The sequence below is a fragment of the Peromyscus leucopus genome, chromosome 8b (assembly GCF_004664715.2).
Source record: "Peromyscus leucopus breed LL Stock chromosome 8b, UCI_PerLeu_2.1, whole genome shotgun sequence".
Lineage (NCBI taxonomy): Eukaryota > Metazoa > Chordata > Mammalia > Rodentia > Cricetidae > Peromyscus > Peromyscus leucopus.
In genome coordinates, this window is record NC_051086.1 from 26,305,409 (window position 1) to 26,449,587 (window position 144,179).

Consider the following 144,179-nt stretch of genomic DNA (forward strand, 5'->3'; position numbering starts at 1 on the left):
GCTCTGACCTACAGACCCTGCAGAGCATAGGTGCAATTTGTTGTCTCTGTTTTTCAGAAAGGGGGGTGGGAGTGGGGAGAAGGCAGGAAAGAGACGGAGACCTACCTGCACCAGAGTAATGGGTAGTAGTAGCGCTTCCGCTCTCAGGATTAGATGAGGCGACTCATAGAAAGTAAGGAGTCCATTTTAGTTACATTCCAGAGTTCAAATCCACCGGGAAAAGACCACAGACTCATCCAAATTATAATTAAACGAGTTTATTCATTGCTGCTAGCAGAACGACAGCCTTAACGCCAAATCGAAGGCGTGCTGCCGTTCCGTAGAAGGGGCTAGAGGAAGGGTATTTTTAAGTGGAGACCACAATTATCGCGTTTTTCTGTAATGTGTAGCTGAATGGGAAACTACTTCACTCCACTCAGATAGTGAAGAGCTGTCCCTCTCCCTGTTACATTGCAAATAGGCGAGTTTACAAAAGCCAAAGCAAGCAGTTTACAATTCTGGGGAAGGGGACAAGGAATCAGATTTGCCGGGAGCTTATCTTTTAGGAATTTAGAATAGGTGCCTACTACAAAATAGAGCTTTCCTTAGCCATCACACAGTGTGTCCGGGTACTGCCTCTCCTGACTGCAGTCACACTCCGTTTCCTGGTGGAAAGACAGGCTTAGAAAACTCACTTCACCGAGGTCAGGAAGTTAGTGAGAAATTCTGACCCAAAACCGGCTTCAACTGAGGAACCTAGCAATCTACTGTAATCCCCTGGTAGCAATACAGGACAAACAAAATTTTGAGAGAAGTTGGGTGTAATGGCTCGTATCTGAAAGCCCAGCACGTGAAGGCAGTAGCAGAGGGTTGCCTAGAGTTTGAGACCTGGGCTATGGCATGAGACCTTGCCTCAACCAAAAGAGAGAAAAATATTATGGCCATATGATGTATACAAAAAAAGAGAAACTGAGGGCCAGAGAGAGCTCAGTAGTTAAGAGTGCTGTGCTGGGCAAACATTAGGACCTGAATTCAGATCCCAACAACTACATAACAAGCCAGGGCTGGTCTTGCACACACCTGTAACCCAGTACTCTGGAGGGCAGAGACAAAATCATGAGGTTTGCTGCTTCTGTTAGCTGTGGGGGAGATCCAGCTAGCTACAAGTTCAAGGTGAGACCCTGCTTTAAAGAAATAAGGCAGAAGCCAGACGGTGGTGGCTCGCGCCTTTAATCCCAGCATTCGGGAGGCAGAATCTGGCAGATCTCTGAGTTCGAGGCCAGCCTGGTCCACAGAGTGAGTTCCAGGATAAGCACCAAAACTACACAGAAAAACCCTGTCTCAAAAAAACAAAAAGAAATAAGGCAGAGACAGGGAATGGTAGAGGACATCTCTAGCTCCCTCATGTGCACAAATATGAACACATACACACAGACTAAACCATGGCTAAGAGGCAGATGTTGAGGTGAGAACGTACCCATGCCATCTACCAGATTTATGACCCAGGTACTCAGTAATTCAACTATGCTGGCCAGCAAGCTCCAGAGATCTGCCTACCTCTGCCTCCCCATTGCTGGGGTTACAAAAGATGGCCACACTGTGGTCCCTTTTTGTGGGTACTGGGGCTCCAACCCCAAGTCCACACACAGCTGTATGGCAAGTATCTTACATGCTGAACCACCTTCCCAGCCCCTTTGTTTTTCTGAGACAGTTCCACTTTGTAGCGTAGGCTGGCTAAAACTTAGCTATCCTCCTGCCTCAGCCTCTATGTCCGACTCATGGAGACATTGTATCATGACCCTGAAATGAGCTTTTCACAGGTTGGCATTCATCTCTGACAACAAACATAAGAAGCCTGGACTCCAGTCTCTAGCTAAAAGGATGTTTGTAAGCTGTACCACTTGCTTGGGGAATATCACCCTTACATTTCTCAATTGATCACAATCCCTGGACCTAAGTCTCAACAGTGAGTATTATGCAATAGGTCCCCAGAGGACAAGCAGCCTTGAAGAAAAAAGGACTGAGGAGAAGGGAGCAAGCCCTGCCACTCAGCACCTAAAGCACAGTGTAGGAGTCCCTGAGGATAGGAGGGACTCAACCTGCAACCACCTCAGACTACTCCAGGACAGATGGGGGGCTTTACTGCAGCCAACAAACCTGGAGGCACACACGTTCACACTCATGTGCACAGGCACAGTAGCCAAGCAGTGGAAACAACCCACGTGTCCGCTAGCTGGTAGATGAAGAAACAAAATGTAATCTGTCACACAATAAAATACTATTTGGCCGCAAAAAGGGATGAAGTGCTGTTCTGATAAGTTGTGGGGTTTTTGTTTTTGTTTTTATTAACTTGACACAACTTAGAGTCATCTGAGAGAAGGGATCTTCAATTGAGAACATGTCTCCGTAAGATCCAGCTGTTGAAAAACCTGATGTACAAGAACCCACAAAAGTGGTGCTACCCTAAGCAGGTGGTCTTGGGTTCTATAAGAACACAAACCAACAACCAATAAACCGCACTCTTGTTTGGCTTCTGCTTCAGTTCTTGTTTCCAGGCTCCTACCCTGACTTCCTTCAATGATGGATTGTGATGGGAAAGTGTAAGCAAAACACCTTTTTCCTCTCCAAGTAGCAATAGAAACCCTAAGTACAGATAAATGGTAAAATAATTACATCCAACGAAAGAACCCAGCCATCAGTATGATTTCATTTCTATGAAACATGCTTGATGGGCAAATTTCACAAAGACAAAAAGCAGTTTCGTGATTACAGCTTGGGAGGCAAAGGGGGTTGGTAGACTTGGGAAATACTGGGTAAAAGGTGTGGTTTTTAGGTAAGTAAAATATTACAAAATTGTGTCTAGCTCACACCTATCATGCTAACACTAAAAATGCTGAGGCCAGCCTAGAAAGTGAATTTTCTTAATTTTTTTCCCCAAAAAGTGAGGTTTATATTATGAATAGTGTATCAGTAATTTTCTAAGCCAGGCCTGGTGGCACACAACTGTGATCCCAACTACTCCATGTTCTAGAACTACACAGAGTTCAAAGCAGCCTCGGCAATTTAGCAAGGCCCTATTTCAAAATAAAAAAGGTCCTGGTTGATATTGGAGACATGGCTCAGTAGTTAAAAGTGTGCACTGCTCTTGCAGAAAACCCAAGTTTGGTTCCCAACAGGTAGTTCACAACTACCTTTAACTCCAGGTCATTCATTGCCCTCCCAGGGTACTAAACATACATGAACACATCCACATATACATACATATAATTCAATCCTTTTGTAAATGTGGTGGGCAAGTGTAACTAGTCCAGCATGTTTGAGGCCTTTAGTTCCCTCCCCAATACCGAAAATTTTTAATTAAAGTCGAATGCTGCCAAGCATGATGGTGTATACCTTTAATCCTAGCACCGTCAAGAGGCAGGAGGATCTCTGGTGAGACAAGCCTGATCTACTACATAATGAGTTTGAGTCCAGCCAGCGTTACAAAGGGAGGTTCCGTTTCAGGGAAAAAAAAAAATCAAATGTTAATATAAAAACCACCTGATGGGGGACTGGACAGATGGCTCAGTGGTTAAGAGCACTGGCTGTTTCTCCAGAACTCAGGTTCTATTCTTAGCACAAACATGAGGCTCACAAAGGTCTACAGCTCATCCCAGAGTATCTGACCTCCATGGGCATTGGGTATGTATGTGGTACACATACATGCAGGCAAAATACCCGTACACATAAAATTACTTTAAAAATAAAAACTACCCCATGGATAACCAAGTCCTAACTGGACATATCAATTATTACAGCTTCCCAAACTGTCATTAGGGGACTGGAAGGGGCCATCACTATACACACACACACACACACACACACACACACACACACACACATACGCACACACACACACATTACTTTCTCTGTCCAGTAGGATGAGGTATGATCTACCCACAACATGAATAGTCTCAGTGTTGTGATATGGAGATCCAGGCTGTGGCTGCAAGCCAGAGCATGAAATGGGCTGATTGAGGCAGAACTAGACTTCTCTGGAAAGATGCAAATACTGAGCAGGTGGGGCAAGAATATGAAGGGAAGTTTGAGGGACAAAAAAGTCATTGGTATGCTTAAAACCTCAAACTTGTTTCCTAGTCTTGATTCCCAATTTAAATGAGTGTGTGGAGCTGAGAATGATAGTGTATGTGGAGGCAGGCGCTCTGCTTCACGGCTCTGTCCCTACTACAATCCTTTCATCTTTACGATGCAGCAGCAGCAGTAGGGACAACCTCTTGGTGTATCTTACTTTCCCTGGAAAAACTAGATAAGAAATAAGCCAACAAGTGGGGCAGTGGTGGCGCACGCCTTTAATCCCAGCATTTGGGAGGCAGAGGCCGGCAGATCATTGTGAGTTCAAGGCCAGCCCGGTCTACATAGTTCCAGGACAGCCAAGGCTATACAGGGAGACCCTGTCTTAAAAATCAAAAAACAAACAATAACAACAAAAAAGAACTTGCTACTCAAGTCCAGCAACTGGGTTCAATCAACAGAACCCCATAAAGGTAGGAGGAGAGAACCAATTGCAGGGTTGTCCTACACACACACTGTGGCATATGTGGACCCACACATATCATGTACACACATACATTTTAATAATGAATTAAAAGTAAAACCCAACTCACTTGCAAACCCAGGCTTGGTGGCACATGCCTGTCATCAGAACTCTAGCACTTGGGAGGCAGGAAGATCAGGAGTTCAAAGCTAGACTAGACTGAACTAAAAAAATAAAATTATATTAAACTAAAAAGTGCTGGGCCGAAGCCACAGCACACCACACACCAAAAAAAAAAAAAAAAAAAAAAAAAAAAAAAAAAAAAAAAAATAAAAACAAAACCTCTGTAAAACCCTGTTCCAATAATTCTTTATAGAGAAAAAAAACACACCAAAACTATGAAAGTCATCTCTATATAAAATCTTTTATTACAGGCAATATTGGTCCATACACTAGACAATACCAACAGTACAAGTTTAATCTTTCAAAAATCATCGTTTAAACAGCAAAAGACCGAGAAATAAAATTTGTGTCAATTGATTATTTTCAAAATATCCTTGATGTACGTGATCATTGGCTCCCTTACCAGTGAAAGAAACATACAAATACAGAAAATACCCCATTTAACAGATACTAGTGTTAAATGGTTATTTGGCTTAAAAATCTGAGTTAAAATCCTTTTTAGCAACCTACATACAGATAAGTAGCAAACTTTATTATATTAAATAAATTCGTTCCACTAAACATGTAAAGAATTTGATCCATTATGTATTCTGATCCCAGTGTACATTTATTCTCTCATGGTCATGGTTTTTATCTGATGGACCAACTCAGAGAGTCATCCTAGATGTAAACCTTACCTTCTTCCCCAACACACCTCATCCAAAAGTCTGTCCAACAGACAGCAACCAGCAGCAAGTCACTTCGCCATCTGAGGCAGTGGCTCCGTGAGAGCTTGGCCAGGCCTGTCAAACAGCCATTTTCCTATCTACTGTGGGTTGCTGCTCAGGAGGAACCATAGATGCCAATCAAGCAGAAAACCTGCGGCTCCTCTGCTACGTGCTTTTCAACACTTCCAATTGTTCTGGTCAGTGCTCTGATTGGGTTACATGAAAGCCAGCGTGTTAGTTTAAATCTTTAAACAAAAAACTATATTTTCCAAAGTCATTATCATTTGGGGCAATTAAGTGATCTTTTCGAGCTTTGTTGAGTTTCATCTCTAGGGCCTTTCTTCTTTCTTTCCATTCATGAAGTTCAGCGTTTCCATGTGCAAATTTACAGCTGCTTCCTTCTGTGCAGGACCCATTCATATACCTGTTAGGAGGCAGCACAGTTAGCATCCGTGAGGTAATTAGAAAGTGTCATAATTCTTTCTTTTTTTAAAGATATTTATTTATTTATTTATTTATTTATTTATTTATTTATTAAGTATACAGTGTTCTGGCTGTGTGTTTGCCTGCAGATCAGAAGAGGGCACCAGACCTCATTGCAGATGGTTGTGAGCCACCATGTGGTTGCTGGGAATTGAACTCAGGACCTCTGGAAAAGCAGCCAGTGCTCTTAACCTCTGAGCCATCTCTCCAGCCCAAGTGTCATAATTCTTGAAAACACATTCTTCCCTAGCTGCAGGACCTACCTGCACACACCTGCTGCGGTCACAAAAGTTATCATTTTCCCCATTTTTTTGCTGCTGGGGATAAAATACGGGGCCTCCTCCCTACTAAGCACATGTTCTTTTTAATCATTGAGTTGCATCCCAGACCCAGTTAGGAAGCTTAAACCTGTGAAATAAATCTTGTACAGGCACAAGGTATACAGCAGGGGAATTAGTCCTGCAAACTTCCTTCAAAGTCTTCATCAGAAAGCATGGACTAGGGCTGGGGGTGTGGACAGCAGAGGGGACCCCTGGGTGACCTAATCTACCAATCTCCACCTAGTTCCCTTCAAGGGTCTCTTACTGAACCTAAGCTAGGCTGGTAGAAGCAGGTTCCATGTTCTGGGGGTTTGAACTCAGGTCCTCACGCTTGGGCAGTAAGCAATCCTCATACCTGCTGGACCATCTTCCAAGCCTTGGGTTTGGGATGAGGTATGTAAAAGAATAAATAAAATACAAAATAAGAAAATCTTTTTTGTTGTTTGTTGTTTTTGAGACAGAATTTCAAAACCTGACTGTCCTGGAACTCACTCTGTAGATCAGGCTGGCCTCAAACTCACAGAGATCCGCCTGGCTCTGCCTCCCAGGTGCTGGGATTAAAGGCATGCGCCACCACTGCCCAACTGCCAAACCGTAATTTAAAAAAATAGCTATTCAAAAATCATAAAATTTTTCACTTAATTTTTTTCATTGAGATACTCTGTAGCCCAGGCTAACCTAAAATTGCAGTGATTTCCCTGCCATGGCTTCCTGCTGCTAGAATTATAGGCATGAGTCTCCACATCCACTTTTCATTTAAAATTTCATTTAAAATTAATTTAAAAAATTAAGACAAAGGAGTGATATAGTTATGCTATTCCCTAATACTTATTTTTACTTTTAGGTGTACGTGTATGTATGCCTGAGAATGTATGCATACCATTATGCATGTAAGTGCCTGCAGAGACCAGAAGAGCAAGTTAGATCCCTTGGGACTGAAGTTCAGGTGACTGTGAACCACTTGATGTGGTCACTGAAAAGCATGCCTGGGTCCTATCCAAGAGCAGCAGGTGCTCCTAACTGCTGAGCCATCCCTCCAAAGGCCACCTCTGATGACCATTTATTGTGAGCAAAGATTGCGACAAAAGATCAGAGAATCAGAGCTGAGAATCCAAAGATGGTAAGCGTGAGTTTGGACAGGTACACCTGCATATCCTTCCAGGGCCTCCCAGGGCAGAGCACTATAACAAGACTACCACCTGCATCTTATTCTGTCTGCAGGCACAGTGCCCTCAGAAGTCCCATGCGGTCAGCTGTTTTCGTAGGGAGAAGCTGCAGGGGCCTACGTACCTCTCACAAATACTGAAATTCCCGGTGGGGAAGCGATGCTGCCAGCAGTATTGGTCATCTTCAGTGTGGAAAACCTTCTCTTTGTGCTTTTCAGAGGAGATGTGGCCTTGCCATTGCTTCTCACTGTTACAGTTCTTCCCACACATCCAGCAGTGGAAGTCCACCTAAAGCACGCAGGAGGATGTGCTGCCTGAGCGCTGCACCTCCCAATGAGGCCTGAGCTCAAGCCAGGCTCCACTCCGGGGAAGCCCAGCAAGGGACATAAAACCCAAATCAGAGGTGGTGTCAGCACAGGACCAACTACAGCATGGGACATAAAGCAGCACACAGAAGCAAATGAGTAGATGGGGCCTGCTCATCTAATTAAGTTCTGGACAAACAAAGCCATCCGAGAGGCAGTTGTGCATTCTGGACAGAAGTTACACCCTGAGGAAAGCAGAATCTGCTTAAGGTCAGAGTGGGCCAGCTCTAGAATGACCAGCAGCAATTCTACACATCAGCCCCTACTCTCCCAGACTTGCACCAGGCACCCAGAAAGTAAATCTGCTGGCCCTGCAAGGACAGAGCTACACATCAGAGAGGTTTAGCACTGTGAGAGTCACAAAAGCCGCCCTGCAGTGGTGATGGACATGGGTGAGACGCAACAAAGGGAGCAACAACCAAGGACAGCAGAACACACACACTCCTGCCAGGTGGAGCCAGGCCAGGCCAGCGACAGAGGAAGAACAACCGCACAGGACTGGCTGGGAGTGGTGGCTCGCGCCTAGAATCCCAGTGGTCTGGAGACTGAGTCAAGAAGACTGCTCAAATTCAAGGTCAGCCTGACTACAGAGTGAACCCCTGCCTTTCATTAAAAAAAAAAAGGGGGGGGGGTCACATCACTGATATATAAACATACAGAGAAATACACCCACTGGATTTGGGTCCTCTGGGAAGAAAAGACATACTTCTAACTTATCTGTAGTGCCTTCATTTAGTTTACAGACACAAAGCATTAACAGCACTTAACTTGGAATGGTAGACTTAAGCCATTCATGTTTCCTTTACTTTTTGCACAGGTCTCCCTGTGGAGTCCTGGCTGACCAGGAACTTCCTATATAAACCAGGCTGGCCTTGAATTCAAGACATCACCTGCCTCTGCCTCCCAAGTGCTGAGATTAAAGGTGTTGTACATCCATGTGTAGCAATTTTGGTTTTTGAGATAGGTTCTTATGGATGGCCTCTAATCGGCTAGGTAGCCCAAGATGGCTGTGGACTTCTGATACTTCTGCTTCCACTTCCCAAGAGTGCTAGGATTATAGGCATGTAGCACCACACCCAGTTTACATGGTACTGGGGACTGAACCCAGGGTATTATGTATGCTAGGCAAGGACTCTACCAATGGGGCTACATCCAACCAAGCTTCTTTATGTTTTTCAAACTAAGAATTCAAGCAAGAATGTTTTAGCACATAAGATTTAAGCCAATGGCAAAAAAGCACAGAAGAAAGAAGACACCAGAGGGAGACAGGCTGCAGGTGACAGGGCCAGGCTTTGGAGGAGCAGCCCCGAAGCACAAGTGAGTTAGCAATGATACTTACAGTAATTTCAGCATAATCTGTGGGCATGTGGATCTGTTTCCCATTTTCTTTGTTAGAGTGACTGGCTACATCATCACTTTTTTCACTTTTTTGATTCTTCAGCCAGAGTTCATAAAATTGCTCTATATCATGTACTAAGGAAAAAGGAATTGTGTTCAGCAACAACCATAAAATGCCATTCAAATACACACACACACACACACACACACACACACACACACACACACACACACACACACACACACACACACCCCGGGCAGTGGTAGCACACGCCTTTAATTCCAGCACTTGGGAGGCAGGCAAATCTTTGTGAGTTTGAGGCCAGCCTGGTCTAGAGAGTGAGTTCCAGGACAGCCAGGCATACACACAGAGAAACTCTGTCTTGAAAACAAAACAAATACACACTCAAGCATATGTATTCCCTATCACTCAGCACATTTTCAAAACAGATGTGCCGTGGTGGCACACGCCTTTAATCCCAGTACTTGGGAGGAAGAAGCAAGCAGATCTCTGAGTTTGAGGCCACCCTGACCTACAGAGCAAGTTCTAGGATAGCCAGGGCTACACAGAGAAAAAATCCTGTCTCAAAAAAAAAAAAAAAAAAAAAAAGCCGGGCGGTGGTGGCGCATGCCTTAATCCCAGCACTCAGGAGACAGAGCCAGACGGATCTCTGTGAGTTCCAGGAAAGGCACAAAGCTACACAGAGAAACCCTGTCTCAAAAAACAAAAACAAAAAAAAGCAAAATTGAAAAACAGAATTGTATTAGACCTGAGAGAGGACAAGTCCAGTCTAAGCAGCAGATACTCCCATGCAGAAGGACCAATTTTCAGGACTTAATACTGCAAAACTAACTTCATTATTAACTCCTCCCTGAACCTGCAAGACACTCTGGGAGTGTTTAAAACTCGGGAGCATCACAAGGCTGTGTACAAAGGGCCTCAGCACTACTTCAGGTCACCCTCTGCTACGCAAACTCTGCCGGTGCTGTAACCACAAGAGGTGCCTCGCAGGAAGAGAAGGGTTGCGGCTCAGACACATCCCGGTCATTGAGAAAGATGGGAAACCCCACTAGAGCAGGGTTTGACCCTGCTGGGAGCCCTCCAGTCAAGCCACAGCTCTAGAGCATCAGCATGCCAGGGCGCAGTGGCCAGTATCACCAGGCCAGTATCACTGGGCAGTGGTCGCAGGCTGGTTTCTGGATAAGAACAGGCGTGTCTACACTACTGTCAAGCCCAAGGCCAGGATTTCCAAGGCGGCTCTGCTCCTTTCTGGCTGAACAATCACTTCTAGTCCATTTCAGAGTATTTAGTAGCATCCCTGGACTCTGCCTGTTAGAAGTCAGCAGCACATCTCCCCCAGTCATGACAGGGCCAGAAGTTCTCAGGGAAGGAAGGCTGTGCAGTTGAGAATCAGTTCTGGGAGCTAGTCTAAACCAAGCCTTGAAGTTTCCCAACATTCAATCATCAAGCAGAGACGAGGCACAAAACTGGAGATGCTTCTTCCTTCAGAGCATGGCGGCAGGAGTCAGGAAGACAGAGCAGGAAAAGCCTCAGCAAGGGCTACTTCAAGTAGAACATTAGAGGGTGTCCCTTCCACACAAATCACATGGCAGGTCAGCCTTAATTCCAAGTGATTCTTGTAATAGAGAGACTGGAGGCATGCATTTCTATTAGTGGTTTTTATTGTTGTTGTTTTATTAAAATTTCTGTAGTAAAACTGTTTAGGTTCAAAACTGAAAGGTTGTCTGAAGCCCCTCTCAAACTCCCATCTACCTGATGGGCCACCACCGAAGTGATCTTGTTTAAAGTCACAGCAACTGAGCTAGCCTGGGCCACTTGTAAGGAGGATGCCTGTTACACCAAGGATGAGGAACTATAGATTCACACCCAAAAATGGCCTAACCAAACCCACATTAGAAGTCAGCTTCCCAACCAAGGAGGCCGTGTTCACATTTCCAGTGAACAGCAGCAGCAGAGCTAGAGCGGCCTCCAAGCCCCTACACACCGCTGTCGGTGCGCACGAGGAGCCACACGTCACAGAGGTCAAAGGTCACAGAAGAGAACATGAACTTACTTCTATTATCCTTCATGTAAGTCCACACTTCACGTTCTTCAGGACTGTGAGCAAAGGAACAGTTGCCAACATACTGACACTTTTTTCCAGAAGCAATATGGTTGCATAGCTGTGTGAAAATAGATAGATAGATATGTATATGTATAAACACACACACACACACACACACACACAGACAGCATTGCTTAGTATAACTAATTTTTACACTTAAACAAAGTAACGTCTCGTTGTCAGTGCTAACCTTAGCAGTACAAACTCTAATCCCATTCAAATGGAGACGTGAGCCCAGAATACTTGGGATAGTGACAGCAAACATTTCTATTTCAGTTTCCCAAAGAAAGTGAAGTGCAGAATTAAGTAGTACAGATTTCCTACAAAGTCACATACTGGGGATTTCATCTCTGCAGAGGACATCTGATGCCCTCCCTGTCAGGTGGCTGTTGCTTTCTTTATAAAATACAGGATGCCTCCAAGTCAGTACTGGGAAGAGAAGGAGACTGTAGCTTGCTCCAGGTTACTAGACACTGCCAGGAAACTTCCAGACTCAAATGCTAATGACCCTACACTGATAGCTAACCTTAGCCACAACTCATTAGACACTGTATTTGAAGACAGCTACACCAACCAGGCCAGGGAGTTAAGAGGTTTTCAAACAGCAGTCGTCTGGTTATATGGAATTTTAATTAGCAACGGAAATGGGAGGCACTGGTAAGAAAATGAAGTGAGAGCCATCATCAGAAGAGATTCCCTGAGGGTCACTAGCCTCCAAGAGCAAGCTCATCCGAGGTCTGGCCAGCTGGCTGGTTGTGACGCAGCACAGACCCTTAATTGCTAACTTGGCTACCGTTTGCTCTTCACCAGGAACTGGCCCTTCCTACTACTTATCTTACAGAACAGGAAATGTTCAGCATCTGCTTTTGCAAAACCCCCAACACTACATTTTCTCCTGGGATGAAAACCAATAATCCTACATGAAAACCTACCAGAGGTCAACAACCTATTCAATAAGTCAGTGTAATCATTGGCTAGGATACATTTCCCCCCCTCTTATTTGAGACTTTGAGACAGGGTCTGTTTATGTAGCCCTGGCTGACATGGAATTTGCTTGCTATGTACACCAGGCTGGCCTTAAACTTGTGGTGACTCTCCTGCCTCTGTATTCACTCTCCTATCTCTGCATTCTGGGTGCTGGAGTTAACAGGTGAGCTGCCATGCATGGCTTACCCACAGTATGAAGGACAAGACCAGGCACTATGCTGGGTTTCAAAGACTCCCATCAGATATGACTGTCTCTACGGCATAAGGAACCCAATTTATCAGATGAGCAAATGAAGCCAAGTAATGTGACAGGGCTCTACACACACACACACACACACACACACACACACACACACACACACACACACACACGATTATCCATTCTAGGAAAAGGGTCTCTAAGCAACATCTAACATGACTGGGGGAAAAAAGAGGCAATAGCTACTGAAATGTGATATGACAGAGCTCACCACACTCAAGATTGAAGGAACAGCAACAGTCCTGGGCAGCTGCCTCAGAAACTGCAGTAAGAACCATCAATCTGTTTAGGGAGTCCTGGGGACTGAATTCAGGACCTCATACATACTAGACAAGTACTCCACCACTAAGCTACAACCTAGCCCAGTTGCATGTTTCAGCCAAGTCTCTGGTACACATACATCCTTATCCTTTAAGGCACAAGATATCAAGACTCCAATAAATCTCTTTCTTTTTCATATAAAATCCATCTAATTCTACTTTAGACAAACAGCCAGATCACTGCCTTGCAAAGATTGGCCTTGTGACTAAGTTTACAAAGCTATAAGGAACACAGATAATGCAAAATTCCTCCACTTTTCTTGGTCATTCAGAGGGCAGCTCACTGCAAGGCGACCACATGCCTTGCTTCCCTGAAGAGACAATCTGTCATGCTTTCATCCTGGGGGCAGAGTGTACTGCCTGTCAATACTCCACTGTCCTTTTCTGTTAGGTCACACAGTGTGATACCTGTGGACTCTCTTGACACACTGTCCTGTGAAAAGCAAAGTCCACAGACAACAAGTGACCTGCCTGGTTATTGTTCTTGCCATGGCCATTTAAGGCCCTCCCAAAACAAGGGGTGCCTCTGCATGAGTGAAATGCTCTCCTTATGCTACACTGGCCTGGTGTTCTCTTCCCAAGAGGAGTGGAGAACATCGTGTGCACTAGCACTGACATTTTCTTCTGGGCCACCTTAGCAAGTCTTCTATCTGTAGTGTCTCTTAGCTTGCATCCCTTGTTGCAGTGAAACAATGAAGAAATATAAGAAAAATGAGCAGGGTCATGGTGGCACATGCCTTTAACCCCACACCCAGAGGCAGAGGCAGGTAGATCTCTGTGAGTTCGAAGCTAGCCTAATCTACAGAATGAGTTCCAGGACAGTCAGAGCTGTTACACAGAGAAACTGTCTTGAAAAACCCTGCCTCCCTGCCAAAAGAAAAGAAAAATGAAAGACAATACAAAAGGCCCTTTACCTCAAACTGAGACAAAATAAAAGGAAATCCTCATTCCCTCCCATAGATAAATTCTTTGAAAAATTAACTTTTCTTCAACTCTGGTTATCTTTATACTCTGTCCAAGTAACCTATGAAGTACCAATCAATATGAAAACTATTCGAGTCACACACATACACCAAAGGGCAAACAAAAAAACCAAACAGCTTCAATTTCATTACACTAATAAGAAGCAAAGTCTCTGAGCTTCAATCTTAATTAGTACTACTTTCTAATAATTGGAAATGCCTAATTTAAAAAAGTGACTTAAAAATTACGTATGTACATCAAACTGTAAAGGCATTTGTTTCTTTGTAGGGAGAGGACGGATGTTCATCCACTTCTTACGTTCAAAAGACATCGCTCTCATTGCACGGCGTTCTTTGGTCCACCTAAAAAAGATGGAGTTCAGAAAAAACAACACTTGGGCAAAAGACATAACATAAAAGGAGAGGCGCAGCATGTACACCCAAAAAGGACCAGAGATTTCTTCTCAGCCCTTCTAAGAGATGCCTCACAGGTCTACTATTTCACTTTTTCTTGACATTTATCAGCATTCACTATGAATTCTAAACAAAAATGTGGTAAAAGCAAACACGTATGAAAGCTACTGTATCCTCAAAACCTCTTCCCTTTCCCTTGGTCATCACATCTAACTCCTGACTTTCCAGGTCCCGGTCTCTTTTCTCACATGCACGGCCGTCCCCTCTGGCGTGCAGGGACTGCCAGGCGTCCACACAGGCGTCTGTCCATCCGTCCGTCCACACGTACTTACGAGTGCTGTGCCTTGGCACTGCAGTACTTCCTGTTCTTGTCTGGTTCAATGACTTGGCCGTTTCTCAGACACTGAGCACAGACAAACTTTATCTCCATATTAAGTAATCCAGGCATTATCTGATTGCCAAGTACCTTAAACAATGAAAGACCAATTATAACAGAAACCACTTTTCTAAGAACAGCACATCAAAAGCCCATGCATTTTCTACCACCAGAGCTTAGTTAGTTGTCTGGCTCTATAACTTGACAAATAAATATATGCCGGTAATTAATCTAAACTTTTGGGCCAGGCAGCAGTGGTGCACACCTTTAATTCCAGAACTGGGGAGCCAGAGGCAGGTGGATCTCTGAGTTCAAGACCAGCCTGGTCTACAGAGGGAGTTCCAGGACAGCCAGAGCAACTGTTACATGGAGAAACCCTGTCTTGAAAAACACACAAACAAACAAAACAAAACAAACAAAAACAAAAAAGCTAGTTTTGGAACTGACTACTGGAACTGAATGGCTTTGGGTGGGTGGAGGAGAATGATGGACTAATAAGTCAAACCAAGGAGGACACAAAACTCCACAACATAACCCATCTATCTCTCTTATTCAAGAATTGCCAAAGCCCAAGACCCACTGTTTCCCCAAGTAAGCTAAAAAGGAAAACAGTATCCTATGTCATTAGCAGATATTACAGGATGCCATTTTCTTTTTTTTTTTTTTCTTTTTTTTTTTTTTTTTGGTTTTTCGAGACAGGGTTTCTCTGTGTAGCTTTGCGCCTCTCCTGGAGCTCACTTGGTAGCCCAGGCTGGCCTCGAACTCACAGAGATTCGCCTGCCTCTGCCTCCCGAGTGCTGGGATTAAAGGCGTGCACCACCAACGCCCGGCTTGCCATTTTCTTTTTTATGGTGATCAAACAAAATGCAAATATTTTTTCACAGAAGAGTTTCTCAGTTGAACAAATAAGGACTGCAAGCAGGATCTGAACCTTTGTCAACCGGGCACCAACGAGGTGACTCCAGAAAGACACTGAACTCACAAGGACACAAGGGGGAATACCTGAGCTCCAGGCATGCTTGCTTCCAAACTTCTCCAATATTGTTTGGATTCTTGAGCAATAACATCATGGGAGATACCTAGGGAATGTACAAGCTTCTCTTAAGAACACATCACAGTAAGCCACCCACCTGGTGTCAGTCAGAATAAGAGAACCTTAACTCCCCAGTTCTCAGGCAGCCTGATCAATCACATTTTTCAAAATAGAGTATTTACAAACACAGTTCTTTATGTCTTCTGAAGAATCCTTTCCCCACTCTTAAAATCCATGCTATATATACATACCAATAATTAACTTCATGAAACCACATCCAAAATAGGGAACTTGTGTTTTTTTTTTTTTTTTTTTTTTTTTTTTGGTTTTTCCAGACAGGGTTTCTCTGTGTAACAGCCCTGGCTGGCCTGGAACTTCACTTCCTAGACCAGGCTGTCCTGAAACTCACAGAGATCTACCTGCCTCTGCCCCCAGAGTGCTGGGATTAAAGGTGTGTGTCACCACAGCCTGGCTTCAAAATAGGTAACTCCTAAAAAAAACAAACATTACAGTAGCCAAGCATGGTGGCTCCAGTCCTATAATCTCAGCTACTCAGGAAGCTGAGGCTGGAGGATTCCAAATTTAAGGTCAGCTTGGGCTACAAAAGGAGTTCAAGGTTAGCCCAACAATGTCGTGACAGAAACAGTCAGAAGGACTGGAGATGAGACTCAGCAGGAGAGAGCTTGCCTAGCGTGCACACAGCCTTACATCCAACCCACGCTGGGCTGGATTAGAGGGACAGAACTTCACTCTTACTTTTTTTTTTTTCTTAGTTTTTCAAGACATGGTTCCTCTGTGTAACAGCGTACTTACATTTTTATTACAAGTAATTTATTGACTGTGTGTCTGTGTACACAAGTGGAGGTCAGAGGACAAGGTGCAGGAGCCTGCTCTCTCTGCTCACCACATGAGCTCATCAGGTTGGCAACAAGCGCCTCTGCCCACTGCTGTGGGACGGAGGGACGGAGGGACGGACGGACGGACGGACCGACGGAGGGCTGGGAAGGGCGCTCTCCTTGCTACCGTTCTGTCACTCCTGACTCCCCACACAGCCACAGTGACAAGCCAGCACAGACCCACCTCTTTCACTCTGCATTATCCAGACTTTCAATTCAATAAGACTATGGGCATAGAAGCACTCATCTTCCCTTAAGCAGCCATAACGGACCTCATGCCGACACAGATCAAGCTGACACTGACTATGAAAAGAACGTATTTTGGAATATTTTACTGTGGTCTCTCTTAAAATGTGGACAAGGCACCTAAGACAAAAAAAACGTGACATTTTAATACTGTTCTGCCAACTTTGAAAAACTATGCATATACACATACATATACAATGTCAAGTTCTATTCAGAAAAGTCATTTTATTAAAATTAGTGTCAGAAAAAAATTTTGTGCACTATTAATGTTACAATTACAGTTTAAGAAAAATCTAAATGTTCGTCACAAAATATGCTTTTCTATATTAAATAATCAATCTAGCAATTCAAGTAATTCAGTACTTAATTCTCATACAAACAGGCAAAAAAGCATTTTTTTAAAACTTTTTGTCTTTTCTATTACATTTATTTAATGTGTGTGTGTGTGTGTGTGTGTGTGTGTGTGTGTGTGTGTACATGCTCTATGGTGTACCATTTGAGGTCAGAGGACAACTTGGAACAGGTTCTGTTTTTTTTCTCCCTTGTGGGTCCTGGAGATGAAACTCAGGCCAAAAGACTTGGTAAAAAGTGCCTTTGCCTGCTGAGTCATCGCACAGCTTCACTGATTTGCTGAGTCATCTCACGGCTTCATTGTTTTGCTTTTTGAGACTGGTTTCTCATTAGGATCAGCTGTCCTACCCTGCTTATTAGGCCAGGCTAGACTCAAACTTGTGATCCTCCTGCCTCTGCCTCCTGAGTGCTGAGATTATAGGCATGTGCCATAACACCCAGATAAAAGACATTTTAAAATAGTTCTTACTTCTCAAAAGAACAGACAGGTCAGAAGAATGCCTTCTATTACCTTTGTTTTTCCTCTTTCTTTCTTTCTTTTTTTTTTTTTGGAGGCAGTGTGGTCTCATTGTAGAGCCCTAGCTGACCTACAGCTGACCTGCTTTGTTTCCTCTGCTTTGTTAACTGTATGCACCCCTATACCTAGTCTACTACCAACTTTACTGGATCTAAGAAAATCTGTTTTCTTGTCACTATAAAAACTAGAAATCACCAACATACTTATTGTCCTCAAATTCATGCTTTGTAACCGGGTGAGAACAAGCAGTGGAATTATCTTTATTCCTTTTACTTATCATTCGAGGTTTATGATCAAAACATTTCTGAAATAAAGAGAAAAGAGATTATCACACAAATGTGCCCAGAATACTGCCTTAGTTTCAGTACCCTTATACATGTATGCATTTATAATTTGTGCCAATCGACAGTCAGCATGAAACCTTACTACCATTTATTCTGCTCTGGTTGTTTTGAGACATCATCTCTGTATAGCCCAGACTGGCCTTGAATTTATAGTGATCCTCCTGCCTCAAACTCCTGAGCACTGGGATTACAGGCATGCACCACCAGGCCCAGATTTCTTCTCTTTTTTCATATAATTGTAGTACAGTGGCCTACCGATTACTGAGTGAACACTTTACATTGTGACAAGGTCTGCTGAGCACTTTCTACAATAAGGCTTACAAGTCAGAAATTTTTACAGATTTTTGTTCTCTTGAAAGGGCTTCACTGTGCAGCCCTGGCTGGCCTAAAACTCACTATGTAGACAAGACTAGCCTAAAACTCAGAGATCTACCTGCCTTCGCTTCCAAGAGTGCTTGGCTAAAGGTGTATGCCACCATACCTGAACACAATTTGTTTTGTTTTTTCTTGAGACAAGAGTCTCACTAAGTAGCCCTGGCTGACCTGGAGCTCGCTATGTAGACCAGGCTGGCCTTGAACCCATAGAGATCTGTCTGCTTCTGCCTCCCAAGTGCTGGGGTTAAAGACATGTGCCACAGCACCTGGGCACAATTTTTTTAAAACCCATGCTGGGCAAGTGATCTCTAAGGATTTACACTCTCCCACCACTATCACCAAATTTTACAGCAGAAAATGAGTCATGGAGAAATCACCTCACAAAGGAATGTAAACTCTCCAAGATGCTCTTGAAGAAGTTTGACCACAGTAAGGCTGATCTTTCCATTGCCCCCAAAGAAAGCTTCTCGACTGAACGCCCCTTTTCTTTCCAGAGTCCACACATCTATCTCTTCTTGGCAATAAGCAAATGTACAGTGGCCAGAATATCGACATTCATCCTCTGCAGCAACATCTGGAAAGGCAGGAGAGTCAGAGACACCTGTTCCAGGGCCAATGAACGGCAAGCACAGTTACATCATCTGAAAATCTCTAATAATTCAAAGAGCTTCAAGCAAGAACAATCATCCCTATGCAGGACCAGGTGAGACTCAGTCTTCAAGCCGAAATGTTTTTGACTGCAAAGGGAGAGGACACTTCAACGTTCGCACATGCTCCAACCAAGTTAAAAGTCATTCTGTGGGGAAAGTGGGACATGAGATGGTAACAGGGGTGAATATGATCAAAGTACTTGTCACATATGTATGAAAACGTCATTTTGAACAATGAATACTCTCATGAAAAAAAAAATCAGGCTGGTCAGATGGCTCTGTGGTTAAGAGCACTGACTGCTCTTCCAGAGAACCCAGTTCCATCCCCAGAACCCATATGGTGGTTCACCACCTTCTGTAACTGCAATTCCAAGAGGATGGAATGCTCTTCTGGACTCTGCAGGCCTGAGCTTATGTAGTGCACATATATTCAGGCAAAACACTCGTATACATAAAATTAATAAATAAAATGAAAACTACAAAAAAAAAATAAATTATCTTAGTGGTTTTCTTTCTTTCTTTCTTTCTTTTTTCCTTAGTGGCTTTTAAAGCTCATTCAGATGAAGCTTAAACCAAAAGGAGAATGCAAGTTCTCTCAGAAGCACATTCAGAGCTTTATTCCATGCTGTGATTCTCAGAGGCAACAGTTCTCTAAAACCCAATCTAGGTCTTGTCTCTACAAACTATGAAATATACACGAGATGTTAAAAAACAAAACAAAAACAGCAAAAATAGCAGAAAATATGAACTGACCGATTCAAGGTACTGTTTTTCTCCTAGCCTAACTATCTTTAACAACAGCAAGTATTGACACAAATGCAGCCAGGAGGTACAAAGGACAAGGCCTGGTGGTCAGCACAGAGACTTTCCAAAAGTTGATTAGTCATACAACATACACCAATTAAGAAATGACAATACATACCTTTACATATATAATACGGTCCTTCATAATTTGTTTTTGTTGGTCTTGGGCGTATTTTTTTCCATGATTTATCTTCAACATTTTTTATCCTACCAATTAAAATATCTTTTTTACATTTATGATCTAGATTAGCATGGTAAGTGAAATCCATTAACTTCGGGCCTGAAAAAGACATAAGAGAGATTGCTCACAGGCAGAACAGATACCTTTCAGTTTGCAGGCAGTTTATTAGCAGTCAGGGCAGATGGACACTGACTACCACGGCCCCAAATCTCAACCGACAGGCTGCTTGAGTAGCCTTGGGCCTCTGTCAGGACGTCCAGTGTTCTACTCAACAGCAGCCCTGCTGGCACCTTTCTAGGGAAATGATCCAGACAGGAACTCTATGGCTTATAAACCAGAAGCAGCAACAATCTGAATCACTTTTGGACCAGACATCGCCTGCTTCTTTCACTGCTTGCCTCCTGACATGCCCCAATGGACGGCAACCAGAGCCAGGGCTGTTTCCGTCCAGTCACCAGCTCCACGGCACATAGCCTGCTGCCCACTAGGTTCGGTGCTGACCTGATTTTACAAAGCAGATCTGGCAAGCTTGTCTCAGCTCATGGGTTCCTTCGAGGGGGTGCCTAGGAGTTCCTGATGAAAATGGTTTAGCAATCACACTCCCAAATAAGTTTCCAAAGTCATTTCTAGGCTGACTTGCAATTCCCAGGAAATTTTCAGAGGGAAACAAACTTCCTGGTCCGTTCATCTGCAAAAAGAGTAAGAAAACAAAACAAAACAAAAAAACAAACAAAAAAAAAAACCAAAACAAAACAAAACGAAAACAGGCAACAAATATTGTACTATCACTAAAGAAGGAACTGGGCTCCTGTGGAGAGTAGGGTGAGGCTGGTGCCATTCCGTCCCAGGGCACTTCTCCATGACAAACTGTCAGTTTCTGTGTTTTTTTTTCCCTTTGGACTCTGGGCCCCTTTAGGGATCCTCTATGAGCTGTTACTAACACACAACTGGTTTGCTTCCACAGGACACAAATCTTACACGCTCTGCTCTGTCTCCTTGCTCTACTAAGCTACACTACATAAAGCTGGCACTATCTGTAATGGTGATTAATTTGCTCCAACAGATCGAGTCACATACTCAAAACATGTATTAATGGATGCTCTGGATGAGTTTTCTAATACTATTCCCCACAGCACACAGAAAATTCAAGGAAGCCTTTCATTTTTCATTCACATAATTCAGTTACTTAAGCACAGCCTATGTTCAATTTAAGCGATGTATTCACAAAAGAGGAAGTGACACTTACAAGTAAAAGGGAGGAATTACTGTTGTTAAGCGTTGTTCCCTCTCTAGCAGTTGAGGTGGACAGATCTAAAATAATAAAAAGACTTCAACAGACCTTTTCACTCTACATCAATCAGCACACAAGGGCTCTGCAGCTGACTCCCTATGGCTCCCACAGCTTCCCCATCCCAATCCTCTAAGCTACTGACAGAAGAGGGCTGACGGTCTCCCTTCTAGAAGCCAAGGGCCTAAGCAACCCTTAGCCATCACTGGAGAAATTATCTATGCCAGGGTCTACTGATTGGGACTAAGACAAACCTAAGGAAATGAAACCCACACTCGAGCTGAGAAAGGCGCCTCCTCCTCTCTGACATGAGCAGCAGAAGCTCAGGGCTGCCTCATCCGGGTCTACATTCAGTTGCTCCCCTGCCATTCTCTACCCCATCTTCTCACTGGAAATCTCTGAAATTTAGACTTTTACCCTTTAACTACTTATCAGTATCTCCAAAAAATATGAGGACTTTTTTCACTATTTATAGTATGTAATAAGGGCCCAGGGGTACAGCTCAGTAGTAGAGCACTTTACATAGTATGTGTAGGCCTCGGATTCCATCTCTAGTACCCCAGAAAAACAAAAGCAAACTAACAAAAAAACCAAAAACAAAACAAAACAAAAAACCCAAAACCAATTATTCAGCCTAGAACTGACCAGACTAAGATCTCAGTACTCTATGATAAAATGAGGGCATAGGTTGCTGAGCTCCACAGATGAAGTCTCAGCCATGTCTAAATGTTATCATACTGAACCCAGATGTGAGGCTAGTTTTAATGTTTGCCAGTTCACATCCTTTAAATGGGACAGACTTTTACAGCAGAATACACTTGAAGACATTTACCCCAAAACAACAAACACCAGCTTAGCCAATCGTGCCATCTAAAACCAGTACCACATCCAAGCCGACCTCATGCCCTTGCTTCTTATTCTCAGGATGTCAGGTAAGTGAAGCCACATGCAAACTAAGGGCTCCCTCTTTATACTTTAGCCACAATGAGGACAAATGAAGAAACTACCACCTAAAAAGGCTTTATAAAATTGCCATATACATTTTCATTTTTAGAAAATCGACTGTAGCTGTTTATAATTTAGGAGAAAGTCTTACCTCGTTTGGACTCAGTCACTGAAAATGAATTTAGAGACGAACAGAAGTCTCCCAAGGTTGAGGTCAGAGGTGAATACAACTCTGCAAAGGAGGACGGAGGAGCGTACCTCGCACCGACAGGCAGCGTGCCGAGCAGGGGCGCTCCTGTCCTGAAGGGCAAGCTAGGAGCCACACTGGCTGTCGGGAGGGAGCCTCTGCCCAGGGTAGAGGAGGGCTGAAGAGAAGAAATGAAGAAATTCATGAGCCTCTCCTCATCAGCTTAGCGTCCTGCTTTTACCACCAGCATATCAAAACAGACAGACCCCAGACTAAGGAACGGTACTGAGCAGAGGGCTTGCACCCAAAGGAGAGTCCATCACAGCACCCGGAGAGCAGAGTCTGTGCAAGCCCTCCTCTCCGCCCACCATGCTACATCCACCCTGCCAGCATGGACTGGGTCCTCGAAAATCCAGCTGACAGCTACATGATTGAGTCTTGGTGGAGACTTTTTTTTTTTCTGTTTTTTTTTCTGTTTTTTTTTTTTTTCAGACAGGTTTTCTTTGTGTATAGGTGTGTGCCACCACACAGTACTGAGGGTGTAACCCAGGGTTTCATGCATGCTAGAAAATCATGAGCTACATTCTTAGCCCTGAACTCACACTTTTATCTATTTTGTATTTATTTTTAAACTTATTAAATTTGCTATAAAAGGGGGATGGGGTTGCCGGGTGGTGGTGCATGGCCTCTCGGTGATCCTTAAGACCTGAGATGCACGCAGGCAGCTCTCTCTAGGCTCCATCTCCATCGTGGGACTTGGATGAGGGACTGAGCCAGGTGACAGGAACAGTGCTCCAGAACCTGTGTCAATTCTGTCCTGTATGTGAGTTTTTCCCCTTAATAAATTCTTTGCCCTTTAAACAGACTCCGTGGATTTCTTGTTATAAGGTTTAATGTTTTTAAGGAAGTAATTTGTATGTGTTTACTGTATGTGTGCAGTGTCTGCAGAGGCCAGAGAGGCCATCAGATCCCCTGGAATTGATGTTATAAACAGTTGTGAGCTGCCATGTGGGTGCTAGGACTCAAACCTGGGCCCTCTGGAAGAGCCATTTCTCCATTTCTCTAGCTCATACAAATGTGTGTGTATGTGTGTGTGTGTACATATATACATACATACACACAAATATGTGTGTGCTATTTTATATGTATTATCTGGTGTGTGTGTATATCCATGTATACACATATATTTAGTTGAGAGTGAGTATGTGTGTTATTATGTATGTATTATCTGATAGCCACACAAGTTTAGTGAGTGAGTGAGTGAGTGAGAGAGTGTATGTATGTGTTTTGAGAAAGGGTCTCATTATGTAGATCTGGCTGGACTGGAACTACTAATATAGACCAGGTTATCCTGAAACTCACAGAGATCTTCCTGCCTCTACCTCACAAGTATTAGGATTAAAGGCTTGTGCCACCTGGCTAAAGATTTATTTTTTTAATTGGCGGTGGGGGGGGGGCTTTCCTGAGTATATACATGAAGCCAGAAACCAAAGCTCAACCTTACATATCATTGCTGAGGAACTCGCCTACCTTGTCTTTTGGGACCTGGGGCTCACAGACGAGGCTATGCTAGCTGGCCAGTGAGCCCCAGGGATCCTCCATGTCCACCTCTGCAGCTCTGTGATTACAAGTTGGTGCTACCACACCTGGCTCCCCCCCCCCAGGTCCTTCTGCTTTTATGACAAGCTCTTCACTCCCTGAGCCATCTCCTAAACCCGCGGATGCCTATTCTCTATCAGAATGTTATGCTTAACCTTTCCACTCCAGAAACATTGATCAACTTCTAGACAGCACACTCCTTTCTTTTATTTCAGCAATGACCATGTTATCCAGTTACCTGTTATCTCCTCAGAAGAAGCAAAGAAAATGTCAAGGTCAGAAAGCAAAAGTGAATCCTAGAAGCAACACAAGTTATCTACCATGCTGCATTATACTTTAAACAGGAGGTAACTATGTCCTTGAGAAGACAAAGTAGGGCTGGGGAGATGGTTTCATGGGTAAAGTGCTTGCCTTGTAAGCAAGAGGACATGAATTCAATCCCTGGAACCTTTGTTAAAAGCATAAACATAAATAAAAATTTGAAAAGAAAGAGAGAGGAGAAACTAAACTGAGCAGGAGAGATGGCTCAGCAGTTAAGATCATTTCTCTTCCAAAAGACCTGAGTTCTATTTCCAGCATCCACATGGGGCGGCTTACAACTGCCTGTAACTCCAGCTCCACAGGATCTGACGCCCTCTCCTGGCCTCCATAGGCACCTGCACATATGTCACACTCACCACCACCACCACCACCCACATTCTTTAAAAGGGAAACTAAATAGTGAAACTCACCATGACAGCATCATTTGTTTCTGGGGCTGAATCAAGGAGATCGTCTATGTCATCCCCAAGGACAATGTCTCCATCATCTACAAAGGCGTCTGGCAGTGTGAAGGGGCCCTTCCCTCCATTTGCAAACACTGTGGATGGCAGTGGGCTCTCATCCACTTGCAGTTGCAAAACAGAAGTTAAAGGCATAATAGGAACTGAGGCCAGCTCACTCCCAATATCATGAGGAAAACTGGATGTAGGAAGGGAGACAACCGGAAGCACTTCTTGCCTTGGGGTTAATAAATCTGTAACAGACATAGAAATTTGCTCACTCCAAGCCACTGTATTACAAAATAAGAGTGCTAACAGCCAATAACCGAGGACATAAAAGCAGTCACAGTCTTGCTTTCATCACACAGCAATCTCACCTGACAATACGATATAATAAACAGTGTAAAAAGGGCAAACTGGCAGGCATACTTCAGAAGGTTAAGATGACAGGTAAAAACATACCTGGCTCAATATCTTCCACGGAATAGTTCACAGCCTGGAAATTAAAGCAACAGTGATCATGTTTTCAGGATTCTAAACTCTAAAGCAGTCTGAAAAACTCATCTTAAAGAGTGATGCAAGCCAGGTGGTGGTGGCACTTGCCTTTAATCCCAGCACTTGGGAGGCAGAGGCAGGCAGATCTCTGTGAGTTTTAGGCCAGCCTGGTCTGCAAAGCAAGTTTCAGGACAGGCTTCAAAACTACACAAAGAAACCTTGTCTTGAAAACTAAACAACAACAAAAAAAAAAAAAAGAGTGATGCAGATTTGCAAAGACATTTGATGATACTAGAAATCAAAAGAACATTCAAACCACTTATCTCCTACTCTTTTGGTTTGTTGTTTTGAGACAGGCTCTCACTCTGTAGCCCTAGCTGGCCTGAAACTCACAGAGATCCACCTGCCTCTGCCTCCCCAGTGCTGGGATTAAAGGTGTGCACCACCATGCCCTGTTTCTTCTTCTTCTTTTGAAACAATCTCATGCAGCACAGGCTGATCTCAAACGTGGAATGTAGCTGAGAATGACCTTGAACTTCTAGTCTTCCTGCCTCCATATCTGGGATTACCAGGTATCATCAAAGCTTTTTTTTTTTTTTTTTTTTTTTACTTTCTTTTGAAGACGGATCTGTGTTGTCCTTATTCGTCTCACTCTCCTGGGATCACAAGACTGCACAGCCACACTGGGAAACACTGTGTACTTCTAGCAGACACACATTTCTCAAAGGCTAGTTAGAGGAGACTAGAGACTAATCTAGTCCCCATCCACCAGCCTCTCACAATGGCTAGTGCCATCCCATCAACCACAAGACTTTAAAAAAAAGAGAGAGAGAAGGGGCTGGAGAGATGGCTCGGTGGTTAAGAGCACTGGCTGCTCTTCCAGAGGTCCTGAGTTCAATTCCCAGCAACCACATAGTGGCTCACAACCTCCTGTAATGAGATCTGGTGTCCTCTTCTGGCCTGCAGGCATACATGCAGACAGAACATTGTATACATAATAAATAAATAAATCTTTTTCCAGGACAGGCTCCAAAGCTACCCAGAGAAACCCTGTCTCAAAAAAGGGAAAAAAAAAAAAAGATAGGGAGAGAGAGAGACAGGGTTTTACCATGTAGTCCTGGCCGGCCTGGAATTCTATGTAGACCAGGTTGGTCTTGAACTCACAGAGATGCTCCTGCCTCTGCCTTCTAAGACCTGAGACTAAGGAATCTATAGCCATTACTGACAAAGTTTTTTTTTTTCAAATTTAAAAATTAGATTTATTCATTTCATGTTATTGTGTGTATGTATGTATAGCACATGTGTGCTTAGTGCCCCGGAAGGTCACAAGACCGTCCCTGGAACTGGAGTTGCTGATGGTTGTAAACTACAATGTGGGTGCTGGGAACTAACCCTGGACCCAGGTCTGCTGCAAGAGCAGCAGTGCTCAGTGCTCTTAACTGCTGAGCCTCCCTCTGGCCTTTGGCTGTTGTTGTTATTTTTTAAACCCCAATGTCTCTCAAAACTAGTATCTGGCCTGGATCCATGATTCTCACAGAAAACTGAGCATCAGTTCACACCCTGTCACAGGCTCCAATGGCCTGCAGGAAGTGCTGGCTAAGACTAAATTTGAATTGATTTGCTCTCTAAAGTGACAGGAAGCCATGGCCAGTTTCAAGTCTGAGGCATCAAAGACACACACACTAAAACTATAAAATGCACAGTTGCTAAGACTCCCAAGCCTCCTTTTCTCAGAAGCATGATTGTTGCACAGATAATAACCCTACCTTGGCAGCCCCATCTCCTGGAACTGGCTTCAGTGAGAGCTGAAATAAAATGAAAATGCAATTTCAAAACAGAACTGACTCAAGATTATAAAACAAAATGAAAAAGCCCTGAGAAGTGTGACTTACCTCAGCTCTAACATACGCTTTCCTTATTTTAAATCCCAATTTCTGAGCTAATTCTTGGGTTAGTTTTATTACATGTTCATCCTAAAAAAGGCAACATTCATAAATATATCTGCAGTGAAACAAGAAAACAGGGCTGTTTTATTTCCATCTAGACACTTGACTGACAGCCGTCATACTGAACTGGGGCAGGCTGGAGGCTGCATGAGCACTCAATTCTTTCACGCACCATGGAGACACATGAGAGCAGTTCAATACTTCAGATGCAAACAAGTGAACTAAAGTATCCATTCCATACCTGAGGCACTGCTAAGGAGCATTTTGCTACAGCATCATAGGCCTCTCTGTAACGTCCTAAGTCACTCAAAGCCTTAGACTTCCGATATAGAGCTTTGCAGTTACTGGCATTAATACTGAGGACAGCATTACAATCTTCTAAAACTTTATCATGGAAACCCTGGTGGGAAAGGCCAAAAGAGAAAGCCAGAATCACATGGTTAATATCTCACTCTGATGCCTGTTTCATACACAAAAACAAATGTGTGACTCCATTCTATGACTCTCAACTCGAAGTTCACAATGATACTTTTCATTTGAGTGATTTTGTTAGGATACTCCACATATATAAAAGTAGGAAATCATCAGGAATATCTATATACTCCCTATCCTATATCAGACAATGTGAGTACTTGGTCACAGAGCCCTAGATCTCCAAGGAAGAAAGCTTCCAGGATATGGCTGGTGCTCCAGCATCATAATCACCCTATTCTCCTCCTCACTGTCATCACTGCTTTTTAAATCCATTAAAAATGTCAAATGTGGAGCCTGAGAAGATGGGTCAGCACTTAGGAGCACTGGCCACTCTTCCAGAGGACCCGGGGTTCAATTCCCAGCACCCACATGGAAGCTCACAATTGCCTATAACTCCAATCCCAGGGGATCTGACATCCTCTTCTGGCTGCACAGAAACACAGGCAAAACACTCAAACACTCTGTATACACGTGGTGCACATACATGCATGCTGGTCAAGTGTAAAATAAAATAAATCTAAAAAATATATTTTGGGGGCTGGAGAGATGGCTCAGCAGTTTAGAGCACGGGCTGCTCTTTCAGAGGTCCTGAGTTCAATTCCCATATATGTATGTATGTATGTATGTATGTATATGTATATATGTGTGTATGTATATATATGTATATATGTATATGTATACGTGTGTATATATACATACACACATATACATATATATAAAAGTATATATACATACACTTTTTTTTTTCCTTTTGGTTTTTTGAGACAAGGTTTCTCTGTGTATCCCTGGCTGTCTTGGACCTCTGTAGACCAGGCTGGCCTCAAACTCACAGAGATCCATCTGCCTCTGCCTCTCAAGTACTGGGATTAAAGGTGTGCACTACCACTGCCTGGCAGTGTGCTATATTTAAATCAAACTTAGAAAGGGCTGGTGAGAGCTCAATGGAGGAGTGCTTGCCTAGCATGTGTAGGCCCTAGATTCCATCCCGAGCCCTGTGAGAAATAAAACGTATCTTTAAAAACAAACAAACAAACAAACAAAAACAGCCAGGGGACTGGAGAGATAGCTCAGCGGTTAAGAGGTCCTGAGTTCAATTCCCAGCAACCACATGGTGGCTCACAACCTCCTGTAATGAGATCTAGTGCCCTCTTCTGGCCTGCAGGGACACATGCAGACAGGACACTGTATACATAATAAATAAATATTAAAAACAAAAACAAAATAAAATAAAATAAAATAAAACAGCTAGGTGGTGGTGGCACTCGCCTTTAATCCCAGTACTTGGGAGGCAGAGACTGATTCATCTCTGAGTTCGAGGCCAATCTGGTCTACAGAGTGAGTTCCAAGACAGCCAAGGCTACACAGAAAAACCTCGTCTTTAAAAAAACTAAGTAAAAGCCGAGCAGTGGTGGCTCACACCTTTTTAATCCCAGCACTCAGGAAGCAGAGGCAGGCGGATCTCTGTGAGTTCCAGGCCAGCCTGGGTTACAGAGTGAGTTCCAGGACAGGCACCAAAACTACACAGAGAAACCCTGTCTCAAAAAACAAAAACAAACAAACAAACAAAAAACAAAAAAACACTAAGTAAATAAATAAATAAATATAAAAATAAAAAAAAATACTGTAAATTTGGGTGGGAGGGGGGAGAACAAGGGAATCCGTGGCTGATATGTAAAATTAAATTTAATAAATAATTTTAAAAAATGAAAAAAAAAATACTGCAAACTTATCTTGCAAGATATTGCTCTTGGCTGGCACCTGGAAGCCCTCCAAGACTACAGAGTTATAACAACTATTCTTTGTAAAAAGAAAATTTAAAAAATAGAAGAAAAGAAAGGGACTGCCCTTGCTCTTACCCTTATTTGAACACTGTACAGTGTACACACACACACACACACACACACACACACACACATCACTAAACATCACATAGTACCCGACAAATCTCCAACGCTGATTGACATGTCAATTTTAAAAGTATAATGTAACTTCCAAATAGCTTATTGATCAGGAATACATTATAGAAAGCAACATCAGGGCTGGAGCGATGGCTCAGAGGTTAAGAGCACAGACTGCTCTTCCAGAGGTCCTGAGTTCAATTCCCAGCAACCACATGGTGGCTCACAACCACCTACAATGAGATCTGGTGCCCTCTTCTGGTGTGCAGACATACATACAAACAGAACACTGTATACATAATCAATAAATAAATCTTTTAAAAAGAAAGAAAGCAAGCAAGCCCAGCCACCCCACCCCCACCCCCGAGTACACGTGGACGGCACTAGCGGGCCAGGCGCAGCTCAGTGGCAGATGCCCGGTGTCATGCCACGGCCTTGAAAGCACAGCTGCTAGCTTCCACATCTAGTCCAGGACAACACTCAGGAAAATGACTCTTTATTAATGTACTACATCACTGAAGAAAATGCTCTAGAATTAATTTTAAAACTCCCAACTCACCATATTAGAATAGCAGGCAATACGATTTATATGAAGTTTTTCAATGATTTCTTTAGGAATTAAAATTTCTTCAGACTTTGCATAATCAGCTATATTCAAAGCTTCTGAGTACTGACTTAGAGAGCTACTCCAATCACATTCCCGATAAATATCATTTCCTTCATTAAAAAGATTTCTCACGAGAGCATGCAAATACACCTAAAAAGAGAAAATTACCTCTTGAAGCCAGAACAAGGTAAGACAGAAGTAAATACCATGATAACGCCTAAAACTTCAGAAAGCACTGCTGGAGAGCAGGGCAGAGCTTCTGTAAGACAGCTGCCACTGCTGCCTTGCTAGCAAGTTCATCCTGCCTACTTCTGCAAGAGACAACGGTTAAAAGCACTTGGTAAGGGTATGTGTGTGTCTCTGATTCTGTGCAGGTAATAAGACACTTGGTGCAAGTCCTCAGTCAAGAGAGGACAATAATATTTATGGCTTCAAATCTGCTGCCATCCTCCTGCCTCTGCTTTCCAAGAGCTGAGAGTACAGGCATGAGCTACCAACCCCCGCTTTAGTTTAAGCCTTTGGCGAGTATTTCTGACACGGCAACAGCAATAAATGCTCCCATTGCTGCTGCACAGCACACTAGGGAGCATGTGCAGATAAGCATGCACATGCACAGTAAGTACCTTTAGTATCTGCACGTCTTTACCAGCTCCATCACTTTCCACATTTTTATGGGTCATTTACATTTCTTCTTTTAAAACATTGTTATTTGTGGGGGACTGGGAAGAGGGGAGGAGTGGTTTTAAACAAGCCACCGTGCATGTGTGGGTATCAAAGAATTTGGGGGAGTCAGATCTCTCCTTCCACCACGCAGGACCCATGGAAAAACTTCAAGGCATTAGGCTTGGTGCCTGGTGCCTTTACATGCTTAGCCATCTCTCTGGCCCTGTATCTCTTCTTTTATAAGCTATTTGCTTAGATCATTTCCTGATTTAGGGGATGAGGCTAAGTAATTTGCTTATTGAGTGATTACACCCATTTGTTGATGTGTACCTTTTCTATCATAAGATCAGATAACCTTTTTGGTCCTAATACACACACATTTAAACTGACTACATTGCTAAGGAACAAAGCAGGCATTAACGCCTGACGTGGCTTGTGATATGCCACTGAATGTCTGTGGGCCCCAGTTCCACATATGGAAAAACAAAAGGGTTTCTCCAGGTATTTCAGCTCAAATACTTTAAGACTCTCCTCAGTGTGGAGAGGAGAGGAAGAGGAAGAACTGAACACAGGGAAGGAGGAATGTGGACACTTGGAAACACACCTTCAGAGATTCCAAGCCACAGTGCTGTAGTCCAAGGTCCAAAGGAGTGGCCTTCTTCTTCCTATGTCTGGCCAGTTCATCCCAGCTCTTCCCTCCCGCTCTCTAAACAACCCTCCTTCAGTGCTGTCGGGACTTATCAAAACTGAAAACGATGACACCCACATTCTCTGTTCAATTCCACTCCACTTATTTTTGACAAAACAGTAGTTAGCTGGGCAATGTTGGCGCGCGCCTTTAATCCCAGCACTTGGGAGGCAGAGGCAGGTGGATTTCAGTGAGTTCATGGCCAGCCTGGACTAGAAAGCAAGTTCCAGGATAGCCAGGACTGTTACACAGAGAAATCCTGTCTCAAAAAACCAATCAATCAATCAATCAATCAATAAAATAGTAGTTAATTGGCAGAGGGTTCAAAATCCATACTAACTCAGACTACACTAACACAGGAAAGAAAATGCAAGACAAGTGTCCAAAAATGCCCCAAAGGCTGTCCTATATATAACAGGCTAGCAAGCTTTTTCTATAAATGCCAAAAAGTGAGCATTTAAAGCACTGTGGGACATTTAAATTCTGTCCTGTGTCACGAAAGTACCACAGAGAATACATAAACAAATGGCTGTGGCTACAGTATTCTAATAAAGCTTTATTTGTGAAAGAGGGCAGCTGGTCAGGTCAGGTGTGACACACAAGGCCAGGGTTTGCCAAATCACATTGCAGATTATAGTTCTTGAGCTACTATGACTAGCCACAACCCTTCCCAAAGTCATTACCGCATATTGCTCCTGGGTCCCTGGATATGACAGCGGAGACCTGAGAAGAAGAAACAAATCTATTGTAATTACGAAGATCTACTACAAGTGGTGCTCATTTGTTCTGAGACAGTGTCCCTGACTGACATGGTGCACACTGAGGTCAGCCTGCCTCCACATCCCACGTGTCAGGATTACAAGAGTGCTCCACTATGACAGGCTCCTTATCAGCATTATTCAGCCAGAAGTTATCTTAAACTGCACTTTTTAGGGGCTGGAGAGATGGCTCAGTGGTTAAAAGCACTGGCTGCTCTTGCAGAGAACCCTGATTCAGTTCCCAATACCCACATGGGAGCTCAAAGACCCAATAATACTCGCTTCTTGCTTCTGAGTGCAGGAATTACAAGTGCTGAGGTATTTCAGGTATGGGCTACCATGGCAACTACTGTTTCCTTAAGTACAATACTTCTCTTTCAAATCTACTCCTTTTCAAAAAAGACCTAATTCTTCAAATACCAAAAAGATTAAAAATTGACACTTTCTGATCCGATTTATTGCTGATCAGTGTCTCCTCCCCAGAAAGAACAAAGAGACCCTTCTGCCTGGATATGTCCCCAAGCAAAAACTGTCTGCCACTGGTACTGTCCCTAACAGCATGGCCTGACAGCCAAAGTCTTCTGTGCTACAGATGTTCATTCCAGATGTTTAATTCACCAGAATGCTTCTTATAGGAACACATTCCAATTCTTCAGTCAAATTTGAGGGAAAGGACTGCAACATAAGGGCTTTAGCCCTAAAAACCAACAATAAGAAGAATATATCCATGGGTTGGGGATTTAGCTCAGTGGTAGAGTACTTGCCTAGCAAGCGCAAGGCCCTGGGTTCCATCCTCAGCTCCAAAAAAAAAAAAAGGGAATATCCAAAAAGTGGTACACACCTTTAATCCCAGCACTTGGGAGGCAGAGGCAGGCAGATCTCTGAGTTTGAGGCCAGCCTGGTCTATAGAACGAGTTCCAGGACAGACAGGGCCACACAGAGAAACCCTGTCTTGAAAAACAACAACAACAAAAAGAATACCCAAAAGAATAAGGAAAAAAAGTGCTGGAATGAAAATGTCACTTCCAACCCAACCTGAACACTATGACAGTTCTCAGGCTTGCTAGGTATGGGGGATGCTTCATGCTTATAATCCAGTGCTTGTGAGGTTGAAGCAGGAGGACTGTTAGGAGTTTAAGGCTTTCTTGGGCTACAGTGTGAGATTCTATCTCACAACAGAAAACACCAAGAGATCTCTGACTTTCCACATGTGTGGACTCCACACATAATTCAGGAGAGGCCATCCGACAGGCACACTAGTGGGTCATCAAGCGTCAGGTTCTTACTGGATGAACTGTAGACCTTCCTTAATGTTGTGCTGCCTTTTCCTTCTCTCCTCAGGCACACTGGACATGTTACCCCGCACATCCACTTGCTAACTGAGCAATCTGTAAAGAAACAAGGCATAAAATTACTGCACCCACCAGCAATTCTGGATTTCCCACTAAAACATCCATAATTCTAAGCACTCGGGCGGCAGAGGCAGGCAGATCTCTGTGAGTTTGAGGCCAGCCTGGTCTACAGAGTGAGTTCTAGGACAGCCAAGGCTACACAGAGAAACTGTCTTGAAAAATAAAAAACAAGCAAACAAATCCATAACTCTAGACCCTCACTCGGGCTAGAGCACACCCATCTCCAAAGGCCCTGGACACTGAGGAGCCGTTAGGCCTTTCTTTGGGGTTCCTGTGGTCTTCGTCCACAGCACGCTATTTTCAGACTGGTCAGGGTGCATGACCCTGCTGATCCCGTGCCCCTCCTCACAGTCCACATGCAAAGACACCTCTTCTTGACACAGGCTTTGTCTCTTCCTCATCAACCTGCGTGTGTGAGCGGCAGCAAGAACAGTCTTAGCCATGCTCAGCTTCTGGAAGATCTCCACACGCGAAAACTTTACCTCCCCTGCCTCGGAGGGAATCTGACATCCTAGTAAGCAGGGCAAGATCTGAGCTAACCCTACAACAGTACAGACAGATCTAAACACAGTGACTTCATGCCACTGCTATCCATCCCTCTGACCAACCTTCACGGAGCAGTTCGCAGCAAGTTAAACGGAAGCCCTGACAAGGGACTGAGATAAAGGACAGATTTCCGGTGCTGGTGAGATGCCCGGTGGGTGAGAGAACTGGCCGCTCTTCCAGGACTCAATTCCCAGCACACACACACTGACAGTTCCCAACCATCTGTGACTCCAGTTCCAAGGAATCCAACAAACTTTTTCTAGTCCCTCTCAGACACTACATGCATGTGGTACACAGACATACATGGTCAAAACACCTACACACATACAATTTTAAAATATGGATTCCCTGATCCCCACTCTAGATTCCCGGTCTCAGTGTCTGATAGCTGCTCAGTATAGAGTGTTCTCCCTGCTAGAGATTAGCAGTCTCTCTTGTTACCAGGTGTGACAATCAAAGAGATCTCCAGATAGTAGCAAACGTCCTCAGGGGCCAGCAGGGAAAGGCTGAGAACTGAGACCTACAATGAAGCTCATGTGTTCAGACCTGGAGACACCTCAAGCAGGCGGCTGAAATGTTCTGGTTTCACTACTGCTTGCCACTGTAATGTCATTTAAGGATACACAGGACTGGATGCCCAGAGGCTGACTGGCATGCATCTTTCTGGTCTTTCCAACACTGTCAAGTGTTAAGAATTTGTATTTGGGGGCTGGAGAGATGGCTCAGAGGTTAAGAGCACGGACTGCACTTCCAGAGGTCCTGAGTTCGATTCCCAGCAACCACATGGTGGCTCACAACCATCTGTAATCAGATCTGGCGCCTTCTTCTGTATACATGATAAATAAATAAATCTTTAAAAAAAAAAAAAAAAAAAAAAAAAAAAAAAAGAATTTGTATTTGATACTGTAGCGGCAGCACTAAGAAAAGACATCTACCACTTGCTTTCAAATATTCCCCAGGCATGGTAGCATATATCTTTAATCACAGAGCCAGTTCCAGGACAGCCAGGCTACACCATGTCTCAAAAAACTAAAAATAAATAAATAAAAATCACATATTCCTCCAACTTATAAGAGGAGAATGAGAATGAAAAGGCAGAATGTTGATTAACTGTGGGTGCTAAGTACAGGAATTCACTTTCATGTCTTTGAAAATTTACAGAATGAGTTTTTAAAAAATCCATGACACTGGGGACTAGAAAGATGGCTCAGTGGTTAAGAGCACTGGCTGTTCTTCCAAAGGACCTAGGCTCAAGTCCTATCACCCACATGGTGTCTCACAAACTCCTGTCCCAAGGGCTGATAGCCTCTTCAGGCAGAAAGCATGCAAGTGGTGCCTATACCTGTGTGTAGGCAAAACACCCATACACAATCAAGCAAAAAGTTTTGTTTTTAAGTTCCCGACACTGAAGTAAAATGGCCATAATGAAGTAAAATTTCTGGAATTCTTAAACAGCTTTTAAAATAGTTTAGTCAAGAAGCAGGTGAGATGGTTCATATTAAGAACACTTGCTGAGGGCTGGAGAGATGGCTCAAAGGTTAAGAACACTGACTGCTTTTCCAGAGGTCCTGAGTTCAATTCCCAGCAACCACATGGTGGCTCCCAACCATCTACAATGAGATCTGGTGCCCTCTTCTGGCCTGCAGACAGAATACTATATACAAAATAAATAAATAAATCTTTGATTTAAAAAAAAGAAGAAGAGTTGTTGCACTGGGCAGTAGTGGCATATGCTTTTGATCCTATTTAATCCTAGCACTTGGAGGCAGAGGCAGGTGGATCTCTGTGCGGCCAGCCTGGTCTACAGAGCGAGTTCCAGGACAGCCAGAGCTACAGAGAGACCCTGTCTCTTCAGGGGGATGGGGATTTGGCTTCTGGCTAATGATAATTAGACTTTATAGCTTTAGGACTATTTCCCTAGAAAGTGCTAGAACACCTTGAACTCTGACTTCTTACAAAGGGCACAGGGCAAAGAGCTAAATATTCAAGCATATGATTAGAAGGGGTGGTGTACACCTTTAATCCCAGCCCTCAGGAGGCAGAGACAGGTGGATCTTTGTGAGTTTAAAGCCAGTCTGGTCTACAGAGTGAGCTCCAGGACAGCCAGGGCTACACTGAGAAACCTGTCTCAGAAAAAAAAAAAAAGGAAAGAAATTAAAAATCCTCTTGAAAACTGTGGCCAGAGCCTCAGTTGTCATTGTCTTGTCTTTTTGAGATAAAGTCTGACCCTCGCAGGCCTGTCTGGATTGAACTCTAGATGTAGTGCAGGCCGGTCTTGAACTCTTGATCCTCCTGCTTCCCCTTCCTAAATTCGGGAATTATAATTATAATTGTGCTCAAAAAGTTGTTGGTTTGTCATGCTGGGGAACTGGACCAGGGGCTTCACATGCATTCGGCAGGCCTGGCAGGCAGGCATGCTCTACCACAGAAACACACCCCTCAACTCATCCCCAAACAGCCACAAGTTTAGTGTACCAGGCAATACTTAAACACAGTGTGAGGGGCTAGAGCGATGGCTCAGCAAACCCACGTGGCAGCTCACAATTGTCTGTAACTCCAGTTCCAGGGAATGTGACACTGTCTTCTGACCTCCATGGGCACCAGGCACTCACATGGCAAATAAACATGCCAGAAAAATACTCACACACATAAAATAAATCTAAGCAACAGTGCAACAGCATTTCATTTTCAATCATGTTTTTAGTTTTTCTCAAAATCTCTCCTCCCTCCCTCACTCCCCCCCATCCCCGATACAGGGTTTCTACCTAGATTCTACAAATAATATTTTTCAATATTTATTACATCTGTCTATCTTTAGCAACCTGCCTTTCCTATCTTAACACCAACTCACTTTATGTGACAAATTTAAAGTAAGCCACAGGGACAATGAGATGGTTCCATGGGTAAAGAAACTGGCTACCACTGCTAACAATTTGAGTTTGATCCCAGAAAACTATGACAGGAAAAACCATTCCTGCAAGGCATCATCTGAATACACTACATACACACACACACACACACACACACACACACACACACACACACACACACACGCGGCTTGACATAAATTATAGTTCATTCCGAAGTCCTTCAGCAGCATGCATAGCATTATCTCCCCCACGCCCTTTCCTTTGAGAAAGGGTCTCACTGTGTAGTCCAGGATGCGATGTGTGTGTGTGTGTGTGTGTGTGTGTGTGTGTGTGTGTGTGTGTGTGTGTTAGTATTAGGTAGCTGGACATAGTGGCGCATGCCTTTAATCCCAGCACTCAGAAAGCAGAGGCAGGTGGATCTCAGTGAATTCCTTGGAAAAATAGACTACTGGCCCAGCCGTTCTCTCCTGCATGCAGACACTGTTCCATCACAGATTTCATTTTGCTTAGAAAATAACCCCACCTCCCACCTCCATTTTTAAGAAAGAAAACGATTTTAGTTCACCCCTTACTTTGGTTTGTGGTTTTATTATGTATTTATCTGCAGTGCTGGGGACTGAACCCCAGAGTCCCTGAATACTAGACAGCACTGTGACAACTGCCTGCCCACCACACCCCAGCTCACCTTGCTCTTCAATCCTGTCAAAGTCTGGCCTCAGTTTGTTTGTTGGTTTTTTGAGACAGGGTTTCTCTGTGTAGCTTTGGAGCCTGTCCTGGAGCTCACTCTGTAGACCAGGTTGGCCTTGAACTCACAGAGATCCGGCTGCCTCTGCCTCCCGAGTGCTGGGATTAAAGGCGTGCGCCACCATCTCCAGCGGAGAATATTTTTTTTCTTTCTCAAGGAGACACAAATGCAATCCCCACTACCACAAATTATGCAGCTGGGTTTCTTGCATCTGGGAAAATTAAAAAAAAAGAGTCAGCACACCCCAAGGGCAACAGATGAGCATTGCCTGGGAGACACACCTTCCTGTTGATGCTATCTCACCTGTCCGGTCCGTATGACAATCTCTAAAGCAAATCAAACAGTCCCTTCTCTCCCGCAGGGCCAAGACTGCACTCGCTGTGTCACTCCAGGACACTTCTCCTCGCTTCTCTCACGGCCACTATCTTCACCTGTCTCCCCTCGGGCAAGCCCCCGAGCTTCATCTGGACTCTTCCAGATCTCTCCATCATCTTCCCTAGAGGACCTCTAGAAATGTCCAGACATAAATGACACCAGCTAGGCCCCCGACTACTGATGGCTCTCTGACTGACAGTTCCACTTGGGTGTCACACAGGTGTCTTAGGTTGTTTACATGGTACTAGGCTAGTACAAAGGAATGTCTCCTTCCCCAAATACTGTGCCATCTACCTTCCCCAAAGGCAGCTAATCACTGCCTCCAATCTTGTGTGTCCTGCCAAAGATACCCTATAGAAAACCCTTGATCTAAACCAGGCCTGTGGCACACACCTATAATCCCAACATCCAGGACGAGGCAGAAAAATCAAAAGCTTCAGGCCATCCTTAGTTACAAAGTGAGTTCAAGGCTAACCTGGACTACATGAAACCCTGTCTCACAGAAAAAACAAAAAAGTTCTTTGTCTCAACTTAGGTGCTGGTTATGAAGCAGCACCTCTAGACAAAACAGCACAGAATGCCACATGTGTACACAAATAAGTGCTAATGAGAAGTCAGTACAGTATGTATGGGAAACAGTCTTACACTCACGCCTTTTCCTGCTTGTGCTTGTCACCAGAAGAGTAAAAGGTTCATGGGACTCTATGTTCTCCCTTTGTGATTTCCTGTGAGTCTATAATTATCTTTTAAAATAAAAACCATTCTGTGTCCAGGCAGTGGTGGTGGTGGTGGTGGTGGTGGTGGTGGTGGTGGTGGTGCACGCCTTTAATCCCAGCACTTAAGAGGCAGAGGCAGGCAGATCTCTGAGTTTGAGGCTAGACTAGTCTATGAGTGAGTTCTAGGACACAGAGAAACCCTGTCTTGAAAAACAGAAACAAAAAAATTGTGCGGTTTTTTTTTTTTTTGTTCAAACTAAGGCTATTAGCATGTTCTGCACTTGGCCTTTTGCACTAAGTAACAAATCTCAGCATGTGCTACATTTATCTACACATACCATACACAACGTTCCATGATTAAGTTGTACCACAACTTACCCAAGCCCTGGTGTGCACAGCCTGCTGTTAACAACCTTGCAAGTTCGTGTCAGCATCTCTCATCTCTGTAGAGTAAAGGGAATGTGTATGTCGAGTAACACTACCCAAACATTTAATAAAAACTCCATCTAGTCCACACTAACACACCAACGGTCATCTTTTTCATAAAGAAAATTCTAGGAGCTGGACAGTGGTGTCATACACCTTTAATCCCAGCACTCGGGAGGCAGAGGCAGGAGGATCTTTGTGAGTTTGAGGCCAGCCTGGTCTAGAGAGCAAGATCCAGGAAAGGCGCAAAGCTACACAGAGAAACCCTGACTCGAAAAAAAAACAAAAACAAAAACAAAAAAAATTATGTGCATAAGTGTTTTGCCTGCATCTATGTACATGTACTATGTGCATGCTTGGTGCTCTTGGGGGTCAGAAGAGGGCACTGGATCCCCTCCCTGGAACTGGAGTTACAGACAGTTGTACACCATCAAGTGGATGCTGAGAACCAAATCTGGGTCCTCTGCAAGAGCAGCAAATGCTCTTAACTGCAGAGGTAATTAAATTAATTGGCCCTATTAACTGTATATTCTCTTCCCAAACCTAGCCAGTTCCTCAAGGCAGAAACCAAAGTGTAGACTGTTCTTTCTTTCACAATTCCACATCCTACCAACTCTCAAATGCCACTAATGACAGCATCAGAACATCAGAACACACACAGGGTATCCCAGGCCTGTAAGACCTCCTCCCAAGCCCGTGCCCAGCCCGGTGCTCTTACTGTCCTCTCCCTAGTCTCTTCCCACAGGACACTGAAAGGAAGGAGTTGGGAGTAGCAACACACTCCTGTAATCCTAGCTATTCTGGAGACAAGAGCATCAGGGGTTCAAGTCAGTAAGACCCCCAACTGCGTCACTGCGCTCTGGGCAGAAGCCATCAGTGCCTTCCTTCCCAAGGCTTCTAGACGAAACCCTTGCTTCCTTGCAATGCACTAAAGGAGCCTTCCTTCCCACTCCTCACACCAGTCCTCCTCCAGGCCACACAGGCTCCTGGGGTTGGGAGACTGGCTAAGCACTCTGTACTCATAGGCATCGTGCTTGCTCTGCCCACAGTGTACATCCTCGTCCTCCACAGAGCTGGCTCCTTTTCATCCTGGAGTCTTGGCTTAAAAGACACATTTTGGGACCTTCCCTTATCACCTTAAATTGCCACCACGCCTGCCTTGACCTCTATTGGTCACTTTAACAGGGACCTTGTCTCTTGGTCCTGACTACATGAACAACATATGGAACTAGTTCACTAAATAGTTGGATGAAGATGAACTGAGCAGTCAAGTGTAAAAAGACTGTTTCATGAAAAGTCCCAAGATCAGTTACATTAGAACTCTGTACAACTGATCTCAAGACAACGTAGAATGAGCCGGACATGGTGGCACACATCTGAACCCCAGCACAAAGGAGGCAGGCAGAAAGATGGAGAGCTCCAGGCTAGCCTGGGCTACAGAAGGAGACCCTGTCTCAAGACAAACAATCAAGGAAACAAGCAAACAAATGAAGCAAGGGAAGGGAGGGAGCTGGGCGGTGGTGGTGCACACCTTTAGATCCCAGCGGCTGGGAGGCAGAGGCAGGCTCCTAGACAGCCAGGGTTCCACAGAGAAACCCAGGGGTGGGGGTGGCCAAGCAGGAAATGACTGGTACAGTCACATGTGAGGAGCAAGACAGGAATGAAAGCACTAGAGTGAGAAGAAAACAGACAGCCACAAAGAACCCGAAACCATAGGGGACACCCCAAGGATTATGGCAATACATTCAACATCCACACTTCTCCTCGGTTAGAAGAAATGAATGAATGGAGGAAGGCTTTTAGCAGTACACATCCAAACAGAAAACTCAGTTAAGTAGGAATTAGTTTCATTAACTAAACTCTAACAAGCTAGAATATCCTCTTTCAGAGATCAGCTGTTTAAAAATTTTGTTATTGTCCAGAAGTTATATGAGGAGGGAGAAAGCACACTGAATCCCCATTCTAATTCCCTGTTCAGTCAGTGTCTGTGAGGTGAAAGGCATTGTCCTTCAGTCTAGTACAAAGCCAGTATGGTGAAATTCATGGCCATTCACCTTTCACAGCATGGGGAGAAACCAGTTCCCATGAACAGATCCCACGAAAAGTGAGATGTTACTATAACATACTGAGACAGAACCAGCAGCTGCCACCCTCTGGTGCCACGGGCTGTGCTGAGACCTTCACCTGTAGTGAGTCATTTGACCTTGATGAACTAAGAGATAGGTCCTAGGTGGGTACAAAGATGGGACCCTGGACAGAGAATGGACCCAGACCACAGAGCTAGATTCCAAAGCTAGCCTGATGCCTGGAAAGCTCACTATTCTGCACCAAGTACCCCAGGCTGCTGGAGGAGGACCAGCACCTGTCTCAGGTGGCCTGGGCTCAGACGCAGGTGGACACTTCATGGTCATCCAAGAGGAATAGAATGAACATGCTTGTGCACACATGTGTACACACAGGCAAGCTCATAGCAATCATTTAAAGCATCTTCACTCAAGCTGAGGGGTCAGGAAACATGCCCAAGAAGAAAACCTCCATGAATATGCTTGGCCAGAACATATTCAGACACAAATACTTCATGTGGGGGCGCTGGAGAGATGGCTCAGAGGTTAAGAGCATTGGCAGCTCTTCCAGAGGTCCTGAGTTCAAGTTCCAGCAAGCACATGGTGGCTCACAGCCATCTATAATGGGGCATGAAGCCCTCTTCTGGCCTGCAGACATACATACAGATAGAGCACCACATACATAAAATAAATAAATCTTGGGCTGGAGAGATGGCTCAGAGGTTAAGAGCACTGCCTGCTCTTCCAGAGGTCCTGAGTTCAATTCCCAGCAACCATATGGTGGCTCACAACCATCTGTAGTGAGATCTGGTGCCCTCGTCTGGCCTGCAGTCATACATGCTGTATACATAATAAATAAATAAATCTTAAAAAGTAAATAAATAAATCTTAAAAAAAAAAAAAAAAAAACTTCAAGTGATGCAACCTTCTTTCCAAGATAACAAATGGACCACCAGCTGGCCCTGATTCAACTACCATTATGGGACTGGCAAAGCATTCCGGGTGTAAATATGATCAAGATACAAGATATACATATATAAAATTGTCAAAATATAAATAAAAGATATTTTTTAAAGGGGTGCAAGAAAAAGCAGTCTAGTATTATTGTAATTTTGCTTTAAAAAAGTATCCACTGTCAGTGGCGCACGCCTTTAACCCCAGCACTCAGCAGGCAAAGGCAGGCAGATCTCTTTCAGTTCGAGGCCAGCCTGGTCTACAGAGCAAGTTTCAGGACAGCCACGGTCATACAGAGAAAACCCTGTCTTGAGAGAAAAAAAGCAAAAAACCTACCAAATGGTTCAAGTAGTGTTACTGGGAACCTTTCTTTTCGTTTGTTTGGTTGGTTGGTTCCCCGTGGTTCCCCCACCCACCCAAGCACTCTACCACTGAGCTAAATCCTCAACCCATTTGTTTTTTGTTTTTTGTTTTGTTTTTTTTTTTGAGACAGTTTCTCTGTTTAGTTGTGGTGTCTGTAGAGATCCACCTGGCTCTGCCTCCTGTGCTGGGATTAATGGCGTGCACCACCACCACCACCACCACCACCACCACCACCACCACCCCCACCACCACCACCACCACCACCACCCCCACCCCCGGCTGTGAATCTCTCTTGAAACAGTGTACACTAGCTGATTCTGCAAACACTTATCCAGCCCTGGGCAAGAGGGTAAAAGGCCACACCCTGCCTGCTGCAGTCCAGGTGGAGAAACCCTGCTAAACAGCTTCTCCCTCCGGAAACAGCTTCTCCATTCCCTGAAAAGGCTACTCCCTTTCCTGAAAAGGTTTCTCTCTCTCCTGTGACAAGTTCTCTCTTCCTGAGTCAGCTTCTCTCTCCCTGAGACAGCATCTCACTTTCTGAAAACTGGAGGAGGCTATGCCAAACAGCACCAGGAAGGTAACTCCTTATTTGGGCTAAGTCGTCCCTTCCCCCATGGGAACTGTTCACTTTGAAACGGCCAAGAGATTCCAGATTCTGCACACTTGGGAAGCAGCCTCCAGTCAAGCAGAGCAGATCGCAGGGAACCCTGCGTCTTCATGTACAAACCTGGGATTATTCAACAGAAGATTGAAATAATCTGCCCGAGTCACCACAGTCGTGATGTGCCTCAGATCCCCAGGAGGCCCTACTGCTCAAGAGCTGACGTCTCTTGCCTTCTCACGAGACATGCCCAAGCAACCCCCAGCTCCAAAGTCACATCCTCTCTTGCTTGTGAAACAGAACTTTTGCCTCTCACCATTCCATGGCTCAGAAGCTTCATGATCTTACTAAATAAACTAGACAACACATTGCTGAACTTGGAGAATTAGAAAGTAAATTTACAAATTTTTTGTTGGAGCAAAACCTGGAAAGGTTGAATACCTCATTTTTTAAAAAATATGTATCAATGAAATCACTTAGAAAGCCATGAGGGTGGCAAGACAGTGCAGCACGTAAAGTCACCACTGTCAAGCCTGATGACCCCAGTCTGGTGCCCAGCTGACTCGGTGGGTGGTGTTTCAAAAAAACAAGAGTGGGTGTGGGGGGGGGAGCACACACTCGCATGCGCGCGCACACACATACGAACAACTTTTCTTCATTTGTAAACACCTCCCAACTTTGCTTGGATGACTTTTGGGGTCTACTGTTTGAGACGAGCCTCCCCTGCTGCCCCCCTCCCTCCCACTTCACTGTGACAAATGGCTGCGACCACAGCACCCCACACTTGAGGATAATGGAGAAAAGTGTGGGTTTGCTGGGACAAACACAATCAGGTATTATCTACAAGACAAAGGCTTCCTCACATGGTATTCTGTCTAGAAAACCCATTTTCAAGTATTTGTGACAACAGAGCAGTTTTTCTTTCTTTCTTAACTACCTATTCAAACTACTGCCACCGTTGACAGTCTAACAACCGATTTCTTCACTTACAAATGGATTTAACACACCCAAATCAGCAGGTTTCAAACTCAGTCATTATTAACAACTCAAGGCCTTACAGCTGGCTGGCGCATGAACATTGTTGCCAGTAGATCTGGGAGTGAGGAGGGGAGAGAGTGTCGTCAGAACATAACCCCAACCAAAACTCACAGGAACTGGGAGCAAGGAAGGAGTGTCCCAGTTCATCTGGAGGACACTAAATCAACTGGCTCTTTGCACAACACCTCCTCTAAATATTGACAATATTCAACTTCAATAACGCAATCTGATTCTCAACTGAAGCTCACCCTGAGCTTCAACAGAGAAAACTGTCCAAGCACTTGATTTAGGGCACAGATTAAGAATACCATCCCAACCTTACCACACACAACACACACACAATGAGCAGCTCCGCTCAGTTTAACTGAGGGTGAAAAGACCCTTCGATTCCTTGAGGTCCTCCTGGAAAGGCAGCCACTTCCAGAGAATCAGGAAGAGCAGATGGCAGTGGCTCCCAGCCCCTCCCCCATCCGGACGCTCCTGTAGAGCGCTGTCCAATCGAAATATGATGCTAGCCATACAAGCCATTTTAAATTACCAAGTGGCCATACTAATAAAGTAAAAAAAAAAAAAAAAGACCAGATTGTTTTTATTCTAACATGGCCACAACAGGTATCCTCTCAATTAACACACTACTAAATATATGCTGATTTAAGTAAGAGCTTAGCAAGGAGATCATTTTTGTTCTTTTTTTCTCCCAAATCACACTTTAAAATTGAAACCAGAGCCAGGCGGTGGCGGCGCACGCCTTTAGTCCCAGCACTCGGGAGGCAGAGGCAGGTGGATCTCTGAGCTCGAGGCCAGCTTGAGCTACAGTGAGTTCCAGGACAGCCAGAGATACACAAAGAAACCCTGTCTCGAAAAAAAGAAAAGACAGAAGAAAAAGAGGAAGAAAGAAGAAGAAAAACAAACCAGAAGAGTAACTCAAAAGTCTAGCCACATTCGATGTTCCTAGGCCCCACGTCACCAGTGACCACCTTGGCGGACAGCGCAGGTCCAGTTTCACCAGACTCCCTCAGTCGTAAATACCCCACACCTTTACCCTCTTTGATCCTTAAAATCTGGGGACCCGAAAGCGCCCAACCCCGGAATAAATTCACCCAATCAGAGCACAGGCACCACCCCTTGGGCCTAGCGAGGACCTTCCAGCCTGACCACACCCCTGCGCTGACCACCCCCTAACCGGAAATTCCCTCTAATGGGAACTGACAGGTCTCTATTCTTTAGGGGTGGGGAAAGAACCCCCGAGAACCCCCGTGCAGTCCCCGCACCTCTGCTGAACACCGGAAACCGGTCGCCACCCATACGCGGGGTGCACCGCGGGCAAACCCCGCAGGGATGAACCCGAAACCGGCGAGCGCGCACTCGGCAGGCATCGTGCGCGCCCCCAAACCGAGACACCTTTTACCCCGGATCCCCCGCGACCACCTAGCACCCGGAAATAACGAAATGTAAAACCACCAAAAGCGACTGCGCGGACGTCGGCCAAGCTATCCGGGTGGCGGGGGCGCGCGCCCCCCGCTTGCGACTCGGGAGGCTCCCCGAGCAGCCGGCCGGCCGGCTTCCGGGGCCCGCGCCCCTCCCCCGCCCGGAGTCCGTTAACGGCCGCGCGTGAGCACGAGGCGGTGGCCGCGCGCGCGCCCAGCAGCGCGCGAGCCTCCCCCAGGGCGCCCCCTCCCCTCACCTGCGGGGCAGCACCCGGGACGCGGGCTGCGCGGGGATCGGAGGCGACAGCCGGACCTGCGCTCACCCGCTGTCGCCCTCTGTCTCGCAGCCTCGCAGCTTTCCTGGGCGACCCACGGCGGCTGCCCGCCCGCGACGCTCGGGGCGGCGCCCTCTGGCGGCCGGAGGCCTCGCGCGCCGCCCCGCAAACGCCGCCATTGGCTGCGCCGCCAGCGTCAGACCCGGGATGGAGGCGCCACGTCGGGACTACGGGGCTGCGGAAGCGGCGGCGATGGGCGGGTGCCGGCGCGGCTACAAGGATGGGGGTGAGCGGCCCTGCGGCCGCGAGCCCAGTGTCCTCGGCCTCTCCCTGGCGGCTCAGGCACCAGAGTGGGACTGGGAGGCGACGTAGATTCATCTGGGCACCAGGGTGTCGCTCCCCCCAGCACTCTGTTCCCTGCAGTAATTTATCCCGTGTGTCCTGCTCTGCGCCCTGTCACTGTTGGCATCACCTTGAAAACAACCATATGTCCGTGTCCTTTCAAGTGAATGGCAGGCGTCGGGACCCTGGGAGGTGATCTTAACTCGTTCAGGTGCTGGGGGTGTCACTCTCCCCGGAACTTATTCTCATCAGGTGTGCTACACTCTACACACAGTCACTACTTGTATCATCTGGAAAACAAGATGCACTGGTCTTACAAAAGAATGGTAGGCACGGATCTCGGGCTCCATAGTCAGCCTCGTTCTCCGTGGCCTTCAGGTTTCAACTTAGATTTCGCTGTATTCACCTGTGTTTCAGTGACGAGACGCCCATAGGGGTCTGCTTTGTGCCCAGGCACAGCAGTGTGTAAGGCAGATCCCTGCGACAGGGGATGCGGAATGGTAGTGTGGATCCACAAGCCTGCAAAGACAGACATACATACAGACACACACACACACACACACACACACACACACACACACACACACTAGAGCAGGAGAGTGCGAGAGCGCTGCTTCAAAGGAAACAATCTGGGAAGGATTCCGAGAAGTGACACCAAAGTAGGAGACTTGGGTAGCTGAGGGACAGGAAGACCAAAGGTGTGTGTGGGTGTGTATAGAAAGCTCAAAGAGGGTGAGCCACTACATGAAATTTGAAATTCCTTCTCTGAGATGGGAATTCCGGGGTCTAATTTACAGTATTAGAAAGTTTCTTTACACTCTTGTGCAGATAATGGTATATAGAAGGGACAAGCAGAAAAGTGAAAGGGACTGAGGATGGAGCTCAGTTGGCAAAGTGCTTTCCTAGCACGCACAAAGCCTTGGGTTTGATTCCCAGCACCAAAGAAACCGGGTGTGGTGGCATACACTTATAATAGCAGCAGGGGGTGAGGAGGGGGATCCGGAGTTTCAGGACTTTTTGGCTATGAGGCTGGAGATACGCAGGTATAGAGCCACAGCGAAGACATTCGAAGACCCCAGATGCATGCTGACTGGCCCCAGAGTGCTAGGGCAAAGCCCAGGAGTTGGTGTACCACAGAAACTTGATGAGATTGTATGACTTTCCATTGTTACTGTAGCAAAGGAGTACATTTTTGTTGGCTTAAAACATAGACTTGTCTTAGAGTTCTAGAGGACCAGAGTCTGCAGTGGGTGTCCACTGGGCTCAAGTAGAGTGCTGACAAGACTTGTTCCTTTTTCTTTCTTTTTTGTTTTTGTTTGTTTTCTCAAGACAGGGTTTCTCTGTGTAGCTTTGGAGTCTATCCTGGACCTCGCTGTGTAGTCCAGGCTGGCCTGGAACTCACAGACATCCACCTGCCTCTGCCTCCTGAGTGCTGGGTTTAAAGGCGTGCGCCGCCGCCGCCGCCGCCGCCGCCGCCGCCGCCGCCGCCGCCGCCGCCGCCGCCGCCGCCGCCGCCGCCGCCGCCGCCGCCGCGCCCCCTCTCCCCCAGCCAAGACCTGTTTCTTATGGAAACTCTACTAAAGAGCCCTTGCCATGCTGGGCAGTGGTGGCACACACCTTTAATGCCAGCACTTGAGAGGCAGAGACAGGCAGATTTCTGTGAGTTCAAGGCCAGCCTGGTTTGCAGAGTGAGTTCCAGGACAGCCAAAGCTACACAGAGAAACCTTGTTTGAAAAACCAAAAAAAAAAAAAAAAAAAAAAAAAGAAAAAGAAAAAGAAAAAGAAAAAGAAAGAAAGAAAAGGAAAGAAAGAAAGAGCGAGCCTTTGCCCCTTTTCAGCTGCTAGAGGCTGCTTGTACTTCCGGGTCATGCCCTTCATTCCAGAGCCATCATCTCTTTCCCCTTCTGCATCTCTGACTGAGGTCTCCATCACCATACTTCCTGACTCCCCTGCTTCTAGATCTCCCTCATGGGAGCCCTGCTTTCTGCATTTGTACCAGATGGACAGTCCAAGGTGGTCCTCAATCACATCTGTAGATTCCCAGTGATTTTCCAGGGAGATAGCTATAGTCACAGTTTCCTGGGGATAGAGAGTAGATATATTTGGGAACCTATCATTATATACTGCATGGAGCAAGGGGGAAGGGGAGCTGAGCATGGATGGACCTTCTCTTGCTTTGGAAAATACTATGTGATCTAAGAGTTTCTACTTCCTTTGGCTTCTATAATAGTGGTGGAAAGTTTTGTTTCTTCCCTGGGTGCTGCACCAGACAGGTGCATTTGCTGAGAAACTGTTTTATGTCCTTGCTTCCCAAGTGCCAGGATTAAAAGCATGCACCACCATAGCCAGCCCTTATTGTGTCTTCTATCCTCTGGTACCTTGCATAGGCCTGAGGCACATACTATCATATGATCTCTATGAGTTTCAGCTAGACTAGTCAATGTAGAGAGTTCTAGTCAGGGCAACAGAGTAAGACCCTGTCTCAAAACAACATAAACTACCCACATGCTGACAACCTGAACATTAATTTATACCTGAAACCAAATGCAAACTGTTAGTCAATGCATTAAAAAAAAAAAAAAAAACCAGTCCTAGCCAGGTAGTGGTGGCAGATACCTTTAGTCCCAGCACTCGGAGGCAGAGACAGGCAGACCTCTATGAGTTTGAGGCCAGCTTGGTCTACAAAGCAAGTTCTAGGACAGCCAGAGCTACACAGAGAAACCCTGTCTCGAAAAAGAAAAAAAAAACATTTTATATGTATGGATGTTTTTGCCTGCATGTATGTTTGTGTAGCACATGTGTGCACTGCCCATGAAAGCCAGAAGAGGGCATTAGACCTTCTAGAACTGTTTGTGGTTGTGAGCTGTCGTATGGGTAGGAATCGAACCTGGGTCCTCTGCAAGAGCAGCACATGCACTTGAGTGCTAAGCCATTCCTCACCCTTTTCTGGTGTTTTGTTTGTTTAGCACTGTTCACTGTGTAGCCCTGCTTGGCCTGGACAGACTAGTCTCAAACACACAGCAGTCCCTGCTTCTGACTTCCATGTGCTGGAATCAAAGACATGTGCTACCATGCCAGGTCGCTTTCTGTCTTTTGAAATAGGATCTTGATATGCAGCTGGCAGGTCTCAAACTTGTGGCAATCCTCCTGTGCCTGTGCCTCTCTAGTTCTGGAATTACAGATTGTTAGACCCCAAAGTTTAGGGTCTCCAGTGGGTGCCCCAAGAACCCAGACTCCGATCCAGTTGATGCAACAGCAAGAGGTGTTTATTAATGCGGCTGTACAGTCGGGCAAACTCAGCTCCAAAGAGCAAGAGTCGTGCCTATTGCAATCACATGGGTACTTTTAAAGGAAAAACCCACAAAAGCCACAAGATTACAATTCCCATACAATTTCATGGCCTGATCACAGGGTGATCACAGAGTGGGTACAGTCACATCTGCATGCACATTCTTCCCAAAACCTCAAGGGGGGTATCAGGGCGGGAGAGGAGTTTACACAAAGGTCACAGTGGTCCTTCCTGGAACACTTGCAACTATCCCAGTCACAGTTGAGCACATCTCTTAACAGAAATCTTTTTACATTGTTACATTGTTGCAGGGGTGGTTGAATAATGATTCAGTCAGCTTACCCTTGGAACAAGATTTTTAGTTTCTCATTTCCTGGGGCTTGGGGGTGTAAGCCTGAAGGGTTAGGGTCTTTCAAGATGACTGCATCACCACACCCAGCTTCAAGCAATTTTTAAAAAGCTGCTATGGGATTGGAACCTAGGACCTTGTCCAAAGAAATCAAGCAATTATTAATAACATATCTATGGTTAAGAGATCAGTGTGAGCCAGGCAGTAGTGGCACATGCCTTTAATCCCAACACTTAAGAGGCAGAGGCCAGCCTGGTCTACAGAGCAAGTTCCAGGATAGGCTCCAAACCTAAATCAGTGTGAGGGGCTGAAGAGATAGTTCAACAGTTAGTGGCACTTGATTCTCTTCCTAAGAACCCGAGTTCAGTTCCCAGCATCTGTTAGGAGGCTCAAGCTGTCATTAACACCAGCTCCAAGGAATCTGATACATCTAGATACCACAGGTGCCTGCACTCACCTGCAACATACATACTAACATGTAGATACACACACCTATGCATAATTAATAATAACTGATGGGTGGTGGTGGCCCATGCCATTAATCCCAGGACTCAGGAGGCAGAGACAGTCAGTCTCATCTACAAATAGAGTTCTAGGTAAGCCATATATATCTTTTTTTTTTTTTTTTTGAGAAACCTTGTCTCAAAAAACTAAACTCAAAAAAGTATAAAAAAAAAATCTTTAAAAAAATGAGGTCAGTGTGAGAAGTGGAAAGCCCATGAGGAAGCACACCAAAGAGCGGTAGGATCTGAGAAAAGCCAGGGGACAATGACCACAAGAAAGGAGATGAAGATGTCATAGGGAGAACCCTTCCAGGAAGACAAGCTGAGCACAGTTCAGACTGCTTACAAACAAAAGCAGCCTTTCCAGTGGAGACCTATCTCCACGGTTAGGAAACGAGAGCGGCTTAAGAAAGTACTGGCTTCCTGATGACATTAAGTAGATGAAGAGCTGATAGAATCGTGAGCAGTAAAACACCTTTAGACACGAAGGAGCTGATTTATGCACAGAACCCTGTGGGGGACCAGCCCCCACTTTTTCCCCAGGGTGCTCTAGATGAGTGAGGGATAATTGACCCCTGTAGAAATGTAGAGGGGAGGGCTGGAGAGGTGGCTCAGCAGTTAAGAGCACTGGCTGCTCTTGCAGAAGTCCTGAGTTCAATCTCAGCAACCACATGGTGGCTCACAACCATCTGTAATGAGATCTGGCGCCCTCTTCTGGCCTGCAGGCATATATGCAGACAGAACATTGTATACATAATAAATCTTTAAAAAAAAAAGAAAGAAATGTAGAGGGGAGAGACACAGAAACACAGGAGAGCCTCATGAGGGCCTAGCTCCTTATCCACCAGCCCAGAACTTTATTCAAAAAGGGCTTTCTATAACAATGCCTAGGGGTGAGGCAAAAGACCTCCCCCTGCTAGATAAACCAAGTGCAGACCCTTCCAAACACCTGGTACCCAGGCCCATGGTCCAATCATCCTCTTCTGCAGCCCTGCTGGTAAAACAAGCTCAGATCTCACTAGGAACTCTGTGGGTTCCCACAGAACCCCTTCTAAATATGTTTTATTTTCCTGAGACAGGGTCACTCTCTGTTGCTTTGACCAGTCTGGAACTCAATCTGTAGACCAGGCTGGCCTCACACTCACAGAGATTCCCCAGCCTCTGCCTCCCGAGTGCTGGGACTACAGATGCACTACACCACACCCAGTTAAAAAAAAATCAAGATTTGTTTATATAATTTTTAGAATTTGACAAGAATATATTTTTCATAAAAGTTCTAACAGAAATAGATTTTTTTAAATGCCGAATGCCGTTTATTGAAGGGGGGAGGAGGTCTTGAATACAGGCTTACAGCACAATGGGAGAACCCCAGGGGGCAGAAGTTCACTACCAATGTTTTACAATCTTGCATCTAAGCTGTTAACGCGAAATATGCAGGATACACAGACAAGGAACTTCCCTTAAGCATTCAGGAGGGTGGAACCTGGCAGGAAATTAGCATAGGGAGGATATCAAGGTCAAGGTCCGCAAGCAAGGCAACAGTTACCCAAAACGGGGGCCAAGGCCCTACAGGTCCCCCTTTTACTAAAAAATGAGCTTCTGACTTAGGTTGTGTCACCTTACCCGTCATGGAGATGCCTGCCCAGGCCACACAGGCACTCTGTCTTAGGTTGTTGAGCGTCCCCCAGACAATACCCATCTCTGAATACTCATTATCATACAGGCTCAATCGTGTGTGAGCTGCAGAGTTAACTGCTGCCAAAGATCTCAAAGTGGCACTGGGCTTGCAATCTGTGTGTTTGACACAGAAAAGACCAACAGAGGTCCTAACCCACCCATAGCCAGTAGGCTAAAGGCAACTGAGCCATTCCCTTCCTTAACAAGCCTTACTGCAAATTGGAGTCCTTGTGAGATGGTATCCCAAAAGCAAATGGAACTTGAGTTTATAAATTTATTTTTCAAAGCCAATAGAAATGTATATAACTATTGAATTAAATTTATCATCACTATGCACTTTTTTGTGTGACAGATTTATCTGTGTAGTCCTAACTGTCCTGTTACTCACTTTGTAGACCAGGCTGGCCTCAAACTCACATAGATCTGCCTTCCTCTGCCTCCTGAGTACTGGAATTACTTACAGGCCTGCACCACCACTGCCTGGCTGTTTTTTTTTTTCCTAATGGAGCTCACTAAGTTACCCAGGATGGCTTTAAACTCAGTCTGTAGCATAAGACTTCCTGACTCAGACCTCCTGAGTAGGTGGGATCATAGACCTGTATGACCAGTTCCAGAACAAGAATTTATTCTTGCTAATGTTTGTGACTTGGGCCTATAATCCCAGCACTCTGGAGGCCAAGGCAGGAGGGTAATAAATGCTACACCATCCTAAGAAACATACGGATGCACTATCTCAAAAAAAAAAAAAAAAAAAGTGCCTGAGAATATGTCTCCATCGAGAGCTTGCTTAGTATCCAGGAAGCACTGGGTTCACTTCCCAGAACCACAGAAAAACAGACATGGTGGTATACACCTGTAATGCTAGCATTTGAGGGGTAGAGGCTTAAGGATCAGGAATTCAAGATAATCCTTAGCTGCTTAAAATTTGAGACCAACATAGGCTACATGAGACCCTCAAGGAAGAAAGAGAGGTGGGGTAGCTCTGGAAGGCAGAAGACCTAAGTAGAATATTACAGATCAAATGTAAAGTTCAGGACATAGGAAAGGAGAATTTCAAGAAAAGAAGTGAACTAAACAAGTTCAACATCAAACTGTTAAAAAATGTTTCCCTATTAAACTCTGAAAGCTTTCTTACAGAGTCTTCCAGGAGCATGCTGGTAGCTTCTGATATATTATTTATTTACAGACAGTCCAGCTATGTACCTCAGTTTGCCTTCAAACTCACAATCCTTCTGCCTCAGCTTCCCAAATGCAGATAATGCTAGCCCATAAGACTATTTCCCCCCATCACTTGTTCTGGGAATTGAACTTAGGGTCCACATACCAGACAAGTGCCCTGCCGCTGAGCCACATCCTCAGCCAGCTTTTTGGTTGTTTCTGGGTAACAAATTCAGGTCATCAGGCTTGTGAGGCAATGACTTTCACTTTTACCCACTGAGCCAACTGACTAGCTCATAGTGATGTTTTAGAAGATTTTATGAGTATTTTGCCTGCATATATGTAAGTGTGCCATGTGCCCAAGGAGGTCAGAAGAGGGTGTGGGATCATCTGGAACTGAGTTACAGACAGTTATGAGCTACCACATGGGTGCTGGGAATTGAACCTGGGTCCTTTGCAAGATCAGCAAATGTTTTTAACCACTAAGTCATCTCTCTAGCTCCGTATTGATTTTTTCCCATAGGTATGTGTCTGTATGTGTAAGTGTGGCTGCCCACAGGAGCCAGAAGAGGGCATTGGATCCCCTGAAGCTGAGGTTACCAGTGATTGTGAACTCCCACCACATGGTTGCTGAGAACAGATGATCCTTTGGAGGAGCAACAATCACTCTTAGCTGCTGAGCCATCTCTCTGGCCCTAAACTATTTTTTATTTATGTGTATGTGTGTGCATATATGTGTGTATGCACATGTGTGGGAGTATCAGTGGAGGCCAGAAGAGGTCATCAGAGCTCCTGCAGCAAGAGCTACATGTAACTGTTATGGGAAATGGAGGAGTTCTGAGTGAGTGAAGTCCAGAGTTAAAGTGTCTGTTGAGATGAGCCAGCCATGTCAAGGACCCTCCATATCGTGGGAAAATGACAAAAAGCCCCTCCCTTGGGGCTGTGAGTCTCAGAGAGACGGCAAAGCCTTCCTCTGTTCCATGTGCTGATGTTGATAGTTGTGTGTAGAGAGTGTCTACCAGAGTGTAACCCTTGGGTATTTACAACCTGAAGAGTGCTCCCCTACAGAGTGCAATCCTACCAAGATTTCCTAAACCTGCCTTCTTGTTCATCTGTATGCAATCAACATGCTGAGTTTCTGGGGCACTAAGGCTCCTCCATCTGAGAGTCCAGACTACCTGAGCCTACCTTTCCTGTGTGTCTAGGTGTTTGTCTGTTCTGTATTCCCTCCACGACCCACGAAGGCCCATCTCTGGAGCCATGCTGGGTGGAGCAGGTTCTGGTTCACCTGGCATGGGTGTTGAAGACTGAACTCAGGTCTGGAAGAGCAGTAAGAGCTCCTGACAGATGAGCCATTTCTCCAGTCCCCCATTGTTGAGATAGGGCCTTATGCATCCCAAGTTTGTCTCTAGTTTGCTACAAACCCAAGAATAACCTCAGCCTACTGCTTCATTTTCCCAAGTGCTGGGATTACTGGAGTGTACCACCATGTCCACTTCTTATGCAGTGCCATTCCAATTTTATATTCTTCAGTCATTAAGATAGTCATTTCCACCGGGCGGTGGTGGCGCACGCCTTTAATCCCAGCATTCGGGAGGCAGAGGCAGGCGGATCTTTGTGAGTTTGAGGCCAGCCTGGTCTACAGAGCGAGATCCAGGCAAGGCACAAAGCTACACAGAGAAACCCTATCTCGAAAAAAAAAAAAAAAGTCATTTTCCCAAAAATGATAACTTGATGCCCTCAGAGCTCTAAAGAGTGGGAGACTCTTCATGGGGTTCTTCCTGTGAGCACATTGAAACTCTTCCCCAAATGTATGGTGGAGGGGAGGCCGGGTCCAACATGCACTACCAGCTTGAGTTTGTAACATCTTATAGACTTGCTATCCCATCCAATGAGTGCAGCTGCATGCTGCAGCAGTGGGAAATCTGCGCTTTGGGAAAACACTGATAGGTGGGAAACCATGCTTTGTAGTGAGTGGGAAAATGGATTTGGATTGCTGAGCTGTGATGTCCTCTGTATAAAAATCTATTTGGAGCAGGGAGGTGGTGTGCACGCCTTTGAACCCGGCACTCCAGAGGCAGAGGCAGGTGGATCTTTGGGTTCAAGGCTAACCTAGTCTACATAATGAGTTCCAGGACAACTAGGGCTACACAGAGAACCCTGTCTTGAACCTGCTCCCCCACAAAAAAACCCCACAAAATACCAAAAAAAAAAAAAAAAAGCAAACAAAAATCCCGTTTCAAAAAAATATATATATATATTCAGAATCTTTTAAATTGGTCCATTAACAAACCATTAAAGAGCTGGACAGTGAGGGGTTGGAGAGATGGTTAAGAGCATTGACTGCTCTTCCAGAGGACCCAGGTTCAATTCCCAGCACCCACATGGTAGTGAAAGGACCAAGCAGATGCCATAACAGGCTGTCAGTCTTCTCTCAGAGATCAGGCCTCAATTTCAGTTTTCTGAGACTTAAGCAAACAGTTTCTGGGAGGGCCATGAGCAAAAAGTAGCTCCCTTTCTGCACATACTCTGACTGCTCAAGGTTCAGTCAGTTGTTTACTGTCTGGGACCCCTCACCAACTTAGAACTACGTACATGGGTCAATGTGAACGTGCAAGGCCAGCCAGCCCCCGTGGCAGCTCAAGGACAAAGCCTGGGACTTGTGCCAGACTGCCCCAAAATGATAACTGTAACCCCCAACCAGTAAATTCAAAGGTTACACACCCTCACCCAATCATATGATGCCAAGGCTTGTACCACCCTGCTCGTGGTTTTTCCCTTAAAAAACCCCTCACCCTGAGAGCTCAGGGTCATCCTCCTTCACCTGGCTAGCCAGTGTGTTGGATGTGGACCAAGCCTGGGCTTGCTTGTTATGATAAACCCCTGTGTGTTTTGCATCGGATATTGGCTCTGTGGTGGTCTTGCTCGGGGGTCTCGAGTCTTGGCCACAACAGTAGCTCACAATGTCTGTAAGTCTAGTTTCAGGGGACCCTCACACAGACATACACTCAGGCAAAACACTAGTGCACATAAAATTAAAAAAAAAAAAAAAGAGCTGGACAGTGGCAGCGCATGCCTTTAATTCCAACACTCAGGAGGCAGAGGTAAGTGGATCTCTGAATCGAGACCAGCCTGGTCTATACAGAGTGATTTCCAGGACAGCCAGTGCTGTTATAGAGAAACCTTGTCTTGAAAAACTAAAACAAACAAATCATTATGGATGTGGAAAGGCCCTATGAAGAACTAGGGTTGCAGGGGCAGTGTGTGTGCAGTATTGTGGCCTCTGGTAAATCACTGTGCTCATGCAAGTAGCCATAATGAAACTCTGCATCACACAGCACACAAAGACATGAAGTAAAAGCAAGGCTTAGGAAACTTTCAGTGGGGCAGAGAAGGGGACGAGGAACTAGCAAGAGTGGAAGGGGTGGGGCTGTGGTGGTTCTAAAGGGGAATCCCCCGTGGAACCAGACTAAAGTGAAGCTGGGGAAGAGCAGGCACTGGATAACCCCATCACAGCAGAAACAGAGTCGGTGAGCGCATGGACAAGGACAGGGCAACAGAGTCCGGATCCTCAGAGTGCGGGGTGCGGAATGTTCTTGAATCTTATAGATATGTCTCAGGATACCTAACACTATGGAAGTGGGTCCCAGTGGGAAGAAATAGTACAGGGAAGAGGGCATGAGAGATTTGGATAGGATTGAAAGACCCATTATTTCTATGTGTGCGTGGACACGGCACTGGCATGGGTGTGGAGGTCAGACAACAGGGTTGGTTTTCTCCTTCTACCGTGTGGTTCCTGAGGGTGTCAATCTCAGGTGGAGCCATCTTGTCAGTCCAGGATTGTATTTAGATGTAGAAGGTACCAATCTTGAGTAAGTTGTCTGGGTCTCCTTTGCATATGCTTAAAGTTGCAGGAGTCAATGTTAAGAGCCAGGGAGAGTAGCTAGGCCTTCAGTGATGGCAGGGAGAGAATAAAAGAGTGGGAGGTCAGCTGCTGACGATTCCTCAGAGGGAATCTACTGTGCTACAGAGAACAGAAACAAAATCAGTCAAAGGCTCTTACCTCTGGGTATTTTTGCTTATGTGCTTTATTAGGAAACCACCTATTAAAAGGCGATTTTTATTCCTATTTAGTGTTCAGATTTAAAAGTTGAAGGGACTTAGGACATCAAGCTCAGTTAGTTACAGTCTGGTGGTGGCCAATACCAAAGTCTGGGAGGAGTATAAGTGACTCTCTGCCCTCCTTCCTGCTGCTGGTCCTTCTGCCAAGTTCTCGGTGTTAGACGTGACTGGCACATGGCTGAGGACAACAGCAGTAAAGCTTGCAATTATCATGCATATTCCGATGGAGAAAGCCACCATGTGGTAGGATCTGTAGATAATGAGAATGAGTCCCAGAATCATAGTCAGCACTCCCATGATGAAGACTAGTGTGTGCCACCAGGAACACTCAAAGAGGGATAGACGACGAACAGGCTCCTCCTCCCTGCTTGGGATGCTGCTAGTATCATCCATTTGAAGAGGTTGGTGCATTGTGGCTATTTTCCTGCAGTGATTGAAGGGGAAAAGATTACAGGTCAGAAACAGCTCAAGTTTATTTAGAGCTATGTGGTTGGGGTATGCTTGTAACCCAGTACTTGGGGGGCTGAGGCAGGAAGATTCAGAATTCCCAGCAAGTTCAAGCTTCTAGTGAGCTCAGGGCCAATGCTTATTCAGTGAGAATGTGCTTCTAAGGCACTAAGAGTGTCTTTCAAGGGCTGGAGATCTCAGCGGTTAAAAGCACTTGTTGCTCGCACTGGGGATCCAGGTTCAGTTCTCAGCATCCACATTGTGGCTCACAGCTCTCTGTAACTCCAGTCTCAGTGGATTTAATTCCCTCTATACAAGGGCACCAGGCATGCATATGATTCACATGCATGCAGGCAAAAACACTTACACACATAAAATAGTATGTAAATCTTAAAAAAACAGTATTTTAGGCTGGGCATAGTGGAGCACACCTTTAATCCCAGAGCTCGGGAGGCAGAGGCAGATAGGTCTCTGTGAATTCAATGATGGCGTGGTCTATATAGTGAGTACCAGGATAGCCAAGGCTAATGTAGAGAGACCCTGTCTCAAAGAAGAGTTCCTTTCAAGAAGGCCAGACTTAGCCAGGCCATGGTGGTGCATGCCTTTAACCCCAGTGCTTGGGAGGCAGAAGCAGGTGGATCTCTGTGACTTCGAGGCCAGCCTGAGCTACACAGTGAAACCCTGTCTCAAATCTTATAGTGAGAAGGGTGGGTGGTGGAGAAGCCCTCTATTCCTGAGCTACACTCACAGCTCCACTGTGGTTCTCAGTGGTAAAAAAAGGTATCATGTAGTCAGGTGTGTTGGCACATGCCTTTCATCCCTGTACTCCTGAGGCAAAGACAGGAATTTCTGTGAGGCAGCCTGAACTACATATAGAGTTCTAGGACAGCCAGAGTTACATGGTGAGATCTTGTCTCATGAAGAAAAAAAAAAGATATTGTTTCTAGGTGTTAGCAGGTCATTTCGAGACACCTGGAAAGGCTCCGGAGAAAAGAGCACTAGACTCAGGGCACTGAAATAAGTAGGAACTGCTTCTCCCTGAAGTGTTTTTATAGTTAGACTTCATCCAAGAAGTGAACTTCAAAGATTCATGTGAACTAGGCTGAAGTGACAGTATGCACCTGTAAACCCAGAACTCGGAAACTGAGGCAGGAGGCGTTTGAATTCCAGGGCAGACTTGGTACAGTGAAACACCTTCTCAAAGCAAACAAATAAAACCAACAAAAAACAGAAACAAAACCCTCTAAACACTACCAATAAAGAGGAGGAGCAGAGGAAGGAGGAGAGGGAGAGGGAGAGGGGGGAGGGGAGGGAGGGAATGGGGAGGAGGAGTTAGGAAAGGTTGTGTTGTGAGCAGCCATGTGGGGGTTGGGAATTGAACCTGAGGCCTCTACAAGAACAAGTGTTCTTGACCGCTGAGCCATCTCTCAGTCCCCAGAAATCCAGAATCTTCAGAAAAATAGCCCGGGGATATGAGTAAGAATCCTCTTCTCATGCAGAAGTGCCAGTTGTAACTTCATATGCATAGATGCATAAAGCTGTGGAGTTCAGCAGGCACCTTCAGGTATCCCTAGCAGAGTGCAGATAGTGTAAGGAAACAAATGACTTTTCTCACCTGGCACAACGGTAGCTCTTAAGTAAGCCAGCAAATGCCAGAACTTGTTCTTCCACAGCAGCGAGGATTTTCAAGAGGCAGTGTGGAGAGTCAGCGTGCCTGTGCCTCATTTTTATGCATTAGGCCCTTGATTGAAGAATTGAAGCAACATGGACTCTCATGGTAGGGGGAGGGGCTCATGCAACACAGTATTTCCTTCATTCATCCACTCATGTGAATGCCTCAGTTGTTCGGAAGGAAGTCCTGACAAGGAGTGCACACACGGAGCCCTCGCTGGATTGTCTTGTGTAAAAGGTAAGGCTAAAATTGGAAGGGTTTACAATGACGGCTTTTATGCTTGTCTTCACCTGCTGAGGATTTGGTAAAGATGTTACAATTGTGACTTTTTTTTTTCGGTTTGTGGAGACAGGGTTTCACTGTGTAGCCTGGCTGGCTGTCCTGGAACTCACTCTGTAGAGCAGGCTGCAGGCTGGCCTCAAACTCACAAAGATCCACCTGCCTGTCTCAGGGCTGGGACTAAGGGCTAAAAGCACCACCACACCTAGAATTTTTTTTTTTTTTTTTTTGGTTTTTCGAGACAGGGTTTCTCTGTGTAGCTTTGCGCCTTTCCTGGGACTCACTTGGTAGCCCAGGCTGGCCTCGAACTCACAAAGATCTGCCTGCCTCTGCCTCCCGAGTGCTGGGATTAAAGGCGTGCGCCACCACCGCCCAGCTGAATTTTTTTTTTTTTAAAGATTTATTTATTATGTATACAGAGGAGGGCGCCAGATCTCATTACAGGAGGTTGTGAGCCACCATGTGGTTGCTGGGAATTGAACTCAGGACCTCTGGAAGAGCAGTCAGTGCTCTTAACCTCTGAGCCATCTCTCCAGCCCCCTGAATTTTTTTTTTTTTTTAAGACAGGGTCTCTCTCTGTAGCCCTGGCTGTCCTAGAACTTGCTTTGTAGACCAGGCTGTGCTGGAACTCACAGAGCTCCTCCTTCCTCCACATCTTGAGTGCTGGAATCAAATGCTGGCATCAGGATTCCCAGCCCAGGATGTTAGTACTAAGCATAGGCGACTTGCAGCCCCCCCACACCCTAGCCCAGCATTTCCCAGGCCTGTCTGAGCACAGCAATCATCTGGCAGCTCCCACCTCTGCCAGAGCATGCTGGGAGCTGGGTTTCCAGGCTTGTGTCATCACAGAAGGCTGTTTAACTAGGCCCATTCCAACACAAGGTGTTGTGGATGCTAACCAGTCTACCAGAGCTCCCTTCTGTCACCCCTTCTCCAGTCCTTGTTACCATTAACTAGAAATTCTGTCAGATAGTCAATATTTAAATGGAGCTTTAACTCTTTTAATATGACACACACACACACACACACACACACACACACACACACACACACACACACACACACAATTACATGCTTGAAGGGCTTTTCTCCTTTCTGTGTAGCCCTGCTTGTCCTGGAACTCGCTCCATAGACCACACTGGCTTTGAACTCAGAGATCTGCCTGCCTCTGGCATTAAAGGTGTGTGTTACCATGCCTGGCTCAACAGAACTTTTCTTTTAATTAAAAATATTTCATTTTGCCAGGTGGTGGCAGCACATGCCTTAAATGGGTGAAAACAGGGAGCTTAAGATATATAATCCAATCACAGAATTCATTTAGTGCCCTTGCAAGTGCATCTATATTCTTTTGACAGCCTCTCCTGTGAAGGCTGGTTACCTGCCTTGGACTCCCAAGATTAAACCATGCAATACTACACAGAGGTAGTCTATAAAACCCTTTAACGTACGTACTAGCTCATTACTAAAACTAACCAGACAACCATCTAGGACACACAAGAAACCTCTCAGCTCCAATTTGTAGTTGACTTCTCAAAAGTTTTTTCTTCACGTTTGGGTGTTTTGCCTGCATACACACACACACACACACACACACACACACACACACACACACACACACACATCTGTGCACCATTTCTGTGCCGGTGCCTGGGGCCGGAAGGCCTCAGATCCCTGGAACTGGAGTTACAATTGTGAGGCATCATGCTAGGAATTGAACCTGGGTCCTCTGAAGAGTGGCCAGTGTTCCTGACCTCTGACCACCATCTATCCAGCCCTGTTGTAGTTGATTCTTATTGATCAATCCCCTTACTGGCTGTTTAGAATGTCTGCATAAGCTAGTTTAACAGTCTAAGTGACTAAATTCTCCCACGCAGATGGAAAGATGCTGCTATGTCTTCAAGTTAGTCAGGTGAGATGTGAAACACCACAGTACAATGCCATTTACCCACAAGCAGATATTATACTTTAATTAGAAAACCACAAACATACAGAAGCACTCTTATCAGCAAATACACTGAACAATAAAAAATAGATTTTTTTCTTTGCCTCAAACCCCTAGTTTTTACAAATAGAAACATTAATTCAGAATCATCTCTGGAAACTTTACAAAAATATTAAGTCTAGGACTCACTGTTGAAAAAGGCTGCAGTGGGGTGGGGACCAGAGGACTTTTGTTATGTGGTGTGTGGTCATTTTTGACAGTTCTGGGTACTGAAGACAGGACTGTGCATATGTTAGCAGAGTGTTATACCACCAAGCCCAGGAATGATGTTTGGCCTTTCAAGAGATTCTTGCTGAACTCCAGGCTTCCTTCAAGCTCATGCCTCTCTGGCCTTGGCTTGAGTATTAGGGATGTAGCTGTGCATACCCAATCTTGGCCAAGTTTGTTTGTATGTTGAGACGAGGTCTCACTACCTAGTTCTGGCTGGCCTCAACCCACACAGACCTGCCTAGCTCTACATCCCACAGTGGGTGTCACCACACCTTGTCTAAGTATTCTTGAAAAGCTCTTAGGGTAACCCTGATGGTTCCTTCAGGCCAAGGAACCTGATTTTAGTTTGAGTGGGCCACTTGGGGTTTTTTGTTTTTGGGTGTGTTGGAAGATTTCCTGGGAGTAAAGAACTTGGCCTCTGGCTTTCTGATTTCCCGCAAATCTCTTTTTGTCTTCTTCCCAGGGGTCCCAGACCCTAAAGCTTCTGGGGTCTCCGTAGATGGTAGGGCCTTCCTTTTCTTGCCCTGAAGTATATTTGGATCAGGTCTCTTTTTTGGAGATTTTTTCCCTGTGACATTTTCTTGCATCTAGAACAACAAAGAACAAGATTTCACAATCAAACTTAAGGAGCCACAGTTCTGACTGTAACCTTGTAAGTGTAACTTCGGAATGGTGAAATGAGGAATGTCCTTTCTATTGTCAGATATTTGTTTTCTGTCTTTTTCTTTTGGAGACAGGGTCTCCCCTGGCTGGAACTCATTATGCAATCCAGGCTGGGGTCAGCTTCTGCTTCAGCCTGAATTACAGGCACATACAGTTTTCTGTTTGTTTCTGAGATAAAATTTCTCTGTGCAGTTCTAGCTGGTCTTGAACTCTGCCTCCTGAGTGCTGGAATTAAAAGCACACCAGCAACGCCTGGCCAGTTTTTATTTTAGAATATACCCCTCCCTACTTTTTGTTTGTTTTTTTGAGACAGGGTTTCTCTGTGTAGCTTTGGAGCCTGTTCTGGAACTCACTCTGTAGACCAGGCTGGCCTCCAACACACAGAGATCTGCCTGCCTCTGCCTCTTGAGTGCTGGGATCAAAGGCGTGCCCTACTACCTTCTGGCTGCTTTTTTTTTTTTTTTTTTTTAAAGTTGCCTGGTATGGTGACACAAATCTGCAATCCTAATACTTTGGAGGTAAGCCTGGGCTAACATAGCAAGACCCTGTCTCAAAAACAAAAACCCTAAACCAGTATGCTGTACTGTGCCAGCAGCAGACACACCCTGTACTTATATGTGTTCGGAGTACACTGAGGGGACCCATGGATTGACCACTTTATGTACCTGGTACAATGAATACCCACATATGTGAGATATACTTCTAGAAGATACCCTGTAATAAAGTAACACAGGCCTTTTACATTACTCAAGATACTCCAGGATAAAGTAAATCAGTATCTGCCTTCCTGATTAACTCTAAAATTTCCATCACTTAGCACTTTTTGCCTGATGCATACTAGCTACTAATACCCACAAAAATACCTCCACATTGTCTTTGTCTGGCGTTTCTCCTATTGGTACCAGTTGTGGAATTGTTTCGTCACATTCGTCCGTCCCTTCGGGTTGCGCTTTTCCTTTGCTGGTCTTTTTCTTCTGGGATCTTGGGGCCTCCACAGGAGCGCTGCTGGCTTCACGTGCTAAGTCATCTTGAGTTAGAAGAGATGCAGCCTCCTTGGATTTTTTCTTTGACATTTTGTTTTTCTTCTTCAGCTTTTCTTTTTCATGCTTCATTTTTTTCTTTAGCTCCTACCAATACCAGGTAACAGATGAGCAGGAAAAACATCCACAGAAAACAGATGACAGACTGAGAAGCTGCATCCTTTTCCCATGCAAACAGAATGCCCCATTTCCAAGCACTTCCAGTTCTACTTGTTTGGGGGTAACAGGTGTTTCAATGTGGAGCCCAAGCTGGTTGGTCTTTAACTTAAACCTCTCCTACATAACTGCCACATAATAACATTACTGACATGCTCTACCACAACTGGCTGTCTACCTCGATTTTTAGCTGTGCATGCACACACACAGTAGTTGAAACCTGAAACAGTAACATCAGAATGTTAGCACACGCTTTGTAATCCTGGCTACCTGGGAGGCTGAGGCAAGATGATGGCAAATACAAAGGCCAATTTGGTCTACCTCCATACTAAAGTTAAGACTTAGACTCTATCTCAAACAAAAAGAAAGAATTGGGGACAGTTCAATACCCATCATCAAAATGCTTGCATGCCACTGAGGGGTGAAGGGTAAAGGAGAGAAATTAAACCCTAGTACTTACACTAAGGAAGCAGAACCCATGCCCACTAGCCCTGGCTTGGTCTGAATTATTACTGACCCATCTATCTTTTAAGTAAGTATACACCACAGGTCAACTGAGGTCGGGAGCCACCACTTTCTTCTTTTTTTGGTTTCTCGATACAGAGTTTCTGTGTAGCCCTGGCTGTACTTGAACTCAGAGCATGTGCCACCACCACCACCCAGCTTGCCACCTACTTTCTTGTTGGGATCTGGGACTTGACGATCTGGCTACACTAGGCTGACTGGCCAGAGCCCATTGGATCCATCTTTCCGTACTTTCAAGGCTTCTGCCACACAGGTAAAATGCCAATTACTCTTGTACCTTTATCTGTACCTTTTTACTTGTGGTTTTTTTTTTTTTTTTTTTCCAGACAGGGTTTCTGCGTACCCGACTGTCTGGGAACTCACTATATAGATCAGGCTGGCCTTGAACTCAGAGATCCACCTGGCTCTACCTTGTAAGTGCTGGGATTAAAGGCTGGGATTAAAAGCCCAGCCTGTTTCTTTATAGACTGTCAACTGCAGTGATAAAGAACTGGAATTTTCTAATTGCCAGTTGGAATCGTCCTTCAGTGGCTATGGGAAACCCAACCCTAATTTTAGTACTAGGTTCTAATAGCAACCAAGATAATAAAGAGCATGCAGGAAGGAGGAAGAAAGGCTATCTGCAGAGCTGATTCACCCAGCTGCTGCTATCAAAGCTCCCACAGCTCTGTCACCAGGTTGGGAGTGCTAAAGCATTTAGCAGATGCCCAAGCAAGTGTGAGGTAACTTGTTACTATTTCACTGCCAGCTGATTATGGAGACAACCAGCTGTAGTATCAAAAGGCTTGCTCTTTATATTGTTAGACTGCATTTTCAAGTTTTAAAAAAGTTAGAAAGCTAGATGAGGACCCAGGCATGGTAGTCACACCTTTAATCCCAACACCACCACAGGCAGATAGATCTCTGGGTTCGTCAGTCTGGTCTACATAGTGAGACCCTGTATAAAAAAAGCAATAAACAGACAAACAAAGGGCCAATAGAAATTTTAGCTGGGTGGTAGTGACACAAACCTTTAATCCCAGCACTTGGGAGGCAGAGCCAGGTGGAGCTCTGTGAGTTTGAGGGCAGCCTGGTCTCCAGAGATCCAGGACAGGCTCCAAAGCTACAGAGAAGCCCTGTCTTGAATTCTTTAGGCTATGTCGCTCCTGCCAAATACAGCTTTTAATTAAACCTCTATTGTTCTATTTATCAGTAAGAGAGTTAAAGACTGAGGTGAAATCTGAGGTTGAATAGCAACTAGCTGACTTCTCTTTGCAGGTGGCATCTCTGTGAACGTGTGTCCTTCCACTCCTCCAAAGGAACCCACACTCTACTAAGTCCCTCGATACTACTTCCTGTGTCTCTACCGTCTCAGACACCCTAGGATTCTCTATGATTACTTTCATCAACTAGTTGCTAACTTGGCCTCTTGACCCAAGGTTGATTTTAATGAACACAAATGCAAATTCAGGGTTCACAGTGTGATCAAATGTCCCACAACAGACAACGTAGAAAAGAATGAAGTATGTATGGTGGTTTGAAATAAGAGGCTCTTCTATTTTAAATACTCAGTCCTTAGGGCATGGCCCTATTCAAAAGGTTTAGAACATAGGGCCTTGTTGGAGGAAGTGTATCACTGGGAGTCGGCTTTGAAGTTTCAAAAGCTCAAGCCAGCAGGGCAGCGGTGGTGCACGCCTTTAATCCCAGCACTTGTTAGGTAGAATGTTACGCGTGGATGTCTGTGAGTTTGAGGCCAGCCTGGTCTATAGAGGGAGTTCCAGGGCAGGCTCCAAAGCTACACAAAAAAACTGTCTCAAAAAACAAAACAAACAACCCCTCCCTCAACAACAAAGACACAGAAAGCCTACACCAAGCCAGCGTCTCTCTTGCTGCTGCAGGTGGGATCTGGATGCAGACCTCTCCACCCCTCTAGCACCATGTCTGCCTGCATGCTGCCATGATCCCCGCCATGCAGATAATAGACATTTAAATCTCTGAACTGTAAAGCCAGCCCAAATTAAATGCTTTAAGAGTTGCCATGGGGTGGCTGGGGAGATGGCTCAGTGGTTATGAACACTCACTTCTGTTCCAAAGGTCCTGAGTTCAATTCCCAGCACCCACATGCCATCTCACAACTGCCTGATGCCCTCTTCTGGTGTGCAGATGTACATGCTGACAGCTGACAGAGTACCCATATAAATGAATGAATGAATAAATAAATAAATCTTTTTTTTTTTTTTGGTTTTCCGAGACAGGGTTTCTCTGTGTAGCTTTGCGCCTTTCCTGGAGCTCACTTGGTAGCCCAGGCTGGCCTTGAACTCACAGAGATCCGCCTGGCTCTGCCTCCCGAGTGCTAGGATTAAAGGCGTGCGCCACCACCGCGCGGCTTAAATAAATAAATCTTAAAAAAAAAAAAAAGTTGCCATAATTGTGGTGTGTCTTCACAGCAGCAGAACACTAAGACAACACGTAACTTCTATGAACAAAGACCAAACACCAAAATTAAAAACTCAGTAGAAGCAATTAACACAGTGGAAAGAGTTCGCAAATTATACTATTCTAAAACAATATTAATCTCCACATCAACTTTTTCCATCATTCTGTTTTGGAAACAGCATCTGCAGTACTAAACCCATAAATCAAAATTAAGTTGGGGGCTGGGGAGATGGCTGAGTTGGCAAAGGGTATCATGCAAGCACAAGGATCCAAACTCAATCCCTGCCACCCACATAGAAAGATGGGTGCCATGATTGACGCCTGTAATCTTAATTGTAGGTGGGTGAATTAACAGACAGGAAGACACTTGGAGCTCTTGGCCAGCTCGTCTCGCCAATCAGTGACCTTCACCATAAGATCTTGTCTCAAAAATTCAGATAGGAGAGCAACGAGGAAGATATTCAAAACACATTCACGATGTGTTGTCAGCTGGGTGGTGGTGGCACAAGCCTTTAATCCCAACACTTCGGCAGGGGCAGAGGCAGAGGCATAAGTAAGTGGATCTCTTTGAGTTCAAGGACAGCCTGGTCTAGAGAGCAAGTTCCAGGATAGCCGGAGCTACACAGAGAAACCCTGTCTCCAAAAACCAAACCAAACTAACAAAAAAAGAGATGGCTTAGTGCTCTTCCAGAGGACCTAGGTTCAATTCCTAGCACCTACAGGGCAGCTCTCAACTGTAACTCTAATTCCAGGTGATCTGACACTCTCAAAGATGTACACGCAGGCAAAAGATCAATGCACATAAATAAACCTGAACTTTCCCCCAGAGAACCCACCAGCCAAGCACATGCCTTACTACTGAGCTAGAGTCTTATCACTGAGCTATGGTCTTAAATTGATTTAAAACTGAGTCTTAAAAAAAAATAATAAAAAAATAAAATAAGACTGAGTCTTGTAACAGCACAACTGAACTCACTATGGCAGAACAAGACTGAACTTGCTATGTGCTCTCTTGGCTACATTTCATTGTTGTTATTATTGTTGTTATGTTTTCTGAGACAGGGTTTCTCTGTGCAGTCCTGGCTATCCTGGAACTAACTCTCCAGACCAGGCTAGCCTCAAACTCATAGACTTGCCTCCCTTTTCCTCCCAAAGGCATGCCCCACCACCACCTGGTTTATATAATACTTTGATTGTTATGCCTACCCAATATTTTAACTTATACTAACCTTTCTCCTCACGCTACGGAAGGACAGGATCTTTTCCCCCTGACACGTGACAAACGAGGAAAAGATGGGAAGGGAAACTGACTTCTCAGTTTTCAGGAACAAGAGTTTCACACTCTGCCATTTCTGAAACAAAGAAATCATGTCATCTACACATACACTGCTGTTTCTTTTAAACGTTAAAGACTTATGCTTGCCATACTGTACCTCTGGTAATTTTTCTGAAAGCATTTCTGAGACAGCCAGGATGTTGTCAATGACGTGCTGAGTCTCCATTCCAGTGTGACCAACACGCACAGTACTACAAGTTAATGAATGACAACTCTTAACTTTTTGATTTTAAAACTCCATTCCGTGAAAGAATCACACAGGTGGAACACGAGATTGCTTGGGACGTAAAGAAACTTGCCACACAAGCCTGACAACCTGAGCTCCAGCCATGGAACCCGAGGGTGGGAGTTCTATCTCAGTGAACTAACTCAGTACATTAAGAGAAATTACCCCAGAAACTGCCCTGACATCCACAATGCTGGTCATCAAAGCTGTTCTGAGAATCATCCAAAAGGGTCATTGCTACCTCATAGCGCTCATGCCAATCTACACGGGTCCTTCTCCAGTAAAGAGTTCCCACCTCTCACGAATAACATACTTTATTTATCAAAGATCAAGCCCATCCAGGCAGCTAAGGGACAGGAACAGACAATGACTGGGAAGCTCAGGAGGCTCCTGTAGCACTGGGCCTGCCTGCCAGCCCACTCCCTCACCAGAGGTTCACTGTGGTGGCTCCTTTTCCCTCTAGTCAGCTACTAGCGGCCTGTCCACTGTGCATGTGCACAGTTGTTGGTGTAGGGGAAGAAAGAAGACAGGAAGCCACTGTGCCAAGCAGAGAGAACATAAATAATTCAAGAAACTCAAACTCACTATGCAATACAGGCCCTCTTGGCTCAGCATCTGTGGTAGGACCATGTGAGCCATTACACTTGCTATCCCCAACCTTCTTTGTGACTCTGACATCAGCCTATAACCAAGAAAGGAGTAGGAGGCCAGACCCAATGAGAACTCTTCTTAGTTACTCTACTGAACCAATCGAGGGGCTCCCCTCTTGTAGGCAGGAGGTACACACTGACAGTCATTGATGATGATATACAGCTGGAAAGCAATCACTATCCTTACTTAATTTTTTTTTTTTTTTTAAATCTGGCCGGGCGGTGGTGGTGCACACCTTTAATCCCAGCACTCGGGAGGCAGAGCCAGGCGGATCTCTGTGAGTTCGAGGCCAGCCTGGGCCACAGAGTGAGTTCCAGGAAAGGCACAAAGCTACACAGAGAAACCCTGTCTTGAAAAACCAAAAAAAAAAATTAAAAATCTGGGCATAGTAGCACAAATACCTTTTTTTTTTTTTTTGGGGGGGGGGAAGAGGCATGCTTTTAATCCCAACGTTCAGTGTAGAGGCCAGAGGATCTCTATGAGTTCCAGGCTAGAAAAATTATATACTGAGACCCTATGACAAGAGCATTTTATTGAGATAGGGTTTCAGTATATAGCCTTAGCTCACCTGGAATTCTCATGTAGACCAAGTTTGCCTCCAACTCAGAGATATACCCACCTCTGCCTTCCCAGTGGTAGGATTAAAGGAAATGTGCCACTATGCCTGGCTTATTTTAAATTGTGTGTGTGTGTGTGTGTGTGTGTGTGTGTGTGTGTGTGTGTGTGAATGCATGTGAACTTTTAGCCCTAAGACATTGAGTCCCCTAGAGGTAAAATTACAGGTGGTTGTAAGCCACATCTAACATGGGTGCTGGGAACTGTATCTGAGTTTGTATTTATCTTGTGTGTGTGTGTGTGTGTTGTGTGTTGTTGGAGATCAGAAAACAACATGAAGGTCTTAGTTCTCTCCTTTTACTGAGTCCTGGGGGTCAAAAACAAGTTCCCATGCCAGGTGCCTTAAACCTGAACTGTCTTGTTGACTCCAAAGGTCTTTTCCTTAGCCTAGATGTAAGGCTGTACCTAGTTCAGGACCCTGGGTGAGAATGAAACAAAGGGATGTAGCTACTTCCTGCTTGCTGAAACATGCCTCCAACAAGTCTGCATAGGTGTGTGACAGACGGGGCTCTTCCCTAAGGCTATGTAAGCAGCAGACACTTTCCATGGAGTTGCCTACAGCTGGACCCCAGCAGTGCAGAGCCTTCAGTGACACAGCTGCTTCTGCCAGCTGCTTCGGCACGTAATGTCACCAGTGCAGTTCTAAGCTGCTTATCAAGACAGACTCGTAGAATCATTTCTTTGTTCTATGGTTGGTATCCCACCTGGGGTGAATATATATTTGTTCACATCTATCTACCCAGGAAAATCAGACAATGATGACAACGAACTTGTTAAAGTTACTTCTGAAAGAATTTTTCTTAGGAGGTGTGTGTGTGTGTGTGTGTGTGTGTGTGTGTGTGTGTGTGTGTCTGTCTGTCTGTCTGTCCTGGAACTCAGAGATCCACCCAAAGCTATGCACCATCACCACCTGGCATTTCTTAAGGTTTTAATAGAAGGACCTGGTTTCATTAACACCACCCTTTAAAGAAATAAATGGATTCAGTTACCATGACATATAAAGTTTCAAAAGGTACACACAGATGTTCTTCTTGTTACCTGCAAGAACCATGTTTGGAGATGTTTAAGACTGTCCCTGTGATACAGCGGTCAATCTCTTTGGACAGATTCTTGGCCAGAAGGTTTACAGGTACTGGAACTCTATAAAACACAGATATCAGAACACCACACACAAAACCCCATACCACTCAAGTCCAGTCACTACAAATAAACTTACTTCTTCCTCTGATAGAAATGCCTTCCTATGTGTGTGGGCAAATGCCGTCTAATTCTTTCATCAGTAATGAAGACATCAAAGCTACCTAGGAGGCGGAGCTTGGCTTCATAGGCTTTATATTCTGTTTTTAAAGTTTTAAAAGGGATAATCTAGAAAAGAGAAACAAGAGCAAAACCATAAAACATTAAGAACTTGAAACAAGAGAAGAAATATTTAACACTTCCCATTCAGGTTGGTTCTAGAGCCACACCCCTCTCAGTTTAGTGAATCCCTTAGCACCTCAAATGTGCCAGACACTGCCAAATGCTGGGGACCCGGGACTAGAGTACAGTATTTCAAGGTGTGCTACCTTTTTTTTTTTGTTTGTTTTTGTTTTTTTGAGACAGGATTTCTCTGTGTAACAGTCCTGCCTGTCCTGGAACTTGCTTTGTAGACCAGGCTGGCTTTGAACTCACAGAGATCCGTCTGCCTCTCCTTCCAAGTGGTGGGATCAAAGGCATGTGCCACCACTGCTCGACATGGTGTTACTTTTGTTTATGTTGCATTTGTTTAACTCTGTGAAGCTGTGTTACTGTGCCTGTGTAAAACACCTGTTGGTCTAAGAACTGGCCAATAGCAAGACAGGAGAAAGGACAGGTGGGTCTGGCAGGGAGAGAGTATATACAGAAGATATATAATACACACACACACACAGATACACACACACACATATATATATAAAGAGCATATATAGAAAACTGGGAGAAGATCTAAGATGGAGGAGTCAGCCACCCAGCTACATAGCAAGCCACACAGTAAGAGTAACATTTACAGAAGTTAGAGAACAGGAAAAGGGTAGACGGGATAATTTAAGACAAGGAAAGCTGGTTAGAAACTAGGCCAAGCTAAGGCCAGGTATTCGTAATCAAGAATAAGCTTCCATGCGATTTATTTAGGACCTGGATGGTGGGCCCCCAAAATGAGCAAAAATCTCCAACTACACAGAACAAAACCCCAGTATGTAGGCCAGACCGAGAAAGAGATGACATAACCTGTTTCTTAGGAGTCTCAGGTTGGAGAATGCTAACTTTGAGGCTGACTTGGCAACTGAGCAAGATGCTACCTCAAAACAAAGTAAAACAGGGCCTAGAGAGATGGCTTATTGGTCAAAGAGCATTGGCTGCTCTGACAATGACCTCGGTTTGATTCTCGGTACCCACACAGTGGCTGACAGCCATGTGGACCTCCCTCCAACTCCAGGGAATCCAAAACTCTGCTCTGTCCCTCGTGGGTACATGCACTTGTCAGGTGCACAGACACATGCAGACAAAACAACCAGACACATTTTTAAAAAGCAAATGTATTTGGGGTGGGGGTGGGGAGGCAGCACCTGGTGCATACCTTTAATACTAGCCTGGAATTATTTAATCCCTCTAATGAATAAGGATCTCTGTGTTGGAGGCCAGTTTGATCTACACAGCAAGTTTGGGATAGAGCATTAGCCTAGCATATGTAAGAATCTGGATTCAATTCCTACTACCAGGAAAAAATAAAAGAGAATCAGAGAGTAATAAAACACATAATCACAAAACAGAGCCAGAGGCAGATACATGATGCTCTACAAGTATGGAAGGATTGACACAATTATCTTTCTAAATAATGTGCTCAGAGGTTCAGAGCTCTGACTGCTCTTATAGAGGACGCAAATCCAATGAACAGCACCTATGGAAATAACCTTCTGCAACTCTACTTGCAGGAATTCCATGTCCCCCCACTTTGCCCCGCCCTCCTTAGCTACTGCACTCAAGACAATTAAAATTAAGTAATAAAATCTGGCCGGGAAGCGGTGGCGCATGCCTTTAATCCCAGCACTTGGGAAGCAGAGCCAGGCGGATCTCTGTGAGTTTGAGGCCAGCCTGGTCTACAGAACAAGATCTAGGGTAGGCACCAAAACTACAGAGAAACCCTGTCTTGAAAAACCAAAAAGATATAAAATCTGACATGCATTTAGCTTTTTAGCCACAAATCAGAATAGCCCCTTCATCATAAGCAAAATGTAATACAGCCAACCAAAAACCATGACAATTAGATTAAAAAGAGAAAACGGGCTGGAGAGATGGCTCAGCAGTTAAGAGCACTTGCCGCTTTTTGAAGGACTTGGGTTTTATTTCCCAGCATCCATCAGGCAGCTCACAACCACTTGTAACTCTAGCTCCAGGGGATTTGATACCCTCTTCTGGCCTCCAAGTATACCTGCATCCACACGGTACATATATGTAAGCTTACAAACACACACATAGCCATAAAGAAATAAACTAAAATAAAAAAACAGACCTAAAAAAAACCCCCATAAATTATAGCAGTGTATCATATTTCATTTCAATTAGATCTCTGGAAGGACTTCAAAGTATAACAGTATTCCTACCTGAGAGATGCTATTAACTCCATGCTTTTTCAAAAGCTTTTTATAGAAACATTCTGTCTGTTCAGGTGATTCACAGTCATCTTTGGTAAACAAACAGACTTCTGACGAATCTGATAGAATACTATGAGGCAAAGCCCTGTAAAACATGACAAAAGACAAGGAACAAAGCATTATTTCAGAGAATGTGTATTATCCAAAACATACACATTTTCATTTAAAATAATATTTGGGGAGGGGGGGACGTGGCTGAACATATGTGGGTTCAGAGGACAGCTTTCTGCAACTGGTTCTCTCCTTCCACCATGTGCACCAAAAGATTTGAACTCTGGTCACTGAGCCTGGTGTCATGCATCTTTACCTGAGCCACTCTGTCAGCCACACTTTGATTTTTTCCTACTTAGCAAATATTGCTCTGAATAAAAGCAAGTTAGGTGTGGTGATGCTATGCCCACAATTCAAGCTTTAAGAGACAGAGGAAGGAATGCCAAAACTATCCGTCCCCCCAAAATCAATTTAAGACAGGTAGGGGATGAACAGAGAAAAAAGGACCTCCCCTAAGTGACAGAAATCGCCAATGTGAAAAATTGAGCAAAGATATGGGAATAAAGGATGCAAATAGAGGGCTGGGAATATAGCTCACTGGTAGAGCAGTTACCTAGCACAACAAAGACCTTGGTTCCACCCCCCAGGGAGATAGCTTAAAGTATTTACTGTACAAACAAGGATCCATGTTCATCCCCTGAACCACATCAAGGAGAAGCCTGGTGATGAGCACTAGTTATCTCAGGGAAGGTGAATGATTACAGGAGGATCCACGGGGCTCAGTGGTCAACTAGTCCACCTAGTTGGTGAGCTCCAAGCAAATGACCTGCCTAAAAAGGGAGTGGATGACGCTCCCAAGGAAGTCCTCTTGCCTCCATGCTCATGTGCTCATATACCTGAAAACATGTTTACGGACATATGTGTTAAAGCAATGTGGGGGCTGGAGGAATGGCCCAGAGGAACCAAGTTCGGTTCCCAGCACCCACACAGCCGTTTATAACCATCTGTAACTTTAGTTCCAGGGGATCTGATCCTCTTCTGATTCCCACAGGCTCCTGTACACACATAAATATTTGGGAATCAAAAATGTCTTTCCTTTCTAAACCTCCCTGAGCCCTCATATTTGGAGAAAAACAAGCTATACTCCTACATACTGCTTTGGTAAGCACAGCAAGCACGTTATCACACAATCTATATCGACACTTCGTCAAGTAACAAGTTTCAGAATGGCCACAAATTATTTTTTCTCAGTAAAAGGCTCTCAAATCTTGTTCAGGACCAACTTACACTAACATGCTTATTTGTATTCTTTTTCCTTCTAAATCTACCAACTCTACATCAGAGGAATCTGACCCAACATAGCTAAGAATATAAATACATATGGGAAGGCCGGATGAATCAGTGGGTAAAGACACATGCTTGATGCCAAGCCTGACAACCAGAGCTCAATTCCAGGACCAACATGGTAGGAGAAATTATATTTATTCTCTGACCTCCACATGTGTGCACCTAACTAACCCAACACCTCCCCCACAATTAAATGCAACTTAAATATCTTATAAAACAATATAGGGAGGTAAAGGAGACAGGGCTCCCAAGCAGGTTCGAGGGCACTCAGCAGTTAAGTGCATTTGCTCTTTCCCAGATGATCTGATTTCAGTTTCCTGTACTCACACTGGGCTGCTCAAAACTTGTCTCTCCAGTTCCAGGTGATCTGACACCTTCTTTTGGCCTCTGCCAGCACTGGACATATGTGGTACACATTCACATACAAGGCTGGCATGGTGGTGGACACCTTTAACCCCAGCATTCAAGAGGCAGAGGCAAATCTATTCCTTTGAGGGCCAGGCAAGCCTTTGTAATGAGACCCCCCACCCTCCCAAAAGGAAGAAAAGCCAAAAAAAAAATCTAAGCAGATAAATTAGAACTTACACTCGGACCCGCAGTTCTTTCTCTGGAATTTTCCATAGTATCACCATTAGAAACAAATTCTCATTCTCATTCAAAAGTAACTCATTATTCTTTTTTCTTGACTTGGAGTGTGCAAACAGAACTTCCACTGCCTTTCTAATCTGCAGACAGAAATAAGTCAATTTTCTCAATTTAGGTCAACCGTTGCTCCCAAGTGTGTGTGTGTGTATATTTGTTTCCTTTGCTCCTCTTTTTACTGGGCAAATATCAATCAGCATATTGGGCTCTTAGAATTTGTACTCAGTACAATTTAAGAATCCATCAAAGCCGGGCGGTGGTGGCGCACGCCTTTAATCCCAGCACTCGGGAGGCAGAGGCAGGCGGAACTCTGTGAGTTCGAGGCCAGCCTGGACTACCAAGTGAGCTCCAGGAAAGGCGCAAAGCTACACAGAGAAACCCTGTCTCGGAAAAAAAAAAAAAAAAAAAAAAAGAAAAGAAAAGAAAAAAAAAAAGAATCCATCAAAAACACCCAAGTCCCTGCTTCTGGAATCTGTTCATAAGGTGTCCTTTCTACTTAAAGAGAACAGGCTATAACCGCTGCTTCCTTCTGCCCTCCACGAGAAGGAACAATCAGGAAAAGCGCACAGTGCTCGGAGGAGATATTGAGCATCATGTGCCCGGCCCTGAGCACGCTCCTTTTCACACGTGCACGTACAAATGTCCTGTAATCCTGCAGAATTGAGCGCAGAGGAGCCCCCTTTCAACAGGAAGCAGACAGGCCCTAGGCCTGAGAGAAGCAAGCCCGCCGCGGTGCCTTTTCAGAGACCTTCTTCGGGCTCCGGGGCGCACACCCAGCCTCGGGCCGCTCTGGATTTCCAGGCCTCTCGCTCCGCACCCTGTGCCTCACGCGGGCCCTAACTACTCTGCTTCCGGATCGCTGACGCCCAGATCACTCGCCTGCTCTTTGTCCAGATGTTCCAGATCGGCCGGGGTCGCTCGCACGGCGGTCGCCGTGTCGGCCAAATCCGGGGAAGAGGAGAACGCTGAGGCCTCCATGACTGCCTCGTGCAGACCCCAGGAGCTAGGAATACCTGCGCACGCGCAGGCCAGAGCCCCGGAACCGGAAACCAAGGGGTAGGGCCAACAAGGGCGGAGTCTGCGTCATTTCCTGAAGGACGCGCTATTCGACACACGGGCTTCCTTCACGGGTAGTCTTTGGTGAGGACGCCGTCGGGGCGGGAGTCGTCCCTGAGCCTGCGCCGCTTCTTCCGTCCGGCTCTTCCTAAGGCGCCAGGTCTATGCAAGCCCTGTCGCTCTTCCACGGAGGACAGCGGGAGAGAGCCCTGTCCTCAACCCCGTGCCGTCCCCTGAAGAGCAGGAAGCCGTGGCTCCACACTGAGGAACCGCGAATCCCAGGCGTGTGAGGAACGAAAAGAGGGGTCGGTCTCCGAAGCGTCGGCTCAGGTAAGCCCCTGGACTGCCAATTGGTGTAAAGGCGGGATAACGCGGAGGGGAATACTCTGGAATGTCTCCTCTCTACTTCTCTCCCTCTCGCGGACGACACCACCTCCTAGAACCTTCCAGGACCGTTAGAGCCAGGCGGATCTCCTTGAGTTCGAGGCTAACCAGATCTACACAGTGAGTTCCAGGACAGGCTCCAAAGCTGCACAGAGAAACCCTGTCTCGGAAAAAAAAAAAAAAAAAGAGTAGTTGCCGAGCCTACCCTTTGTTCTTACCTTGCCTTATAACATAGTATCTTTTGAGGTTGTCCTTGTACCGGAAGCTCTGAATAATACCATGAGTTTTTATTTTGTTTTGTTTCGTTTTTTTGAGACAGGGTCTCTCTATTATGCAGTTCTGGATGTCCTGGAACTTTCTCTGTAGATTAGGCTGGCCTAGAACTCACAGAGATTCTCTTGCCTCAGCCTCCCAAGTGTTGAGGTTAAAGGCATTCACCAACACGCTCCACTTCATTTTTTTAGTCAAGATCTTGCTGTTTAGCTCAGGTTATCCTGAAACTCGACGCAGTCCTTCTCCTCTACGTCCCAGATGCTAGGATTACAAGAGTTGACTGAGTTTCCCCTTCCACCACTTTGTACCAGTACAGCTACATTTTTTGAGACCTGAAGAAATGGGAGTCGAATGTTCTGCATTGTCAGTTGTTTTCCAGAAGCACTTCTTCTATGAAAGAATAATGTTCTGCTAGTGTCTAATAAGGATCTTGTCTTAAGTCAACTTGTAGAAGACATTTTGAAAAAAAGTCATTGGCACCTACTTCTACTTGTCTGTTTTAGAATCTAGTATAAGATGGACTTTTAGCATATTGTAGTGAATTGTACATTGCGCTTGAGATAACCAGGCTTCCTAATACACTCTAAAGAGCATTCATTGGTGGTATAAGGTGTTCTGCTGCCTGAATGCAAGTTTGGGAACCAGACCTTTTTTTTTTTAAAAAGAGATTTATTTTATTTTACGTGTATGGGTGTTTTGCTGTGGACCACATGTGTGCAGTGCTGGTGGAGCCTCTAGGGTGTTGGATTTAGAACTAGAATGACAGATGGTTGTAAACCACCATGTGGGTGCTGGGAATCAAACCCAGGTCTTCTGGAAGAGCAACCAATACACTCAACTGCTGGGCCGTCTCCAGCCTCATGCACCATACTTTTGAGCCAAGGAAATGGTATGAAGATGTTTGGAAACAGTAAGTGACTAAAGCCAGAGAATTGCAAAATGGAGGGATGGGATATGAGGCTTTAAAAACTGACAAAGTAACTAGTTATCCAACTATGGTTTCACTTGAGAGAAATCGTAAGAATACTAATAGCAAAGGAAAAGTGGTGGATTATGCTTTAATAAAGTTAATCTAATTGTGGTATTGAAGGGGAAAGAGCTGACACTGATCTGATATTCCTACTCCCAGGTAATGGACCATCAGCACACACACACCTTTCAGTGTGGGCTGATTTAGTGAATTGGTTCTTTCTTTTTCTTTCTTTCTTTTTAATGTTTTTTTTTTTTTTAAGATTTATTTATTTATTATGTATACAGAAGAGGGCGATGGTTGTGAGCCACCATGTGGTTGCTGGGAATTGAACTCAGGACCTCTGGAAGAGCAGTCGGTGCTCTTCACCTCTGAGCCGTCTCTCCAGCCCCCGAATTGGTTCTTTCTAATGCAGTATTGAAAAGGTGATGATAGGCTGTCAAGCCTGACATGGTACTTGTTATCCTGGGGCAAGAGAATGGCAGTGAGTTCTGGGCTATCTGAGCCACAGAGCACTGCTCTTAGTGTCGTTTCTGGAACTAGACCCCTGATCACTCTCTTGTGTATAGTTTTTCTCTTCACAACTCCCTCTTACTCATTTCTGTGCAAGGCAGCCCTCGGGAAGGGAAACCGGATGCCATGTTGTGAGGCTGCTTTGGCCACCAGCTAGTAAACACACACTTGAAGTTAGAAGTAGAGCTTTCTTGGCAGACACATGAGAGACTCCAAGCCAGAACCATCCAGCTGTGCTGTTCCCTGCTTCTTTACAAAAACTGAGTGAGTTTTTGTTAATTTTAGCTGTCCCACCAGAGTGATTTGTTCTCTATCAATAGCTATTTGATAGAAGTTTACAGTCCGTAGTTTACAGTCCATGGTTTACAGTCCGTAGTTTACAGTCCTTTTGGTTTTAAGCCCACTTACGTATTCAGCTGTGTGACTTTGAATCTTTTTTTTTTTTTTAGCAACTATACAGAATATGAAGGTTTATTTCAAAAAAGATTACATTTTTTTTTAAACCAGGATACACAGATGCACTTAATGTAACAGTACCTTCTGCAAAAATAGGTCACATAATACTCTGAAATGCAAGGAACAATCTTATTCTCTAAAAATTAGACAGCAGGCATCTGAAGCTCAAATAGCCTTCAAAATGGAGGCAGCAAACACTGGCGACACCCCAGAGCTAGGCCACAAGTGAAACCACTACCACTCGGCTGCAAGTCCCTTCTGTTCACCCAGAGCCAAACCAAACGGCCTTGGGGCCCAGCCTTTCAAATGGGTCTCAGTACTGCAAGAAAAACGTTAAATGATACACAAAACTATGAAAAGTTTCAACAGAACTATTTAAACATCTTCTCTAAAATTGAGAAAAGCAATCATGTTAAATTTTTTAAAAAAGAAAAAACAGTCAGATAGAGCTCTCAAGCAGTTAGAGGTCCTCCTCATAAGTGTGACTTTGAATCTTTAGACCTCACATTCACCAGGTTTTACCACAAACTCATTCTCGTCTCCTCAACCTGCTTCTCTTCTTGTATTTCCTTCTCAGGATTGGGTACTGCTAAGACAAATATGAGAATTATATCTAGCTCTTTTCACTTCACTCCTAAATGCGATGAATAATAGTTTGCTGTGTGGGTTTCGTGGCTCACATCACTAATATCAGCACTTGGAATTATAGAATTGGGAATTTCAAGGTAAGCCTCAGCTACCTGGAATGTTTAAGGCCAATTAGAGCTACACAAAACCCATCTCAAAACAAGAGAAAATAAAACCTTGGAGATAGATGGAAACCTAGATTATTCTCAAATTCCTGAGCCTCAATTGCTGGACAAATGGATGGTATTAATAAAATTCGAAAATGAAAATTAAAGGGAACAGATTTGGAGGTTGTCTGAATGGATTCTTTCTACTGGTGAGGTGGTGACTCAGCAGGTACAAATAATGGCCATCAAGCCTGGAAACCTCTGTGACCCAAGGAACCCATATCATGAAAGGAGAAACCAGATTCCTGCAGGTTGTCCTCTGATTGCCACGTGTGAGCTCTAGCACATGAGCCGTGGCACAGGTGTGCCCACATGAATGCACACACATAAGAAAATGCAATAAAAATAATTTTTAAAATATTCATTTTCACTATTTCAAGTTTAAAGTTCCAGTGATATCTTAAGTAATTCTGGGATGTGGATAAAAATGTTTCTGAGGGGGCTGGAGAGATGGCTCAGCAGTTAAGAGCATCTGGTTGCTCTTCCAGAGGTCCCGAGTTCAATTCCCAGCAACCACATGGTGGCTCCCAACCATCTATAACGAGATCTGGTGCCCTCTTCTGGCCTGCAGGCATACGTGCAGACAGAACACTGTATACATAATAAATAAATTAAATCTTAAAATAAAAAATGTTTCTGAGGAAAACAAAAGGAACTTAGCAGTCATCGTCATAGGGAGGGTGACAGCTCTGGAAATAGATAAATTTGCAAGTAGTACAGAGCAAAAACAGCCATAAAGAAATCTTGCATTGTGGATTAGGAGGAAAAAGAGTCAAGAAACAGAAATATTTGAAAACAACCAGGTGGTGGTGACACACACCTTTATTCCCGGTATTCAAGAGGCAGAGGCAGACAAATCTCTCTGAATTTCAGGACAGGATGGTCTACAAAGAGAAACCCTGTCTTGAAAAACGGGGTTGGGGAGGAAAGAAAAGAAAATGGCAGGGGGACCCAAGCATAAGAATGTGTCATGTTTCTTGAAGGCAGTGAGGCATCTACAAACTGGATGCTGCCCTTGGTCTTGCTGGTGGCAATAGCAGCATTGACATCTTTGGGAACCACGTGACCATGGTACAGCAGGCAGCAAGCTATGTATTTACCATGGCAAGGGTCACATTTCACCATCTAGTTGGTTGGCTCAAAGCAGACATTGGTGATCTCTGCTACAGAAAACTGCTCATGGTAGGCTTTCTCAGCAGAGATGGTAGGGGTATATGTGGCCAGAGGGAAGTGGATGACAGGGTATGGCACCAGGTTTCTGGAATTCTGTCGGATCAACATTCAGGGCTCCATCAAATCTGAGGGAAGCAATGATGGAAGACACAAGCTGACTAGCTAATCAAATGGTTAAGGTTAGTGGACGTGGGGTGCTCAATGTCGAGGTTTCTAGGACAGATGCCATAGATGGCCTTGTCTACCGTGAAGGCACAATCAGAGGGCTCCAGGGTGGTGTGGGTGGTGAGGATGAAATTGTAAGGTTCAGCCACAGCAGTGGAAACCTCGGGGGCTGGGGAGATAGAGAACTCCAGCTTGGACTTCTTTCTGTAATCAACAGAGAGCCGCTCCATCCGCAGGGAGGTGAACCCAGAGCCAGTTCCCTCGCCAAAACTGGAAAATGAAGACGCCCCGAAGACCAGTGCACTGGTCAGCCAGTAAGCGAATTCGGTCCAAGACAACAAGGTCAATTCTCTCCTTGCCACTGGTGTAATGGCCGCAAGCATCTTCCTTGCCTGTGATGAGCTGCTCAGGGTTGGGAGAGCTGGCAGTAGGTACCAGTGCGAACTTCATCAATAACTGTGGGTTCCAGGGCTACGAACACTGCCTGCTGGAGTACATGCTTGCCAGCGCCTGTCTCACTGAAGGAGTTGAAGGAGTCATCTCCTCCCAGTGGTCTTGTCACTTGGCCTCTGGTTGTTAGGCTGGATGCCTAGGTCCAAGCAGTAGAGTTCCCGACAGGCATTGCTGATCTGGACACCGCCCTGACCAACTTGGCTGGAGATGCACTCATACCTGGTAGCTACAGCTTAGAAAGTGAGGGTGACAGAAGCAGACACCGTTCCAACAGGTAAGTAACGCAACAAGGCTATTTGCTAGTTTTTATAGCTCCTTTTTCAGGTAAGGAGACTTTCTCACCAGCTCAGTAACAGCTAATGTGGTTACTAATGGAGATCATTCCCCGATTCAGCCTTCCCTACTTTTTGAGGTCCGATAAAGGCCTGGCCTTCATGGCCAAAGTTTCTCAAGGAGTAGCTAAAACTATGGGAATACATGGAAATTATACTGTGTCTATAGGTCACAGAGTTTAGGATAGGTAGAAAGAAATAACAGAACTATTAAAGAAACAGTAATTAAATTGTGGGGAGAAACTGGCAAAGGGGTGGACAGAATTTCTCCCAACTGTTTTAGGATCAGATCCAGCCCCTACCATGACAAGCTGACACCATTTGAAATGTTTGGCCAACCACCTCCTTATTCCTGTCAAGGGAAGGCCACAGATTATTGAACTGTCTAATCATCCCTTCCTCAAGTCCTTACAGGCACCATAGCAGACAACTAGAGACACTCAGAGTCATCTATCACGCCCATGGCCTGCACCACCCTTGACTGAACCAGCACACAGCTTTCCAACCTGGGGACTTGGTGTGGGTCTGCCACTTACCTGGCAAGACTCCGGGACCTTCCTAGAAGGGACCGTATCCTGGGATCCTGACACTGCCGGGGGGCTGTCAAGGTAGTGGGGACTGCAGCTTGGATCCACACTCCCATCTAAAGGTGGACACAACCAGCCACGAGAAAGGTGACAAATGGAAGGTAATACAAACTCCAAGTGTCCTCTAAGGGTGCGGTTCATCTCACCTTGAACTCAGACTGACAGTAAGGTTGGAGATCTTGGTAGGTCACTCCCATATGTGGCCAACTAAAGGTGTTGAAGTTTGGGATTGGGAACTGTCTCCAACTGCAGATAGGAAAGTAAGAGACGTTTTCCAGAATGCCACCTCCCAACCTGTGTTTAGATTCGACCTGTGTGATTTCTTGGATAACAGTGAACTTATGGGCAAATGGGAAAGTTACAGTGCAGTTCACCCAGGGTGTGGGACCAAAATGCTAGAAACATCCTTCTGGTCTTCACCATTTTATGCATGCCCAGCCTGTGTTTTATTGTCATAAATTTATGTCATAATTTTATTTATTTATTTATTTTTTATTCATTCATTTTTTCATTTATTCATTTATTGTCATACATGGAAAAGAGATTATCACTGCTCTATCCCAGGCTGTGAGACTGAGTCTCACCAGGGCGGACATGAAGACCAGTTTATCTCCAGTCAACAGGTATATCCTCGGGATTGCAGACCTGGGACCTGCAACCCCTTCACTTTAAAGATCATGACCTGGAATGAATTGAGCTCAAAATACTGGCTTCCAGGCCCGACCTGGGGATTTGTGCTTAAATTTAAGAAAACTAAGAAACAGTCCTGGTATAGAATTCACTCTACAGAAAAGGGTACCATCCCACCTAGCCAATCCTGTAGGTTCTGGAAGGAACTGGCAGCCTCTACCAGGGACTGGTTGTCTCCTTTCTCTGTGCTCCCTTCTTAGGCCACTCCACCCATGGTAGTAAATCAATCCACAATCACAATCAAGGGGCTACAGTAACAGACTCAGTCTCAACCCTGCTGCAGAATGGACTTCAAGTTTTATACCCTGATGATGCCCCTGAGCTCAAGACCTTGAAGTTACTGCATAAGTGAATACATTATACACACCCCAGCCTGGGAAGAGATTGTTAGCTTTGTCTAAGTCCCAGGCCTCCCTTTTATATGGGTGTAGGGGTCAGTCAGTCTCTCTATTGTCTCAACTACTACCCTACCAGAGATTCCCAAGGAACAGGTACTTGGTAAATCTCTTCCACTTAGAATTACCCAGCTTCCCTTTATAGCCAAGCCTGTAATACTGGACTGTATGCCAGCTGGTCTGAACTTATTAGAATGTACTTCCCATCCCCTTTAAGAACATAGTGGGCCTGTACATTCGAGCTACAAATCCGCAGAAGAATTAAGTAATTGTGGTGTTGCCTTTTAAAAACCCTTCCTTCAATCCGTTTTGGGTGGTATGCCTTTGATTTGGCTTTAAGGCTGTCAACCTGCTGGCAATTTAAATAAACTCATCTAGTTATACTCTGGATTGAGTCTGTGGTCCTTTCTTGCTGTCTCAAACTCTGTAACAGCCCAGCCTGTACTCTCAGGGCTTTGTTTGTTTGTTTGTTTTTTCTCTCAGGTCTTTTTTTTTTTTTTTTTTTTAAATATTTATTTATTTATTATGTATACAGTGTTCTGCCTGCATGTATGCCTATAGGCTAGAAGAGGGTACCAGATCTCATTACAGATGGTTGTGAGCCACCATGTGGATGCTGGGAATTGAACTCAGGACCTCTGGAAGAGCAGTAGGTGCTCTTAACCTCTGAGCTATCTCTCCAGCCCTTTCTCTCAGGTCTTAATCCTTGTGTGGCAGTGGTTTTAAAATTTTGGTATTTCTGTAGTGAAATTCTTTAAAATACTTGTTTTTCCTGGCCCCTCACAATCTGGTTCTATTTTTGTGTTGGGGTCCCAGTTGTTAAGACAGGGTTTCATGTAATGCAGGCTGCCTCAGAATCTGGTCTGGGTTATCTGAGGCTAACTTGGAACTACTGATCTTCCTGTTTCTACCTTCCAACTACTAGGGTAGGGGCTGATGGCACTGTGTCCAGAGATCTGTTAAATTTGAAACTATTCTCATGGTTTCAAGGAATTTCCCCCTCCAGGACAGGTTTCTGTGTAACCTTCCTGGAGGTCCTGGAACTCTTTGTAGACCAGCTTGGCCTTGAACTCACAGAGATCTGCCTGCCTCTCCCTCCCAAGTGCTGGGAATAAAGGTGTGCACCACCACCACCACCACCACCACCACCACCACCACCACCACCACCACCACCACCGGGCCCCCAAGGGACTTTTTAATCCTTAAAATTTTTATGCCTGTTAGGAGGGGTGGTGGTTGTGGTGGTTGTGGTGGTTGTTTTGTTTTTTTTGAGACAGTTTCTCTTTGTAGCCCTTGCTGTCCTGGAATCCACTCTGAGATCCCCCTGCCTCTGCCTCCTGAGTACTTGGACTAGAGGGGTATGGTACCACCAACCCTCAGGAGAACTATTTTTTCTTTTCATTCATTCATTTATTCATTCATTCACTCATTTATTTATTTTTTTATTTTCCGAGACAGGGTTTCTCTGTGTAGCTTTGCGCCTTTCCTGGAACTCACTTGGTAGTCCAGACTGGCCTCGAACTCACAGAGCTCCGCCTGCCTCTGCCTCCCAAGTGCTGGGATTAAAGTCATGCGCCACCACCGCCCGGCTCGGCTTTTTCTTTTTTTAAAAAAATAAGATTTATTTAATGTCTATGAATCTGTCTGCATGTATGACTTTATGCCAAAAGAGGGCATCAGATCCCACTAGAGATGGTTATGAGCCACCATCTGCTTGAACTCAGGACCTCTGGAAGAGCTGCCAGTCCTCTTAACTACTGAACCATCTCTCCAGCCCCAAGAGAACTATTTTGAAATCTGAGTAATAATCTGCAGAGATTTACTGCTTTTTTTTGTTGTTCTTGTTGTGGTGTAACTTTTTGATTTATTAAGGGAAGTCCCCACCGCCCCTCACTGGTTAATATTTTAGGACAAACTAAAAACATAAAATTTATTCATGTTTTTAAATTAACTCAAAGTAATCTTAGGGAAGCACTTCATTGAAGACTAACTTAAATTTATTCATTTATTTGTTTTTGATGCTAGAATATAACCCAAGGCCTCTTCCTTGATAGGCAGTCACTTTACCATCTGAGCTTTCATGGGGCAAAGACCCCAAGGACCACTTGTCAAAAACTTGAGTCTGAATTTGAGAATCATTAAGTCAGCCATCAGCTGTTTGGAGAGAAACAGTTCTCACCAGCAACCCCAACTGCTTTCTGCAGGGAGCTTTTATTTTTACTTGTTTTGTTTTGTGTTTTTGAGACAGTGTTTCTTTGTGTAGCCCTGATGGTCTTGGAATTCACATTGTAGACCAGGCTCTTTTTTTGTTTGTTTTTTGTTTTTAAGATTTATTTATTTATTTATTATGTATACAGTGTTTTGTCTGCATGTATGCCTGCAAACCAGAAGGGGGCAGCAGATCTCGTTACAGATGGTTGTGAGCCACCATGTGGTTGCTGGGAATTGAACTCAGAACCTCTGAAGGGCAGCCAGTTCTCTTAACCGTTGAGCCATCTTTCCAGCCCCAGGCCGGTCTTGAACTCAGAAATTTGCTTGGCTCTGCTTCCTGAGTGCTGTGATTAAAGGCATTTCCCCACTATGCCTGGCCTCTGCAGGGAGCTTTTAAAGGCAAAACGTACCCTGGTTGGCAGCTGCAGATGTAGAGCAAGCAAGGAGTTTAATAGAAGCAAAAAGCTGCAGTTACCTGGAGCATCTTGACCTCAAGCTCCTGGGACTGGGTTTGGTCATTTTCTAAGGGATTTTCCCATAGGAAGGGTAATGTAAGTGGAGGGGGTGGGAGTCAATACTGAGTCAGGCCTAGATGGCTGCAGTGGGGACGAGGGAGGAACCTGGCCCTTCACAACCACAACCTACAATCCATTCTCGTTCTTACTCTGTCCATCTCCCTCCTTCCTCCCCCCTCTTCCTCCTACCTTCTCTCAAGATAGTGTCTTGCCCTAGCTGGCCTGGAACTCACTGTATAGACATGGTTGGCCTCAAACTCAAGAGATTTGCCTGCCTCTGGAGTGCCTGGAATTAAAGGCTTGTGGAACCATAACTAGTCATAACATTTTCTTCAGTTGATGTTTCTTCTACCTTTTCTTTCAGAATTTTTTATTTAATCCCAGCACTTGGTAGGTGGAGGCAGGAGGATCACTGCATAAACAAAACATAAGACTTACCCTTAAAAAACCAAAAACATAGCTGGATGTGGTGGCACATGTGGTTAATTCCAGCACTTAGAAGGCAGGGGCAGGTAGATCTCTGAGTTCGAGTCTAGCCTGGTCTCCATAGTGAGTTCTAGAGCTACATAGTGAGACTCTGTCTCAAGAAACCAAAACAAAAAACCAAAAAAAAAAAAAAAAAAACCTATCAAGCACGAGATACTACACAAACTCTTTATGCATATAATATGGTATTATTTCTGCCATTGAAAATAATTAAGTTTGGAGCTGGGTGGTGGCGGCACACACCTTTAATCCCACCACTCAGGAGGCAGAGCCAGGTGAATCTGAGTTCGAGGTCAGCCTTGTCTACATAGCGAGTTCCAGGACAGCCTGGACTACACAGAAGTCCTGTCCCGATAAACTGAAAAAAGAAAAAGTAATGGAGTTTGGACCAGTGATATGGCAGTGCACCCACTACCTGTTTTGTGGCTTGACTTTTTTCCCACTTAGTAGGAGAAGAAAACTGACTTGCTAGCAAGTGGTCCTCTCACCTCTACATTTGTGCCATGACATGTTTATCAAGCTCCTCATATAAAACACAATTTAAAAAGAAAATAATGAAGTTTTAAAATTAAGATAGTAATTGAGTTCCAAATTACACATATTTATTAAAAATCCTATAGCCGGGCAGTGTTGACACACACCCTTAATTGCAGACGGATCTCTGAGTTCAAGGCTAGCCTGGTCTACAGTGAGTTCTAGGACAGCTAGGACTACACAGAGAAACCGTGTCTTAAAAAACAAAAAGAATACTATAGTGATAATAGAGTTGCATGCATGCTCAGTGTTTTTGTTTGTTTGTTTTTTGTTGTTGTGTGTGTGTTTGAGACAGGGTTTCTCCGTGTAGTTTTGGTGCCTGTCCTGGATCTCCCTCTGTAGAACAGGCTGGCCTCAAACTCACAGAGACCCACCTGCCTCTGCCTCCTGAGTGCTAGGAATAAAGGCATGCGCCACCACCGCCCTGCCTCGGTGTTTATATAGGTGCCTGGGATCTGAACTCAGGTTTTGTGCTTGTGAAGTACACAAATTATTTGTAAAAATGCATGGACTAGGATGTATCCCTGGTAGAGTACCTACCAGTTGTGGTAGTGCCTAGTCCGCACTGCAGAATACAGACGGTAAAATTATCTGGGGAAGACATCAGTGCAGTTATGGTGGGTTTGGAGGAACTCTGTGTGGTGGTATGTGTCTGTAGTATGTATTTGGGAGGCTGAGGCTTGCCCAAGCTACAGAGAACTTGTTTCAACAATCCAATTACCTCAGCCTCATACACAAACTGAAATTAGGGTTGCAGTGACTTGTTCAGCTACAGTGCTGTCCCCCCAACCCCCCATCTATCTATCTCTTGTTTTTTGAGACAGAGTTCTCTGTGTAGACCTGGACATCCTATAACTCACTCTGTTGACTAGACTGGCCTCAAACTCAGATCTGCCTGCCTCTGCCTCCTGAGTGCTGGGATTAAGGGCCCAAGCCACCACACCCAGCACTACAGTAGGCATTTCTATATGGAACAATCCGGCAGCTTTTGTTAATACCATTTCCTTCATGGTAAACATAGAAAGCAGACTTTAAAGTCATTTCAAGTGTTTCAGTGTCCAGGTCTCACTAAATACTAGGAAGAATCTAAAGTTGGTTCTTTCTAAAGATTGAATGAGATGATTCTTTGACCATGAATTTTATTAATTGTGGTGTGTGTGTGTGTGTGTGTGTGTGTGTGTGTGTTGTGTGTGCGCGTGCGCACACAGAGGCACACCTTTTCCCATGTGCGCATACACATCACTCATACACATAAAAAAATTGTTTTTTGTTTTTTTTTTTAAAGTAAGCTCAGCGTGGTAGTGTACACCTTTAACCCCAGCACTTGGGAGGCAGAGGTAGTCTGAACTCTATGAATTTGGGAGACCAGCCTGGTCTACAAAGGGAGTTCCAGGACAGCCAGGGCTGTTACATAGAAACCCTGTTTCAAAAAACAAAAACAAGCCGGGCGGTGGTGGCGCACGCCTTTAATCCCAGCACTCGGGAGGCAGAGCCAGGTGGATCTCTGTGAGTTCGAGGCCAGCCTGGGCTACCAAGTGAGCTCCAGGAAAGGCGCAAAACTACACAGAGAAACCCTGTCTCGAAAAACCAAAAAAAAAAAAAAAAAAAAAAAAAAACAAAAACAAGAAATTAGTAAGGAAGCTGCAAATGTTGGAGAAAAATCCCAAGTGTCGAAAGAAGTATACTTAGAAAAGAGAAAAAGACAAGTTATATTTTGCTGAATTATTCAGAAAAGCAGGCCAATTTAAACAAGCTACATGACTGCAACCTAGTAAGCTACTCCTCGGTAGCAGTTTGATGTGGGGTCTCTGCAAACACTAGGGTCAACAGAGTCGTGATCCATAGGAGGCAAGAAGGAAATCTAGTTCGTGACTCAGTAGCCAGTATTTGTTCAAACTTCTAGAGACTGGCACCAGTCCATTTACTTTAGGCATATTTGAATACAGTACCATTTGGAAAAAAGTTTCCTGGTGTAACACAATCTCATGTGCACAGGATTTTTGTTTTGTTTTTCAAGACAGGGTTTCTCTGTGTAGTTTTGCGCCTTTCCTGGAACTAGCTTTGGAGACCAGGCTGGCCTGGAACTCACAGAGATCCGCCTGCCTCTGCCTCCCGAGTGCTGGGATTAAAGGTGTGCATCACCACCGCCCGGCAGGAAGCATAATTTGAAACTCTTCTCAAAGTACATTTCACTTCTTCCATGAAGATGGGTTCTAGAGATGGGCTACATGTGTCATCTTAGAGGCCTAGGGGAGGATCTGGTGTGGTCTCAGTTATACAGATAGTGTAGAAGTCATCTGAGCTAATAGCCATGTTGGGAGCAGGCAACAGCACCTTGTCCTAAGTACTGCCATTTTTACTTCAGACTCCTTTTTACCTTTAGGGTGAAAAAAAGTTCAAGTTCCCAAAGTCCTAGGAGAGCTGGGAACTTTACAACAGCTGACCTACCTGCTCCTTAAACCACAGAAAGTCTGTTATGCATGCTTAGTTCTCTAAAAACATTACACTGTTGCTAACAACAGAAAGAACAAATGAATTGTGTGTTGACAATGAGGGAACACAGGGAAAAACCCGACCCCTAATCCTGGAATCTTGACTCTTACATGCTGAACTGAACGTATGGGGACCCAGTCAGCCCCTGAGTCTGTACTGCTGTCCCTGACCGGTCAGTTTCTCTTGTGCTGTCCAGTAAAAAACCTTGCTTTGAAGAACCTCTTGTGTCTGCTGTGCTTGATTCAGAGCCTCAGTCCCACAATAGCCACCTTGGGTCCTGCTTGTGGGAACTTGGTATGGTCTGGCCAGCCTGGTCTACAAAGTGAGTTGCAGGGTAGCCAAGACTGCTTCACACAGAAACCCTGTCTTGAAAAACCAATAAATACATTTAAAAAGATGGATTTTTCACAAAACCAAAGATGCTAAAACTGATTTTCCTTTTAAGTTCCAGAAACAACTTGCTCTAAAACACTCCACTGCAAGTCTTGTGCCCACTACATACAGTTCCTGTGTGGTGCCCAAAGACAAAATTAATCAAAGTAAGAGAATTCTTGTTAACAAGGAAACAGTTCTATGTATTGGTGGACTGCTGGAATCCTAGTCATTGAACAGAAACCCACAGGATGGAAAAAAAGCTACAGCTCATTGGTCAGAGTGTTTTTAGCATGTCGAGTTTGATCCCTTGAATACCAGTAGTACTTGCCTGTAATCCCAGCATTTAGAAGTGGAGGCAGGAGGACTTGAAGTGCCAGGCCAGGCCAGAGTACATGATACTGTCTTTGAAAACAAGGTAAAAGTCCAATCACTTGGGAGACTGAGCTAGACAAATCTTCCTAAGTTCAAGTCCAGCCTGCTCTCCACAGCAAATTCCATTCCAGCTAGGGGTACATAATGAGACCATGTCCCCAAAACAAAAACAAAGAAAAATGGAGTAATTGTTGGGAAATGTCACAAACATGGTTTCTTTAGAACTTTTTAAATAAAGATTTATTCATTCATTCATATGGGTACTTTGTCAGCATATACATCTGCACACCAGAAGAGGGCTTCAGGCAGTTGTGAGTTGCCATGTGGGTGCTGGGAATTGAACTCAGGACCTTTGGAACAGCAGAGAGTGCTCATAATCAATGAGCCATCTCCCCAGCCCCCTTTTAGAACTAATACTTTGTGTGTGTGAGAGAGATACATGCCTGAGGTGGCCAGAGGCGTCAGATCCTGTGGAGCTGACATTAGGCAGTTGTAAGCAGACTGACTTGGAAACAAACAAGTGCTCTTAATTGATGAGCAATCTCTCTAGCCCCTATGTAGAACTTTGAAGAGCCCTGCTTTACCACATTCTTGCTCACAAATTTTGTTTAAGCTAAGACTAGTTTAATGCTAGACTCATGACCAAAATTCTGACCTTTTGTGTAAGGACAGCTAAAGCAGGAACTCACCGTGTCTCATGAAAGGAACTCTATGTATGAACTGGACTATGGTGATACCTACCTATAATCCCACAAAAATCAGGAAACAGAAGCTGTACGATCACTACAAGTTTGAGGCTAGTTTTTTCTACATAGTGAGTACCTGTCTCAGCCTTCCCTCACCAAAGATGAGTGTACAAAGAAACATACTGTTGTCATTCAGTTAACCACTGTGTATGCTAGGTCTGCTAAATTACCCTGCACAATAAAGAAGGGCACATGCATTTGGTCTCTTGATCTTTATTAAAAATCCTGAATTTGTAGAGGTTCATAGCTTGGACAGAATAATCACTGATATTTCTCCAATTGTATTCACATAAAACCACACAATGTGATGTTATTTATTATCAAGTATCTCTTCTAACCCTTCCTGGAGGGCTATTTTTGTTCTGTAAGGTTGTCATATAACCATACAAAAGCCTCACACACCAAACAAACGTTTTTTTAAATTCTGAGATAACAGCCTGTTAGGTCCATCCAATAAGTCTGTTAGATATTTCCAATACTTGATACAAAAATATCATAGAGAAAGTAGCACAGAGTACAGCAGGTGATTATAAACAGAGAGACAAGCACATCAAAAGGGAAGATGACAATTTTTAGTTACAAAACAAAATTTTTAAACTTCAGTCATTTGAGTAATTGCAAGAGCAGACTAAGGGCTTAATCCTCACACAGGCACCAAATCAGGCACAGTAGGTAGCTACAAATCATAAGAAAAGGGTTTCCTTCCTACCTAGAACACTCATTCATGCTTTGGAATTAGGCTAATAACCCATCAAACCTAGCCAGTTCTCATTCATCTTATTATCTTTTAAAATGGGCTCTAGGTATTAACCAGTTCAGTAAAAATTAGTCACTAAGTCCCAGCCTGAGAGATCCACATTTCCTTTAAAACAAACGGGAGAAACTAGTTAAGAAGTATGTACGTTTCTGAGCCCAACACGTCCCTTCAAATGCAGACTCACAGGCTCAGAGCTTAGTGTCACCTAATACATGTGGGAGAAATGGGGGTGAAGACCATGACCTGAGGAGGGCCAGAGCTCTAGCTCCAGCACAGACACTCTTCCCCGGGCAGCAGGAAAGGAGGTAGCAAGGACTCAGGCTGACTTCTGAAGCACTAAGCTAATGTGCCTAGCAGAGGGGTGGGTGCCTCAGGAAGCACAAAAAGCCATCCACCCATGCAGTCCACAAACCTGAGGTTTCCAGGTCAAGATTTAAAGGGCACAGTGGCATGTGTGACAAGGCAGAAAAAAAGCAATACTCTTCTGGAACTGCTTTAAGAAAACCATGTTTTCTGCCTAATCAGGCTTAGTGACTATTTACTTTTCCCTTGCACCGGAAAACAAGTTTTAAATCTCTACCCCCATACTTCCACGCCCTCATGATAATCCTTAGTAAATAACTTGGCTAGCATATTATTGTTTCAAGGAAGCATAGGATTAGAGGTATGTGAGAAGTATATTTATTGAAGGGAAGACTCATTGAGTTCTAGGATTCTAAATATTAAGAATATCCCAGAACTAAACCCATCAAGTATCAAATCTACCCTATCTGAATTCTGGCAATAAATTGGTTCAAATGTAATCGACTGAATTACTACTGGAAAATAACACTTTCTATTCCACACACTAAGATCTAATTTAGCCAACAGCTAAATTTAAACCTATTAAATCATGAATTGTGCATATGTAATTATATTTACCAAGTTGCTACCATGGCAAGATTTCTAAAGAAACAAGATCATGAATAATCAGATGGCATCTGTTAGAATCACTGAAAAATTAGCTGGAAGAAATCAATACAGTATTTCGAGGTAACCATTCCCCAAATCCAGTTGACTGCTCTCTATCTACTTTACATATAGATCTGTGAGAGGATTAGTTGCAGTTTATTCTAGTAAGGTAGGCCAACAATGAATATAACATCTACTCATTCTACATACAGTCCAAGATATAGTACTGTAACCGGAATTTTCACAAATGGTATAAAGGTTGGACGTTTCTAACAGTGAAAGCTACAGCTTTGTCCCTTGACTACCTAAAGCTCTACCCAAGGCAATGAAGTTATCATTCATAAAGCAGCAGTGAGGAAGAGCATGCCAGTGAGCAAAAGGTGCTAGAGTGCTGTCATGTGTAAACAGTCATCCAAGATCATGGAGCAATTACTAGTGTTCCTGGAGACGACCGAGGGACTAGAGCCGCCCCCCCCCCCCCAATGTTCATCTTGGATTCGTAAGTTATAAAACTGCATCTGGTTCCAAGTATAAGCCAAAATGCTTGCAGCACTTCAACTGATGACAGGAATTGTTCAACCACATAACTTTCAAAGTTGCACACTGTAAAGTAGATCTAAGTGGTTCTCATAAATAGCAGACATGATGAATTATCTTGTTACACTGAATAGCTTGTACTTCAGTTTACAAAGTTTTTACATGTAATTATCGTGTACTTCAAGATTTTTAATTAAAAACAAGGGGGAAATATGTGTTTAATCATTTACAAACAGTTATTTGTCATTGAATTTCAGGCAGTATACACTCAACACAACTTCTTGTGGTTTGGATTTATATGGACTCCCCCTCACACACTAGGTAGCAAATTATGTATAAACAAAAAAATGCTGTTATTTTTCTCTTTCACAGAAAAAGATGACAGTTAAGATGTTTTTAAATGCCATCACTTAAAATTATGTATGCTCACTTAAAAGATTAAACTAAATAACCTAGCATAAAAGTTGTGTGGTGATCATTAATGTAAAATGGGGGGCACCAAATCATGATGCTACATGCCTATGTTAAATATAGTTGAAAAAACATAAGATCTTTAATATCCAGAATGTGTAGTTATCCTATTTTGCATTGTCAACCACATAAAAAGTTTACACTTGCAAAAGACTGAATGATAGCACACAACTGTATTGCTCTTTAAAAATCCAACATCTGCACACATTCCAAGTTTAGACAATTTACCTCATTCAAATGACATATAAAAACTATTTTAAAATGGGTGAAGTCTAATTACAGATAGGTTTTTCAAACTTCGAGGTCCTAAAATGTATGGTGTTAATTCTGTTGATGTGATATAATTCCAATGAAAATAATTTACAATAACCTTTGTACTTATGTTATCTTGTAGAGGTGGGTCTTTCACAAGTGCTGCCTAAGCCATTTCACTTAAGAATCCTGGAAACATGCACATAACAATCTAATAGTGTAAGTGTTTTAACAGCAGACATAATTGTTTTTTAAAATGTTTAATTTCAAAAGGGAAATCATTGGAAATAATTCCAGTAACTTAAAGGTTCTAAAGATTCATAAAGACTCAAGCATTTGCTAATATTTTATTAGCATGGAAATATAAAAAACATTTTGATCTCATTAGAGCTCTCAAATGTCACAGAAAGATAAAAGCCCAGATATTTGCAGGCATCATAAAAATTAAATTTCATGCAATTTAATAGCCATATGTGTAGTTCAAAACTGGAGGGCTTCCCTTGGCCCTGTCTATAAGACAGCAACTCACTCATCTCTGCGATTGGCATTTCATTGTTCAGAAAAGACTTTTGTGTTTTGTTCTGTAACTGGAGAGGAGATACAGTTGGCTAGGCTTTTCTTTTCTGGGGAGCAAGAATCCAGGAATGGGCCATGCCAATAAACGTACAGTTAAAAAGAATCTTAGAAATCACAATGTAAAAGAGGCCAAATCTCATAAATGGAAGCACACATTCAACTTGAAGGAGGCTTCTAACAAACACAGGATGTCTCTCCTACTTCCCATTTATTCTCACAAAAAAATGTCTGGCATACCTGTAGTAGTTACCCTTTGAACTAAATTCACCACACTACAATGCTGCACTGTGGCTCTTCCAAATCCTGGTTAGCAACTTACAGCTTCTATTTAAGAAAACTCAAATAACTGAGCTAAAAGCTATCCTGTGCTTGATTCTACCTGTTACTGTTCATTTTAGTGTGAGAAGTTTGTGATGACTCTGTGCTCATTTAGTCACTGGATTGAGAACTGGCATGAAGAAGCAAGGCTCTTCCACCCTTTAAAGTTACCGACAAAGTGAGTAACTTGTGGCACTGGCATGTATAACTGATAGGGTTTTATACTAGATGCATGCAGCTCTCAGAAGAACTAACGGGTGTTGGCCAGTCTCAGCATGCTTTCTTTCCTGTGACTTCCATTCATGTAACAAGCTAATGGAATTGTCTGGAGGGGACAGTTTTATTAAGCTTTACTTAGAAAGGTGACAATAATGTGTTCACTTGCTTCCAAACAACTTACTGTGTTTAAGAAATCATATTAAGATATAAATTGGCAGAAAATAACCAATATACCTAGTTCACAAAGCAGTGTCACAGTTGCACAAAGGTGTTTATGTATGCATTAACCATCAAAATGAGGGATCAAACAACACATTCTTTCCTTTAATTCAAACTTGAGCAGTGTTTGTAAATGCCCCATTTAAAGTGAGTGGGTAGGGAGCGTTTAGAAAAATCCAAGTAATAAAATGTATTCAATTACTTGGCAGTTAAAAAGATAATGCAACAATGTTACATTGAGATAAAAAACAGTATTCAAAAGCAATTCAAATACCGAAAAGGGTTTCAAATTGAATATTTTATTAACATGGTAGTTGTCTTTTTAACATGTGCACACACACTCGCACACTCAGAATGATCTGCCTGGGGGGGAAAAGGCTAACTATGCCTAAGGGGAAAATGAAAAATAAAAAAAAAAAATTCGTGTTGGTTTTCATTATTGTAGGCAATTATGTCCACATCACTTACAAAGCTATTGCCAAATCTGTCCAGGGAAGCAAAGTTTGAAAGGGGGGCAAAATCTTGGGGAAAATTCAACAGTGGCATAGCAGAGCTCTCAATATGAGAAAGCTGACATAATGTGGACTTCTGCTGTGAAGTTTCTCTGCAAAATATGGGGAGAGGTTTGTCGATGGGCAGAAAAGAAGAGAGGGCGGTGTGAAGTAGGCTTTTGCAGTCAATATTCCTCACAGTATTGTGCAGGGTCATCAAGAAAATGCTTATTAGTCTTTCTCTGGAACCAGTTTCAGAACTTTTCCAATTGCAATGGTCTTACCTAGAAATGAAATTTTGGAACAGACAAAACAACACCTTTCAGTGGTTAACAGCAAGGCTCTATACTATATTAAGCCTCACTAACCAAAACAAAATATAGTCCTTGTGCAAATTCCTGACTGAATAGCTCTATTCACCCAAACCATAGTAGATTTCATCAGGCTCTAATGGCTAACTAAGATTATTTAGAGCTGGGCACAGTCCAAATGACTCTAATCCTACCACTTGGGATCTTGATTTCAAGGCTAGCTGGGCCTTACATAGAAATGATGCCTTAAAAAAAAAAAAAAAAAAAAAAAAAATCCTGCTAAACTATGAAGTATAACAAATGTCACTATCAACAAATTTGGAAGATAAGGTGTTTAAAGTGAAACCATGACCTAGTCAAGCTTGGGGAAAAAAAGTAAAAATCAGCCAGGTGGTGGTGGCGCACACCTTTAATCCCAGCACTCGGGAGGCAGAGCCAGGCGGATCTCTGTGAGTTCGAGGCCAGCCTGGTCTACAGAGTGAGTTCCAGGAAAGGAGCAAAGCTACACAGAAAAACCCTGTCTCGAAAAACAAAAAACAAAACAAACAAAAAAGTAAAAATCAACTGTTTTTATACTGTATTCTCTACCATGGCTTAATGATATTGAACACTACCATGTTAAATATTTATCTGGATTTCTGTTGAACTGCAAAGGTCTGAATAGTTTTCTAGTTGCCAGACAGGAATTCACCCTTGTAATCCTAGTACTCAGGAGACCAAGGCAACAGGATTGCAGTGAATTGGAGGCCAATCTAGGCTCCACTAGAGGACCCAGTCTCCAACAACAGCAGGCCTGTAGAGCGCTGCCCCAATGTGTGAGGTACTGCTGGCTTTGATTCCCAGCACTTGGGAAATAGAGGCAGGAGGATCAGAAGTTCAGGATCATCAGATCACCATAAGCCACACAGTAAGTTTGAGGATAGCTTGGACTACATGAGACCTCATCTTTAAAAGACAGAAACATTAGCCCACAAAGAAATGTTCCAATCAGTTCGTTTTCATACCAAGGAATGTTCAGACCGTCAGAGGAAAACTACAGCTATTCTGCATCAATCAAAGGTAGGTAGAAATGGATGCCCTCAAGGATGTGAATTACATATTAAACAAACAAGTCATATAGCCCTTGTATTCTTATTTACTATAGAAGTCTTCATTCTAGAAACATCTTAGTAAATTCATTTTTTTTTCCAAGTGTACTATTATGTTAAAATTAAGTCTATAGAGCAGCATTACTGGTACTATATGGTAATTCCATTTGTTGTTTAATATATTCAACTCAATATACTTATCACACCTGACTATTACAGCACACACACCTGGATTTTCTTTGAACCAGCTGTAATTTGGACAGTACTCAGATAATGCTGACTACTAAAGCCTGACTGGATCAAAGACAGGGAAAACCTCTTACCCTCATCTCGTAAGGTAAAGCGTCCCATCTGAGGGAAGTCTTTAAAGGTCTCCAGACAGATGGTCCCTGCTGTCCTCAAACGCGCAATGCATACTTGATCTTGTTTCACAAAACGGGGTCGAGTCTTACTTTTTTCTCCTGATTTTTTGTCTACCAAGCAGATTAAGGCCTAGCCAATAAAAGAGGGAAAGAAATAAAATTTAATGTTAAATATAAGTAACTCTAAGAATAAAATGTAACCTGGGCATGTACTGAATACCTGTAATCCTAGTATTTGAGAATCATGAGTTCCAAGCCAGCCTAAGCTACATAGACAGGTAGCAAGATAGCTTTTCAGGCAAAGGTACTTGCCACATAAGTCTCTGGACCCGAGTTTAATTGCCAGAGCAAAAGAAAAGTGGAAGGAGAGAGCAGACTCCACGTGTACCATGACACCCATCACCCCCACCACCAAAAAAAAAGAGAGAGAGAGAGAGAGAGAGAGAGAGAGAAAAGTGTAAATGTATCTGTATTGTTGATCAGAAATTATCAAGATACAGCATTCTTCAAAATTAAACAAGCCAGTTATCCTAAAAACAAACTCACTGTTATTTCGACTTCCTCGATACAGGTATGAATATGCAGCACCGCATTATAGCCTGGGCAGATGATGGATTTGTGCTCTATAATCACTATCTGTCAAATTAAAAACAAAACAAAACCCCCACAACTTTATCTTCAATGCTCTAAAGGTATAATATTCCAAGAAGCAACAGAAATCACTAACTTTTAATATGTTATACCTTGTTATTTTGTTAAAAAGATAGCTCAAGTTGCCCTACCAATGCTCCCCCTTCAACATTCCACTGTCTAGAAACTGGCAAGTGCCTGGTTTATATCTCAGTTTAACAGGCAGATGTTGAGAAGTCTTCACCTTCTACTACCCAATGAACTAATGTAACAAATCACCTAGCACCAGTTACCCAGATGTGATCTTCACATAGCTTATCCATTTCTTAATACCTAAGGCCCAGTTATTAAGTGTATGTACTTGGCATTAAAAATAACAACAAAACACAAAAACAACAAAAGTAAACTTAGTCATACTTTTCAGGGAAAAGGGCTGAGATTTATTTATGTGTATGTGTGTTTTCCTTGGATGTTTGTACATGCACACATGCTTGCTGTTTGAGGAGGCCAGAGGGAGGGTGCTGAATCCCTTGGAACTGGAGTTACAGGTGGTTGTAACCTGCAGATCCTTGGAACTGAACCCGGGTCCTCTATGAAAGCAGCAAGAAATCTTAACTACAGAGCCATTCGCCAGTCCCAGTTTAAGCACACTCAGAGTTCTGTCAGGGCATCAGTGTTTTGCTGTCACTCTCCCAAGAAGGTAAGTGTGACCCAAGTCTAGAAACATACTGGCTCTGGAATAGCAAACTATGCTGTAGTCGAAATCAAAGACATTTTAAACTAAACTTATTGACGATTTATCACTGTCGCCTTTACAAAATGAATAATACTCTAAATTTTAACAATAAACCAAAAAATAAAATGGAATTTACAAAAATCCCACCTAATAAATTCTTATAGCATCTTGAAATTGTGAAATAATATAGTTTTGATGTACAAATGAGTTTGACTACTTCAATTCCTCTGATACTGGTCATGTGGCATGTCATAAATACTCAGGGCAAAGGCACTGAAATTCTAACCACTTAGTTTCTAACAACCAAGAAGATGAATGTGGTGACTTGTTTACCTGGGCATCAAATGTGCGTCCAGAATGACAAAGATTATTAAGATCACAAAGGATGAATCCTGGAAGAATCTCCTCTTCTTCAATTCCTTTCAGTCTGATTTTGAGGTTTTCCCCTGGGGCTACAGAATCCGTTTCTACATCATCAGAAAGTATCCCAAGAACTTCCACATTGTGCTTAAAAAGAAAGCAAAGTTGGAGGTTTGCCTAAACATGTGCTGAATTATATAGGACATAAAATGACCCTAATGTTTACTTGTTAAGAAGTTACAAATTCCCAAGCCAAAATAAAAATTTAGAGGGAAAGAAAAGGGCTCAATCCCAGGGCCTTGTGCATGTCAGACAAGTGTTCCACTACTCGATACAAAGTTGAAACGGTCACAACTTGTATATCACATTCTAACAACTTCTAAATAGAATACAGAATAAAAACTCCATTTTCAAAATTCCAACACTGTCAACTTGACAAAATCTGGAATCTCAGGAAGGCAAACGCCCAGGCACCCCTGTGAGGCATGTTTGGATAGAATTACCCCAAGTGAACTGATGAGGGAAGACCGTCTTTACTGTGGTAGGATCCTTCACTGAGCTGGGGACCTGCACTATAAAATGGAGAAAGGGAGCTGACACTGGCACTCATCCTTCCTCCTGGTTGCGGATGCATTGTGACCAGCTGCCTCAGTCTGTAGCCTTGACTCTCCTAAGAGCTGAAAGAAAACCTTATTCCCTTGAGATGGATGTCTTGCTTGCATGCATGTATGTATGCATGTATATGCCCCACTGGTGCCTTCAAAGGTCGGAAGTGACAGCAGATTTCCTAGAACTGGAGTTAAGTTTTGTTGGGAACCACTGTGTGGGTGCTGGGAACTGAACACAGGTCCTCTGCAAAGGCAACAGGTGCTCTTAACAACTGAGCCATCTCTCCAGCCCCCTTGATTTTGCTTTTAAAAATTTTACTTTTATTTATGTATGCATGTCTGAGTGTGAATGCTGTGCATGCAATGTCTGCGGAGGCCAGAAGAGGGCATAGGGTCCCCCTGAAGCTGGAGTTAAGAGCCCATTGTGAGCTGCTTGATGTGGGTGAAGCATGTACTCTTGAAGGGCTGAGTCACCTGCCCAGCCCCTCCCTTGAGTTGCTTTTCTCAGGGTCTTTAATTAGCCACAGGACAGAAAGACAAATACCAAACTTAATACTGGATTTTTAACACTTTAGATGTAAATATCAGAATTAAAAACTTATTTCCCACAGCAGGTCAGTCCTGCTTTTACAAAGGACCCAGGAACAATTTCCAGCACCAACTGGTTTCTCAAAACTATCTGCATGTAACTCCAGTTACAGGAAAGCTAATACTCTCTGCTGGCTCCTCAGGGCACCAGGTGTACATGATGCACAGATGTGGCCAAACATTCATATATACAAAATAAAAATAGGTAAATCTCTTTTTAAAAGCACATTGTGTAATGAGTGCAAGATAACCTTGTGGGTAAGAACTAGACAGTCATGTGCTGCAATGGTCAGCACAGCAGTATTGTTAATATATGTACTGTATGTATGTCACTGCCGGAGATATCTTCTCTTACATCACTCTTTCTTTTTTTTCACTGATAAAATACCACAGCCCTGCATGGGAAAGACAGAGAGTAAAAAAAACTCATGTGTTCTTATATTTCACACTGAGCACTAATAAAATAATTATTAATTATAAAAATTAGTGGAAATTCCTAAGTTTTTGAAAAGTTTGGAATCTGATATTTTCAAAAGCGACCATATGAACACATGCTAAATAAACTCTTACCTTATTTGGCATCATTACAAGCTGCTGGCCTTTACAAATAGATCCAGATTCCAGCTTTCCCAGGACCACAGTCCCCATATCCTATTGAAATTTAGAATAAATAAAAAAAAAAATAAAAAACACACAGACTTTTAGTGCTGGTTACAGCAGGTGAACAGCCCCAAGTGAAATTCTATAGGATTTATCTATCAAGGAAAGTCTTTAGTATAATAAGTGGCAGAATGCTTATGATATTTTTTTAAGTCTAATCTTTTTGCTTTTATATATAATTTACTTATTTTTATTTAATGGGCATTGGTGTCTTCCCTGCATGTATGTTTGTGTGAGGGTGTCAGATCTCGGAGTTACAGATGGCTGTGAACTGCCAAGTGGTTACTGGGAACTGAACCCAGGTCCTTTCGAAGAGCAGTCAGTGCTCTCAACCACTGAGCCTTCTCGACAGCCCCTTATGATTATTCTTAAACACAGAGGAGGTGATAAATACTCCTATAATAATTTGTATCTTAGGCCTGGTACAATTATAGTAAATAACAAGGAATGCCCAAGGTTCAAGAAGAAAGCTTCATGCAGATAACCACAGAATTTTATGTTTGGAAGATCTGAATTGTTTGTACAGATCTAGAAACTGATTTGTTTGTAAACTTTAGAATGGAGCTAATTGAAGGACAAAAGACTTTTAAAAAGTAGGTAAATATTACATGAATTGGTACTGTCAGAGTTTAAAAGATTAAGTTGAGAGCTTGGGATGGAGCTCACTGGTAGACATCTTACCTGATCTGCACAAGGCCCTAGGTTAAAGACCCTGCATTGCAAAACAAAGTACCTAAATAACAAAGTTGAAAATCCAATTGAAACCAATGAAGTGGATTTTTTTTTGTAGGGGTTTGAAGTTTTTTTTTTTTTGGAGACAGGGTCTCACTATGTAGCCCTAGCTAGCCTGGAATTTGCTATGTAGATAAGGCTGGCTCTGAGTTAAAAGATCCACCTGTCTCTGCCTCCCAAGTGCTGAGATTAAAAGCATGCACCACCACACCCAAGAAGTGCACACTGACAACATAAGCCCTCATGTATTGGTGCTATTACAACTTAGTGCAGAAGGCTACTTATCAATATCTACAATTTGTAAGGTGAAAAAATTTTTAGAACAGCCTTTTCATTGTATCAGTACTGCAGCTAAAAAAATGACTAGTTTACTGAAAATATACAAGTTAGGCTTATTGAGTAAATCATATCTTCCATATGCAAGCACTCAAAGGACAATAAACATTATTCTTAATACATTTTTTATAACTTATAACAAAACACAATGATTTCAAGTCCCCTGAAATCCATTAACTTTAATATTTGAGGTACCTTGTACTTATCGACAATTGGCAGCCTGATTGGTCCATCAACTGATCTATTGAAGTTTGGCAAATTATCCAGATATGGAATAAATGGTAAGCCACTGAGAACAGAACAATATCCATTAAAGAAAGTTAACAGTAATTTTTAAAATATGCACATTTTTTTTCATTTATATATTTCCATTTCATGAAACTAACAGGTCAGAAAACTTAAATAAAACAGAATACCTTACTTGGCCAGATATGGTGACACCACCCAGTAATCCCAGCACTTGGGAGGTTCAGAGGAGAGGTTAAGAAGTTCCAGGCTAACTGAGGCTACACAGTGAGATTCTTGTCTCAAAACAGAACAGAGTGAAACAAACAACTACAAACACACTGGATGTTGGTCTGTGTGTGTGAGTACATGGATGTGGAAGTCAGAGGACAATCTGCACAAGTCAGTTCTCTCCTTTAATCATCTGGGCTCTGGAGAAAGACCTCAAGTCATGAGGCTTGGCAGCAAGCACCTTGACCTGCTGAGCCATGCTGGCCTAACTTCCCCATAAATTTATGTGATGACTAGAAAAAAGGGACTTGTACAGCCTACGTTATAATACTAACCACATGAGGACGATTTTGCTAAGTCTTCTTGACTTATCTCAAACTCAGACCTCTTGCCTGAGTCCTCAAATGCTGAGATTATAGGCATGTACCACCACGCCCAACTCTGTCCCCTAATTGTATGTACTGTGACATACCCTCCTGGGAAACTGAACTCAGAATCCTCATGCTTGTAAGACAAGCAATCTATTGACTTGAGTTATAGGCCAAAGCCCCCATAAAGAACTCATAGGAACCTAGGAGGTGGTGGCGCATGCTTTAATCTCAGCACTCCGAAGGCAGAGCCAGGAGGATCTCTGTGAGTTCGAGGCCAGCCTGGTCTACAAAGTGAGTTCCAGGACAGGCTCCAAAGCTACACAGAGAAACCTTGTCTCAAAACAAAAACAAAAAGAACTCATTTGACTCAAAGAATACAGAGAGCTGTGGAAACGGCTCACTGAGTACACTGCCTGCTATGCCAGCACAAGGGCATGAGTCTGGACCCAACACCAATGTAAAAGCCAGGTGGTGCCATGCATCTGTAATCCCAGCACTGGGAGGAGACAGACTGATCCCAGGGCTCACTAGCCAGGCACTCTAGCCAAATCAGGTAGTTTCAGGCTCAGTGAAAAACTTACAAAAACACCTTTGGCCTGTACACACATAAACATAGGCAAAGCACATCTTCTTACACATACTGCATACACCACAGACACCCATGCACAGTACACACACAGCATGCAACACATACACCCTTGCACAATACACATATAAGTATACAACACACACCCCAGCGTATTTCACATATTAAAAAAAAAAAAAAACACATAAGCATTTTAGAAGTCAAAGATCCTGGTATTTTTAAAACCAAGACTACAGACAAAATTTCTTTCAGTTACTATTTAGATATGCCCATCCCCCTTTTAAAAAAGTAATAAAAGGTTACTCACATGTACCAAGGACAGAAATCTGATTGCTCTTTGAGATTTGCTCCCGTCAGTCCTGAGCAGGGCATAAAATGAATGTCCTTTTTTGGATTGAAGCCAACTTTTTTCAAGAATGGTACTAGTTTCTCTTTACATTCTTCATATCTATGAATATTTAGAAATAACACAATTATGCCAACTGAGTACTAGTTTCACCAGTAAATAAATGAAAGCTTAGAAAAACTGGAATAAACAATGCAAACACTAACAAAACATCCTTTTCTTCACCAACATGCCTGTAAACAGCCAGGAAAGCATCCACGCTTACCTCTCGTTACTCCAGTTCACGGTTGGATCATCCATCTTATTAATAAGCACGATTAAGTGTTTGACACCCGCTGTCTTTGCCAACATTGCATGTTCTCTTGTCTGTCCTCCTTTTTCAAATCCGGTTTCAAACTCTCCTTTCCTGGCCGAGATTACCTATTCCAAGAAATCAAGTAATTTATTCTTATATATTCAGATTCCCCCCCCCCCCAATCTAGCAGCAAAACATTAAAAGTTTCCAATGGGCGGTGGAGGTGCACACCTTTAATCCCAGCACTTGGGAGGCAGAGCCAGGCAGGATCTCAGAAAGATCAAGGTCAGCCTGGTCTACATAGCAAGTTTCAGGACCCGCAGGACTGTTACACAAAGAAACCCTGTCTCAAAAAAACAACACACACACACACACACACACACACACACACACACACACACACACACACACACGTTTCCAAGATAATGGAAGCACATGTACTATACAGTGAGCATGACAAAATGGCTTAAAGATTTGAGGGTTTGGGTTTGAGTAGGTGTGGCTCATTGGTAGAGTTATTTATTTTCTTTCTTTCTTTTTTTATTTTTGAGACAGGGTTTCTCTGTGTAGCTTTGTGCCTTTCCTGGAACTCACTCCGTAGCCCAGGCTGGCCTCAAACTCACAGAGAACTGCCTGCCTCTGCCTTCTGAGTGCTGGGATTAAAGGTGTGTGCCACCACTTCCCGGCCTGATAGAGTTCTTTTTCTTTCCTTCTTTCTCTCTCTCTCTCTTTCTTTTTTAAAAGATTTGTTTATTATGTGTTCTGCCTGCATGACAGAAGAGGGTGCCATATCTCATTACAGATGGTTGTGAGCCACCATGTGGTTGCTGGGACTTGAACTCAGGACCTCTGGAAGAGCAGTCAGTGTTCTTAACCTCTGAGCCATCTCTCCAGCCCTGGTAGAGTTATTTCTATGGGCTGTGCCAAGTATCAAAATAAACAATGTTTTCTCTAACCCTTCAACTCCCATAAATCCAGGATATGTGCATACAGTTAAAACATTTCAAATACCTTCTTTTCACATAAAGGATGTGAGGAGATATGTGTTTAACAGTTTCATAGCCCCAGGTTCAATCTCTGTTGTGTGTGCATGAAGGTGAGTTGTGGTGAGTGCAGGTGCCCGCTAAAGCCAGAAGCATCAGATACCCTTGAAGCTTGAGTTACAGGTAATCGAGAGCTACCTGATGTGGAACCTGAGAGAACCTCAGGTTCTATGCAGGAACAATATGTCCTCTCAAGCACTGAGCCATCTCTGCAGCCCTCACTGTGTTTAATCTCTAATACTACAATCAAAATGAATGTGTGCTGATGCATACTTGTAACCCTAGCATTGAAGAGTCTGAGATAAGAGGATAGTAAGTTTGACGACAGTATGTACTACTCAGCAAGAAGGAAGGGAAGGAGATACACAGGGTTAATTTCAATCTTTGTGGGCTCAGCATTAAAAGAAAAAACCCTGGGTGGTGGTGGTGCATGCCTTTAATCCCAGCAACTACAGAGTTCCAGGAAAGGCGCAAAGCTACACAGAGAAACCCCTGTCTCGAAAAACCAAAAAGAAGAAAAAAAGACAGAGCCGGGCGGTGGTGGCCCACACCTTTAATCCCAGCACTTGGGAGGCAGAGCCAGACAGGATCTCTGTGAATTCGAGGCCAGCCTGGTCTACAGAGCTAGTCCAGGACAGAGAAACCTTGTGGGGGCGGGGGGAAGAAGAGCCAAAAAAAACCCAAAAACCAAAAACTGCAAACAAACCACTAAATTCTGACACTAATAACAGCCATGATAAAATGTTTAATGTATTTTTTATAAGCCAACTATAAAGAGTTCTTGGGAGATAAGAGTGACATAAATGAATATTATGACTATGTATAGTGTTATAATGCACTACATCTTCCTGAGGGTGAATTAGAATTTTAAAGTTAGGTTGTGGAGTACACCTTAAATCAGACTCAGTAAATCTGAGTCTGAGGCGAGCCTGGTCTACATATCAAATTCCAGGCCAGCCAGAGTTACATGGTGAGACCCTATTTCACAAATCAGTGGTAGAGCACTTGCACAGCAATATAGAAAGGCCATGGGTTCAAGCCTTACAATGGGAAAGAAAAGAGAGAACACGTGTGCTATTAATAAATACGCCCAGACAAAAACAAAATGCCCAGAATCCAAATGTCTTTCTTACCAGTACAGCCAAGTCGGCTTGAGAGGCACCACCAATCATATTTGGGACAAAACTCTTATGGCCAGGAGCATCTAGAATTGTAAAATGCTTCTTTTCGGTTTCAAAATAGGCACGACCCACTTCTACCGTTTTACCCTTGTCTCGTTCCTCCTGATTTGTGTCTAAGGCCCAAGACAAGTACCTGGAGGATATTTTTTTTAAAAAAAAAAAATATGATTATCATTAAAAATAGTCTTCTACCAAGAAGCATGTAACTAAATGTGACATCCAGTTTCATCTCCACTATTCATCTGTGTCATAAGGAAGACTAGTAAGATAAAACCAAGAAAATTAAATATACATTGTTATGATGCAAACAGAGCCTATACATACCTAGTGAGCTAGTCCATAAGCAACATGATTCATAAAAGGAAACTGACACATAGGGAGAAAGACTACTTAAGTGCTGGGTGTGGTGTTATACATCTCTAATTCCAGTATCAGAGACTGAGGCAGGAGGATAGTCAATGTTTGAGACCATCTGGGCTACCCATTAAAATCTTGTAAGAAAGAAAAGAAGAGTTGACAGAGAAAAGGAAAAACAAAGGTGAGTCATAATATTAATGCTGTGTTTTGAATATGAAATGTCTCCCGAAGTCTTGGGCATGGGATATTCTGGTCCACAGTTGGAGGCTTAGAAGGTGTGGCCTTGTGGACGAGGTATGTCACTAAGGCTGGCTTGGAGACTTTCAAGCCTTACACTACTTGAGGTTCACTCTCAGCCTGCTTACTCCAGCCCCCATGACTGCCTGCTGCTATGCCTCTCAGTCATGTGGATTTGTTGTACCCCTCTGGAACTGTAGGCCCAAATAATTCTTCCTTCTATAAGCTGCTTCTGGTCATGGTGTTTTATCACAGCAGTAGAAAAATAACTAATACAACTAATTCCAGTATCATAGAGTAAAGTCAACACCTCTTTATTTCACTTTTCTAATTATATAACAGAATACAATGATTGCAAAAAACAGGATATTAAAGCCAAAGCATGTTTCATACCTGTAAGCTAATACCTGTAATCATTTGAAGACTACCTACAATTAAATTTGAGGCCAATCTGAGCTACAGAATGAGACCTCATCTCAAAAAAAGCCTATTTCTCCACAAGGCCACCATTCACAGCATGTTGGAACACTGGTTACTTACTATTAACTACTGATATGCACCAGTGATGGCATATGCCTTTGATTCCAGCACTTGGGAGGTAGAAGCAGGCAGATCTCTGTGAGTTTGAGGCCAGCCTGGTCTACAGAGTGAGTCCCAGGACAGCCAGGGCTAAACAGAGAAACTTTGTATCGACAAACAAAACAAAACAAAAACTCTGACATCACTTCACTGTGTGAGAATTATTTAATTCTACAGAAACTGTTTCAAAACACCCATAGTAACAGCTTGTAATCTTTTTTAGTCTAATACTAATTAAGACTTCCCATTTGCCAGGCATGCTGGCATACCCCTTCAATCTCAGCACTTGGGAATCAGAGGCAGGTGATCTCTGAATTTGAAGCCAGCCTGGTCTACATACTGAGTTCCAGGCCAAGCAGAGAGAGCTACAGAGACTCTTTCTCAACAACAACAATGGAATACAGAAACGTGGTCCTTTCTGAAGAGGAGCATTAGTGTTGCAGTGAGATAAGGGCTGCAAACTTCTCTCAAGTGCCAGGGACTTAACCCAAGTTTCTCATACAAGCTAAGCATTCACTGAACTACTCACCTACACTCCCAAAATGTATCATTTTAAAAAACAAAATAAGGTCACAAAGCACCTTCACGCATGCGTGTGCACGTGTGCTCGCAAACACATAGACACAGAGGATCTTTTCTCTTACCATTGATGATTTTCTTTTTTCTTCCAGCACTTATTGACATAATGACTACATATCCTATGTGCAATCATAGTTCTTTTCTCTCCAAACACCACTGCAATATTAAGTTCTAGTCCTGCTTAGTATAAATTTCATAATATCAACTTTTTTCCTCCCTTTGATTTTTTCGAGACAGTTTCTCTGTGCAGCTCTGGCCCTCCTGGAACTCACTCTGTAGATCAGGCTGGCCTCAAATTCAAGGGTCTGCCTGCCTCTGCCTCTGAGTGCTAGATTAAAGGTGAGCACCACAACTGCCTGGCAATATAAATAGAATCTTTTTTTTTTTTTTTTTTTTTTTTTTTTTTGGTTTTTCGAGATAGGGTTTCTTTGTGTAGCTTTGCGCCTTTCCTGGAACTCACTTGGTAGCCCAGGCTGGCCTCGAACTCACAAAGATCCTCCTAGCTCTGCCTCCTGAGTGCTGGGATTAAAGGCGTGCGCCACCACCGCCCGGCTTAAATAGAATCTTTTAATGGTTATACAACTGCTCAATTAGATGGATGTCTTAAAATTTATTAAACAGTTCTCTTACTACTAGATGTTTAGATGATTCCCAAATCTTCTTTGTGTAAGTTAGGAAGTCATCATCTCACAAAATGATATGAGAAAAAGAAAACTTTGCCTTTATTATACAGTATTTTAGCTGTTAAAAATTTGTTTTAAATCACTTCTATTGAGATAGGGCTTCACTATGTTGCCCAGGTTGGCCTCAAACTCTTGGCGTCAAGCATGCAGAGTACTGGGACCATAAGCTTGTAGTACTGGGCCTGGCTGAAAATATGCATTTGAACAGACCACAAAAACATTAAAGGTACCGTGTTTCCTTAAAAGTAACTTCTAGTATCATAAAAGTTTACTATACCAGGTTTCTCTGTTTTTTTCTTTAGCTTCTCGTTCATATTTCTCAAGTGTCCTTTTGTCCACCATTCCAGTCAAATACCTGAAAACAGTTAAAGACAAAAAATAAAAGAAGAATACATTTTAGTGACTCAGTACAGTAAGGAAACTGTTCAAGCACTTGAAGGGAATCTGAAGCACAGAAAACGGCTATTGAGAAAAAGAACTGCACCATTTATTTCTTTTGAAATCAGACAATTTGCAGCAGTCTTCCTCTTCCATCATGTGGGTCCCAGGGACTGAGTCCAGGTGGTTAGCTTTGATGACCTTTGCTACCAAGTCAGCTCACTAGCCAAAAACCCCAGCTCTTTTAAAGTCAATGTGCTATTTGTAGAGCTAGTATAATATAAAAAGGATACTTGTACCATTTCAAATTATTAGATGAGAACAAAAGTACTTCACAGTGAAAAACACTGTGAAACACAGGCAATACCTTACAAAAGTAATGACTTGAGCTCAAATCAATACTCTGTAAACTATATTGAGTATGTAAAACACAGTTGATAGCATCATCCCCACAGGACACAAAATACAGTATGTCTTCTGTGATGTTCTTCTTGTATTTTATTTTTGGTGCATTTGTGCTTTGCCCTCATGTGTGCCTGTGTGAGAGTGCCAGATCCCCCAAGCTGGAGCTACAAACAGTTGTGAGCTGCCATGTGGGTGCTGGGAATTGAACCTGGGTCCTCTGAAAGAACAGTCAGTGCTCTTAACCTCTGAGACATCTCTCCAGCCCCTTCTGTGATATTCTTGATACAAGAAAGTATCAGTCCTGTCCAAACCACAGAACACTATATGAAATAACCAGTTCACATTCTTTAAATTACTAAGGCCAGGGGTCAGAGATGGCTCAGCAGTTAAGAGGTTTTCTTTTCTTCAGGAGGACCTCAGTTCAGTTCCCAGCACTCACATTAGGCAGCTCAAGTCACCTGTAACTCCAACTCCAGGAGAGCCATCACTCTTTTCTGGTCTCCTGGGGCATTACCATACACATACATTTTTTAAAAAGGGAAGGGGAGCCTGGAAAGATGGCTCAGTGGTTAGGAGCAACTGCTGCTCTTGCAGAGGACCCAGGTTTGATTCCCAGCACCCACATGGGAGCTCACAACTGCCTGTAACCACAATTGCAGGAGAGCCTAGCATCCTCGTCTAGCCTGCTCAGGTACATGCATACACATAATACATATATATAATACAAGTAGGCACACGAACACATACACACAAATGCAAATCATTTGTTTTTTTTTTTGGTTTTTCGAGACAGGGTTTCTCTGTGTAGCTTTGCGCCTTTCCTGGAACTCGCTTTGGAGACCAGGCTGGCCTCGAACTCACAGAGATCCCCTGCCTCCCCCCCGGCCCCCCAGTGCTGGGATTAAAGGCGTGTGCCACCACCGCTTTAAAGATGACAAAGACCATAAAGGAAGGAAAACTGGAAATGTTACAGATTGAGGGCTATGGAGATATACTAATGCTATATTATATATAATTCGAGAACATAACAATGGAAAAATTGGTGACTTTCAATAAAGATCTGCTGTTTAATTTTCAAATGACAATCAGACGTGCTGTTGGCGTTAGAAGTTGCAACGCAAACTTGACGGTTACGATGGCACCCTGCACCCGGCATGCAGACCACCAACCGACAACCAACACCAACCAAGGCCAAGCTGTTGTTGTTGTTATTTATTTATTTATTTTTCCAAGAAAGGTTTTCGATGTGTAGTCCTGGCTTCCTGGAAACTCACTCTGTAGACCAAGGCTGGCAATGAACTCACAGATCTGCCTATCTCTGCCTCCTCCTGAATGTAGGCAGGGATCAAAGGTGTGCGCCACCATCACCTGGTATTTTTTTCTTTTTGTAAGCAGTGCTGAGGACTCAACCCAAGACCTTACACATGGTTGCTGAGTTAGTACTCTTGACACCAATTTATCTCCCTAGCCCTGGTTTTCCAGTTTGATTATTGGACCATAGTTTATGTATGATTTTCACATTAGGTTAAACTGAATAAAGGGACTGTGAGAACTTTGTATTGTTTCTGGTATCTTTCTGTAAGAACAACACACATGTACCCACATGCAAATGAACATGTAAGACAAAACATTTTCATATTAAAGAATCCTCAGGATATATTAAGATCATTATATGTAATATCTATCCCCTAATTTATATGTGTATAAATTCTAATGCGCAAGCAATGAAGTTCTGTCAAATGACTTTTCAAAGTGAGATCATTTTAAAATAGCTCTTGTCAATGTGAGGCTATTGTCTGAATACTCCCTAGTAATGTGTGCTAGCTTTTATTTAATCCAAATCAAAGCCCCCGTCCCTCTCATCCCAAATATTACCTACATAATCACCTACAGTATGATGTTCTTCACAACCTGAATGTAAAAAAAACAAAGCAGTGAAGAGGCCACCCTAACTACAGCCTATCAATAAAAAGCATACTGTCTAAAACACCATCAAATAGGTGTACCACTTGCAACTGCAGAACCTTCTTAGCTGACTGAAGATGCCTGTTTAAGGGACATTTACAATAGCAGGATTACTACTGAGGACTATCAATTAGGCAACCCAAAAGCATGCCCTTGGGTCCTCTGATGACCAACTTTGAACAAACAGGTCCAAATTTTGAGAAGAAATCCCAATTTTAGGGCTTTTAAGTAATTATAAAAATGTATGAAATTGGGAAGGTGGCTCAGTAGGTGGTTTGCTGCACAAGCCTCAACAACCTTAGTTCAGATCCCTAGAACCCAGACACAGTAGCTCACACACCCGTCTGTAATCGTCATCGTTAGAATTCTACCCTTACTCCACATGAGCAGTTCAGGAGTTAAGCAAAAGGTCTTGCGTCTTATGACGATGCGCATGTGTGGTATAGCTCCGTAAGCCCACCTGTGCATGCTCACTGGGAACCCTTAAAAAGCCTGATGCAGACCCTCCCTCTCTCTCCCATTCTGCTCTGCTCTCTCTCCCCCAACCTCATCATCTTTCTCTCTGCTCCTTCCCAGGCCTGGTTCTCTTATATCCCTCTCACACCCCTCTTCTTCCCAATAAAGCTCTGCTACTAGGCAGTCTTGGCCGTGCCTTTACCTTTCCGCTGTAACCAGTGCTGCTTATCATTCATTTCAGTCGTCCCTTTATAGGGATCTGGAAGCTGGGGAGTTGGGGTGGAAGGACAGCTAGCCTGGTCTACACAGCAACCAACAAGAGACCCTATCTCACCCAAGGAGGAAGGTGAAGACTGAGGATTTCCTTTGTCCTCTGTAAGCACAACATGGCATGCATGTGCTCCCCACCCACACCCACACACACGCACACACACAAATACATATACACACACGCAAAAAGATTTTTAAAAAATTGTCAATACCACAATGCATTACTAGAGGTCAGTCAGTGTCTTTGCAAGTAGGTAGCTTGCATAAAATGGTAAAATTTGGGGCTGGGGAGATGGCTCAGTGGTTACAGCACTTGTCACACAAACATGAGAACTGGAGTTCAGATCCCCAGAACCTATGTAAATGTCAGGTGGGAGAGGCAGGTCTGCCATGCCAGTTAGTCCAGCCTCACAGGCAGGGACAGAATCCGAGAGTAAGATGACCAGTGAGATTAGCCAAATCAGAGAGCTCTGGGTATGATTGAGACCCTTGCCTCAATGCATAAGCTAATACCAATCTTGGATCTCTACATATATGCAAACACATGTGCAGACCAACACACATGCATAGGCTGTAGTTAGGGTGACCTTTTCACTTTTTTTTTTTTTTTAACATTCAGACTGTGAAGAACATCATACTGTGGGTGATTATGTAGATAATATTTGAGATGAGAGGGACAGGGGCTTGGATTTGGATTGAATAAAAACCAGCAGGCATTACTAGGAAGCTTAATCAGTGTATACACACACTATCACACCACCACCCTTCTTTGATTGGAAAAAAAAATCTTGGAATGATGGCCAGACTACTTGCCTTTGATTAAATCCACATACAGAGGCCAGAGAGATGGCTCAGTGGTTAAGAGCACTAGCTGTTCTTCCAGAGGACCCGGGTTCAAATCCCAGCTCACAGCCATCAATAACTCTACTTTCAGGGGACCCAATACCCTTTTGGGGTTGGGGATTTAGCTCAGTGGTAGACTGCTTGCCTAGCAAGCACAAGGCCCTGGGTTCGGTCCTCAGCTCCACAAAATTAAAAAAAAAATCCACATACATTTCAGGATCGAAAAAACAGTTCATTCATGAGTCAAAATCAAACTTTGGGTTTGGGAATGTAGTGGAAGAGCTCTTTAGTCTTCACAGATCCTGGGTAGGATCACCAGCACTAGGGACAAATGAAAACAGGAAGCTGGGGGCTAGAGAGTTGGCTCAGTGGTTAAAAATGTTTGTTGTTCTTGCAGAGAACCCAGGTTCATTTCCAGGCACCCACACAGTGGCTCACAACCATCTGTAACTAGTACCAGGTGATATGACTCTTTTTCTTTTTTGGTTTTTTGAGACAAGAGTTTCTCTGTATAACATCCCCAGCTGTCCCAGAACGTAGACCAGGCTGGCCTGGAACTCACAGAGATATGCCTGCCTGTGCCTGGGATTAAAGGCGTGTGCCACCACGACTCTCTCTTTTGACTTCTGTGGACATGAGGCATGCACACAGTGCACATACACATTATGTAAACACACACATATAAAATAAAAAATAAATACATCTTAAACAAAAACAAAACAGAAAGCTAGCTTTCATTACTCCAAGAAAATTATAGATACACTGCAACTTGCCGTGATTCTCACTTACTCCATCACCAGTCAAAAATACCTTTTAGCCAGACATGATGTTTAATCCCCACACTTGGCAAACAAAAGCAGGAGGACAAGTTCAAGACCAGCTAGGGCTACACACACAGTGAGATCCTGCCCCCCAAAACCAAAATAATTTTATTGAGGCATTTTGGAGGTAGAACAGCAGAAGGATCAGGAATTCTGAATCATCCTATCCTAGACTACATACTTGAGTTTAAGGCCACCCTGGCACACATGCTTCCTCAAAAATAAAAAAATAATAAAACACCTAAACTACCTAACGTCAATGCTTAGCCTAACTCCCTTCTATAAACTCAGATCAAGTCGGGCAAAATCAAGTTGACACAAAGCCCACTTGATATTAAAGTGCCGACACAAAAGGACACACTCATGCGTGCACACACACAAACACAACTATTTAGCTGACACTAGCAACAGTACACCGTAGAGGACTGTTTAGCTCGGTGATCAGTGACTGGGAGCTATCACACTGTCACTGTCAGCATCATAAAGGAGGGTCAGACCACCTAGGCAAAGAGCTCAGTTCAAAGTATGACTTCCAGTTACAGCCAGGGACCATCTGTATATTCCAAGCCAACTAAGACTTTCTGTAATCTTGGGTTCTATATTTTCATAAAGTTTTAAGAAGGCCTGGAGAAATGGACCAGCAGTTAAGAGCACTTGCTGCTCTTGCTGAGGACCCAGTTCCATTCCCAGCATCCACAACAGTCAACTTAAAACCACTTGTGATTCTAGTCCCAAGGAGATTCAGTAACCTCTTCTGGCCTCCCCAACCACCTGCATGGATGGTTGCTTATACAAAAATGCACACACATACAAAAACAACATCTTTAAAAATTTGTTGTTGTTTCCAGACAAGGTCTCATTATACCACTCTGGCTAGCCTACAACTCTACATGCAGACAAGACTGGCCTTGAACTCACAGAGATCCACCTGCTTCTGTCTCCCATGTGCTGGGATTAATTAAAGATGTAGTGGGTAGCTCCAACCCCCATTGAGACTCTGGCAACTGTCACGCCTACGAGGCGGGGCGAGGGGAGGCGCCTGGGGACCCGAGAGCTGGATGGGCCAGCGCTTGCTCTGGGCGCTCTCTCGGTGTCGGAACGCTTCACGAATTTGCGTGTCATCCTTGCGCAGGGGCCATGCTAATCTTCTCTGTATCGTTCCAATTTTAGTATATGGGGAGCCATGGGGAAGGGGTTTTGCAGTCCAGCGGTGTTCTCCGGAGCTCTGCACAGTCAATCTGCACCGGTCAGCGTTCCGGCACCGAAAGAGCGCCCAGAGCAAGCGCTGGCCCATCCAGCTCTCGGGTCCCCAGGCGCCTCCCCTCGCCCCGCCTCGTAGGCATGACAGTTGCCAGAGTCTCAATGGGGGTTGGAACTTCCAGAACCAAGCTGGAATGGCTACCCACTACAAAAGATATGCAACACCATGCCTTGCCAAAAAGAAAACAGGGGGGAGGGGGAGGGGAGGTCTGGAGAGATGGCTTGGTGGTTAAGAGCACTGGCTGCTCTTTCAAAGGACCTGAGTTTAATTCCCAGCACTCACATGGCAGCTTACAACTGTCTGCGACTCCAATTCCAGGGAATCTAACACCCTCACACAGACAATACATGTAGGTAAAATACCAATGCACATAAAAAAGGAGGAGGAGGAGAAGCAGCCACAGCAGCAGCCAGGTAGTGGCACACACCTTTAATTCCAACTATTCATGTGCAAACATCATCACCACCACCACACACACATACACACAAGCACATACACACACGTTTTGCTTTGTTTCAGAAATACAGTGTTGCATGAGAGTCTGACAGTGATTAAAAACTAATGTTTATACTACAATAAAAATTACTTAACCTCTGCCTTCCCTACACAGATGGTTTATGATTAAAGTTTCTAACCTGAAGTGCTGACCAATTTTTATCTCCCTTGTCTGGCAAAATGAACACTTACAACGTCTGAAATTTATCCAACCAGATTAACTCTACCATTAGATAAAAGAGACTTACATTATTTGCCCTCCAATGGTTGACTTGCCCGCATCTAAAAGGAACAGCAAAAATATGGGAACATAGGTTAAAAACAACCACCAATATATATAAATATAACTACAGGGATTTTTTTTAGCATGCACAGTCAAGTCTTGCAAAAGCAACTGAGCTGTAATAGGAATTTCAGGATCAACTTCTAGGGACCCTCTCCCATGTACAATGAATGAGGCTAAGATTCCCCATAGGGGAATGATGACTGAGAAATGCTTTCCTGATAAAGAAGTAATTTGTTTTGTTTTGTTTGAGACAAGGTTTCTCTGTGTAGTCCTGGTTGTCCTGGAACTCACTCTGTAGACCAGGCTAGCCTTGAACTCAGAGATCTGCCTGCCTCTGCCTACAGAATGCTGGAATCAAAGGCATCTCTCACTTTAAAGAAACAGGATAGGCATTTCTTTACAAATTTCAAAGTTATTCTTCTCTAAAAAAAGTGTGATTTCAAGAGGGAGATAGGTCAAGCCTCGTGGGGTATATCTGCAATCCTAGAACTCAGGAGGCTGAGGCAGGAAGAACATGGGCTGAAGGCCAGTCTGGATGACTACATAGTGAGTCCCTGTTTCAAGGTAGAGAGACAACACAGAATTCGGTATTTTCTTCTCACAATTTGACAAGTCAGAAATCATATAATTAAGCAAAGTCTTGTTTGTTTGACTAAACCAGTTACTTGGCAAAACACCCAGAATTTCCTCTAAATTACTAATTTCTTATTTCATACAAAATTAAGCTGACTAGTAAAAACATTAATCCTATTAAAAGGAACATATCAACTAAAGAAAAAAAATGCACATTTCTTGGATACAAACTAATTATCCATTACACACATTCTGAAGCTTATTTTCTTCCAGTTTCTATGCCATTTCAAAACAGTTGATCTGCCCAAATTTCAAGAACAAAGCATTAGTGTTTTTTTTTTTTTTTTGGTCAGCTGAAGCAAGTTAAAAAACATAAAACCGTCTGGGAGTGGTGGTACACACCTTTAGTCCTAGCCCTCAGGAGGCAGAGGCAGAGAAGGTGGATCTGTGAGTTCCAGGACAGCCAGGGCTACACAGAGAAACCCTATCTCAAAACAAACAAAAAACACCCAAAGCATGTAAAGACATGTGACCCTGCAGTCAACTCTCACTGTGTGTGCATGTGGACAGAGCATTTTAGATATTTCATTACTTTGACTCAGTTTTACTCTTTCATATCTCCAAGTAGCTAAACAAGATGTTCTACAATGTCCCCAATAACTCTGGTCATTGTTTATAAGACTTGTGAGGACAACTTACCGACATGCCCAATGAATACAACATTTACATGTTCTTTCTTAGGAGCACCTGGGGGTGCCACCACCGACTTGGGTTTTGGTATTTCTTCTTCTTCCTCCATCATTTCTTGGGTACTTTCCTCTGGTGGCCTTCCATCTCCTGAGGAGCCACCCCCGGGCTCTGATTCACTTATTTCTTCTTTGTGCTCCCATGATTCTTCTGGGGACATTTCTGTCTCTCCATTTTCTACTGAAGAAAGGTATTTTAAATCAGTATCTTGAAAAAATAGAATTGCCTGCACTTTAAACAGTCCTTAAAGCAGCAAATAAAAGTCACTTAGGTCCCTCTTCTGACACCTATGACACAGGCAAAGATGGCTGGGTTTTCAAGCTGGCCTCACTGCTGACAGCAGAGCCAGAGCCTATACCTAACACACAGCTATATAGCATGGTGTCATTTCCTAAGGGTAGACTATATGTAAACAAGAGAGCCATCATTCCCAACTGCACCTATTCCAGTATCAAGATGTTCTGACTGTGGGGAAGAAAAGGAAAGTATAAAAATCAGAATGAGGTGTGTGAAAGAATTTAGGAGATAAGTTTCCTGTGTAAATAAGAACTTTTAGCATTAACTTTAATTATCACCTGGGAAATAGGAAACTTTTAAGAGTACTAAAGTTATTTTTTAAAGGATGGAAATTTTGATGAAATGTTAGACGAGGCATGATGGGATATTCCTTTAATCCCAGCATTCTGAAAATAGAGGCAATAGGGCTAGTAGTTTTTTTTTTTTTTTTTTTTTTTTTTTGGTTTTTTTCGAGACAGGGTTTCTTTGTGTAGCTTTGCGCCTTTCCTGGAACTCACTTGGTAGACCAGGCTGGCCTCGAACTCACAGCGATCCGCCTGCCTCTGCCTCCCGAGTGCTGGGATTAAAGGCGTGCGCCACCACGCCCGGCGGGGCTAGTAGTTTTAAGGCTACAAAGATCCAGCCTCAAGAAACAAACAAAGTCAAAGGAAGAAGCACTATGTTTAAACTAGCTAGCACTTCTACTGGACTTCACTCACAGTCACTAATTGGTCTAGGCTGTGTTAAAATTCTAATATCAAAAATTTAATCGTGGTGTAAGCATAGACATTTCAGTCATCAGAACATGTACATGTGCATCTTAAATCTGGAAGTTTCCTATTACTGTATTAATATGGTCAGAAATTCTTACCAACAGGTTCTGAAAGTTCCATGCTAACAGCTGAATTTGAACCTAGAGGAAAAATTGAAACACAATACATATTCATAAAAAGTATCTAATTTTACACATCATAGACAACTTAAATGTTTTCTTGCTTAGATATTAAAAAAAAATTACCTTCACACAATAATGACTGTTCTTGAGAAGCCTCCACAGGTGCTGGTTAAGAAAAATAAGTTCTATTAGGAATTGAGCTCTATCTTATTTACTTAGCTTTTGATATATAATAAAAGTAGAATTACAATAAACATACCACACACCTCAGCAACTCAGAACAATGTCAGCTAATTTGGGTTTTCAAATCAGAAGTCTGTTTAGCCTACTTTTCAAAACTCTATCAACTGCAGACAATTAAAAGAAATCTGGGCACCAGCAAGGTGGTTCAGCAGGTAAAGAGCCTGACAACCTGAGTTCAATCCCTTGAGCCCACAGAAAGATGGAAGGAGAGACCCAATTCTACAAAGCTGTCCTCTGGCCTCCACACATGGGTCATAGCATATTCACTTACACAAAATGGTAATTTAAAAACTCTATTGACAGCAGCCAACTTTCAATAATGGAAATGTATTAAAAATGTTAGTCCTACTTTCCAAATCTTTCCTTCACAGATATTATCAATGTAACACAAAGCCCACAGCAAATATTATTATTTGGATTCTACTTATTCAATATGCCTCTTCTCTTTCTCTTCTGATAATCCACCAACCCCAAAAGGCTGTAATTGCCATGTTTTATCAAATCCCCAAGTAATTTGATACTAAGATAAATGGCAATTGTTTGAAGCCTCTGGGATACAAACATTAACATATTCAGAAAAGGTGATTCTTGACTTGATGTGATCCCAGGAGGCAGAGGCATGCTGATCTCTAGGTTCAAGGCTACCCTGGTCTACATAGCTAGTTCTGGGACAGCCAGAGTTACATGGAGAAACTCTGTCTCCAAGTTATTATTTTGTTTGTTTGAATACAGGGTTTTTCTGTGCAGCTTTGGCTGTCTTGGAACTCACTGTGAGGACCCAGCTGGCCTTGAACTCAAGAGATCTGCCTGCCTCTGATTCTCAAGTGCTGAGATCAAAGGCGTGTGCCACCACTGGTCTCATAGGAGTTCACAGACTTTGGACCCACAGTTGGTAGCCTGTATGGGACCAGTCTGGGCCCTCTGCATGTGTGTGATCTGGGTCCCTGCCTGCCCATAATAGATATTTGGTAAGTGTTAATTGGTAGAATTGAGCTGAGGGTAGCAGTTTCCATTGAGAGTGAAAAGTGACAAGTGACAGCTGCTGACTTATTCAGTCCTCTCAGTATGCCTATCATTTCAACCCTCTAGTTGATAAACCAGCAGGATTCCAACCCAGGAATTTAGCTCCGTTTTAGGGTCCTACCACTACTCTGTTATTTACTGCCTCCTTCCCAAGATCACTATCTGACTTTCTCTGGTGAGTAAGTAATTTTTCCTTACCCTTAAATTGTTCTTCAAAATGGAAAAGCAAGGCCAGGTGTGGTAGTACACACCTGTAATCCCCAGCCACCCCAGAGACTGAGGTAGGAGGAGTCAAAGTTCAAGGCCAGTCTGAACCTTGAAAAAGAAAAGCTGAAAAGAAGGGCTGGCAATATGGCCCAGTAGGAAAGGCACTTGCCACACAGCCTGGTGATCTGAGCTGTTCACTGGAGGTGCAGTTCAGTGGTAGAACAACTGTGTCCCAAATTGAAATGATTCCCCTAGGTCTGGGGATATGGCTCAGTCTGAAAAGCACTTGCTGCTCAAGTATGAAGACCCAAGTATAAAAAGCTTAGTGTAGTGAACATGCTTATAATCCAGAGAATGCTGGCTTAGCCAGTCTAATCAGTGAGCCCCAGGTTCAGTGAGAGACCCTGTCTCAAAAAATAAAGAGGAAGAGGCTAGAGATGGCTCATTCTTGCAGAGATGGCTTGTTCTTGCAGAGGACTCGGGTTTGATTCCTAGCAGTCACATGGTGAGGCAGTCACCCAACACCGAACCATCACCAAACCCCAGTTCCAGGTGACGTGACAGTCACCAATGTGGTGAACAAACATTCACGCACACAAAAAACTCATGCACATAAAGTCAATTGTTGTTGTTGTTGGTTTTCTTTGGGTCTCTTTGGTAGCCTTGGCTGTCCTGGATCTCGCTCTGTAGCCCAGGCTGGCCTCCAACTCAGAGATCCGCCTGCCTCTGCCTCCTGAGTGCTGGGATTAAAGGCATGCACTGCCACCACCCAGCTAGCACATTTAACTTTTAAAAAATGATTTTTTTTTTTTTTATGTTCATTGGTTTTGGTCTTTTGGGGGGGGGGTTCGAGACAGGGTTTCTCTGTATAGCTTTGAGTAGCTATAGTGCTGGGAGTAAAGGTGTGCGCCACTGCCGCCCGGCTTGTATGTATGTCTTATGTGAGGGTGTTGAATCCCCTGGAAGTGGAGTTACAGACAGCTGTGAATTGCCAAGTGGGTGTTAGGAATTGAACCTGGGCCCTTTGGAAGAGTAGTTAGTGCTCTTAACTACCGAGCCATCTCTCCAGCCCCAGAACATTTAATTTTTAATGAATTAACTTTAGCAGTTTTCCTTTCTTTTTTCGGTTTTCTCTCTCTTTTTTCCTGAGGCAGGGTCTTAGCTCTGCCTGGCCTTGAACTCAAGGAGATCTATCTGCCTGCCTCTGTCTTCCAAGTGTTCGGATTTAAGATTAAGCCACCAAGCCAGGGCAAGTATGTATGTACTGATTGGTTGATTGTGTGTGTGTGTGTGTGTGTGTGTGTGTGTGTGTGTGTGTGTGTGTTAGAGAAAATATGCACAAGCAGATGCTATAGTGGGAACACATGCATGCAGGTCAGAACAATGTTTTAAGAGTTGATTCTTGCATTACCCATTACTGAGGGGCAGGGTCTCTCTTACATCTGCTGGACTATTGGGGTGATTTTCGTCTTTGCTTCTCACTTTGCATAGTAATGTTGGGATTACAGATACACACCCTAACATCTGGCTTTTCAACATGGGTTCTGGGGCTCAAATCTCAGGTTGTTAGGCTTACATGGCAAGCCCTTGCCTTTTTTTTGTTGTTGTTGTTTTAAAGACAGGGTCTCACTTTGAGCTCAGACTGACCATAAACTCATCAAGTGGCCCAAGCTAGCTTTGAACTTGGTGGCAATCTTCACGCCTGGATTATAGGTATGTGCCTCCAAGACCTAGCTTCATTGAGGTCCCTGCATTTTTTCTACCCCACTCCATGCATTCACTCAATTTCTTGTTTTGTTCTGTTTCCGAGACAGGGTTTCTCTGTGTATCCCTGGCTGTCCTGGAATTCACTATGTAAACCAGGCTGGACTCAAACTCAGAGATCCGCCTGCCTCTGCCTCTCACGTACTGGGATTATAGACTGCACCACTACCACCTGGCTTGATTTTTTACTAAGAATGAATACAGTAAAAACCATTTTGGATATGACAGCTTTCTAATAGAGGGTTATGGAAGTGCCTTACTCAGGAGGTTGAAGTATCCCTTAAATAAGAAACTAAACATCTCCAGCCCTCAAGGAGACCAACCTGTCTCACCAAAATTGCATGTTGAGAGATCTTTCTGCTATAGGCAATATTGGAAAACAGTGAAAGACAACAGAACAAAGTCTGCTGAACACAGAAAAACACCATGGTTCGTCCTAATTCTCAAACATTCAAAACATGGAAATGCGGCTAGACATTGTAGCAAGCTGGTACTGTCACTCAGGAGGGAGAGACAGGAGAATCACTGAATTTGAGGCCAGTCTGGGATTCACAATGATTCACAGCTAGCAAGAGCTACCACAGTAAGACCCTGTAAACAAACAAATGCAAAGTAAAGTAATGAGACCTGAAATCCCAGGTACTCAGATGTGGAAGCAGGATGAGCACATGAACCCTTGAGTTCAAGGCTAGCCTGGGGTACCATGAACAGACTCAAAGTGAAGAAAGGAAGGGATAGGGGTGGGAGAGGGGAAGGGCAAAGGTACAAAGGCAAAGAAACCTGTTCAAAGCCATCTACTATTCCATTCATTCATTCATTCATTCATTCATTCATTTGCCATCTACTATTTCTTGAATGCAGAAAGAGGTAGTTATAGTATTGAAACTACAGCAGTAAGACAAGAGATGTGGGAAATCAGACCAATGGGCCTGGTTTTGAAAACTAGAGACTGTTTGATTTTTTTGTTTGTTTGTTTGTTTGTTTTTGTGAGAAAGGGTCTCACACTACATAGCTCTGGCTGTTCTGGAACTACCTCTATAGATCAGGCTGGCCTCTAACAGAGATCCACCTGACTCTGCCTCCCAGGTGCTGGGATTAAAGGCATGCACTACAACCTGCCTGAGATTATTTGATGTTAAATTATAAGGACCTTTCCTTGTAATTAGCAGTCACTATCACTAAAATAAGACTTGAAACCAGAGCCCGCTCTTCCATTTATTCATGGGCATAATCCTGCTAAGGTGTTTTAACCTGTAATTTTGGCATCTATAAAATGGGCTGGCAGTATCTAAGCATTGATACTGCCGAGACTAAGTGGTAAACTGTAGTGACTACTCCATAAATTTACAACAAGCATTTCAGAGTCCTGCACTTATTACAAAACCTTTCAGAATGGAAACATTAGAAAGGCAAATTCCAGGGCTAGTCTGTCAGAAAATTATGCTGGTTATAGAAACTGGCTATAGGCATTCCCTTCTTCACTATTAAGCAGCATGGTAGACAGAAAGAGAACTAGTAGCTGGTAAATCAGGACTCCAGACAACCACTTAGCATGCTTAGGCTTCAATTTCCGTATCCAAGACTGAGGCTGTGTTTCTGCTGGAGTCATTTTCAGCCCTAATGTTCGAAGAACATATTGATTATATCATTAAAGCAATGCCTGGTATCAACCTGATAAGACTTTCTGTAGCGTAACAAAAAACTCTACTACATTTTTTCAAGTAATCATAAAAAGGTCTTATTTACAACTTTATGTCTCATCTACTTCAAAAACAAAAGTATATTAAAATAACATAAGCCAGAGCCACTCCAGATAGTGTCAATAATAGAAATTATTATTGACAAAAATAGAAAACATTGTCCTACTACCAAAATTAACTACCCAAAGATGGACACAGATTGCTCAGTTATATGCACTTTTTTTTTCTTCACTTCAAATGAAATGACGTTCAGTCACCTAGTTGTAACCTGTTTTGGAAATAAGCTATAGTAATGGAAGATGCTTAGGAAATCTTACTGTTTCTTTCTTTCCCCTTGAAAAAAGAATTACGGTGGGAAACAGTAACTAGTTCCTTTTACTAGTTTACTAGAACAAAGCTCTTTATGAATAAACTATATCTACTGCCAAGCTCTTAATTAAAATCCACTGAAAAAAGGACAAAACTTTTAGGCACCCAAACCCACTGCTGTTTGGTAAAAAAGAATCAAATAGTAAGATAGGTAATGTTCTACTTTGCCAAATTCCTGGAAAAATTAAAAGTAACCCCAGCACTTGGAAGGCTGAGGCGGGGAGAGTTGAGTTCTGGTCCAGCCTGGAAACACAGTAAGATCCTGCCTCAGAACAAAACCTGGCAGAAAATAGACACATCTTATGACTGGGAGAACAAGACTGAAACCATTTACTGAATCTTCACCAATCTCTTGCCTCCACATCCTTTGCATGTCTGCACTTCTTCTGTAGTCTTCCACTACAGTAAACTTACCTGGCTTCTTTCTAGACTCTTTCAAAGATCATAATTCATTACCTTGATGTTCCGACCAGCGCCTCCTTTCAATGCCTTGCCCAGCATCCTACATTCAGTAGACAGGCAAATGCTTGTTCACTGCTAGAACAGATAGCTGAGCAAAAAATTCCACTCTACTATGTTAACTCACCCCAAAAGTTTACTGAGTCTTTTTTCATTCCTTTCTCTTCAGCCAGAAAGATAATTCTATTTTTAACACTTTTAAGATTATTTTCTTCCCTGGCAAATAAAGACAAGCAAATCAAGGTTGTAGTTGTTCTTTACAGTATTTCCTTAACTTGTCTTGAAAATTTGACACTGTTTCTCTAGTGTCAAGGATCTAGCTCTAACTTGGGGTCTTTTGATTACCAGGCAAGTGTTCTACCACTGAGCTATGTCCCCAGCTGCCCTAATAATTTTACTTTCAAAATTTGTTTCACTATTACTGTGTGTGTGTGTGTGTGTGTGTGTGTGTGTGTGTGTGTGCATGCATGTATTCCACAGCTTGTGTGTGAAGGTCAGAGGACAACTCTGTGGAGTTGTTTCTCTCTTTTCCACTTACTTATGTGGGTTCCAGGAATCAAGCTCAGGTCATCAGGCTTGCCTGACAAGTTTTTTTGTTGTTGTTGTTGTTAAACCTAATAAGCCATCTTGCCTGCCCTGATCATGTTGTACCATTTCAAAGAAGTAAAATATAAAAAGTACAACATTGCAATAAACTATATACTAACAATACTAAATAAAGCATGCTCCAAAGGTTTGTTTCCAGTCAAAATCTCAGTTTAAACAGCCACTCAACCTAATAATACTAGCTGCTAATGCTCCCTAAATCCTCATACTGTCCATATGTGTGAAAACATGAACCAAACACCAAACATCTAATCCCCATCACTGTGACATTCCAGTAACAATACTTATCACCAATGTTTTCCTACTATCCTCTACTTAATATCCCAACAAGGCCTACCAGTGTCTTTACATCTTCATTCCTGCAGACATTTAAATTGTAAAACAAAACCCAAATAAAAAAAAAAAAAAACATAGGTTGGGCAGATGGCTTGATGTGTCAGAGAACTTGCTATTTAAGACCTGAGTTCAAACCCCCAGCACTCACTTTAAAAAGGCAGTGTGGTACTACTATAGGCACAGGTGTATATAACCTCAGTGCTGGGGGGAAACCAGAGGACCAGAGACAGGAGCTCACTGGAGTTCAACTGCCAGCCAGCCTAGTTCCCGGTTCATAACAGATCTATCACAAAGGAGTATGGCACAGAGTAATAAAGTAGGACACTCCATGTCTTCCTCTAGTTTCCATGAACCCCACACACAGGTACAACACATACACACCCACACACTACCTACCTCTCTTAGGCTGGCATGTGTGGCTAGATGGTCGAGTCCTTGCCTAGCATGTACAAGAGGCTCAGGGTTTCACCATCAGCACCATTAAAAATAAAAGACGATCCAGTCTTAAACAGGAACTAGTTAACATAATAAAATATGAATTCTGCAGAAAATAACCATTATGTGTATTTGGGATACTCTCTAATCTTCTAGCCTTAAAGAAGAACTTTTTGAAACTGTCCAGTGATCAGAAAGCCAGGCAGGCACAGTGGCAAGCACAAGTAACTTTTCACAGCCTCTGGCTCAGGCAGGAAGACTGAGAAGATAGCCTGGGCTATATAGTGAGACCTGCCTTTAAAAAAAAAATCCAAAACAAGACTAAGGATGGAGCTCAGCTGGTAAGAATGTATACCTAGCTTGCACAAATCCCTGGGTTTGAGCCCTGACATCATGTACACCATGTAACTTGCATGTGGTGGGGCAAGCCTGTAATCTTCGCACTTGGGAGGTAGAGGAGGAAGGAGTGTAGCAATGGGGAGACCAGCCTAGGCAACATGACCTTGTCTTCAAAACATAAAAATAAAAATCCATTAAGTGATAATGGTTGCTTAACCTTGAGAATATACTAAAACCTAAGTAAAAACTTCCCAGTCATTTTTAAGACCTCTATTTTCATTGATAGTCACTAGCCCCATTTCCTTGGCTCTGCAGAAAACTGGACTTAATGGATTATGCTTACTAACACTTAAATGAGTTCTACTTAATCACTGTTAGGAATGTGGTGTTTTCACGTTTTCAAAGAGAACAAGGTTATCCCCGAGTTCCCAGCTCTGACTCAGGATGGCTGGGGACAGGCATATCTAACAGCCTTTCCAGGAACATGTGAAGACTTGGCACCAAAGCCCCTTCCTCTACTACTTGTCTAGGCAGCACTGCAGTTCAAAGAGAAAAGAAAGATAGCTCACCCTGTGTCCAGGAGAAAGGAGAGAGCTGTCACCAGCAGGCACAGCCTGAAGGTTGTTCTAGGCCTCCCTCAGCCCTTTGACAGCTCTCCTCATACAAACACCAACCACAGACTGTCTTGATAACAAGGAAACAGGCCACATACCTTATGGACAATTTCCTCACCATCAACACATCTGGGTTCCCCTTAGCGAGTTACAGGCTAGATGCTACTGCCTTTTGTTTTCTCTGCTTTCCCCAAGCAAGATCCACTGATGGCAACATTTTTTCGAGCCAAAGTTCCCAAACTTTAGTCCCACATAGCTCTAGATTTCTACTTAGGCAATATTCAGACACCATACAAAGAAAGTTTATATTATTATTATTTCTTCTTGATGGGTATAGGTTCTTACTCTATCTAGCCCAGGTGAATCTGGAATTCATGGAAATTATCCTACCTCAGTTTCTCAAGTGTTGCAATCACACAACAATTAAAAAAAATTTAAGCCAGGTGTTTGCCTAAAATCCCAGCACTTGAGAGGCAGAGACAGATGGATCTCTGTGAGTCTGAGGCCACCTGGTCTACAGAGCCAGATCCAGGACAGCCAGGACTGTTACAGAGAAACTCTTTCCAAAACAAAACAACAAAAAGAAGTTGAGTTTCCTTGTTGGAAAGGAAATACAACAACCACACAAATAAAAGAGATGCCAGTCAATAAAAAAGTCAAATCCCCAGGGTTTGGGGAGGGCAGTAAGTATGTCAAATTCGTCCTGCATAAATAGCCCCAAAGTTCACTGTTCACCCCCACCCCACCAAACGTGTCATCTGTGCTTACATATGTTCCTCACAAAAACATTTCCCTAAACACCCTTTCACTCCCGGAGAGCAAAATGAAGCAAAAGTTCCCCAAGAAACTCAATTCCAAGAGAACTTTTACTTATTATTATTATTATTTTGAGAAGGATGTTGCCAAATAGTTCCAGTAGTCTTCACCTAAAGATCTCCCTGTCTGAGCCTCCTGAGTCCCGGGGTTACAGACAAGCACAACCACCCCTGGGAGAGAGAGGCTAAGTGATCCTGACATTTTTTCTCTAAGCTTTCTCCAAGCATCCTCCTGCCTCTGCCTCCATTATAATACCTAGGACTACCACCATACCAGGCTAGTCCAGAACCCAAAACATAGAAATTAACAACATACTCTCACTTGAAATGAGCTCAAACGATCTGGCCCACCAACGTCCCTGCTAAATAATTACAGGAGAGTCAGCTTTTTTCCTTCCCTTTCCTTTTTCTCTTTAAGACAATACCATAGTTTCTCAAATAAGCACCAGCAGGAAGGCATACTTAAGTTCACTCAACGGACATTGGTACAAAATCAGCACCTGAAAGCAGGCTACCAATCACACAGCTGGCTTGCAACTAGATGTTTAAAGACTGAAACTAGAAACGAGAGAGAGTCTATCTAGTAATTACTGCGCGGGACAACTATTAAGTTATCAGAAACAGTCAAGTGTCTCAAGTAACAGACTAGACTACCAATCAACACACGAACACAAACTAAGCTTTTCTAGCAAGCAGCCCGTATAAGGTCAACACTTTTAAAGCAATTAAAGTCTAAACCTGCCACTCAGAAGGAAGGTCTTGAATCCCACTTAAAAACCTCACATAAGTCATTTAAGTTTCCTTCTACATGTTACTACTGAGGGATCTGACATTTTTTGAGCTTTTTAAGTTTTCAAAACGTTAAGAGTGGAAAAAAGGTCTTTGTATTGACAGCCAACAGTTCCTGGCGGATCGCAAGCCTGCAATGCATCTTGGGATTCCTTCAGGTCGGCCGGTGCCACAGATATTTAAAACGCAATTACAGTTCCAATAGTAGAAACTGCAGCGGGAGCGGCTCTGTGGGTCAGGAGAAGATACAAGCCTTGTCCCCCAACTCCTAGGCTCCCACACTCCCACCTGCGGGACTTCAGACCTCATCAGTCCCCACTTTTGGGCCTCGTGGCACTGACTGGCCAAGGGCCTGCCCGATCCCATACGGTTCCTGTGTCTGCGGGTGAACTGCAGGGGCGAGCTCGCCGGGTCTCCGGGTCTCCGCTCCTCCTCGCCCGGGCGCCCCAAGGCGGGCAGCGCCGGGACTGGAGGTGCCCCACCCAGACCAGCCGGCGCCGCTGTCAGCGGCCCACGTGCGGGCCGGCCGGGCCGCGCGTCCTCTCCACCCAAGCCGCAGCGGAACTCCGGCCCCAGCCCGCCGCCCGTGCCCTGGGAACATCCAGCCCGGCCCTTTACCCGAAGGGCCTCCCGCGCTGCTGCTCGCTCCGTGGTCGCCGCCGGCCGCGCCAGCTGGGGATGGCGGCGGCTGGGCCGGGCCCCGCAGGAAAGACGGCACGAATTCTGCGGCGTGGACGTTGGGGACGAAGGGCTTGGCGTTGACGTTGAGTTGCCGGCTGAAGGCCGCGCTGAGGTTCTCACGCTGGGCCTCGGCCACCGCAGCTATGGAGCCGCTGCCGCAAGGCCCTGGCCCGGGCGCCTCCATATCCGTCTGGTCCCAGCAGTCGGGAGCGGAGTCGCTGCTGCTGCTGCTCCCGCCACCGCCGCCTCCGCCGCCTCCGCCGCTGCCGGGATCCATGATCGGGGGGGCCGTGTGTGTGGTGAAGAGAGGGCGGGAAATGGAGGCGGGGGCGGCCGACCGGGGAGGAGCAGGCCGCGCTGACCCAGCGAGGACGGCAAGACAGAGGGGCCGGCGGCCAACGACTCACTCCTCGGCGTCTTGGGCGTCAGCTACAGTCCAGACTGGGCACTCACGACCGCAGCGACAGCAGCTCAACCCTCCTCGTGTGTGCGAAAGGATCTCCTCCCACCCAGCCCCAACTACCGCCGCCGGCCTCACCGCCAACCCCACGCTTGGCGTGGATTGACCCCTCGCTACCACCCGTACCTTCGCCTCGGTAGTTCTCGGCTATGTTAGCCCGCGTTTCCGCCTACGAAGCCCTGCCGACAGCTAAACTACAGGTTCCGACAGCACCCGCGCAGACCGGCTGCGGTTTTCTCAAGGGCCGACGGGAGTCGGAGTTCAGCGAGCAAGCGTCACCGGAAGCGGCTGGAGGTCCCGGCAGGCAGCGCGAGGAGGCGGAGGTCTGGTGGCCGGTCGGCGCTCCCATCTGTCGCAGGGTGGGGGCAGGGACGGGCCGTGCTCTGCTGGGGCACGCGGCGAGGACCCACCCCAGCCTCTAAGGACATGGACAGCAGGCCTAACCTAGGGGAAAATTTTTTCTTTCCCACTTTGAACACCCTTTCTGCCTTCTCTGTCTCTCATTCTCTGTACTGTGTTCTTTTTCTCGCCACCCCCAACCAGAGTTTGCCCTACATTTCAAAGCCGGCGGGGAGCGTCTTTCCTTTTATGTATTCATTTGTGGAAGAGGCAGTAAAACCGTGAGATGTTACAGCTTAAACTGCAGTGTGGCTCATAAAGGAATGGCCCCAGAATGTACGGCAGAAGGGATTGTTAACTGGAAACTTCCATGACTCACGTTATGTTTGACTAGTCATTAAAAGCCCTCACCTAAACTTTTTTCCATCCGTTCCTCCTCCCTGCCAGGAGATTTACGAATTAATCATGATTGCCATATTTCTTCGTGTACCCAGCGGTACCTAATAGGGCTATTTTGATGCTTCCAGTTCCTTATCCCCCATTAGGTGGTTTCCTTTTGAGTGGCCGGATTTGTCAACTATATTCACAGTACTTTAATAACTGCATCTCACACTTGCAGGTTGCAGTTCAGTAAATGTGGGGAAAATGACAAGCAAGGAGAAATACAGTTTACCTTTAGTCCTTACTACAGGAAGTAGGAAAAACCTGTTCTAAGTACCTGTTAAATTCTCCTGTAATTCACCCATGGAGACCAACACAGAGATAAACAAACTTAATTTTACTTCCTCTGAAAGGAGTCTAGACAGAATGCAACTAACCTGTTTGGAAATTACAGAATAATGTGTTAAAAAAAAAGTTTTAACGACTTTAGGTTATTTTTAAAAATCTAGATCTAAGCCGGGCAGTGGTGGCGCACGCCTTTAATCCCAGCACTCGGGAGGCAGAGGCAGGCAGATCTCTGTGAGTTCGAGGCCAGCCTGGACTACCAAGTGAGTTCCAGGAAAGGCACAAAGCTACACAGAGAAACCCTGTCTCAAAAAACCAAAAAAAAAAAAAAAAAAAAAGGCTGGGCGGTGGCACACGCCTTTAAAAAAAAAAATCTAGATCTAAGTTGGAATGCTGACTTTAAACATCTATATTGTAAAGGAGCTAAGTGAAAACTTGACCTACGGAGAGAGCTAAACACGAAGCTCTCTAAGACTGCAGGCCTGAAGAGGGCACCAGATCTCATTATAGATGGTTGTGAGCCACCATGTAGTTGCTGGGGATTGAACTCAGGACTTCAGGAAGAGCCAGTGCTCTTAACTCTTAACCTCTAAGCCATCTCTCCAGCCCCTCTGTTATTTTTTTTTTTTTTCTCTCTTCTTCAAGACAGTGTTTCTCTGTGTAGCCCTGGCTGTTCTGGAACTCACTCTGTTGACCAGGCTGGTCTTGAACTCACAGAGATCCACCCACTTCTACCCACTTCTGCCTCCTGAGTGCTGGGATTAAAAGTGTTTGCCATCATCGCCTGGCCTCTGGTTTCCTCAGTTACTTTTTGTTGTTGTTGTTTTGTTTTTTCGAGACAGGGTTTCTCAGTGTAGCTTTGCGCCTTTCTTGGATCTCTGCTCTGTATTCCACGCTGGTCTCAAACTCACAAAGATTCACCTGCCTCTGCCTCCCAAGAGCTGGGATTAAAGGTGTGCGCCACCACCGCCTGGTTCTCAGTTACTTTTTAAAGGAAGTCCTCAAACTTTTTTTTTCTTTTATGGTTGGTTAGTTGGGTTTGTTTGTTTGTTAAGCATGGACAGATGAAGCCAAGGTTGGCCTTGAACTCCTGACCCTTTTATCTCCACATTCCAAGTGCTGTACTTGCTTGCATATGCACCTCCACTCTCAGCTCTAGCTAGGGTTTTGTAGATGACTGTTTTCCTTGTGTGTGTTTTAAGATAAGGTCTTGCTGTGTGGCCCAGGCTGGCCTGAACTCAAGATCTGGTCTCAGCCGCTGGGAGCCCACAGCTTTCATCTTTTAGTCGTGTCTCTAATAAGTCCATTTGTCGCCCAAGGTTTTCGTTCCCCAGCCCACTCCAGAGAAAATGTCAGCATCTGCATGCAGCTGACTGGAGTAGCTCACCACAGTCTTCCAACCGCCTATCATTGTATAGATCAACCTCTGGCTGATCACAACTGGTAATGTTAGCTCATAACAACTAATTGAATAAACAGTTTCTTTGAAGTGTCAGAAACTGCTAACACTGTTGTTTGGAAAAGCAGTCAATGAGCCCAATGTGTTGGTTCAGTCCTGTAAACCCAGTACCAAGGAGAGCCAAGACAGGCAGTCCCTTTAATTCAAGATTAGCTATTGTTTAATCTGGGATAGATGCCTGCACTCTAGTGTTAGAACTGTAGACATGTGCTACCATGCTCGCTTTCCTTTGGTTTTCAAAGGCATTGGCTTACCAGACAGCTCCAGCAGGGAAGAGAAATGCGGTTAACAACTAGAACTGTGCTAAAAGTGGGCAACTTGAGGACAGGTTTTGTTGTCGTTGTTCCTACTCCGTAGTATAAAGCTAAGCAAATGAAACGAACTTCTTAAGTGTAAAGTGATGCCCTTTATAATAGTCAGGACTTTTGAGGTACAGACGAATAACTTTATGTGTGTGTGTGCGCGCGCGCTGTAACACATGGAGATCAGAGAACAACTTTTGGAGTTATTTTCACCTTCCATCTTGTTGAGGCAGGGTCTTGTTTCTGCCATGCTTTGTACTATAGACTGGCTGGCTGCAGAGCTTCTGTGACATTCTTCTGTGCCTGTTGTCTTAATGTGGGAATGCTGGGATTACAGAGCCACATCACCATATCCACCAGGTTTGTTTGTTTTTTTAATATGTGTGTGACTGTAGATATGTTTGTGTATGCCCAGTGCCCATAGAGGGCAGAGAGGACATTGGAAGTGGAGTTACAGATGCTGTGAGCCACCATGTCGGTTCTGGGAATTGAACCCAGTCCTCTAGTAGCTGGTGCTCTTAACCACTGAGCCATCTCTAAAGCCTCACAGCCAGCATTTTCATCTGTGGTGATGTGGTGGTTAGAATAGGTGTGGCCCCCAGAGACTCCTGTGTTTAAATGCTTGGTCCATTGGGAGTGGCACTGTTAGAAGGTGTGGCTTTGCTAGAGGAAGTGTGTCACTAGGGGTCTCAGTGACGTCTCAGAAGCTCAAGCCAGTTCTCTTCCTGCTGCCTGCCAATCCAGATGTAGAACTCTCAGCTCCTTCTCCAGCACCATGTCTGCCTGCATGCTGCCATGCTTCCTACGATGACAATGGACTAAAACTCTGAACTGTAAGCCAGCCCCAGTTCAATGTTTTCCTTTATAAGAGTTGCCGTGGTCATGGTGTCTCTTCACAGCAGTAGCACACTGACTAAGACATCTGGTTTCTGGGGATTCAACTCAGGTCATTAGGCATGCATGGCAAATACTGTTATCTGCTTGCTGGCTTAGGACTAATAACATTAAGAGACAGTTTTTCCTGAAACTTACTGCTATTTGCTGGGATGTATACAAAGGATTAGTTTGATAGCCACTTTCTCTCAAAAAGCTATGCACATTCAAGGTTTGAGCTACACCACAACAGATAATCCCTATCTCCCAATGCAAATTTCACCAGCTGTCATTGCTAGTAGTCTCTTTTGTTCTCTCCCACCCAACAGAGTGCTAGAGTATTGAGCCTGGCACATGCTAAGCACATACTCTACCAATGAGCTGCACACCTCTCCTGCTCTTATCTTTTTCATCCTCTGTAAAATACACTGTATTTCAAAACCAAGTCATGTAGTGGCATTCCTGCTGAGCTCCGGGCTTGGCTCCAGAGAGTAGCACCTAGACCTAATCCTTCCTTTGTTTAGCCACCTTTTGTTTCTCTTATCACCCTATGTGAATCTTGTTTGAGAGTCCAGGATCAGAGAGTCCCCCTAGGATCAAAGGCCTATGCAAAACTTGGTCCAGGAAACCAGGAAAACCGAGGTACCTGAGAAATCAAGTAATTTGCTCCTGGCATTTGGTCTCTGGGAGCTCCTTTTGGGTTGCTTTGAAGGTATGGAAATTAATTATCTAAACTGTAAAAAAGAGTAAATAAATATGCCCTAGGCAAAGGGTTAGTGCTTCAGTCCTTCGAGGCTGGACCCCCCTGCAGCCATGATAGGCTAGATTCATTCTTAAGATGCCTCTGTGTCTTCATTCCATGGACCTGCGTGAACCCACACACTCGTGTAGCGACCACACAGCTACACAGACAGGATTCCTGAATGTGTTCTTTTAACTCAGCTATATGGTACTTTGTTGGTTGGTTTGTTTTCCTGTGTGTGTGTGTGTGTGTGTGTGTGTGTGTGTGTGTGTGTGTGTGTGTGTGTTAGCAAAAAGAATTTAGGCATTGCTCCATAGTCAGTTTCTGGAGGTCTCTGGTATACCAGATATTAGCTCTTGATAGGCTCCGTAGTAAGTTCATTGGAGCTCTAAGGTAGTATTGCAGTTTATGGTTGACAGGTATTTAAAAATGCAAAGTGAAAAGGTTAAAAACCTTCATACTAGCCAAAAAACATTTTTCTGAACACTTGGAGCCCATGTAAAAGTAGACTTCAGCCTGGGTTCCCAAATTTTCACCAAAATGGTCCTTTTGTTTTATAATGATTTTTAAAAATTATTTTTTAATGAAAATTGTTTGGGACAGGAGTAGAATTGGAGAAGGGGAGGTTTTTTTTCCCATTTGAGAAAGTTAGAAATAACAGACAGAGAACCACAAATGCTCATACTTTTGCTTAGAATCTCAAGGTTGCCATTTTCTTCTACAGACCTTAATACTTTGTTCCATATTTTTAAGATCAGAAATAAAACAATTCCAATACTATGTTGCTTTTTTGATCCCCAACCAAGTTTAAACTCAGAGTATAGAGGAGGTTGACCATCCAGTCCCCTGCCCTGCCTCTCAGTTGCTGGGATCCCAAGCCTGTACCACCTCCCAGTCAAGCAGTGCTAGGCAAGTGTGGGAGACCTCCCACTTTTACCCCAGGGCACTCTTGAGGAGGGAAAAGTGAGAAATATTTAGATAGAAGGATAGAGGGGAGAGAGACAGATAGAAGCACAAGATGGCTTGGGAGGGCCTGGATCCTTATCCACTGGCCCCTTCTGTCTCTTCTAAAGAGCTTTTTAAAGGAATGCCAAGGGACAGGGCAAAAGACCTCCACTTGCTAGATCAAAGCATACTGCACATCCAAGTGCAGACCCTCCCAAACACCTGGTAACCATGCACATAGTCAAGCAATCCTCTAATGCAGCTCTGCTGGGTAAAGCAAGCTCCGATCTCACTAGGAAACCTTTGTGGGCCTCCGCAGGCAAGCAGGCATTCTGCCCACTAAGCTGCATGCGTCCTCACAACTGTTGGTATTGTTCTGCAGCATCCCCACCATCCATCCCTCTCTAGGGATCTGTTTTGCATCTGTCCTTGCTGAAAGGTGTCCTCATGAAATATTAACGCCTTATACCCCCACCGAGCCCACTGGCAGCTGCCTTTCTGCTTAGTATCAGTACACACTTGACTATTCTAGGAGCCTCATAAAAGTGGAGTTAGACAGTACCTGCCCATTAGAGACTGGCTTATTTTCACTTAGCATCATGTCCTTCAAATCATGTGTATGTCAGATATGTCAGAATCTTCAAAAATCAAATAATAATTTCATTGTCTTTATATACCAGTCATTTTGTTGATTATCCTTTTTGACTTTTAACATTTCTGCTATAAATATGTACATATACACATAAATTTATTTAGTGTGTTTGTATACATGCACATGAATGCATGCAAGCAATGGCATGTATGTGTTCATGTCAGAGGGAGACCTGTGAGAGTCAGTTTTAAATGGGTCACAGGGATCAAACTCAAGTCATCAGGCATGATGGCAAGTGCCTTTACTCATTGAAGTGTCTTGCTTTCCCAAGAATCATGACTTCAATTGTGTATAAATACATGTGTCTGTGTGTGAGTATGTACACATGAGTGCAGGTGCCTACAAAGACTAGAGACATTGGATCCACTGGAGCTGGAGTTACAGGTGGTTGTGAGCCACCCAGCATGGATTCTGAGAAGTGAACTCTGACTCTCTGGAAGAGCAATAAATACTCCTAACTTATTGAGCCATCCCTCCAGCCTGCTTTCAATTCTTGAAGTATCTATCTAGAAATAGAATTGATGGCCAGGCAGTGGTGGCACACACCTTTAATCCCAGCACCTGGGAGGCAGAGGCAGGTGGATCTTTCTGAGTTTGAGGCCAGCCTGGTCTACAGAGTGAGTTTCAGGACAGCCAGGGCTGCACAGGGAAACCCTGTCTTGAAAAACCAAAAAAAAAAAAAAAAAAAAAAAAAAAAGAAAAAAAGAAAAGAAAAAGAAAGAAAAAAATTGAATTGAGGAATCATAGGTTGCATGTTTAATGTTTAAGAAGCATTGCCAGGCATGGGGGTGCACACCTTTGTTTCCAGCACTCTAGGAAGCAGAGGCAAGCAGATCTCTGTGAGTTCAAGGAAAGCCTGGTCTACATGGTGAGTTCCCAGACAGCCAGGGCTATGAAGAGAGAAAAAACAACATAGACACACACAAAGCACTACCTGTTTTCTACAGCAATTGTATCTTTATACGTGCCCCTCATCAAAGCACAAGTTTTCCAATTTCTTCATATCCACCCAGCAGTGTGCGTGTGCATGTGCGTGTGCGTGTGCATGTGTGCGTGCGTGCGTGCATGCGTGTGTGTGTGTGTGTGTGTGTGTGTGTGTGTGTGTGTGTGTGTGAGAGAGAGAGAGAGAGAGAGAGAGAGAGAGAGAGAGAGAGAGAGAGAGAGTGTCTCATGTAGCCCAAGCTAACTTCAAACTTGCTACATAGCAGAACATGGCCTTCAGCTCCAGATCCTCCTATTTCTACCTCACAAGGTCTTGGTACAGGCATGTTCTACCACCTCCAGTTTAATCTAGCTGAAAAACAATCAGCATGATATATGCCTGTAATTCTAGCATTTGGGAGGTGGAGGGAGGAGAATCAAAATAGTGAGTTCAAGGCCAGGTTTGGCTGCATGAGACTCTGTTAAAAAATAAGACAATAGCCGGGCGGTGGTGGCGCACGCCTTTAATCCCAGCACTCGGGAGGCAGAGCCAGGCGGATCTCGGTGAGTTCAAGGCCAGCCTAGGCTATCAAGTGAGTCCCAGGAAAGGCGCAAAACTACACAGAGAAACCCTGTCTCGAAAAATCAAAAAAAAAAAAAAATATATAAGACAATAGTGAAAACAAAAAAGACTATAGCATTCTCAGTTTGGTTTTTTTTTCCTTCTGATGCACGTGTGTTTGTGTGTGTGTGTGTGTGTGTGTGTGTGTGTGTGTGGGCACATATGCATGCCATGGCATATGTGTAGATGCCAAAGGAAAACTTTCCAAGAGTCAGGTGGGTTGTGGGGATGTAAGTCAGGTTGTCAGCCCTGCACAGCAAATGCCTTTCCCTGCTGAGCCTCTTGCAGCCCTCAGTCATGTTTTTATATAGTCTACTCTGAACTTCATAGAAGTGGGGGGTCTGGAGAGATGGCCCAGGACCTGAGCATTTACTGTCTAAGCTCGAGGGTCTGAGTCCAGATCCCCAGAAGCAACCTAAGCCAGATATGCATCTCTAGTCTGTAACCCCAGTGTGTTTCCCATGAGATGGGAGCAGAGAGTGCAGAACCCCCAGAAGCTCTAGAACCAGATGTGTCTCTCTAGTCTGTAATCCCAGTGTGTTTCCCATGAGATGGGAGCAGAGAGTGCAGAACCCCAGAAGCTCTAGAACCAGACAGCTCAGAATGAACGAGGATTCTGTGTTTGCTACTTACTTTCCTAACCCAGTGAGCATTTTGCCAGTATAGGAAACAAATACTGTGATAAACTGGCCCTGTATTTTGGCTTAACTTTCAGGTTTTATATGGGTGGTTGTTCACATCTTTGTGTGACTGTTGTTTACACGCTATACATTCACCCACTTCAGTATGTCAGTGGTTCTTAACATGGTCACAGTTGTCTGAGCATCCCCAAATCCTAGTCCCACTGCGGCTGTTTTGTAATCTATGTCACCAGAGATACAGTTTGCTAGCAAACAGCAGGCAGGAAAGTGGGGGAGGAAGTGAATCTTAATGAACCACAAAATAAGACCATGTACAGTGGCTCAAGCCTTTGATCCTAACATTCAGGAGGCTAAAGCAGGTAGATTGATTCAAATACAGGTTAAGTTTGGGTTATGTAGTGAGTTCTAGGACAGCCTGGGCAACAGAAAATGACCTGTCTTCTTCCTACCCCATCTATAAGAAAAAAATAAATCACTAAACACATAAATCATCAATGAGGAAACCATACAGGGTACAGTTTAATAAAAAGTGTAAGGAGAGGGGATTGATAGCAGGAGCTGCTGTTGGAAGGCGTAATGCCACCATAGTCACAGTGACACCGAACTGACCGTTGTCACCTTTTCAGTGAACTCCTACAAAAACTTGCTGTTCTGATTTCTCCAGGCATCAGGGAGGCTTCCCACAGCAACCCTTTCCCCTCGGTTAGTTAGCGTATGTCCTTTCTGTCTTAAGGATGAGATGGAATGATAGAGCCATAGTGTCATCTGGAGCTGAAATGCGGGCGTCACTAACAAGCACTTCTCCAGAAGATTGTGTCTCTAAAGTAGAGAGCACCCAGGGCCTTGATCAACTGTGCCTAGCTCTGGCCCTGTAGTAACAGAAAGGAGCTTTTAAAGGATGTCTAAGTAGCATGTCACCAAGTAGAACCAGCTCATTGATTCCATTGAAAATAGCTGTTGTGCTGGAAAGAACTATGGCTGTATTCCTCCTTTGCATGTAAAGCCCAGTAATACAGAGCACAGAAGAAGCCTGACAGACATCAGTTGGCTCACATCACAAGTTCATTCATTCTGCTGGAAGCAGGGCTCATTTACTCTCAGTAACACTGCTTGTCATGTTGTGTGCCCAAGAGCCTGGCTTTTTACTCTTCTCATGCTAGGTGTACCAGGGCCCCAGACCTTAGCAAACTGACTCCATGATGGAAGTGACACTCAGGCTATAAAACTCACCATATAGATGTCACCACCTACCAAAATGAAAACAAAGATCTCATCTATCACAGTTCACAGTTCTGGGTAAGTCTCAAAGTATTTGGCTTCTGTAGTTTCACTTCTGGCTAACTGTTCTTGTTAACTGAAGTGTGTAAACTCAGAATACAGTTTTTGTGCTTAAAAGCTTATCCTGAGAAAGGCTCAGGGCTATCATGGGATCCCCAACATCTAGTGTAGTCTCCAGCCAGCTAACAAAGACTTTCTATTGCCTTAAACCCATGTCTGAGCAGTCTTTTCTGGTGGACACCCCACATTTCTGGAGGCCCCGGTGAGATCCCCAAAGACCACACCTGAGACACAAGGGATCTCAAAGCCGCTCAGAGTGGAGTTAGAGTGCAGTGGTCAAAGCGCTCCTGGGTGGTACACAGCCTGAATTCCAGGTCCCCAGGACTCCATTTGATCAGTCACTGCCTAAGGCTTCAGGAAGTCTGACAATTTCACTCTAAAAGGAAACAAATTAGAAAGTCACCTGCTCTGTCACCTCTGGAGGTAAGTCTGGTTAAGATGTCTTCTGTTTGGACACATAGGACCAGCTGGATGAAACCTCTGATCCAGTGGTCAGTGAGCCATGGGAGACATCACTGGATTCCCTGTCTGTCGAGTGTATGGATGTGAGGTGGCCATCCCTGGTTGTCTTTACTTGTGTGTGTGTGTGTGTGTGTGTGTGTGTGTGTGTGTGTGTGTGTGTGTGTGTGTGTCTGTCTGTCTGTCTGTCTGTCTGTCTGTCAGTTAGTTCTGTTTCCCTATATTGACTAGTGGTTTTCTCTGGTGTGAGAATGCTCTGGCTTAAGACCTGTGTCCCCTCCTGTTGAGGACCTGAATCCTTTTGGCTCCACCAGGTCACCCAGAAAAGAAAAACAAAAAACAAAAAACAAAAAACAAAAAACAAAAAAATAAACACTGAAAATCTAAAAACAAAACAAACAAAACCCTCCACCTGTCCCACTCCAGGAGCAGGAGCACTGCTTGAGGAGAGGGTTGGTCCTGTGTGAGGTGGGGCGGGGCCAGCCCTCTCATCCATGGGGTGGAGGCAGTGGTGGAATAGTTCCACCAGGTGAGAATTCCCCCACTCCTCTGCTTCCCAATTGGCCCTAAACAGCCCCAGGGAAGGGAAAGAGGGTGTGGTTTTTGTTTTTGTTTTTATTTTATTTTATTTTTTTTTAAATAGGATTTCTCTGTGTAGCTTTGGAGCCTGTCCTGGAACTCGCTCTGTAGACCAGGCTGGCCTTAAACTCACAGAGGTCCGCCTGCCTCTGCTCCTGAGTGCTGTGATCAAATGCATGTGCCACCATGCCTGGCTCGAAAGAGGATGTTTTACACCTTTCATGAGTCATGTCACTTTATCAACCAAGTTAGAAAAATTAGAAGAATATAAGTAGGTCCCGCTGCTGGACATAGCTCACAAGGTGTTTCACAACAAAGAACTGGTTGGGACAAGACCTCTTACAAAAACTGAAAGCCATTGTCACCTTCTCTAATGATAAGACACAGACTTACAGATACCCAGCAAAATTTTGGTGTCTTACGCTCTGTCAGAAGACTATCTCCTAGCTGGAAGTTCTGCCTCTAATCAAAAGGTATGAGTGAACTGTCTCTCAGATTGACAACAAAGATTCCCAGGGGGATAGGCAGAAACCAAGCCCCATGGGCTGGCCCAACACCAAGTTTCTATAATTGTTCAGCTAACTAGTTCAGCTACCTCCTTCCAGATTTAATACCCAATGGTCCTGGAAACAAAAGGGGAAATTGCAGGCCATATTGCGTGGCTTTGAGAGTCAGGCTTTGTGTCCTGTCAATCACCCTGGAATATACTTCTGTCTGTGAAGAAAACTGGGACATCTGATTCTGATGAGTCTGATTCTTCGAGAGAAACAGCTATATACTTGTCTTAGGTTTTTATTGCTGTCAAGAGACAGCATGACCACGAGAACTCTTATACAGGAAAACATTTAATTGAGGTGGCAGCTTACAGTTCAGAGGTTCAGTCCATTACCATCATGGTGGGGAGCATGGCGGCCTGCAGGCAGACGTGGTGCTGGCTACATCTTGATCAGACGGCAACAGGAAGTGAACTGTTAGACTGGCAGTATCTTGAGCATATGTGAGACCTCAAAGTCTGCTTTCACAGTGACACAGCTCCTTGAATAAGACCACACATACCCTACAACAAAGCCACACCTCCTAATAGTGCTACCACCCCTATGAGATTATGGGGACCAATTACATTCAAACTATCACATTCCACTCCCTGCCCCTCATAAGCGTGTAGCCATATCATAATGCAAAATTCATTTAGTCCAACTTCAAAAGTCCCCATAGTCTATTACAGTCTCAACAATGTTTAAAAGTCCAAAGTTCAAAGTCTCTTCTGAGATTCCTGCAATCTCTTAACTGTAATCCCCTCTAAAATCAAAAGCAAAAAGCAAATCACATACTTCCAACATGTAATGGCACAGGATATATACATTATTGTTCCAAAATTTAGGGAAGGGAGCATAGTGAGGAAATACTGGACCAAAGCAAGACTAGAAACCAGCAGGTAAACTCCAAACTCTGCGTCTCCATGTCTGGTGTCAAAACACTCTTCAGATCTCCAACTCCTTTCAACTGTGTTAACTGCAATACACTTCTTTCTCTTGGGCTGGGTCCACTCTCTGTTAGTAGCTTTCCTTGGTGTTATGCCCAGATTGGGGGGGGGGCCTCCAAAAGACCACCACAAAGACCAAATCCCATATATAAAAGCAAAGAGCCTTTATTTTCAAGCTCTGAGCTTGGTCTCTCTGTCTGTCTGATGCAGTGGTGAGAACAGAGAGCTCAGAGTTCAGACAGGGTGGGTTTTTTTTTTTTTTTTTTTTTTTTTTTTTGTCATTTTATCATAGCAGAGGTTCGGGTGAGGGGATTTCCATGGATAGGGTGGCAATTGTCTGGGGGGTATCTGTAAAACAAAAATAGGTGTGTGCTAGACTTGGGGACATCTGGCCACCTTATCTAAAGGTTTGAGATGTCAAGTACTTCTCCTTAGATGTAGGCCCTCCCTGGGTAGGGTCAGCTTATGGCTTTTCCTGGGTCAGGGTGTTGTCTGCCAGGAAGCCTGCCACAGAAGCTGTGTGGTCAAGCTGTTTTGGGCCCCTCCACACTTGGCTGGCAGGTATCCCATGACTTTGGCATCTCCAACATCTTGGGGTCTCCAAGGCAATCCAGGCTTCAACTTCACAGCTTCACGAAATGGTCTCTCTGGTCCTCCGTGCAGGGACACCCCTGACACATGCCTGACCTCAGTGGCTTTCCTTAGTCACAGAGGCAAGTTCCATTTCTTCTTAACTCTAAAACTAGAACCACGTAACTGAAGCTGCCAAGTTCTACTGCTTTGTGAGGCTGGGCCATGGCTACTTAGTTTAATTACATCTTCAATAGCTTTCTGTCTCTCACTGCCTAAGCCTGACTGTCCAGAAACTTGCTCTGTAGATCAGGCTGGCCTCAAACTCAGAGATCCACCATCCTCTTTCTTCCCAAAGCTGGGGTTAAAGGCATGCACCCCCACACCCAGCTGTAAACTTTAATTTCTTTCCACAAGTTGGAAACTTAGCTAGGTTGGATCTTGCCCCAAGGCCACCACTCCCTTAATTCCATTTCTGAATCAATTATCTCCTTGGATCATAGGATTTAGCTCCATTTCACTTCCTGGTGCCCATTTTCTCAGTCTGTACATTTTGTGTTTTTATTTGCTCAGCTTGCTTCTTTTCATTATAAATCTTCATTAGTGTTAACACTAATAACCAGATGTTCTTAGTGTTTTGAGATTTCCTCTGCCAACGGAATTAATCCAAAACTTTACTTTAGCCTCAGGTAGACTCTTGGGATAAGGGAAAAAGCCGCCACTTTCTTCACCAAAATATCACCAGACCAGTCTCTAGGCCACACATTGACATTCTTCTCCTGTGAAACCTCTTGATCAGGAACCCACAGTTCATCAAAGAGTACTCAGCTCCACTGTCTCCAATGCTCCTACCAGGATGGCCCGTTAAGCAGTGCTAACGCATTTCACTGCTTTCCTAACCCAAACTCCCAAAGTCCATATTACTCCAAACAAAAACATGGTCTAACCTATCACAGCAATACCTCAGTTCCTGGTACCAGCTTCGACCTTAGTTAGGGTTTCTATTGCTGTGAAGAGACACCATGACCATGGCAACTCTTATAAAGAAAATTGTAACTGAGTGTGGAGACACAGGTGTGTGGGTTCATGCGGATCCGTGGAATGAAGACTCTGAGCCATCTTAAGAATGAACATAGCCTTTCATGGCTGCAGTGGGGTTCACCTCAGGATATTTTATTTCTCTCCAATACAGTTTAGCCAGTTAATTTCCAAATGCTCAAAACAACCTGAAAGGAACTCCCAACGATACAACGCCAAGTACAAATTCTCAGGTACCACGGTTTTCCAGGTTTCCTGAGTCAAGTTTTGCATAGGCCTTTGTATCCCTGGAAAACTCCAAGACAAAATTCACATAGAGGGCAGCAAGGGAAACAAAAGGTGTCTGCTAGACAAAAGATGGATTAGGACTAGGTGCTATGCTCTGGAGCCAGGCCAGGTGCGGCTCAGCAGGAATGCAATCACAGGAAAACATGTAATTGGGATGGCTTGCTTACAGTTTTAGAGGTTCAGTCCATTATCATCATGGTGAGGAGCATGGCAGTGTGCAGGCAGACATGGTGCTGGTTACATCTTGATCAGAAGGCAACAGGAAGTGGTCTCCCACACTGGGTGGTATCTTGAGCATAAATGAGAACTCAAAGCCTGCCTCTACAATGACACACTTCCTCCAACAAGGCCACAACTCCTAATAGTGCCACCCCCTCTGAGCTTATGGGGGCCAATTACATCCAAACCACCACAACACTGAAAGATGCATTCCTAGCCT

The 144,179-nt window shown here is 44.0% G+C and overlaps 3 protein-coding genes, 1 non-coding gene and 2 pseudogenes across 10 annotated transcripts; all 6 read right to left on the reverse strand.

The window, feature by feature from the left end:
• Nucleotides 1–4,917: 4,917 nt before the first annotated feature.
• Zc3h7a (zinc finger CCCH-type containing 7A) lies at nt 4,918–46,158 on the reverse strand. 6 transcript variants are annotated; one of them, XM_028872905.2, is made up of 24 exons: nt 46,019–46,156; nt 39,268–39,332; nt 33,512–33,613; nt 32,151–32,190; nt 30,069–30,266; nt 27,379–27,537; nt 27,084–27,164; nt 26,958–26,996; nt 25,159–25,192; nt 24,667–24,950; nt 22,301–22,514; nt 21,163–21,227; nt 20,418–20,604; nt 19,854–20,015; nt 18,659–18,855; nt 17,766–17,866; nt 16,633–16,814; nt 15,522–15,598; nt 14,476–14,609; nt 13,987–14,092; nt 11,151–11,259; nt 9,077–9,210; nt 7,497–7,660; nt 4,918–5,827 (listed from the first exon to the last, which is right to left on the reverse strand). In XM_028872905.2, exons 3-24 carry the CDS (start codon nt 33,577–33,579, stop codon nt 5,638–5,640), a joined length of 2,925 nt encoding a protein of 974 aa, XP_028728738.1. In that variant the 5' UTR covers nt 33,580–33,613; nt 39,268–39,332; nt 46,019–46,156; the 3' UTR covers nt 4,918–5,637. The 6 variants fall into 6 exon arrangements, with proteins under 6 accessions (XP_028728738.1, XP_028728735.1, XP_028728739.1 ...); XM_028872902.2 differs by lacking the exon at nt 39,268–39,332; XM_028872906.2 differs by lacking the exons at nt 39,268–39,332; nt 46,019–46,156 and adding an exon at nt 45,796–45,876.
• LOC114695577 lies at nt 37,952–38,116 on the reverse strand. Its single transcript, XR_003734886.1, has one exon. It is a non-coding gene; the product is annotated as a U1 spliceosomal RNA (small nuclear RNA).
• Nucleotides 46,159–61,814: 15,656 nt separating the features above from the next.
• On the reverse strand, nt 61,815–76,400 carry Rsl1d1 (ribosomal L1 domain containing 1). Its single transcript, XM_028872909.2, has 9 exons — nt 76,244–76,400; nt 75,308–75,447; nt 73,334–73,469; nt 70,930–71,078; nt 70,752–70,853; nt 68,319–68,412; nt 68,115–68,237; nt 63,613–63,876; nt 61,815–62,673 (listed from the first exon to the last, which is right to left on the reverse strand). The coding sequence occupies exons 1-9, from the start codon at nt 76,340–76,342 to the stop codon at nt 62,428–62,430; spliced, it is 1,353 nt and encodes a 450-aa protein (XP_028728742.1). The 5' UTR covers nt 76,343–76,400; the 3' UTR covers nt 61,815–62,427.
• Nucleotides 76,401–76,488: 88 nt separating this feature from the next.
• On the reverse strand, nt 76,489–86,468 carry LOC114695575 (annotated as a pseudogene).
• A 5,066-nt stretch (nt 86,469–91,534) lies between these two features.
• On the reverse strand, nt 91,535–130,044 carry Gspt1 (G1 to S phase transition 1). Of its 2 annotated transcripts, none has more exons than XM_028872910.2 (15): nt 129,241–130,044; nt 119,047–119,088; nt 118,900–118,941; nt 117,705–117,932; nt 116,395–116,428; nt 109,530–109,607; nt 106,770–106,950; nt 104,564–104,718; nt 104,260–104,400; nt 102,735–102,828; nt 101,382–101,462; nt 99,589–99,762; nt 98,436–98,525; nt 97,851–98,019; nt 91,535–96,412 (listed from the first exon to the last, which is right to left on the reverse strand). In XM_028872910.2, exons 1-15 carry the CDS (start codon nt 129,578–129,580, stop codon nt 96,360–96,362), a joined length of 1,902 nt encoding a protein of 633 aa, XP_028728743.1. In that variant the 5' UTR covers nt 129,581–130,044; the 3' UTR covers nt 91,535–96,359. The 2 variants fall into 2 exon arrangements, with proteins under 2 accessions (XP_028728743.1, XP_028728744.1); XM_028872911.2 differs by having other exon boundaries at nt 117,705–117,929; nt 129,241–129,580.
• On the reverse strand, nt 115,478–115,573 carry LOC114695578 (annotated as a pseudogene).
• Nucleotides 130,045–144,179: the final 14,135 nt, after the last annotated feature.

Excerpts from the sequence above, each read along its gene's own strand:
- Zc3h7a (XM_028872902.2), bottom strand. The coding sequence starts at position 33,579 with ATGTCCAGTGTGCCTGAGGAGAGAAGGAAAAGGCAGCACAACATTAAG. Across the intron at positions 22,515-24,666 it reads AAACAAATGATGCTGTCATG|CCCTCCTCTACCCTGGGCAG; the intron begins GTGAGTTTCACT and ends TCTTCTCTTCAG. Across the intron at positions 17,867-18,658 it reads AGTTTACATTCCTTTGTGAG|AAATGTTTTGATCATAAACC; the intron begins GTGATTTCTCCA and ends TCTTTATTTCAG.
- Rsl1d1 (XM_028872909.2), bottom strand. The coding sequence starts at position 76,342 with ATGGAGGCCTCAGCGTTCTCCTCTTCCCCGGATTTGGCCGACACGGCG. Across the intron at positions 73,470-75,307 it reads AAAGAACTGCGGGTCCGAGT|GGCTTTGCCTCATAGTATTC; the intron begins GTAAGTTCTAAT and ends CATGTTTTACAG. Across the intron at positions 68,413-70,751 it reads TCCAAACATGGTTCTTGCAG|TACTGTGCGTGTTGGTCACA; the intron begins GTAACAAGAAGA and ends ATTAACTTGTAG.
- Gspt1 (XM_028872910.2), bottom strand. The coding sequence starts at position 129,580 with ATGGATCCCGGCAGCGGCGGAGGCGGCGGAGGCGGCGGTGGCGGGAGC. Across the intron at positions 118,942-119,046 it reads ACAGTCATTATTGTGTGAAG|GTTCAAATTCAGCTGTTAGC; the intron begins GTAATTTTTTTT and ends TTTTTCCTCTAG. Across the intron at positions 104,401-104,563 it reads GTGAACTGGAGTAACGAGAG|ATATGAAGAATGTAAAGAGA; the intron begins GTAAGCGTGGAT and ends AAATATTCATAG.